Here is a 144179-nt window from a genome sequence, read left to right as displayed (position 1 = left end):
ATCTATGCATTTTGTGTGTAAGACTGCAGCTAAGAAAAAATAGTAGCTATATTCAAAAAATTTGCTCTGTCAGCTTTGGGGAAATAGAAAAATAAATATGATCTTTAGTAACCTGATTTCCATCACATGAAGTCTTCTTAGAAATGTTTGAATCTCATATCAAACGTGATTTCTGGAAACCCAACCCAAGGCTACTGGAGAGTATACTTTCCTTCCTACGCATTAAGTTAATGCACAAGAAAGCACGCATTTAATATTTCATGGTAAAAAAAATCCTTTCAGGTCGTGAAGACATTGATGATCACATGTACTGAAGCTTTTGAGCAGTTCATCAAGAGCACCAGTCTGACTGACTCCTTTCATTCAGTATTTTATTTTTATGTGTTGGGATTTGGCTAGAAGTCTAAATCCTATTTTATTTTTCTACTTTGGATCATGACATCAGAAAATAAACAGAAGAGAGAAGTTTGCTTTAAAGACACAGGTTTGCTGAACATCAAAGAATAAAATGTACTACTATTATGCCAGCAGCATAACTTTGCTTGTTTTCAAAAGTTAAACATACATGTTTAAAATATACAAGCATCTTTGGTGATTTTGAATATAAAATTTTTATTAGCCTTTCATATTCTGCTGTGGATATTTTGGCTTCAATTATGGAAAAATTCTAATAAGCTATTTTTTCTTAACTAGGATAAAATATCATAGCTACACATTATTTAAGTGAGTGAATCTATTCAAAATTGTAAAATTGTGGTTAAAAAGAGTTTACCTGTGTTACCTGCCATTTTTTTTATTCTTCATTCCTTTTTCATTCACAGTTAGATTCAAGTCTCAACCATAACAAGGATTTAGTTGTTATCGATAGTGAAAAATTAATTGATTTGATTTAGATTTAATTTTGCTGACTCCTTTTTCCAAGTCAGCTTGCAATGCTTGGAATGGTATAAAAAGCAACTTACTTATTTCCCCATTTACACTGCTTGAAATTTTACCAATTCAGGGTTTATATCTTAGTCAGTGGTACAACATGGAATGGGCATTTGAACCTACTACAAGACATAGGCCCTGCCCAATATGCTTCAGAATTAAATTTTTGTAGTATACTGTACACTCTTTAACGCACCGCATTGTTGACTTCAGGCATGTCTAAGATGCAGTTAGTTAAGCTTTTATGTACATATAGGTAGTGAAAGTCAACGTGTGGTGGAGAAATGGTTGCTTGGTCCTACCGAGATCACAAAAGCGGCTGGTTCACCTAAGCAACAGTTCTCACCTCACCTGTACTGGAGGCTCTGTTCAGTGGTCCATTGACTCTGAGATCCATGGGGGAAAACAAACACACACACAATGTCTACAACCGCTTGTCCCGAGCAGGGTCACGGTGAGCTGGAGCCTAACCCGGCAACATAGGGCGCAAGGCTGGAGGTGGGGGGGCACACCCAGGACACATCAGCCACCCGTATTTAAGAATCGGATTCTGCATATATTATATGTAATATTTTGTTTAGTGTTGTATTTCTGGAATAGACATTTCAAAATCTTAATACATCAGAAACATAAAAATATATTTTAAAAAAAGTAAACTGGATATGTGTTTATAGATCCATTTTAAGCGAGGGTAATATTTCTGCTCAGTATTCATAAAATGTGAGTGAAGTGGTTAGAGCTGCTACCTTTTTACCCAAAGGTTACAAGTTCAAATCTCACCTCTAGCTTTCATAACCTTGAGCAAGGTACTTGCCCTAAAATTATGCCGCTGCGCACATGGGTAAAAAACTGTGAAGTATTTTAATGTTGTAAGTTGCTTTGGGGAAAAAGCGTCAGCTAAATGAGTAAATAAATGTAAGTGTCCATTCATTGCTTAAAAGGCATTTAAAGACTTTTTTTCTTTTTTTTAAATAAAGAAGAAAAATTCCTGAAACAGGTTATGCTGTAAAATATTTAGTATGCAGTCACTCGTAACTTATAAATCACAAAATTAATCTCCTTTTAGGAGGATTTCAATAAGGCGCTATGTATGGGTGGAGGCACTAGTATATGTGTTTTTTTTTTTCTTCATGCATTTAATTTAAACTACTCTTTCCATGTGGAGTGGATGCTCAGTAATCCTTCCTTCAGTACACAGGCAGAGCCAAACTCCAAACTGTGCCAGCAGTCTTACCTCCTGGATTAGGACATGCATGTTTTCAACAATTCCCATTCTGCCATAATCCCTTCCTAATCTATGCTTCTCCCAGCAGGTGGTGAGTTTAAATAAAACTATAGGGATTTTCGTATGCAAATTCTGCCATATCTACAACTTTTAAACACGATAAAAATCTGTATTATTTCATAATATTAAGGAAATAACAGAAAGTTTTAAAATTTAAAGTAAATTCCTGTGCCTTAAAAGGTATTAAATGGAAATTATGGAAAGATACATAGGTTATTTGCACCTTTTTTATGGAAGATATACAACAGATGAACAGTGATTCTCTGTTAATATTCTGGAACCTCTGCATCACAGAAAATTAATCCACACCGCAGTATCCTGGAAAATGATGTGATCAGTTTTTGTCTACAATCAAAATAGGAAGGGGTTTATTTTAAGGTAACAGTACTAGTGTTGCTGAAAAAACTACCATACATTCATTATTTCATCAGGTGTTATTTGGGATTTTATTTATTTTCTTTTGTACTGGATTTAGCTTATCTTTCAGACAGGTGTGTTTAATATTGGGCAAGTGATGTAGTGTCTCTTCGCTCATAACAATAATGCACAAGGATAAAAACCGTACAGTTTTACATTTAAAAAAATCTTAGTCTCATGGGTCTGTGTACAAGGATGAGTGAAAAAAGTATGGGACGCTAAAGGTAAAAGTAATACTCTAAGAATGTACTGTCAGTGCAGGATACTGCTTTTATGCTCTTCCCCTTCCTGTGCTGAAGCTGTTTAAGTCTGGACTAATGGGGGCACAGCAGGCCATGTTTCAAAGATAAAGCAGTTTTGTTTGCGTCACTTAGCTGTAGTCAGAGCCCAAGCAGCCCAATCAGCTGCCAGCGGTGGGGGCCGAAGTCGGGGGGGCGTTTGTACAGAGCGGAGATTAGACAGGACACTACTGGAAGCGTATCCTACTCCAAATGCAGAAAGGTCAAGCACGTTCCCGGGAAAGACACCGCGCAATTTCTCCCGACTAAATTAGTTTGGCAGACATCAACCACTGTGCTTCACTTCTACTGAGCGATGACTGTAACAGGCTGCTGGACCTCATATTCTGGGGGTCAGCTGCCGTCGTGATGGAGAGCAGGAATTATTTTCGCTTTACTTTCTAGCGGTAATGGAAAGGGGGGCACCAGGAGACATGTGGCACAATGCTTGTTTTTGTTTTTTTTTTTTTCTGGGACTGAACACTGGGAAGTGGGAGGTTTCGTTTTGGAGGGTGTAAACCGCATGAGCAGCTGGACAAAGGCTCAGGAGTAAAATAATTAGTTAAAAAAAAAGTAAAAGAATAAATAGAAAAAAGTAATATTTAATATATATTTGTATACATGCAGACACAACCAGATAAGATGTAGAGGCTTCTGGGATGGGCTCTGGATCACTACCCCCTTGCATTGGACAAGTGGTTATAATGAATGAATGAATGAATGAATGAGCAGGCCATTTATATGTGCAGCAGTGTATTATACAATATTAAGAGAGGCACAATATTGTGAAGAGCAACGCAGCAGCACCTTCCCTTTTTTAATTCATAGTGGAATTTACTCAAGTGTCTTGGTTGGAAACCAACTCTGTGTGGTCTTGTTTTGCCTGGAGAACAGAAGTGATAATATTTATATTTGATAAAGACATTGTTGGCAAAAGGAGAGGAGCCCACAGAGCCAAAAGCATTCTGGTATGTGGCTATGCAAAATATTTATAGCAATTTATTTTGGGTAGTCTGACTTTAAAAAGAACGGTGGTGTTACGGTTATCTGAGGACATCGGACTGGGTAAGCAGAGGAGATGTGATGTATAAGTCATTCTTTCATCCATCCCAGAAATCAGTTCCACTGGCTGTTGGTTGCATTTTCTGTAAAAGTTGCTTCATCTTCAGAAGTGCTCTCCTCTTCTTAAAAGACCCACTGGAAATGTTTGTAAGAAAACTGCAAAGCAAAAGTATTATCAAATTTTCAGCTTATCCAAATAATTGTTTTGTATGAAAAAAAAACTGCTAAGAAGCTAGACGAAAAGAGATCCTACCAGCAAAAGCGCAGATTGAACTTGATACATCTGCCCACTCAATCCTTGTAGGGGAAACATCAAATAAGTCCTTTACTTGCTAGGAATAAAACTTTAATTTGGACCCATTTGTCTTTTTCAGAAGATTTCTCCGTAGAAAATATTTCTCACAATGTATGCCCAGGAAATCAGAGCTATAGCCATATCCGAGTATACTTTTCTAGATATATCATTTGTGTTTTTTGATACTGGCTATAAAAATTTGGATTTACACAGTCACTCACCAAAGGCCATTCAGTGTCTCCAATTGGACTGTGGGAGGAAACCAGAGCACACCCAGGCAGGCACAGGAAGAATGCAAACTCCACGCAGACTGAGCGGGGAATCAAACCCACATTCTCTTAAACCACCCGGGCATTGTGAGACAGCAGCCCTACTCACTGTGCCACCATGCCACCCACATTGTATTCTGTTCAGTAAATAAAATCATATACAGTTTATTTATACATTGCTTTCAACCGAATTTTCCTGCAGTGACTACAAACTATAAGTTGACATGGTAAATGGAACGGAAATATGAAAATGAAACCTCAGTTGACCAGTTGTACATTAGGTATGTTGTATTCAGCAGGTAAATAACCTTGAAACCAAATGTCTGTATCTGTTGTGGGTCCATTTTATACACATCAGTTCAGTTTGTCTACACAAGTCAATAGTGTGTTCTAGTTCACCTTGTAATATGCAAATAGTACTGCTTTTCCAAAGAACAGCAATTTAGTTGCGTGAGATAAATAATCATTTAATGTTCTATGCCGATAGAGTTCTCGTCACATTTTGCAGTGTTCTGGATGAAAAATTATTGGGATTTATGCTGCTCATTTTTATTTCCAAATGAACAGGCGAAAACCTGTATCCGCAGCGTATGTACGTTCACACAGCTTTGAAGAAAGGCCTTATCTCCTCCAAAGCAAATTAAAATAATTCCAAAACAAGACCTGAATAATAAGAAGCCAGTGCAGTTTTTTCTTTCTTTTTTTGAAATTATTAAAACTCCCACTTCCGCAATTAATAAGTATCGCACCATGATCATGCTTCTGTGATAAACAAAAATCAACAGAAGTGAGCCACTCAAAACAAACTTTAATTACAACTTTTTCATAAGATGTTTACCAGAAAATCGTTATTCCCCTTTGCCAATATTCAGTGGCCAGTCGAGCCATAAAGGCTGTGGTTCTGATGTTACTAATTGTCTTTTATCTTATCGGCATAAATTATGGAGTAACATAGCTGTTGAAAAATTACACTTTCCACAGCCAGCCGGCCAGATAGCTTGAGGAGACAGCAGTGGTCAGCCTGAAAACACCTTAATAAAACCTGCCTATACCATGAACTTTTGCTATGGAATTCTGGGAGCTCTGCTTCTGAGCAATTTAATAAGATTGCAGGGACTCACTATTTTTCATTGTTTTGGGCTAAATTTAAATGCCATTTACTGAAGCTCTATTTTGCAATATATAGTATAAAGATTTCTTCATTAGTTACATTTTATTTTACTGACAAAGACATTTTTTCCACCCATAACTTGATTATTCTATACATATTAGCTGGACTACTTTCTCAAAAACTATTTCTTGAAACACTTGTTTCCTATACAGAAATATATATATATATATATATTTTTTTTTAAATATATAGCAATACCATTTTAAAATACACTAATAGTATCACGTTCTTGCCTGTGACACATGTAAAAGATACAGCACAATGATGTCTATTTAAATCCGGAGATTAACAATATTATTCGCTGAATATATCCACTTTATTTGCTGACTGACATATATCTACGAGCAAAATAAATCAGGCACTGTATTTCAAGGACCCACTAGCAGTACCTGTAAGTGACTGATCAGACACAAATAGCACTTCAATCGAATCACAGGGGAAAATGTCCCCGTTCCACTGATTGAATAGCATTCATTTTATTCAGTTGGTACGTTTGATAGTCTATGTTAAAACCTCTCAAGAATGAAATATGCAGCTTTCTGAAATGTCAAATGATTGCTTTGATACATATCAAAAGATAGAAAGCTCTATTATTTGTATACAGTGTATGAATGTAATATTTAAGCATAAGAGATGGTAACTCTTTACACAACTTAATGTACTTTTTTTTACTGTTAAATTTTTATAAATTCTTCAAATAAAAAAAATCTGTCAAATTTGTATGTCAGATAAATCAAGTTAAGCAATCCAGAATAGCTGCTTATTACCTTTTCTAGCTGTCTGAGAGCATCTCTTTGATGAACTGCATCCAGCCAAGACTCCATCAAGCAGCAAGTAGCAATTTGCATATTTACGTGTAATTTTTAAATCTTAAGCAGAGGGAACAGAAAAAATGTAAGACTTTTTCCAGTAAGTAAACACATCATTGAACGAAACACAACACCTGCTCAGGAAACAAGTTCACGGCATTTCAGTATCTATACATTTCAACGCTGTTTCCATGTCTTCTTCAAGTATGCAAAGCCATTTGGAATTGCTTTCTGTTTGCCATAAAGTAATAATGAGTTTTACTGCTAGTTTTTGTAACAACAATAACAGCAAAGGTGAAGAAATTTTATGTAAAAGAGGAACTGTTGGAGCACAGAAATGCCTGCTGCCAATACAATAGGAAATACAAGAGCAAATCCACCAGATCAAGTTTTACACCATTAATCAATAAAACAATAGTAAAGTAATCAGGCACACGAACATTTCATAATTATTTCAGTTGGACAAGAACAGGCTTTGAGGCTTCTTTGCACTTGAAAAAAATGCTAAAACTTTGGCTGTGAAATATTTAAAAATGAAAATATTCAGATATTTTAGAATATTTGCAAAAAGTTCGGGAAAGGACCGTAATCAATTCTGTCTATTGAAACTGGTCCAATAACTGTGTGCAAAGAAGGTACATTTCATATGCAAGAATTTCCAATTTATTTTAAAATGTGCATATTATGCAAAATACAGTAAAAGGCTTGAGGTTAAAACGGAAAATTGTCGTCACACTATACAATTCTGTATGACGCAGTACTCTTCATATCTTATTCAGAAGATTTTTCTTTAACAAAACATCGTTTTATTTGGCATTAATATCGTGTTAACCCATTTTATTTGATACAAAACAATGAAACATCACAAGATCTCTTGAATTAATTTGCATTTTGTTCAGATTATGTTTTTCAGCACACACACAGTATGAAACCACTTGTCCCATACAGGGGTCACAGGGAGTCCGAGCCTAACCCAGCAACACAGGGTATAAGGCTAGAGGGGGAGGGGACACACCTAGGACAGGACACCAGTCCCTCACAAGGCACCCCAAGCAGGACTTGAACCCCAGACCCACCGGGACTCGGTCCAATCCACTGCACCACTGTTCCACCACACCCCTCCCATACATTTGTCAGCAATATGCCAAATAAAACATTGGTTGATGTCTCATTACATTACAAGCAATCACATTTATTGAAGACAAGTCACTTTGACATATAACTTTGAAATAATTTAGCCTCAGAGACCTTCATTTCTATCTTCCTGCACTCTGGCCTCTTGTTGTCAGAGGGCAATTACTTTAGTCTTTGTTTGAGAAACTCTATGTTGCCCCTCTTGAGGGGCATGGTGGTGCAACTGGTTTGGCTGGGGCCTGCTCTCTGGTGGGGCTGGGGTTTGGGTACTGCTTGGGGTGACGGTTTTCAAAATTTCAGAACCCATGACAGTGCTCAGAGCGCTTACCACACATCCGGATCAGCTCATTCACCTTTCTTGTTGTGCTTCGAATTATTAATTATTTTATCACAACGGAAGACACGTGGGGCTTAGTGGTACAAAGCCATGGATGCTTCTGCCTTTGTTGTTCTGTCCAAATAGCTCTAATGTGCCCTTTCCAGCTGTTTACTTTTAATGAGTATCTACACTAAATAATCTGTGCCATCTTCTGGATCAAGGAAAGCAAATAAATATTAATGAGTATTGTTATTTTATGTAAATATAGCAGCAAACCATATTCAGTTGTTTCTTTCTCTGATGCCTTTCTCCAGGCTGACTTACAATGTTAACATTTGCAGGCACAGCGGATCACACTGCTGTCTCGCAGCATCTAGGCGGTGCGTGAGAACGCGAGTTTGATCTCCACTCGGTTTTTGTGGAGTTTGCATGTTCTTCCTGTGTTGGTGTCGGTTTCCTCCCGCAGTCAAAAGAGATGCATGCCAAGGCAGCCAGACTGGATTTCCCTTGTTGGGATTTAGAAAGTATGAGCATTTCAGGGAAAGTCGCTTGATCAAGGATACTACAACAGGACATGGGATTTGAATTTCCGTCCTTAAAGTCTAGGCTAGAAGCTCTAAACGCGACGCTTGATTCAATGTGCACAAATCTACTTCTTACAGTACATAACATTACCAAGTAGCTTTTTAACTGTCAAGCATTATCTGTCATTTTCTTGGTCAAAAATAGGGAAAATACTGTAAGAAATTATTTACATTAGTTCATCATTTTTCCCTCTACAAAACTCATATTAATTTATTTTTTCTGCCCTTTAAGGCCACACTGTATTTTCGTACTGTCTTGCTGCAAATATTGCTTCTTAATAATTCACATTGCTAAAATAATTGATGGCACAGGAAATTTCTCTGTGTAGCAAAAGCCCTGATGGACATTATGTGCCGTGCCTTTTTATATAAAAAAGCTGTGGGAGAGTGGAAGTGCTTCTGCATGACAAAGAGACTGCCCTGATTAATTGAGCCCAGCAGTGTGGAGTCAAGGTAGTGCATCAATTTGAAAAGACGCAAGGATAGCTACACTATCATTAAATATGACTGCTATGACCTTTATAGTTCTTCTGCTGGGTGTCAGTGGGATGACATTACATCCACTGCTCTTGGAACTGACCTTGAGAAGCAAAAAATGTATTTTGACACCTGCTCGCATCCCACAGGAAAAGATGTGTCAGCCTGTTATAAGAGCATTATCCCTAGTTACTTAACATAGCCAAGGAAACACTTGAAATTAATATGACTGTCAAAACAAAACCCTTTTATATCCCCTTTTGAGTGACTGATCTGATGGTCACTTGGGGAATGTTGTCTTTGCTTACAAACCAAGAAGCATGAAATGTGTGTTTGGGGTTTAAGTTGTATCTGTGCTGATAGGTCCACATCTGCACTGTTTGAAATATGTTATTGAGGTGGTAGAAGGTCACCTTGTCATATTCTTTCATCATCCTAGTGTAGTTGTAGTCTGCTAGAGTCTCAATGGCAGGTGATGAAACTAAAAAAAAAATCTGAATGTCCCTGCTGTGAGGTGAACTACTTCAAAATATCTACAAAAGACTAGTAAAATACCAGCTCTTATCACTTACGTCTAAGAACAGAGTGAAAAGGAGAGAAAAGTTAAAGGGGAAGAAAACTTTTTTTTCCATTTCTCATAAGGCTGAAGAAGACCACCTGAAAGGGCAGCAAGGAATGAAGAACTAAAGATTGTAATTTGGGTTCAAGTTAAGTTGAAGTATTGGCTCTAAAAGCAAAGCATGAAGTCAAGTTAACTTTATTCATACTAAATTGTCTGTAGAATTGACATTTTAAGCTAAAACAAATTTGAACAAATTTGAATGCAAGGAACAAATCAGTGATGTCAGTCTTACATAAACTATGAATACGATTTTTTTATTTCTAAGCAAAAAGTAAATATTCTAAGCAAAGTATTCTACCCCCAACCTGAGAGAAAAATGTTACATTTGCTCCGTTCAAAAACTGGAAGAAGGGCTTTCAGATTTTAAGGATACTTTCAATACTCTGAATACCATTTGGACTTTTCTATGTTCCTGATATTTTTGAAAGGTTACCATAACCGTGGGGGCAAGTGACTGAATCTTAATTTACTTATGTTATTGCCACTCCCCAGACTCCAAGACCCATCTGCTGCATCTGTGGATAGTGAATAAGTACCTGGCGAAGCACAAGTTGATGTGAAGATAATTAAGTATAAGATGTGCCAATGGGAGGTGACATATCTAGGTCATGTTATCAGTTGGTAATAAAAGTCTTTTCTCCTGCATCCTCAAATTTCAGTTGTCATTTCATCTGCTGAATATGGTAATTTATTACCCTAGAATAAAAATGTGCTGGCTTAGCACAGGCAGAGAGTAAATGTATGTTTTGTTAAAGTGTGTTTCCCAGAAGCATCGCAGAATTCCAAAGATTGTGTGTCATTGGAAACCCAGCAGCCCCTCAGCCCTGACCTAGCTTTTTATTTATATTTTCTGAAGATGTTTCTTTTAGCATTTTGTTTATGTTGAGACCGATCAAGTACAATTATTGATTACAATGTAATGTTAAATAAATGCTTCATTAGCAATCTAATTACAGTGTAACCAGCAGTGCTTATGTTCTGAAATAATAATTTAACTCTTCATCTCACCTTTATAGAAGAAGGTCTCCATTGCAGATTCCTCGGTGAATACCATCATGTTTTATCAAAAAGCTTGCTTTTCTAGCATATTTGGAAAGAAATATATTTTCAGTTTGTCTTCAATGCTGCTTTGATCTTTCCATTATCATTATGGTTATTCATCTTTGATCATTAAAAGGCCAGCCATACATCAAGGAAAATACACCAGGATATGAAATGTAATTTACATTTATTCATTCAGCTGGTGCATTTCTCCAAAGCAACTTACAGTGTTAAGCTACCTACAGTTAGTTACCCATTCATACAGCTGGGTAATTTTATTGGAACAATCCAGGGTACTTGGTCTAGGGTACTACAGCTGGAGATGGGATTTGCAACCTGTGACCTTTTGGTCTAAAAGCTGCAACGTGAACCACTACACTACCAGCTGCTCATTAATAACATATGCTAATAACCTGAAAACAATGCAAATAAAAATCATTGTGACAAGTCACACCTGTAAATAAATATACGTTCTTCTAATTCCACAGAAATTAAGAAACAAGCAAATAATGAAATTTTTGTGTATTTTCTGGCTTTGTAATGGTGAGTGATTTTTTTGACTTTCAGGAGTGACTAACAAGGTCAGGCCATTTGAATGTAAAACACCTGCTAACTCTGAATATTTATCATTGCATATCCTTTATTATTTATAGCTCTAATCAGACTGACTGGAGGAGCATTCATAAATTCCACCCAGAACATACTGCCTCTGGAGGATCTGGGAGTTCTAGTGGGAACAAGAGTGATTCTCCTTCCCCTTGTAATAAATCAACTGAATGGGGTTTCTTAATTACGAAGACATAATGCCATCTCACAATTTTATCCCCACACTAGGAGACAAGGCCAAAAGTTAACAACGTGTCGACATAAATCCTCATCAGGGATTTTATCAACCAAATGTAACCAATTAAAAAAAGTGTTTAACTCTTACACAAACCAGTTCCATTCGATTCAGTAAATCTGAAAAAAGTAGCAGTTGAATACCATGATTTGGCCTCCATTGCTTTTCAGATCCGTTTAGACTACTGTCACACATCACTCCTGTCAGACTTTTAAAGCTTAAATTATATAAATTATGCTGTATTGCTACTAAATGGATTGCAGTGAAGTGGGTATTGTGGATAGTGGTGGTAACAGGAACCCACTTAAGGTTCCAAAAAAAGTGTTTAAGTTCAGTTCTGTGCTGCACAAGTATTAAAAGCAGTTCCGTTGTCATTTGCCTTGCATGCGGTTTATGTATTATATTCCTCCGGAAAATGTCATGTGATTGGCATTTGCAGTTGTAAATTTTTTTTGAGAGTTTCAAGACTTTCATAGATCCACTGCTGTTCCAGGCCATAATAATTTATTTCCCCTATTTATAATTAAATCTTCCCATAAATTTACATTCATTTACTTAGCAGATGCTTTTCTCCAAAGTAACTTCCAATGAGCTCTATGTAGTGTTATCAGCCCACACACCTTATTCATCGCAGCAACTTACACTGCTAGATGCACTACTTACACTGGGTCACTCATCCATAAATCAGTGGAACACATTCTTTCTGTCACTCACACACTATGGGGGAACCTGAACAACATCTCTTTGGACTGTGGGAGGAAACCAGAGCACCCATAAGAAACCCACATAGACACAGAGAGAACAGGCTGAGCGGGGTTCAAACCCACATCCTCTCACACCACCTAGGTGCTGGGAGACAGCAGCGCTACTCACTGTGTTTCTGACGAATGATAATGCTGATTAAGGAACTGGAACCCTAGTAACCAAACATGCTATTACACTTTTCCTTAATGTCCCCACCGCCCTAATTTTATAATTGAATAGCAATATACACACACACACACTTTCTGAACCGCTTGTCCCATATGGGGTCGCAGGAAACCGGAGCCTAACCCAGCAACTCAGGGCGTAAGGCTGGAGGTGGAGGGGACACACCCAGGATGGGACGCCAGTCCATCGCAAGGCACCCCAAGCAGGACTCGAACCCCAGACCCACCGGAGAGCAGGACCCGGTCCAACCCACTGCACCACCGCGCCCCCTGCTGAATAGCAATATATTTGTATACATATTTTGATATTCTCAGGGTTCTCTTTGTGCCTCCAGAATGGTTGTGCAGTTTGCTCTTTCCAGCTGTACTTACTCAAATTATTTCTTGATATATTTAACATTGAACAATTGGTCATTGAATAGTTTGAGGAATGCTATGTTTTAACCTACCAACAATTTTCTGTGAAAAAAGATAAAAAATTCTCCCTACGGTTCTGTTATTTTAATGCTGTGTGGAAGAAATCAAGGAATCATTAATTACCAAAAACTAATGAGAATTTGCTTACAGCACATAAGATATAATATACATCTGATACTTTACATTTCAGGTTTTTCTTTTTTTTTTTTTAAATATATACAATCTGAGCATACCAAGGCTGTTAATGAAGTTTTAAGAGGGCAGATGGATGTTGTACGTTTTCTGCATGGACTCCAGTTTACATATACATAAATAGAAAATAAGTGACTACCAAAAAGGTGGGGATTATGCAATCATAATTATATCTGCTCTTCTACTGATGTTAACATGCATTAGAGAAGGATTACACAGATATTAGATGTCAGTGACTAAATATTTCAACATGTTGTACTAAATAAACATGTTAATAACATACCCTTTTGTGTTAAGCTTATATTATAACAGCAACAATTTTAAGTTACACTCCAGAAGCCCGCCCACACACACACTTACTGAACCGCATGTCCCATAAGGGGTCGCGGGGAGCCGAAGCCTAACCCGGCAACACAGGGCGCAAGGCTGGAGGGGGAGGGGAAACACCCAGGACAGGACGCCAATCTGTCACAAGGCACCCCAAGCGGGACTCGAACCCCAGACCCGCCAGAGAGCAAGACCTGGTCCAACCCACTGCACCACTGTGCCCTTTCTCCAGGCTAGATAAATGGGAGAAAAGAGTTATGTTTAAATAAGTTTTGCTTGAAGTGCAGATGCACAAATATTTCCAAAATCTAAAGTTTATTATCTGCAGTATCTGTTTTTGGCTCAATGAGTGGTCTTACTGTATCACAAATTCTTTCAGATAACCAAAAATGTATTTGTTGAAATCCAGATGAAGAAAATACTGTTGTACATTTGGGTGGGGCACCATATATTAAAAAAAACTTCAGAAAAATACAGAGCTTTATTAAAACAATGTAACTCACTTTGTATTGAATCACACACACTTTCCGAACCGCTTGTCCCATACGGGGTCGCGGGGAACCGGAGCCTACCTGGCAACACAGGGCGTAAGGCCGGAGGGGGAGGGGACACACCCAGGACGGGATGCCAGTCCGTTGCAAGGCACTCCAAGCGGGACTCGAACCCCAGACACACGGGAGAGCAGGACCCAGTCCAATCCACTGCGCCACTGCACCCCCCTGTATTGAATCATTGTCCATTATAACCAAGTTCAAACAAACAGGTTCTGCGTAGAGCAGATTATTAATAGATAGATGATCTAAAGGGGCACTTTTCTGCTCAGTACTGTTGCACTAAGGGAAGCTTAGAGGCCATGTTAATAATTCAATATTTCTTCATAACCATCTGAAAAAGCCCTCTGAAGGACAATTGATCAGTGTCTAAATTATGCCCCACTTTGCACCTCATTCTTATACCTCTCGTATTTTTCTTGTCTTTTATGGCTCTATTTTCTCAATCCTTATAAATACTAAGAAAACAAATATGGTATTTTGGGACACGGGGGGTTGATTTGTGTCTGTCCCTGTCATATCCCTGAAGGGTGCCTGGATGAAGACACAGAAGAAGCTCAGAAACCAAGACAAAATCTTATAAGGGAATTTTAGGCATTTTCCCTAGTCGGGCTTTTGTTCGATTATTGTTTTGGCTTATTTTGTTACAGTGTTATCTCACTGTTGGTGAACTGCTAAGAAGAAGCTGGCAATGCTTCTGTGTTTTGTTATGCACACTATTTGCTGTAGCATTTGTGTGTAATTAGTGTCAGCACCAAAATCAAAAAAAAAAGAAAAAGAAATCTTCTATTTTTTTCCTGCATGTTCACTTTGATCCAGAAACACTGTGAAGAGGCAAGCTTTTTTTTCCTGATGAATTTCCATAAAAGTTGCTCCTCTGCATCCTCTATCAAAAACTTCATTAAACTAATGGTTATTTTATGGGCGCAAGCGAGAAAGTGATTATCTATAAATAATTTCAATGAAAGAATCTTTGCAAAGCTATAATTTCAGTCCGTTGCTGATCTTTCAATTTGTTTGCCTAATACATGCATACATTCATAGAAACATACATACATACTGTACATACATGCATATTATATATGTTTATATATATATATATATATATATATATATATGTGTGTGTTTTCCCCTAATCAATTAAGATAAGCCCATCTGAACTACAAGAATTTGTCTTTGCAAGGAATTTAATTTTATATCCTTACTCCTCTTGCAAGGACCAGATTTGGATTTTATTTGCCCCCGATGGCTGAGTGGCAGGAGACATTTACGTTTATTCATTTCATAGGCACTTTTCTACAAATTAATTTACACTTATTCACTGGTATTTAGTGAACACCTTTGCCCAAGGCAATTTGTAATGTTAGACACACAGCAGTACACATCGTATAGTCATTCACCCATTTACAGAGCAGAGCTACTTAAAAAATATTCACTAGAGTCGCTAATTCACTTGAAACAGATCTTTGGGAAGATACCCACAAGAACACAGGGACAACACTCAAAATCCACACAGACTGAATAGGGATCAAACCCACATCAAACTGTACAACCATGCACTGCGAGACACCATGTCAGCTTCTCCAGTGACTATGAATTTATTTGCATTGTTTTCCTTGATTTCTTTTGTCATTGCTTTTACATTTATTTATGTGTTTAGTTAGTTTTGCATCAATAGTTGAGTTAATGCAAAATTTTGAATTTTACAGCACAGCCCTCACCAGAGAATATTATATATTTTGCTCATTTGTGTTTGTGTACAGTATTTAATCACTAGAAGACCTGACCAAATACAGCAGACAGCCATACAGATGTATAAATAGCAATTATTGAATGGAAACTGCCTTGTAAATCACACGTGTAGTAGTAAAACTAATAAATAGTTTTGCTGGTGCAATAATAAGTGAACCTCAAGTTGCAATTGTTAGACCAAGGAGGTAAGTAGAATTGGGTGTGCAAATTATAGTTATTTATTCCATAAGTTTATTGTAAGATTTAGATTTTATTTTTATTGTAATATGTTATACAGCATTAATGACCATAGCTCTAAGGTTCACATACTTTCAAGCAGCAATTGTCACGTCCACACCCACAATTCAACCGACAACACCTGATTCTGCTCCAGCACCTGATTAACCTCTCACCCTTTAAAAGACCCTGCTCAGCTCCCATACCTTTGCGGAATCTCGTCAGGGAAAACCGCCCTTCCTTGTGACTCCTCGTTCATACGCATCTCCAGTTCTCAGTTCACGTTCTCCAGTTTTGACCCCTAGCTTTGTTTCTCGACAACATCCACAGGTCTTCATTTCAACTCAGATCGTTGTTCGTCCAACTCTTCGCTTCGTCTCCTGAGCTCGCCTATGGATTCCCGCTCTGACCCCGACCACTGATCGACTGACCCTCCGCCTGTCCCCGATACCGAGAACTTGCCTGATCCTCTGACTCCAGACGGATGACTCCGCACTTGGGTCTTTCTTTCCCGGTTCTCTCGGCCTGACGTGACAGCAACGTATAGTCATCTTGTCAAAAAATGACTCCCCAGCATGGATTTACAAATAAATTTTAAACAGATTCAGATTTACGTTTGTGTCAAAATCTGATTACACAAAACCATAATAGGGTTCTAAAGGGGTCTAACTGACCTTTTAATCCCCTATAAACCACTGGTACACCCATTGTTTGGTGTTATATGATTAGAAGATTTTTTCAGATCAATAACACATTTAGCTCTTTAAAATAACTTACAGTCACATACAATCCATAGCAATGCCTCCATCATGGAAGTGATGTGAGGTCAGAAGGTTACCATTACCCAGTCATCTCATTTAAAATAATGAGAAGGTGAATATTCTGCTCCTTCACCACAAACCTCAAACTGTCCTGCTGGAGCTGTTCCAGTCAGGGGACAATGGAGTGTCCCTGGCAGAGGTCAGAAGGGGATTTTGACAAAGGCAGTCAAATGTGGGCACTCTTCTCTCAGCAAGGCAGGATTCCCCTTTCTCCTGACACAAGGTGTTAATTAGAGGAGACACTGCTGACTTGGCCATTTAAAAAAATGCCCATCACAAAAATGACTTTATAATAACGGGGACAATGGTTAACTAGGCCCCCAGTCATCATTGCCAGTGACTGTTCTCTTTGCCTTGGCTGACCCCAGTAGATAATGACAGGCACGGCTCAGGCCGGGATTGACGTGTTGTGTACAGTAGACTGCAGGCAGAGACAAATCATACTTTCTCCATGTGTTTAGTTCATCAGCTGCTGTCAGGTGGCTGGAAGTTGGAAATTATTTTTACAGCTCAACAGTTTAATTAGGTAGAGCACAGTGTAGGTCATATCCTACTGAAAGCATTGATTTAGCATATACACCTTTTAGAAGAGTATTCATTAAACTTTGGACATTATGATAATAATTTGGAGACACAGGTGTCGGGTGGGTAGAATTCATAACCCCCCCACCACCCCAATCCAGTATAGTGTCCTGCACAATAAATCTGTAAATATTCACATTTTTTTGTACAGCAATTAATATGACATGCGTAATTTCATTTATCACATTTAGTATTGTATGAATGTATTCACAGTAAATTTTCCTAATATCTAAAATTTCATTCACCGCTGTTTTTAACAAAACAAATTTGTGTACAAATATATTTGTTCTCTCCAGAACAAGCAAAAGGAAAGTGATTTTTTTTTTTTTTTACATATGTGTTGCGTTTCTCTGCTGGTACGGTGAAGAAATGCTGACAACAGACATAGGACTTTGGAAGCCAGGAGGTGCTGAGAAATAAACTTGAACTAGGGTGGCCACGATACGTAATTTTCTGATTAATACCAATCATAAATGAACCATTTGCACGACAGGCTCCACATCATGTGTTGAACAATTAGAAATTAATTCAGAAAGTAGTATATGCTTAAACTTCACATTTCCCTTGTCCTTGTAGAAATACTACTATTATTTTGTTGCTTCTATCAACATGTTTCCATGAACATGTACGCACCTTTTACCTGTTTGTGCAGCTGGACAGTTAACTTGAGCAATTAAGTATAAACGTCACAGATCTGTGGACAGACACATTGACATCGACGAGCTCCGGCACTCGCTCAGGTACACCGTTCTAGGTACTCACTGGAAGGTGACACTTTGAGGGGGGTCAAAAGGCATGTTCTTCTGAAACAGAAATGAAAACGTAGTCCGGACCCCGTAAGGGACAAGCGGTTCTGAAAATGTGTGTGTGTGTGTGTGTGTAGTTTCAGAAATGTGAAAATGTTTTTACAGGAGACTATGTGTAAGGATAAATAAATGAAAAGTAAAGTATCTGACAGAGTTTTGGGTCCTGCTTTAAAGAAAAAAAAAAAAAAAAAAACTTTTTTTGTGGGTATCATAAGGTTTTTTTTCTTAAAAAAAAAACCTCATCACTGTTGTCAAGGCAACATGTAGTTGTTAAATATGAGAGGATCAGACTGAATTTCACTGCCACAGAAATAAATGTGGGACACAACAAAGAGTATTAATACAATTATACTAATCACATCTCAAAAATATTTTTACTCTCTTTCCTGGTAGGTTTGTCACAGCAACCACACTTTAATTAGTGAAATAATGAAGCCAATTTAAACATAATACAAAATTATTTAAACATAAGCCAATCTGGTAAGTTCAGTTTAAATAAGGAGAATTTAAACTTTGTCTATTTTTGTATTTTTGTAGGTGTATACAAATGTTTATCGGAGTGGCATGATGGTTGACTGAACCATTGAGCTGTAAAGGGCATTTTGTGCCAAATCCAAGGTGATGGGTGACTGAAAATTTAAGGTACCTGTAAAAATAACTAGGCTGTTGTTGCAGTTTAAATTGCCCCTTAGAGACGTTCTTCCATCTCTGTGCCCTTAGTTTGAGCCATACAAAAAAATGACAACATTCAAGAATAGCCTAATGGATTTCACAGCTCAAATTAAACACACGATGGGCAGTTATGTAATTTCTTTTCATGAAAAATGACTTTACTGTACTCTATTTATGAAAAAGTAAAGTGCAAAGATATAGAGGTGTGAAGCACTCATGATAATGTTGCAGATATTTTACGTGATGCACTAATGACAAAGTTTGAACGACAAAACGCTTGATAATTTCCATCTCCACCTTCTTCGATACTGTGATCTGATACTTTTTGCAAAAACAAAAAAACCCACAAAAAAAGGAAAAATAATAATTCTGTATCAATGCTGCTTTCACTTTCCAAGACAAAGAACACCTTGTACAAAGATTACCTGGACTTTTCAAAATATTAAACACCTCAGAAATGGACACAAGTAGTCAATGGCTCATGTCAATCACATTTTGTCTCCAATTTCAACTGTGTTGCTTGTGCACCCAAAGGTTCATATTTTACCTTTCAGCTATTTTCACCTTATATTTACCTAAATTTGTTTCAATTTCCCGCGCAGCTAATATATACTTTTCACCTACCCCTGTTGTATTTACACCATTTAAGGTAATTTGTCGGTTATTTCATGGGGCAGGTATTTGTTCACGGATCGAGTATTTAATGGGAACATCGCAACAAAGCCTAAATGCAGTCATAAACAAATCAGCCCAAACCAAAATACATTCGCGGGCTGTAATTGTATTGAAGAAAGAGAGGCACTTATTTGCACCACACTGAGTGAGCACGGGGGGTGGGGGGAGCACAGAATTAGCCGTCTGAATGAAAGCGGGTTAAGCCTGCTGGGTAAATGAGTGGCATGTTCAGATCTCCACCCATGGGGGCTAATTTAGTGCAACAGCATTATGGATGTTACTGCTCCAGCCTTCACACAGTCAGCAACACAGCAGACGCTTACCTTGGGAGAGCAATAGCGCGCCGATACCAGGGACCGCCTCACTGTGAGCCTGATGAATTCACTATCCTGTTTGGCTTTTGCTGTCATTCAGATTATGAAACACATTTTAAACATGCATACGTACATGTTTTTCCACACCTCAGTTTCTTCTGTCTTGTTAAGCCAGTGCTTAAAATAAGGTAAACAACTGTATAGGTAGTCCCAGATTTACGATGGTTTGACTTACGATTTTTTCGACTTTACGACGGTGAGCTGGCGAAAGACATTCAGTAGAAACTGTACTTCGAATTTTGAATTTTTCCCAGGCAAACAATATGCGGTGCAATACTCTCTCGACGCTGGGCAGCGATCCGCATCCCCCAGTCTGTCACGCAGAGTTGTGTATTAGGTGTATTAAATGCATTTTCGACTTACGATATTTTCGACTTACGATGAGTTTCGCGGAACGTAACCCCATCGTGAATCGAGGACCACCTGTATTTATCGGTCATTTACATTTATTTATTTAAATGACACTTCTTTCAACGTGTCACAATTTAGGGCAAATGTGTCGATTATACATACGAATGAAGGATTCAGTCCTTGGTCCTTTCAGTGGAAGAAGACAGTTCTAACGATTATGTCACCTGCTGTTCCTTATGTTAAAAGAGTCCCATCATTTGTTTTATATAAGGGGCTTTGCCACTAGAGGTTCTTGAAATTGGACCATAACTCTTCCTGTGTGAGTCTCACTCTCCTCTCCACAAGCAAGAGGTTTGCTTAAAGCAATTAAAACAGGCAAGGCTTGCCTAATTGAGGCCACATTTGCATTTTTCATTCCGTTACCCTCCACACAATGGAATTCGGCAGAGAAAAGGAAAACATGGCAACTTTTGTTGTATTTTGGTGGACTGCTTTTCTTTCACATAACCAAAACCCTTACAGAGGGATACGCTGCCTTTACAATGTAGTGTGTAAATTAGCCCGGCGGTGGCTAACATGTTTGTCACTGCAGTCTCGGACACGATTACCCTGGTGCACAATGTATTACCCTCGCCCCGCTTTAGTTGATACATCAAATTGCGCGACACTCCTTCCGCAAATAACAACAACATTGGCAAAACCCAATCCGCAGCACAAAGGTTGAACGGAACCCAGGGTGGGAGGAGAAACAATATTCATTCTGACTGAAGCACATGTTTTGGGTCATGAAAGTATAAAGTGAAGTGCAAAAATGCATCGTGCTCCTGTTTCTCTTTCGTTCATGCCACGTGACATATTAAACAATAAACGGGTCAACAGTGCTCCCTCCTCTCCAAAAGTGATTTTGTCCCCCTCTAATTCAGATTTACTGAAGCAATTCAAGTTAAGCATCTCTTCCTCTGTGGTGTAACAGAGAAGCTCTCTTGGGATTTGAAGCAGTAGTCTTTCGGTTAGAGGCCCGTGCCCTAAACCGCTAGTGTAGCTGCTGGTTTCATGTTCAATTAAATGTGGCAAACACAGAGAATGTTGGCCGTAGCTATATATTTAACCGTCAAGTTTCTAAAAATAATATCTATGTTTCTGGAATGAATGAATGAGTGAATGAATGAATGCTATACAGGTGCTAGGGCAAGAAAGCACCCCTCAGACTGTATTTTGTATCTGAATTCTGATAAAGAGGCATAAAAGATGATGTATCAATTAACAGGACTTATTTAGCTGATGTGAAAAAGCTCAGTCTTAGATGTACCAGATTCCCACCAGGCAAGTCCAGCAAGGTGGTATGGAGGGTAAGACATGGAAAATAATTGTAATTCAGGGCCTTTGAGGCAATGACCTTTACCACATGTACACTGAGAAAACATGTTTAATTACAAAATCATGACAGCACAACAATTGTCCAGAAATCCCTGGGAATGTTTACCCTCAAGGATAAGAGTAAGATGTTCGACTTGAGAAACGCTGATAATGTTTGAAGCACAGCGCTTCTTTCCTGGGCTGCTCCCTCATGGAATGATGACACGTCTCCACTGTTTTGGATCACCGAATATGGTAGGACTGGGGATTTTTACACCTGGATGGGATGTTTGCTTGCACAGCTGCAGCGCTGCAGTGTAAATGAGACTGCAGGGGGGACCCGGGGATGTACGTGTACTGTCTCACACTAAATTCGTTTCCCAGGAATGGTAGTAAATGTAGTGCTGGTGAAATGTGAAGGAAAGAAATAGTTTTGATAAACTGTATGTCCAGCTAGGGCACTGTTTTCCATATACTGTGTACTGTAGGTTTGTTTTATGTGAGAGAATAGCCATGTAGAAAAAAAATGAAGGTGTGCTACTGTTTATTTGATAAACAACAAAAGATGTAAATGTAAAGTCACAATACTGCGGTTTGTTCCAATATTAAAGATTGAATTGTATAACCTGTGTTATGAGTATTCTGTTGTTCAATGTCTATATTCACAGCTGCTGTTTTTCAGAAATCCATTATAAAAGCGCTCATGCAGCTGCTTGAGGAACCAGTGATATATGAAAAATACCCCTCCATGCTGGTTGTTTTAGTCTTTACTATTATCTCTGATACATTTTTTAATCTTTTCCTGCTACTTTCCAAAGACAATGGTTATAGGGTTTTTTTTTTTTTTTTTTAACAAGGCCATGTATAACATTTTGGAGAGATACTGTGAGCTAAAAGGACAATCATATTAGGGATTACAAGAGCTGATACAGATAAAAGTGGTTTAGGAAACCGCATTATAGGATATGGTGGCCCTGAAGCGCAAAACAAAAGAAAAAAAAATGGCAATTTACACATAATAATAAGAAAAGCAAAATAGAAAGAAAATAATAAGAAAATAAAATAAAAGCATTTATGTCACATATGTTTATGGTAACAGTTTTCGTGATTAACTTCAACCGTACCACAAACAATTGCATGCGGCATAAACGGCAGCGTCTGTGACAGACAACTAGTAAAGAAATCATATTAACAACAAGCAAAGGTGTTGAAATCTGAATTAATTTGTAACTTTCATATTTTTGTCCATGTTTTTTGGCTTCTTTTCTTTTCAGTAATTAAATTTTCTGTCATTGTTTTATGCACATTTCTGTTTTTTTTTCCATTTTATTTATTCAATTTTTTTTTATTGTATTTTACACCTCGGCGCCAGTATACCAACAGGTAACTTTCACTGCCTTCTTCCACTTTTCCGTTTTCCATCACTACTTTTATGAGACCATTAGTATTTGAACCTTTATGTTTTCTTACTATGGGGGTGCGGTGGCGCAGTGGGTTGGACCGCAGTCCTGCTCTCCGGTGGGTCTGGGGTTCAAGTCCCGCTTGGGGTGCCTTGCGGCGGACTGGCGTCCCGTCCTGGGTGTGTCCCCTTCCCCCTCCGGCCTTACACCCTGTGTTGCCGGGTAGGCTCCGGTTCACCGTGACCCCGTAAGGGACAAGCGGTTCTGAAAATGTGTGTGTGTGTGTGTGTGTGTGTGTGTGTGTGTGTGTGTGTGTGTGTGTGTGTGTGTGTGTGTGTGTGTGTGTGTGTGTGTTTGTTTTCTTACTTCAATCTTATTAAAAAAAAAAAAAAAAAAAAAAAACCTTGTGGCCTTAAAGATATGAAACTGTGGGCAAAATGAATACAACAGAAACATCTCTCTTACTTCCACTAACATGAGTTGATATTATTTATTGGAGCAGCAGTATCTGCGACAAATCTTAGCCAATGCCAGGACCAGTCCCTGCAGCTCTCAGGCTCCACAAAGAGGATGAGGTGCTATTCGTTGTTCTCTGGCTGGACACAGCCTGAATTTACATCCCATTTTTCCAATATCTCTACTGCCAGCTTGATGTGACCTTCAAAGTAGCCTCAATCCACTATCTAATAGATTCTGTGAGCAGCTCTTGGCCTTCCTCTGTCTGTGAGACTCGAACAGGCCTTTCTCTGAACAATTGATCTTTCTGTCAGGGCACAGCATTTGGTGGGCAGTGAGTGGATTCCATGAAATTGTTGTTTTATTGGGCACATATACATTTAAATACGGGGGTATGACAAAATTACACGGGGGCAACCAGTGTGACGTGTTAACATGTTCATCTGTAGCTTCTACCATTGTACAGGTGTTGTATGGGGGAAACTGCCAAGCAAGGTTTCTGCAAAATTTCCTTCAGTGGAAAGGGGATTTTTAAGTATTCAGAGGTGGCTCCAGGTGAGTCATAGAACAGCTTGATGGGGAGATGTATTTTACACACACACACACACACACACACTGTCCAAAACCACTTGTCCCGGCGAGCAAGAGCCTAGCCTGGTAACACAGGGCGCAGAGCTGGAGGGGGAGGGGACACACCCAGGACAGGATGCCAGTCCATTGCAAGGCACCCCAAGCAGGACTCAAATCCCAGACCCTCCAGATAGTGGGACCCAGCCAAACCCACTATGCCACCATGTCTTTTGCTGTGTGCTCTGCTAATACACTGCAGTTAGCAAATACACAATTTATGTGCTAAAACGGATTACAAATAGTTTTGCTGGTTCAGTTCATAACTTTATATCATTAGGAAGAGATGTAGAAGTATGGTTCTTCACCCTACAGGCTTCTTCTGTGTCCCGTGGCAACTGGTCTCTTCTGAATTACATGTCATCTCAAAGACATTTTGTACGATGGGATCCGTCTTGTCTCACATGTGAAACACTGATGAAGCATCATCCCTGAAAACTCACACTTAAGTGCCAGTGATGTGCCAATGATGAATCAGGCAGGATTCATCTTTGCAGTAATCCTTCACATGGGACCAATTACGAGTTTCCCGGTTATCTTAACCGGAAATTAGGGCTCCTGATGAAAAGAGAGCGTTACCCCAGGTCCACCTCAATGAACACCAGACTCAATGAACACCAGATCCCCACCATCATAAAAGGAGTGAAGGACAAACATCTAGCTGACAAATAAAGTATACAGACTTTCTTAATCAGCTCTCCACTGTTTTTGCCTGTGATCCCATAGTGATTCTTGTTCCTTGTTTACTCACCTGTTTTCTGAGTCCCGTTCTGGTCCTTTCTGCATTCATCCTCCATGCTCTTGTCCCGGTTCCCTGTCGCAGCTCTTCCTAAGTCACATTTCTGTGCACTAGTGAGGTTCCACTTGTGCTCTTTGTGATAACACTGTGCATCTCTTTGTTCCGTCTTCCTTGTAACACATCACCACTTCACTTTCTAAATAGCACTTTTCACTTGTATTGCCACTCTGCTCTTGAGAATAGCACCCTTACACTTGTATTTGGACATCGCAAAACACACATCCGAGTCCATATCACCACCGGGCGTGACAGTATCTACTGTACAAAATATTAAAATCCAGCGTACCATGGAGGGATCTACCCCAACAGCTGTTTTGTGCTAGATTTGGTTAAATGTCTTGAGTGTTACTTCAAACAATGTCCAGTTGATTCAGTGCATTCATGCTAAAAATAATCCTTTGAATATCCTTCCATCTGTATATAGGTTGCAATGCATACAAAATATAAGCTTTTCTCCCCTTAGTCCAAAACAGCTTTCAGTGTTACAAATGACTCTCACCTACATGACACATGAGGGGAAACACTGTATATGCTCTTGTCATGTAAGAAGAGAAGGGACCGCTTTGCAATATGCTACTGAGAAAGAGTGTAAACCAAAATGAGAAGGAAAGGATGAATGACAAATATTCAGGCCACACACACACTTTCTGAACTACTTGTCCCCTACGGGGTAGCAGGGAACCGGAGCCTAAGCCAGCAACACAGGGTGTAAGGTCGGAGGGGACACACCCAGGATGGGACAGCAGTCCATCACAAGGCACCTTGAGTGGGACTTGAACCCCAGACCCACTAGAGAGCAGGACCCTGGCCAACCCACTGCACCACTGTGCCTACATATTTGTCTTATTTTTTGTATTTTGGATCAAAGTGGTGAGCTGATAAAACCTAATGTCAAAATTATGAGTTTAACCCTCTAGAGGCAGATGTGTAAATTAACTTCACTAACTGCCGACTAAAACTAGCATTTCCTATTGTTAGTATTGATTTGGGCCTTAGAGGGTTAAGGGTCTGTTGTGGCCTGCTATGTTTTTATCTTGTATCCTGTCTTGTTTTTCTCTTGTGTCTTCAAGGTTGAGCAATGACCTTGACTTAAGATGAAGATGCTTACCTTCTGAATGAGCTAGTAAAAGACATGACTGCAAGTAGCTACAGTCAATATGCACCTAGGACTGCCACCCACCTACCCAGCTTTTGCACAAGGTGAATCCAGATTGTTTTAGGAAAGACACAAAGAAAAATACATGGCCTTGAAATGATTAAATTCCCCTCTGAACTCATGGCATCCAGTTGAGTATAAATACACTTCCAGACATTAAGTTCCTTCCATTCCATTCTCTTATCTGGTAATTGAGCTGGAAAGATCTTGAATAAAAGCTCAGCTCATTTGTAAAAGTAAATGTTACTCAAGCAAGCATTTTATATGATAGCATCGCATGATGTTAATAACAGTTTTGATATTAAAAGTATTCTCATTAAGCATTTTGCCCACTAGCACGTAATCTGCTGACTGCTGATGGGTAAAAATAGGCCATTTAATCTTAGCTAAAGAAATAAATAAATAGATTGGTAAGAAATTGCCTAAATTTCCATTTGACTGTTTATGAATTGTAATTCTCAGTGAGGAAAAAGTGCTAATTCCTTCTAGGAATGTCCTGTCACTGTTATGACTTCCATAAAGCATAAAGACATTCAGAAAGTGCAGATGTATGCAAAAAAAAAAAAAGTTTTCAGGTTTAGAAAGTTGACCGGGTTATAAAAGCGCTCAAGAACGAAAAAATTATGACTGAAATATTGTTGATTTGGACCTGGAATTAACTCTTTGATGAACTTAACGAAGATTCTTAAACTAAGATGAGTGGTAAAATACCCAACATGTCCAGCAGCATATAAATTGCATTAAATAAAAGTGGTAATAGTGTCAGCTGAGTAACTAAATAATGATAATAACAGTGTATATGTGTGGGCTGGCTTTGCATCTACTGTATTCTTGTCTAATTTTTTGTCATCCATGTGTTGGTGCAAAAAGGACTGAAAAATACGAAGGGAAGTATGCGCTCGAATCAGTCGACAGTGTTAAAAGAGCTGTCGATGAGAGATTTTTCCAGTTGTCCTCAACAGTCTATTGAGCCATGGATTCCATCCAAGGCAAACAATATTGTTTATAGGTCAATCTTGTTAACAGTCTGCATGGCCTTTGCACAGTAAGACCTTTGCATGACCTTTGCACAACAAAAAAAAATGCTAGGCTGAAAGGTATCTTATATGATTTTCAGTAGATAAAATCAGTTGTGATGGGCACTGAAATACTTTTGTTTATACATTTTTATGAGTTTTTTTTCAATGCTGGAATTGCGGGTGCTGCGGTACAATAATGGACTCAAGTGATGGAAGAACAGTGCTGCGTGCTACAGCTGGAATGTGCCGGACTTATTAAAATGGAGGAGTTTCATCCTTGCGACTAAACTCGGAGCTGTGATATTGTTTGACAGTTTCCTTTGCGTAGCAACTTATCACAGTGTGAACTGTGGCAGATTCTGGGTTTAAATACCTCTAGTCCCTCAGAGAACCGCTCAAGGGCATCAGATAATGTTACAGCCATTTATTCTGCAACAAAGCGTGTGTCTGGTAGGAAAAGGATGAATGATATGGCCCAGTAAATATAGCTTTGATGCACTGAATCAACTATGCAGGGCAAATCACCAGTATCTTATACAAGACATTTAAATAATTCTCTTTTTTTTCAAGAAGATCAAAGAAAAAAAAGGATTAAGAAGACGTCAGTAAAAGTAGGCAGAGGTATGACACTAACATTGTACCTTATTTTAAGGACAAGGTATTTTTTGTATGAGTTTGCCTTGACAATGGGCACAAGTGCTGATTTTTTTAGATAGCAGCATGCAAATTGGCAAAAAAAAAAGCTATTATGCTGCATTGTCTACCTCCATGACTGTTTGTTTATGTTATTTATGATGAAGGTGCAATTACAATGTGTACTGATCCAGGATGAAGGCAGAGGCTCCAGCGAGGAACAATGAGCGGTGAAATCTCCGAACCACCAGCAAGAACATTGCCTCTCCTTTGGGGGAAACGGGGATGATAAAGCTGCATAGCTCTTCCTGGATTTTCCCTGGAGTCTCTGCAAATGTTCTAAGTGGGAGTGAAGATGCAGCAGGATGAGCAGATACTGCCAAGAATGTGGTCTGTGAATCAAAAATCACAGACCTTTAAAGAAACAATGTCTAGTGGCTCCATTCAGCAGTTTTGTGTATTTTTTAAACAGCATTATTGAATTCCTATATGCTCAAATTACCATGGCTGTACTAACACAATGCATCAATCCAAAATCACACATTTTATTTAGAAATTCAGTGTACTTCACTGAACAGACTGAAAAAAAAAAAAATAAAAACAAAATCTTAAAGTGTTTCACCCTGTTTTCATTATTAAATAAAAATCAATTTTTCAATAAGATGCTCATATGTTTGGGGTGTCAAAAGTAAGATTGATTGCAGTTTAATATAAATTACATCAACAACCACATTATGACAACACAGAGAAAAAAAACTTTACCTTTTCTCAGTGGGGATAATGAATTGTCTTGTGGGAGGTGTCGCTGTCGCAACTGGTCACTGATAGCATTTCATACATATTTGATAGTCAAATGAATAATACAAACTTCTACTCAATTCATTTTTGACAATAACTCTCAGCAACTGATCATGTCGGTTCCTGTATGAGCCTCTTAAACAGCGCCTTGGCAGATCTTCTCCATCTGCCCCAAGGACCATATTCCTCACACATACACATGTTAATTTATTGCTTTCCTTGGGCAACTGCTCACAAAATGAGCTCTGGGGGTAACAGAGTGTTTTATCATTTCATTTTCATGCTCTTTGCGTGACTAGCATCAAACACATCACATTGCATTTTATGATGATGGGTTTAATTCACCTTGTGAAGACTATGGACATGTTCTGTGCGTGTGTGTGTGTGTGTGTGTGTGTGTGTGTGTGTTCAGACATACTGAATAGAACAGTTAATTTTAAATGATTTCTCCCTCTGACAAAAAGTCACATTAATGCACAGCAAGAGTAGAACTGGACCATGCATTACAGATGGGGAGAAACGCTTCTCCATCTTTCATAACAGACTACAGAGTAGAGGCCGTGATGGGTTCACACATTGCCTGGGGGATATGCGACCAATTGGAGGATAAACTCGAGATCCCGTGGAGGATAGAGGACAGGTAATTACAGTTTCTGATCCTGCAAATTGAAGTTAGTCGCTGAGTGCAAAGTCTATCAGATAAAATGTGCAAAATAACAAACTGAAATGTCGCCAACATTTGAGTTTAACTGAATTTTGGGCCCTAGATTATGCAAGTTCTACCCTTATGAAATCACACAATCACACAAGACCAGGGACATTTTAATTGCTGATTTTTGTCTGCGGCATTTAATGTAATTAAACACAATGTGATTTCCTTGGAGCTCCAAAACCTGATATGATCCATATGGCTAGTGATTGTATTACTTTGGAAATTCAGACATTTAGATATAAAGATTCTGAACCCTTAAAAATGGCACCAATTTGGCACATCACTATTAACACTTATACTCCTCGATGCACATTACCAGTTGTGGAATATAGATGAAAATTTTTTCTACATAAATGTGTAAAAAATAGTTTGATCAATAAGCACACTTTAGAGTACTTCACACCCGAGCATGAATCAAGGCAGCTAGATATTAATATGTTATGTTTTGCCAGCACTGACGATGTTGATGTTAAAACTTTTAAATGTGTGATAAAAAATGTTACATACAAAATATGAATACAAACAAAATTAAATATTCAGTTCTTTAAAAATCCGTTTTTTTTTTTTTTTTTCCCCCAAAAATATGCATTTTCCAGGGTGATTTATAAACTGCCCTGAAGGGTTTCTACTACTGAAACTTGAACGTGTTTGTGACAACCAGTAAAGGAACATCACCCCCCCCTCCCCCCAAGGAAGGTAACTGGACATGAATGACAGTCACCAACTCTGAGAAGCACTTTACATGCACTTGGATGCCTGCCTATAAACTGCACGTCATTGAATTCAACGACCCGGAAACACAAGGGCAGCCCCAGAAATGACGGACAGCCCTTCTGGCCATCTTCAGTGCCACTGCCGACAGCAGGGTGGGAGAAATTTTGGGCTGGAGTGCGGGGCCACTTTACGAGGGACGGCACAGGGGATGGACGCGGGTGTCGTCTGCAGTCAGAAACCTCTGCTGACTTAAGGAAGAGTGGAGCCGAATCCAAATGTCCATATTCAGAAACAGGATGCGCTGCGATGCGCAGGAGGGATCAACCGTAACAAACACCAAACAAAGGGACATTTGAGAAGAAAATTGCAGTATTACATGACATGTGACTGACACAGATCTCTGAATGGATTAAAGTGAGAAGCAATACATGGAAGCCATAAATTCTCTACAGTGAGGGAACCCATGACACGACACTACACAAAGACCGCATCGTCAAAGGGCATAAACTAAGCATAAGGTCATTGTCTGACTTTGATTTCGTTCCACCACCCGTAGACATGACAGTGCTCAAGATCGCCCTGCACAGATGGAGATGTACAGTGATGAGCCTTATGAAAACAAAAAGCACCTTGCAGGGAACTTGTACAGTACAGTTTGCATGACACAGGATATGATGCAGTAGAGGACAAGTTGAAGATGGGAGCCAGCAGAGGCTGCGGCATTCGAAGCAGGAGTAACCGGTTGCTGGGTAGGCTAAGAGAAGCTCCATCCAAATGTTGCAAATAAGCATCCACTTGTTTATTTGCAGGGGGCAGTTGGCGGTGTTGTGGTTGGAGTGGCCGCCTTTGTCTCCAAAGGTTGCTGGTTTGATCCCCGTCTCCGGCTGTAGAGCCCTTGAGCAAGGTGCCTGCCCTGCAATTGCTCCGGTACCTTCGCCCGGCCGTGTGCCTCGGTAACTAGTTGTTGCCCTGCGATTAGCTGGCATCCCATCCAGGGTGTACCCTTCGGCCTTGTGCCTAATTCCTCTGGGATAGGCTCGGGCTCACCACAACCCCGCTCAGGACAAGCAGTTATGGAAATTGGTGGTTAGTTGTTTGTTTGCAATCCCTTTCAAAACAGGACCCTCGGGCATGCGATGAAGACGTCCACATCCTGCTCCACCTTCTTGCTGATCACAATTTTGGCAGCTATTCTAGTCAGGAGGGCTAAAACAGCCAGCATCCCGCCAGTCAAAGCATTTTAATATAAGCCAAGATTAAAATCAAGACTGATACCACTGAGAGATGGTTGGCATGGAATTTGGCAATCTGTAGCTGCAGTAATGCGGTCTCCAAAGTGTCCCAGAGGTGAGTAGGACATCAGGCCATGTTCACTACCTCTTGTTTTACATCACCTATCTCTCTTGTTAGATTGTTAGTTTAACGATGAAGGTGTAATCATAAGGCTTACTGATCTACTTTTGAATGCATAGGGATGCAGCAGGTAGTACTGGTGTCTTACAGCCTGCATTCAACAGATTTGATGGCATAGTAGTTGAAGCTGCTGCCTTTAGACTGAAAGGGTGCAGGTTCAAATCCTCCCTTTAGCTGTAGTACCCTTGAGCAAAGTAATTGCTCCAGTAAAATCACCCAATCCTGTTTTTCTTTAAGGAAAGGTCTCAGATAAATGTCAGTCAGTCTGCTTGACGTAAGCATGGAGCTCACACTAGTTTGCCTGTATGCTCCTGTTTCCTCACACACCCCAAACAGTGTCTGAAGTCATAAACAAAGTCATTTATATTTTTAGATTTGCAATAGTGCGTATGTGTGAGTGCACACACTCAGTGAACCAGTGTCCAATCCAGGAGGTAAACCTGTCTCACAGCCTATGTTCATTGGACAGCCTGTGGATAGCCGTGTCCCTGATTTGGGCAAATGGTTACTTGTAAGGAATGAATGAATGACTTCTCATTCACTACATTGAGTAATAAGAGTCTGGTAAATTTCTAGAAAATCTTTAGCACTTTTTTGTTTCCATTGACTATTCTTTGGGACAAACTGCAACTGTGCATAACAAAGTCACGGATTTCACACATCAACGAAAAGGTCATAGAAAAGGTTAAATAAATAATCAACAGAAGGTTGTGTTTGCAGCTGCATCGTCTGGGAATCTACGCCGCTATTATTTTATTATTTTGGTGCTTTCATCTAAACCACAATTCTAAAGATCTGTACAGATGGATATTTTTATGGAGAAATTGGAGAAATAAAAACCTCATGGAGGGTGCAGTAGGAGGGGTCGTTAGAAAGTTTGGTCCGTGTTCTCAGACACAGTGCAGATTGCTACCTTGCTGCATTTATCTGGTGATGCTTGATGGCATTGACTGGGCATCATGCATTATCTTGTGGAATGTACCTGTATATGTTACTGCTGCATGTAAAATGAAATGTTTTGCATAGAAATCCAGAACAAGGTTATGAACAAGCACTGCTAAAATTATGCTTACAATTTTGGAAAAAAGCACAGGAGAGTGAGTTCCTGTCATCTGCTGTTATTAAAATGACCTCAAGGAAAGGGATGACTCATTTAATTTGTATGCAGGAGATGTCGCATTTTGTAACTAACCCAATTTCTGTGGCATCTGCTCCACGGAAAAGTAGCTCGCTGCACGCTGTCATCCAGCCGTCCGTAAATCACCTATTCCGTTTCATCCCATCGTGGAACCTGATAGGGTGAGAAACCATACAATCTCTGCCAGCCTTTGTTCTACCTGGCTTTTTGTTGGCATTCTTGATTTTCACTTCAGTGCAAGCAAGAGGAAATGTAGAACCTAATATACATCTACAGCTGCCGTCTTCTCAGCACGCTCAGGTGTGTTACTCCTTCCCTGCTTTCCTTACACTCCAAGGACACCGAGTTTCTCAGAAGCTCTGATCAGGGGTGTTGAACTCAATTCCTGTCTATAGTCTTGTGTTTTTCTTTTTCATACCAGTATGTTCCCCTGGTGTAAATACCAATTAGTATTAATATTATTATTGCTCTTGCTGCTGTTTATTTCTTCTTGTGTTATGTTCAAGGTGAGATAGTGTTAAATAATGAACATTACAATGACTTACCCATTTATGCAGCAGGGTATTCTTACTCTACACATCTCGATCGGGGGAATTATATGATGGCATTTGAACCGGAAATCTTGAGATCTCAAGACAAGTCTTAAACACCATGTTACCCTCCTACTGATCTGTGACTGCTGTGCAAATCAGTTAATTCTTTACAAAATACAGTAGGTGAAATCGAGAAGTTCTTAACTAGTGAAGTGGCAGGGATCTCAATTCTGCATACAGAAACATTTTTTTAATCGTGTATCCTAAATATTGTACTAGTTAAACCATTAATTAAAAGGCTGGAGCAAAGCAGTGCATAAATGCTGCATGCCAGGAAACTGGGTTCAACACCTGTGCAGTAAATCCATTTTGTTGGTTAGAAACGAGCATTGATGCCGCCCCCATACTGTACACTTCATATATGGGACTTAGAGAACAAATGTATTTGAGTGCTCTTGGAAGGCAAGGAGAATGAGAAGGTTGGATTTCTGCATCTGTTAATGTTATGCATATTCAGAATGCATATAGATTTCAACAGAATGTACAGCACATATACAGTTTGCACAAAAAAAAGGCATATAACTGCCTGTGTGTTTGTGTATTTCTTTCTTTCTTTGTTACTGCAAGAGTTTAAAGAAAATGTCCAAGGATGCTTTTTAACAGCCCCCCTTACAAATTCTGACCCCCCTGAACAACAAGCATGGGGAGTTTCAGTTCAGCTGCTTACCTCATTTTAAACACTACCATGATGATAAACACATAGAAAAACATAATTAAAAACAAATCCCTTGCTTAATGGAAATAAAAAGACAATACAAACCAGAAAGACAAAGAAAATTCCAGAAACATTTCTAAATAGTGAAGTACTTTTTAGGCAATATTTCCTGTGCAGACTTTAAATCTGTACATCTTTACAAACGATCTGCTTGGCAGATAATAGAAATATCAGGTACACTGATAAATGTTGCATTTATGACATACTGCATGCATATTTCAGAAAACAAGTATAGGGTGCAGTCGCAGTATTTGTGCTCTCTGATGCTCTGAATGCTGGCCAGACAATACGACGGAAAAAAAAAAGACAAAGCCTCATGTCAGCCTGTGATATGAAAGCCCAGTAGATGAATTGTTTTTATGAAAGAGTCAGTCTGGTTCACACACCAGGGCTAAATGCTTCGCCCTTCTTGTGTTGCCATTGCTGGCGCTCACACTGCCAGGTGGGCCAGGGCTGGTGGTCTATAGTGGGCTGATGTCCAGAACTTACCCCTGGCATCTCCTCTGTTGTGGCTTCAATGTCAATAACAAAAGAGAGCAGATCTCCAGGCAGCCTCCTATAAATAAGAAGAAATAACATTTTTATTCAACTGGCAACTTTCTCCAAACCGACATAAGATTCAAGGTTGATATACTAAGATGCTTGCGATTATTTATTCATTTATACAGCAGGATTATTTTTAATATTGTAATTCAGGGTAAGTCTCTTGGTCAAGGATATTAGGAGAGGGATTCAAACCTGGGTCTACCAATTACAAGATGACAGCTCAAACTGCTGCATGACTAAAGCAGACATGGTGGTGATCTGTATATCAACATGTCTTACTGACCAAATCTGAATTTAACCTGCTCCCAAAAAAGGGGTCCAGTTGAGCTTGAGATGCAAAGAGGCAGGTGAACTTCTGGCCCGCAAATCGCGCTCAACAAGTCGGAAACTAGGACCGACCCAACGGTGCTGAGTTTTCCGCTAAGTTAGGCTTCTGTATAATTGATTGATGATGTGAAGCATGTTTTGAGTCTGTATTCACCCCGATGTAATAGTAAAAATCAATATTTAGCGAATAAATAACGTCTGAAGTCCCCGGTGCTGCGCCCGTGCAGTGTTACACCATTAGACCATTTCACGCACTCAGTAATACAGCTGAGTGGTTATTTTCTGCACCGAGCGAAACAAATTCTTAACCCCATTGCTTTCAACCCCGCAGATCAATGCAAGGAAGAGATTGCAGCGACTTGGTGTGTCAGGCTCTTACAATGGACCGGGCTCCCTTACAGCAACAGGAAAATGGAAGGAAAGTTGATGCAACAACCATAGACGACTGCATATGGTTTTAAGTGAGCTTCTGAAGGATGGTTACAGCTTGCATATTCTTATTAAATGATTAAATGGAAAAGTACTCTGCAAGTTGCCGGAAAACTTTCTGCATTACTTGTAAGGTAAAATGTAAAAAGAACTGAAGAGTGTATTATGTGAAATCTATGACCATTCTGCACATTCAGCTGTTTAGCCGTAATTAGACTGCGAAAAACAAAAAATTCAGTCAGATGCTCAATATATGTTTCTGAGGACTCCAGTAATTACGGCTCTAACAGATGTAAATAAACAGCAGCAAAAAACAATAGAGAGCCTGGACAATTATGTTCTCGAACAATTAAGGGCTTTTGACAGACAACTCAATTTCGTTAATTGGTTCAACACATTCGTTAATCAACAATATGGCAACGCAGAGCTCAGGATCCCTTTGTCTTGCTTCGAAGATGAAAACGTTATGAATATGCCCAAAGACTTGGTTCTCTGCTCCTGTATTTAATCAAATAAATATGCAAATAAATAAATACAATAAATTAGGCATTTTGTGTTTAAGCCAAGTGCATTAGGATAATTAGCCAGCAAAGAAAATTATGCGAGGTAATTGGCATCTGCGATGATGCAAACATTTATATTAAGTCTGATGGAAAACGAAAAAATGTACTGCTAAACTGTGGCCGAGTACTGACGTCACGCACGTGTCTCCTCCATTCTTATCTGTGCTGCCTTCTAGTTCCATAAAAGATGTATACCTGTACAGAATCAAGGATATAAATTGTAGAGATATGGGACAAGGTGCCGTTGAGGTTTGGGAAGTAATAAAATGACTGCATTGTGTTTTTGCAGTTAAAAAATGTATCGCCAACGTCCCTTTTTATGAATCCTATGGCACATAGCCTTCTACCAATTATATTTTTTCTCCCAAGAGCTCATGTTTATCTCTGTGACTTTTCTTACTTTTATCCTTTAGATACACTTGAGAAATTAGTCATCATTTATATGGACAAAAAGTAAACTTGCAAGGACAAATTACAATAAAACTACACCCACAAGAGTGTCTTTTGGCATTGGTATTAAGGGGGGGCTTATTTTCCAATTGGGTAAAAAAAAAAAATCAGTGTTTTCACTGGCCTGTTTTCATTACTTTGAAAGGCCTTTACAGATAAGCGCTCCTTTAAATATCTCGTCTCCAGTTAACTGTTCAGCATATATATTGCTTTAGAGGATTTCATATTCATCTATTAGTGCCTCATCACAGGAGCAGGGGTTGGAAGTGGGGGTGCATAATCAACTGGCTAGAATGTGGCAGCATTTCCCACCATCTTAATGCATGTTTATAAACAGGGGATTGCTGTATCCTCGGTCAACGCTCTGAGGACCTGGCACCGCTCCACACAGACGGGTCTATGGTTTTTTTTTTTAAGAGTGGATTTTATTCTTCGCCCTGTTGATGTCTTCACCCCCCCCCGCCTATTGCGGCTGCTTTGTCGCCGCCCAAATCAATAAGGCGTGATAATAAGTGGCTCAAAATCTCCGCACTCCAAGGGACAGGAGAGGAAAAGAGAGCACTCTCACTTGGTTAATTAACATACAGGCCTGTAAAAGCATTTCGAACACGGCACTGTGAACGCAGCCATGCTCAGCTCCATGCATCCTCACCAGACCAGGATCCTGTGTGGGGATCCTGGGCTTCGAGTAATAAGTATATAAAGCCAATTCTCTGGAACCTGTCGCGTACAGTGGCCAGTGACCCTGACACGCTCGCCTTATTTTACCGACACGTTTGAAGTCGAGAGATTGTCCGCGAGAGCGCGCCAAGACATCCCCTGCGCCTCAGTAACTGCAAATAACTGTTAAACATTTCAATTTTTCTCCTGTCACTTCGGTTTTAAGTCAAGAGCTAATTTGCTTTGGTAGTTTGAACTAAGATCGATATATTTAGGTGAGAAATAAAGTGAATAGTGCAGCAAACCAATTTAACCTAATACAGGATGCATGACCATATACAAACAGTGCAAGGAAGCATATAAATGGAACCTCAGCACACAACTTCGGGACGCGGCGTTATTTTCCATTACGGCACTGCAGCAATTTGCAAAGAGTGCAGGAGGCTGCGCGTATTATTTATATGATTTGAGAAAGCAATTTTGTGTTTTTAAAAAGCTTTTTAAAGTTCATCCGTTCATGCTTACAAACTCAAAGCGAGAGTGCGGTGTACTGCCGTTCAATTCCATGTTTTTCGATGCAAAGCATGTGAGCAGGGCGGGAATATATGCAAAGGCAGTACTGCTTGATGCATGTAAACCCTATAAGGATGGTCATTATTCTTGTGTAAAATATGAAAATAATCTTATAAAATGAGTAAATGATTGTGATTTACACCCCTGACTCTACTGACCTACTTGGTTTAACTAGTGCAATCTGAGTTTCACTTATTTTTCACCCATTTTTCTCCGGCACAAGTTAGATTTCCTCTAAATGAACGTATGGAATTGTTCATTACACACTAATTATATCAGATGAGAAAGACTGTTTCTGATTAATAGAAGGGGTTCACATATTTTCAAGTACTGAATGTGTATATCTATATGTACACACACACATATAATATAAACTTGGGGAAAAAATTCATTATCATTCAAATAAATGTATAATTTGTTTTTTTGAATGAGAAAGACTCTTCGCCTTTTCCTGTCTGACACACAGTTTGCCTGTGAACAGTTGCCATGGAGAAAAGGAGCCGCAGGAAGTCTCGACCATGTTATGTGAACATTTTAGGGAACCAGCACTGACTACACGTATTGCCAATGGCCTAAATTGAGAAAAGGATCTCGGAGAGTGCCTGAATTTCTGACAGTTATGGTGGCTGTGGTTGTTGTAAGTACCATCGAGTTAGTATCCACTCTTGGTGACCACCTAGTGGTCTTCCAGAATGTTCTGCCCACTTGTCACTGTGATTGAGTCCATCCATCTAGTTGCTGGGTGTTCTCTTTTTCATTTCCCTTCAGTTGTCTCAAGTATTGAAGTGTTTTTCCAATCCAAACTTCACATGTCCAGAATAGGATAAGTTAAATGTTGTCATTTGTGTTTCCAGTGAGAGTTCTGCCTGATTTGGTCCAAGATCCATCTGTTTGATAGAAATCTTTGCATTTGTTTAATAATGACAACTAGTCATTATTATACTAGTCATTATTATAGTATTATCTTTGTCAAAAGTATTTTCTTAAGACTGGACTATATTTTGTTATCTGAAATAAATTGTTTAGAACAACTGTGTCCCAAAATGGGAATTTCACAGTAATCATTGCAGTAGGGTGTTTAGTGGCAAAATCTGTTTTTTTTTTTTTTTTTTTTTCCCAATTAGCTCTTGGTTTTATTCCACTGCCTTTCAGCATAACTAAGTTTATGTCATGCCCATACCTCAACCAATAGCACCTGCTCCTGATTAAGCACCTGGCTTCAATCGGAGCACTTCGCTATAAAAACACCACATGACCACCTCCCACTTGAATCTCATTTGAGACAACTGTCCTGTCTCTGCTTTCCAACCTACATCGCCTTGCTTTTCCCATGTCCTGTCCCTCATCGCTCCCCAGTCCCTTTCCATGTCTCTTTCGTAACGGCCACCCGCCTTGTCCCCTGACCACGACATCTGATCCTCACCTCTGTCCAGTTCGCCGATCGACCCACCGTTTACCTGTCCCAACCATGAGAACAAGTCTAATCCCTTAGTACTGAATAAATTATTCTGCACTTGGATCTAGCCTCTTCCATGTCCTCTGTTCTCCATGACAGCTTAACTCTGCCAAGTTTTGGAAAGCCTAATGTTGATTTCAGTATAGAGGGTGATTATTATTATTTTGATATTGTATTCTGTGCATCTTAACACATCCCGCATCTAGACATTTTCAGTGAAACCACACTGATTAAGTACATTCCTCAGAGTTACAGGAGTTACAGGTTATAAATCTGTGTCCCTATCCACCACAATACCTGCTACCCCCGTTCTTCGACAGAGACGAGAGAAAGGAGGTAGGAACAGCCTTAAGGCAGAAAGGTGATAGGAAACAGGCTATGGCGGAATGGGACGGCGAGGGGGTGGGAGTGAGTTATTGAGGAAAGGAAAAGTAAAATACACAGAAGAGCGAGTGTCTGGGAGGGTGCGGAAGGAATAAGGTCAGAGCTAACGCAGTCTCTCGAGAGAACCAGGCATCGCAGCCTATCTGGCTTGTGAGGGGGTGTTTGCATTATCCTCTAAGTGAACGCCAAATTCACGAAGCAGGCTATGTGGAGTGCCATGTCAGTGACTCAGAGAGAGAGTCATCGCATGCAATAAATAAAAATGTTAAGTTCTGTATGTTCAGTTCTGCCATGAGTAATATTTTCCAGGGTGAAGAAAGAAAGGTATAATTTTTTTAATTTAAAATGCATCTCACCATTACAAATTTCTTTAAAAAAAAAAAAAAACAACTATTAGACCTCTGAAACCCAAAGTTTTAGGGGTTACCTGGTAGCGTAGTGGTTGGAGATGCTTCCTTTAGATCCACAGGTCGCAGATTTGGTCCCTGCCTCTGGTTGCAGTACCCATGAGCAATGCACTTACCCTAAATTACTTCAGTAAAATGACCCAGCTGTATAAATGGGTAAATAATTGTAACCTTAACTCGGCAAGTCACTTCAGAGAAAAGCATCAGTTAAATATAAAACATTTTACGGGATCCTTGCAGTGCTATTGTTGCTGCTTCTTTCCTTATGTGTGCCATGATGGTAAATAAATGATAAATGATACATGAACTACATCTGTTATAACTGATGAATAAATGGATTGGCTTCTGTCAGAGGTGAGTTACTTAACAAGACTTTTCCTCTGTGGGGGGTGGTGAGGGTGTGGGATCAGACTTTATTATACAATAAATGGTGTTTGTGTTCTGTGACATTGATGTCACTGGAGCTGTAAATCACACCGTTCACAGTCTCCGTGCTCGGTGATCGTTGGGCCCCGTGCCGTACAAGTGTTTTGCTTCTCACTGATTGCGTTTGTTCCCCCTCAGTAGTTTGTATCAGCCCATTAAATCTGGGGGCGAGAATCTGTCACCGTCGCCCTTCCTAGCATTTGGAATCAAAACCTCGGAAAGATTTTCACATAAACATGCATAATTGGTATTACAAGTATAACTGATTTAAACAAATATCAAGAAAAACTTCAAGGATCCATTTGGCAATATTTCATATATATTTATATGTATATACACACACACACGCACACACACACACACACACACATTTTCGGAACCGCGTGTCCCATACGGGGTCGCGGGGAACCGGAGCCTACCCGGTAACACAGGGCGCAAAGCCGGAGGGGGAGGGGGCACACCCAGGACGGGACGCCAGTGAAATGAAGTGGTCACCTCATAAGTCATTCAGGGAATAATTGTGTTTTAATACAACAGTAATCTTCATATCAGTTCTCATAAATTAAAAATTAATGGCGTTGATCATGGGATCAGAAAACCAAACATTTCATTGTCAAACGTCACCAAGCACATTTTAAAATTCTGATATTAATGCAGTTCGATGCAAGACTGTGAAAGATCCCTTTATTCTTCAAGTGATGCCATTCTCATTACACTTTCTGGCCTCGCTGCCCATAACCCTTTGGTCAGACCAGAGAAAATGCTTAGAGTGACCCCTTCATGTGTGACTCTCCTGTATGACCAAACAAACCCCACTGTGAGTATCCTAAATTCCTGTAACCGTAGTGTAAGACCATACACACTTCACTGTGAATGACCCTATTTTCTGTAACCTTACTATAAGATCATAGGCAATATTCTGAGTGACCCCTCCATGTGTAACCCTAATGTAAGTCCATACGAACACTATGGTGAGTGACCACAAAGTCAATAACCCTACTATGAAATCAAGCAGATCCTACCATCCATAACCTTACTCTACAACCTTACACACCCTACTGTGTGTAAGGCGTCTGTACATCACCCTCCTGGAGTCAAGATAGAAATACTGTGTATTTATGTTATATTGTATATAAACAGGGTACCAGACATCTACATTTTTAAAAATTCTTTTAATAGCAGAAAATCAGTAACCCAACACTCCACAGCACAGTAAACTCGATAGCAACAAGTAAGAAGTTCCTTATCAAATTGGCATGACTGGAGCACATCCACCTTCTCCAATACTGAAGGTTACCAGTACAGGTATAAAGAAGGGAGGAATATGAATAGGTCGACATGTTGATATGACATGCAGTGAGAGTGTCAGTGAGACAGTTTTGGTGCATCTTGTCAAAGCAGAGATGAAACCGAGAACTGTGGATCCAGACGGAAATGGAATAGCTGTCAAACTGCAAAATAAACAGCTGTGTGTGTAGCAGAACTGGGTCATGGATCTTTCCTAGCCGACACCGGTTTGCAGACTGTTTGTTTGTATCATGGCTTCTGAACGCAACACAAAGCTGCCTTTCCTACAAGCAGACATCACTTTGTATTGCTGGCCACGTTTTAAACTATAGGGAATTAAAACCTCATTCGCTGCCATGTCTTTCTAAATTAATGTTTCTCAAAGAGATGATCCACAAAATGCATTTCAGACTAACCAATCACCAACTCATGACAAGTATTCCCTAGATTTCGCATATCTAAATTCAGAATACATTTGTCCAATATACAGTATATTCAGCAAGTTAATTATATTGAATAATACTTTAATTGATTTAAATTCAATACAATTTTATTTAATGATGATTAAGTAATTTTGACTAATTTAGCTTACAATGGCCTAGATATATTTCTAAATTCTAAAAAAGGAACATTACATTAATTCTAAGAGTTAAATATTTCTTGATTTCAGCTCATATGCTGCTTTTAACCTGAGGATCAATATATTAAGGAGCAAAAAGACAATAACCTAATTCTGTATTTTTAAAACATGAGTCCTGGGGACACTGGTAGGGGGCAGCAGGTGGCGTAGTGGTTAGCTGAACGCCCTAGGTTCAGTTCCTACATTCTTGCTCCAGTATAAAATTACTGAGCTGTATAAGCGGATATACCATAGTAAATTGTCTTAAGTAGCTTGACACTGTAAAATGCTTTAGAGAAAATTGTCAACTAAATATAAAATGCTCCAAGGTGGCTAATCTTTTGTCTGCAGCAGCTACCCATTTCTCTGGTGGAGCCTCATATGACGGCAGCCACCAGGACTTAGCGGCCGGTACATTTACATTTATTTATTTACTGAGCAGATGCTTTTCTTAAAAGCTACTTCCAATTAACTCTATGTAGTGTTATCAGCCCACACACCTCATTCACCAAGGTGACTTATGCTGCTAGATACACTACTTACACTGGGTCACTCATCCATACATCAGTGGAACACACTTTCTCTGTCACTCACACACTATGGGGAACCTGAACAGCAAGTCTTTGGACTGTGGGAGGAAACCAGAGCAAACCCACGCAGACACGGGGAGAACATGCAAACTCCACAGGAACTGAGCAGGGATCGAACCCACATCCTTTCACACTACCCAGGTGCTGTGCCACCGTGACATCCAGGTAGATGGTGAGCATGTCCGAAAGATGGCCAGAGTAGTACACAGGAGGAGAATCGCACTATGGGGGCAAGCAAAAGCTGGGCTACTGGAGAAAGTAGTCCTTGAAGGAAAGGTGAAGACAGAGGCAGAGGCAGGAGAAGGTCACAGTCTTCAAAGGCTTTGCCACTGAAAAACAACGCAAAGGTCAATATCAAGACTGCTGCTTTTCCTTCAGTTTATAGGTATGTGAACATGCCGCATAATTAGCCAGTGACGCTGGCAACGCTGGCATCCTGTTGTCCAGGTGTGCATATAGACAGCCCATCATTACCTGCCCTTTGCATATTTTCCCCATATTTTTGCCACATTAGCCATACGCAGATTTGCACGTTGCTTGAGGATAAGCAGATAGTGACGCAGCCGTGTATAGAAGTAAATGCAGATAGATCAAGGCCAAAAAACATCACGATTAAGTAAAAGTAATCCAAGGACACACACTATAATGACATTAAATATTTTTTAAAAGGTGAAAAATGTGTCCTTTGAAATGATTTTATACTTTGGAACATCGCTGCTGCTTTGTGAAATTCAAGGAGAACGCGTTCGAGTGTTTGTGTTTCTACTGCAGCATACGGAGCGTTTCAAAGTGAACCTCATTCTGCTGGGTATTGTGACAATACAAATCGAAGCGGTGCGGCTGCCTTTTATTGGTACATATGTGGATGATTAAATCAGCCCCTGGGTTTTTCTTTAGAGCTGCTTTCATTCAACGCAGCTCCATTATGTACTTTCCGAACGAAGGCAACACATCCTGTCTGAGGCCTTTGACTCGAGCAGATCCATCAAAATCCAGGAGTGTTCTTTATTCTGCGGATGTGATCATCATCAAGTCCTGGGTGCAAGTGACATGTGGGTACTTAAAGACTCCAGTCTGATGAATTGGCTTGTATTTGACTAATTAAGGTAGGATGGGTAATATACTGTATACTGTATAGGCGGCATGGTGGAACAGCAAGTGATGCTGCTGTCTCACAATTCTTGAGTGGTGTGAGAGGGTATAGGTTTGATCCCCCACTCAGTCTGTGTGGAGTTTGCATATTCTCCCTGTGACTGTATGGGGGTGCTCTGGTTTCCTCCCACAGTCCAAAGACCTGTTGTTCAGGCTCACCCATGGTGTGTGAGTGACAGAGAGAGTGTGTTCCACTGATGTATAGAAGAGTGACCCAGCGTAAGTAGTCTATCTAGCAGTGTAAGTCACCGTGATGAATAAGGTGTGCGGACTGACAACACTACATAGAGTTCATTGGAAGTCACATTTTTTTAGAAAAGCTTCTGCTAAATAAAGTAATGTAAATCTAGACCAATATCTAAAAGACACAGTCTCCCACTGTGATTTTCCATCGGACAATTCTGGAAGAAAATTTGAGCTTTGAGGAACTTACACATCATTTTGTGGATTCTTTTCCAACCTCAAATTGTGACAATGCTGTAATCTAGTTTCATTGCATTAAATAAGGCTTAGTTGCACATCCATCCATCCATCCATCCACCCATCCATCCATTAATTGATTATTAAAAATTACTTGTCCACTGTGGTATAGTGGTGGTGATCCAGAGTCTATCCCTGAAACACAAGTTATACCCCAGATGGGATGCTGGTCCATCAGACCATAATCATACACACATATACATAAAAAGGACACCGATTCACCTGAAACACAGCTTTGGACTGCAGGAGGAAACCCACACAAACAAGGGGAAAACGTGCAATCTCCAAACAGTTTGAACCTCACATTCAAACCCACAGAAGCTGTGATGGACCGTGCCACCCTTGGTGAGAATATCAAATGAAATCCCATAATTTATGTAGCTTTCAGCTTGAAACAATTCACAGTCTTCTTTTGAATTATTGTTGTAGAGGATTAACTGTTAATAATTTTCTACATTTACAATATTTATACTTTTACAGTTTACATTTCGCAGCCTGGTAAATACCGTTATTTTTATGACTGCAGGCGTTTTCCAGCACATTCACGTTTTTTGTATTTATTCATCCGGGTTTGTGCTCTCTTTCATTTTTGTGACAAATTTAATGATATGCGTGACTCTATTAGCCCAAAGGTCATCTATTACATTACATCTGGAGACCATTTTTTCCGAACACAAATGACACAAATCACTCCTTCCCAGGCCTGGAAAGGAGGGAAGTATTTATTGAGAGAGGAAATGCGCTGAAGCAGGAATGCAGCTATCTGTCTCTCCCTGGACCCGGTGCATCGTGCCCCCCCCCCCGCCGACGTGAGACAGATGACCGAATTGCAGCGTCCACACTGCGAGGAGAGGTCCTCCCTGCTGAGCTCCACTTCCCTGCGTCATCCATCTCGGGGTCCTTTTTCAAAGCCCTCCTGTCATAGTCGGTTACCTCAGCATTCTCTCTGTTTCTGTGCCTTATGCTTTACATTCCCTCCAATCTCTACGTCCTCTTTGTGAGGATGTCCAAGAAAGTCCTCAGTGACTGTGCAGTGCATTAAATAATGATCCGCACAAAGAGCCAATTTTCTATAAATAACGTTCAAAGGTTTAACAGAAAAAAAAAAAAAAAGAAAATGTCCTGTGGCTCAATTCTGTTCACTCATATTATGTACAGCATTTAATTACGGAAAAAAAAAATCAATATTAGGTTCTTCGAGACAGCATCTGAATTTGCCTCTTGTATTCACTATGAAATATATGTTTGTACCGAGAATTAATTTTACCTGATTCATAAGACATAAGAGGAAGACAAAAAAAATGTAATAGAACTACATGAAGAGTTAGAAAATATTGATATTTTATTAAAAATGCTGCAGAAAAACTTTATACAAGTGTTCAGCCAGAAATACCATCTATCACTTAAGGCAAAACTGCAAACAATATAAGACAAACAATATATCTTAATAGTTTAATACTCTGCATTAAAACCTTGCGAGCCTTTAAAGTTGAAAGATTAAAGGCCATGATACCTACCCTTACGAACATCACTCTCCATTGTGAATTTTTGTCTGCTTGTCGTCTCCCCACTTCCTTTCCAAATTGGATGCATAAGTAAAATGATCTGGGTTAATGGGTATTTTTTTGCATTATTACTATTATTGTTATTTAAACTCATTCACTTGCTCTTTTAACCCAAAATATTACAAGCCTGGCACAATGTTTTACATATTGCTAGCAAAGGACAGTTTGAAATATCTAACATATACTTCTTTACAAACATATCCAACTCATATATCAAAACCCACTGCCATTTTTAAAATGATACAATGCTGGTCACTTCTTAAGCTGAAGCAGTTTAGGTTACTAAAAAAAAGGCCTATAATCAAACTATGCGAAGCGGCACAAGATGGAGAAAAGCTGTTTGGAAAGCAATACTCAAACATGCAACAGGTTTCAGCAGAGGTGAGGGTTATGGGATAATGAAAAATAAGACTTGATCTGTAGGATATGCTTTCAAACAAGCGGACATAATAATTTTATTTTATTTTTTTCTTGGAGACAATTAGACTGCTTGAGTTTTAAAAACCATATGACCAATATATTTACACACATTTCAAAGCAAAAGCTCCCTAAAAGCCATAGTTCAACTGAAAACAACAATAAAAGTTTTTTTTTTTTTTTTTGTAATATATTTGTTTCTTATTTGAGTTTTACTCACAACTATTTACATTTCTTTTTTATTTATTTAATTTTTTTTTTTTACAAAGTTTAATGAATACAATTCAGGCTGGGTTTCGTTTTTTTCTCTTTTTTTTTTTTTTTTACAATTTACTCGGGTCTCCAGCATTGCACTGTATTACTGAGAAGTCCTTACACTTTCATTTTGAAAAGTTTTTGATTAACAGCAAAATCTTTGCCGCTTGTTACTGGCGTACTGTACAATGTATGGCACATACAAATCTTTGAGTTAACCTTGTTTTCACTCGCTACACACAGAAATATACTTGGTTTAATCTCTATACCAGTGTTTGGAATTGAATAAATTGTTCAGTTCATTTTTCTTTGTTCGACCCTCCCGGAGGTCCACACCTGAAGCCACAATCACCATGGCAACCTGGTAACGACGCTTGACCTATAGCGATACTCTTCACATTTCACAGGTAAGTCAGGTTTGACTCCAATATATTCTACGAAGGCTATGTAACAAAATAATATCTTATTGTCTGTGGTCAGTTCTAGCGAAAAGCCGCACTTTTCCTTCTCCAGACAAAGTCAACTCGCGAAGAAGCTATACTCGCGTGGTGGAGTGCCCATGCGGGAGGTTAGTACTGTTTTGGCTGCCGCCGTAATTGCTGAAGGTGTGCAGCGGCTGCATCCCAGCCAGCGAGTTGGGGATCATGGTGATGGTGTTGGGCGTCATGAGCGGGATGTCGTCCGGGGAGCGTCGCAGGGTGAGGGTGTAGTCCGGTGGGCAGGGGAGCCGCAGCGTGTCCTGCGCCTGCAGGGCCTCGCACCCGTGCTCGTGCTCCAGCTGTTTCATCTGCAAGGACATGATCTCCTCGTTCTGGATGTGCGCCACGTCGTTGACGGCGCTCCTCTGCGGACTGGGCCGCCGGTTTGACTCGTGGCGCCTCTTGTCCTTCTTGTAGTAGAGCGCCGCGAAGGCCAGGATGTTGAGGAAGAGCAACGAGGCGCCCACGGCAATGGTCACGCTCAGCTCCGTGGAGTAGTCGCGCTTGTTCTCCATGACAACCGAGGAGTCGCCAGGGTCGCCGGTTTTCCGCTGGTCCGTCACTTGCTTGGTGTTGGACGGCGGGATGGCGGGATGCCGAGTAGTGGATGGCCATGTCTTCCCGGACAGGCGCTTGGTGTACGGAAAGGGCGTTGTGTCCTGAGGGGGAATCTTGGTGGTCGTGGAGATGTACGGGAAGAGCTCGTTTATGTTGTGCAAGTGGGGCACGAGCTCAAGCCAGAAGGCCACCTTGGTGGCCCTGTAGTGGTCCCTGACCCTGGGCTTCAGGCCAATGTGGAGATAAAGCTGGTCCTTGGGATTGTACTTGGACCAGGCCACTTCCTCGAAACGATTTGGTTTCGTGTGAATGAATTTTGTGTCCTGAGGAACCGGCTGGTTTGGATCTCTGAAATGAAAGAAAAAAAATATTTCATACAGAGTGCCAGTCAAAAGCCTAAGAACACTCTGAAGTACTCGTATTTATTTATTTATAATAAATGTATTTATTAAATAAATTGTTCAGTTCAGCGGATCACACCTGCAGCCAGAATCACCATAGCAACCTTGCAACAACACTTCACCTATAGTAATACTCTTCACATTTCACACGTAGGTCACATTTTAATCCAAAACGTTGTATGAAAGCTGTGTAGTCAGTTGTACGTGCCGCGCTCTCAAACGTTCGACGTTGTCGAATATTTTTTCATCCTGCGGTTTTACGCGCAAAGGCTGCAGGTTTGAATCCCACATCCAGCTGCAGTACCCTTGAGCAAAGTACTTACCCTGAATCGCTCCAGTAAAACTACCCAGCTGTATAACTGCAAGTAGCTCAACATTGTAAGTTGCTATGGTGAAAAGTGTCAGCTAAATGAACAAATGCAAATATTCATATGGATTTTAAAAAAAAAAAAAAATACAGATTTTGAGAAAAATTTCAGTGCACTTGAAGGAAACAATATTTTAAGAGGCATTCTGTTAATGACTTTGATCAGTAAATGAGGTTCCGTGTCTTCCTAGCTCTTCTGCAGCAGCACCCACACATGTAGAACACTTTGCTTTGCTTTCACTCCTCTGTTTGTCAGGCGTTGCCAGGTTTCCAAGGTGGACTGATGCTTATGAATGATACCGAACATCATTAAAAACGTTATTGATCAGGAACCAGCCTGTAAAGTATTTGCTAACACCATGTACATGTACAGACGGAGTTATTTAATGATTCTGCCATAGTCCCAGTGTGCATTATAACACAGTACTATTTTAGGCAAGAGGGGAAAAAAAAAAGAAAATGTATCTGACGCGATCACAATGATAGATTTTTTTGCTCCAGACTATGTTTTGCAGGAAAACAGTTTGACGGTTAAAATGTAACATCACACGATCGCTTGACATTGCTGCTGATATTCCAGTGGCTCTCAAGGAGAGAGAGAGGATGACAGCATGCAACCTTGAGCCTGTCGCTGACGGCAGACCGGCGCATCTCGCCCTGCATGCAGAGCAGGAGCAACTCATCTGAAACTTTACCCAAAGCTGGAGAAGGAGCCTCTAAAAATAGCACCGCACTGGATGGGGGGCACTCGGGATATGCAAAGGAGAACCGCTGTCATTGGTTTGTCCGTGGAAGGCGTGATGTTTGTTTGTTTGCGATCGCCCCGCAGCCTCGACATTGACCGGACGGACGGACGGTGGAGAAGAAGACAGCGCTCTCGGTTTCATCCCCGTTTCGATGCGAGGCGCTCCATATGAGGTGCTTCTACCGGGTGACCCCAGTCAAAGAAAACGAGAGAGAAACACTGCACAGTTTGGCTGAATGTCGTAGGCAGACAGGCCTTTGTACTGTGGACAGCGCTCTAGTGTCTGCACTCCCACACAGTCATCTGATGCCCTGGATGACAAATGGGCTCTTTGGACAGATCGCACAATAACTGGCAATGAAAGCATCAGTTAAACAAAAAAAAAAAAATAGGAGCATTTTGAAAAGAAGCAGTTGGAATAACTTTAAAGAGTTCTTTTTTCTTCTATTACCCTAATAATACACACTGACTCTTATGCACAAGTGGTTATATTTGCGTACAATCCCGCCCTATAAATAATCTTGAGTCTGCTGAAGTTGTGCACTGTGAGAAAATTGCAAATTCATGTATATTTATTCAGTGTGATCGCCATCTCCTTCAGTGTGATCGCCATCTCCTTCGCACTTGGCCTCTGTTTCGGCTGAGCCTGTAAAATACCCATCGGCTGCCGGTTCAGGTTGTGCCGATCTCCTCCCCGAGCACCAATGAAATTCTTCTTCGAACAACTTCAGACATACTGTAATTACTTCCTCATCATTCAGCCAGCAAATGCTTCATACCTTGTTGCAATCAGTCAGTTATGTTCCAATAGATCTGTGGATGTCCTCCAGGAAACTAAGTATAAAGGTCTGCAGAAGACTTCTCAGTATGCATAAGGTGCACCGGAAATAGGTAGTTGGATTAGCTGGCAGCTGATTATTGATCCGTCCCGCCACTATACCGTTAAATACTCTATATACCCTAGCTCCTGAACTTATTAACCAAATTGGGACTGTACATCTGTTCATAATCTGTATTGTTCATAAATTAGTTTTTGCCAGAATGTCTCAGTCACTCATTCACTTTGTTAGCTGTTTACCCTTCCTACCCGCTGCACCACCATGCCACCCAAGTCTCAATCAATGAAAGGTTAATAATTCAGATATCTTGCAAGTTGCTTATGGCTTCGGTTCTGCACGTTAATGCTTTAAAAATACTTTGGAAAACTTGATCTAACATTTTACGTTGAGACAGATTAAAATTGAAAGTAATTTAAAATTAGTGAATATTTTGTTAAAATTAATTAAAATTATGTCTCTAGAAACCAGTATTCAGTGCCGATTCTTAACTTATTTCTCCTATTAATGTGTCCCATTTGCCGCCTTGTTATTGATCACCAACATTCCAAAAACCAGACGTCAGCTTTAAACACCTTTGTGTTTCCACACCTTTTCTGTTTCTGTGCCCTTCATTGACATCTAAAAGCTTGACCCATGAAAAACTGTTTGCATCAAAAAAGAAGAAAATGCAGTTACAGAAAATGCAAATAAAAATCTTCAAAAAATCTGTCACTAGACCATTTGCAATACAAGGAGCCAGATTAAATGGTTTGAGATGTTTATTTCTAGCCTGATTTCAGATGGAGCATTTCTATACTTTGCAAGAGTATGGAATTTTTAAATCTATAAGAAGTTCTTGCTCTTCTCTGAAAGACAAAAAGAAACAGTAGCACCTTCCCGCACTTTGCCCTTCAATGGTCACATCTCTTATCTGTCAACTTGTTGGGGGAAAAAAGACACCTGAGCCAGGCTGCTTATAAAGGAAATAACATATTTTAAAATGCCTATAGTGTACCACACACCTTAAAGAACTCCAAGCAGTGGGTGTCTCATGCTATTAGTCAGAGTAAAATACAGGTGGTCCCCGATTTACGATGGTTCGACTTACGATTTTTTCGACTTTACAATGGTGAGCTGGTGATAGACATTTAGTAGAAACCGTTCTTCGAATTTTGAATTTTTCCCAGGCAAGCAATATGCAGTGCAATACTCTCTCGATGCTGGGCAGCGGCAGCGATCCGCATCCCCCAGTCTGTCACGCAGAGTTGTGTATTAAGTGTATTAAATGCATTTTCGACTTACGATATTTTTGATTTTCGATGGATTTCGCAGAACGTAACCCCATCATAAATCGGGGACTACCTGTACACTCAAACAAAATACAAGTGTAAGACTACCATAATCCAACTTGTTTCTATTGTATTTACAGCTTGAGTCTGGGGTGTGGGACTGTCAGGGATCAACAAGAAGAAGATGAACGTGTTTATAGGATGAATCAATAAACTAGCATTGAACTGGAGTTTGTGGACACAGCCAGTTTTACTTTTCATTTTAATTTTTTTTTGTTTTAATGTAGCTCAAAGTTTATAAAAAAAAAAAAGTCTTACACTGTCATTTTAATTTATTGGAGCTTTGCTGAACACTTTTACAGCAGCAAACCCATAAATAGGGTTTTGTTTAACTTTTAACTGACTTTGTTTGGGGGGCCACAGTGGCGCGGTGGGTTTGACTGGGTCCTGCTCTCCGGTGGGTCTGGGGTTCCAGTCCTGCTTGGAGTACCTTGCAATGGACTGGTGTCCCATCCTGGGTGTGTCCCCTCCCCCTCCAGCCTTGTGCCCTGTGTTGGCGGGTTAGGCTCTGGTTTGCTGCGACCCTGCTCGGGACAAGCGGTTTCAGACTGGGTGTGTGACTTTGTTTGTTCATTGGTAAAAAATTTATTTGAGTTAAAAAGAAATCAGGTTGAACATAGTTCTAGTTACTATTGTGTTTGTACAGTTATGATCCAGTATAAATAATCCGATACTGTCTTATTGAGGTAGTTAGACTGAAATTTAGCAGTTCCATTTCAAGGTCATAGATCAATAGATAGAGGTCATCAATAGATAGAGGCAATCTGCAGATAATACATACTCCTGATAGAAACATAGATCGCACATAGGTCCTCATGTGAGGTTGTAGGCTGAATCCTGCTGAGCAGAGATACAATTACCTCATCACATAGAGAAGTGAAAATACAAAAAAAGGAACTTTAATTATGACCAAAGCCACTAATTTCATTATCCAGAAAAGGAACTGGAAGCAGTTCGTAATGATGAGAGGGGGCAACATGGTTTGCTAATGGGGTAATGACACCGATACTGCTCCTATGCCACATACCGATTTTAGTTCTTTTTTTATTTACCTTGAGCAGTACGACCCTTGCACAATAAAAATCTGTTCCCATTTGCAGTTTGCTCTTTGTGGTCACATTTCGTAAAGCAATATAATCACTGACTGTTTCAAAGACAATTCTTAATGGTTTTGCTGGACAAACCTGCACAGTACCCCGCCAAGTCAAAAAACTCTTTATTATATTTGATTAAAAAGTTAAGAAAACGTTTATTTAAACTGCACACGACACCCTTGTAATGCAGACAAAAATTAATTCCTCATTCAAGAAATAAAATATTTAATTAACGTTTCAAAGAGTTCATTATGTAAAAATTCTGAATGTTTGGCTACAAAGCCAACAGCCCTTGTAATTAAATCGGTTTCAGTGTCATTTGTGATTTGCTCTTAATTTTCCAAGTGGGTCAGAAGAGAGACCATTTCGGAATTTACTCAAAGAGAAAGGTAAAATGTCATAAACTGGATCCACTAGTTCTGTTGTATCAAGGTAGCAGGTAGTGTAGTGTTTAGGGCCAATGCCGCACAAACTGAGGGTCTTGGGTACGAATCCCCCCACTCCTTCTGAAGTACCCTTCATCAAGGTACTAAACCTGAATTGATGCAATAAGAGCACCCTGCTCTGCCTGCTCAGCTGATCCCGCACACAGCATCAGTGAAAAGTGTGAATCCATCTGGGCAACGCCTGAAAGGGACGAATGGAACATGAGAGTGAAAGCAATGCAAAACGCAAGTGTCCTTCATTTCTGGAAACTCCTGCAGAAGAGCTGGGAAGATATGGCACCTTGTGTCCTGGTCATAATTTTTAACCAAATACAATCTGATCAAAAACTAGCATCCAACAATGGTACTCAAACTAGTGACTGGTACTGTACACAGTACAGCCTCCTGCACCACTCGATGAAACTGTTCATGCTGTTACAAGGTTTTTGTGCCATTGGAATGGATTTAAATGCAGTTCACTAACTGAATTCCAGTCTAATTTTTGACTTGACCTCATTATAAACGTGCACCTATACCTTTAATTCATTATTATGCCAAAATACAGCAAGGAAAAATTAGAGAAAAATGTCAAATTAATTTAAAGATCAAAAATAAGCAATTAATACTTTAATGAAGTAAAAAAGAGAAATTTTCCTAGCTACTTTATAGGAAAGAAACAGAAGACGTGCTCAACTTATACTGAAGTAAGAATAAAGGGCTTGGGTGCTCGAATCATCCCCTATATATAAGATTTGAAGCAAAGATGGGAGAGCAAACTTGAAATTACCAAAAAAAATTGTTTTCATTTTTCAGGACAGACACTGACGAAGGCTTCCCAGCAAAATGTGTCCTTCCGAAAAATAAAAACGTTTTTGGTAAGCTCAAGTCTGCTTTCCCATCTTTGGTCTAATCACAGCTATTTTATAATATAATATATATATATTTTTTTTTCCATTTTGGAAAAAGTTTCCACGGTCTTGGAAAAAAAGTGAGGAAATGTGTATACTGCTTTGTAATTTTAATTACCCTAGCAACCATCATGTTTAACTTCAGGACAAATTTTGCTGGCAAATCCTTATTTTTTGTTCTTAAATTAAATAGTTTTGTAGTCAAGGACCATTTTAAAGATATAGTTCAGCATCAACCTACCCTGTTTTGGCAAAGTTGGTCCAGTAGGTCATGACAACGGCACTCAGCATGACATCATTTTTGGAGAAGTTGCAGTTGAAGAGGTCTGTTGGGCCAATCATGGGGATTCCAAAGACGTAAGGAACCTCGTCTCCGTGTGCCGAGTCTGCCCAGCTGGGCTTCATGTCACTCTGGCAGTGGTGGTAGAAAGCGTAGAAGTAGGTGGGCGAACCATACTGAGCATGAAGGTCTGCCGTGGCCACGGCCGGCGCCACCCACTGGTGATCGGTGAAAAGCGCAACCAATGTCTTTCTCCGGGTCTCTGGATTCTCTTTATCTGCCCAGTCGGTGTACATGAATTTAATCGTCTCTCGAAGAGTGTCCTTCCCTTCGGGATAGCCATACAGGTGGTCGACGAAATCAGACACAGCAAAGTCGAAATCGTTGGCGGATACGCCATCCTCGCTGTCCACGATGCCATCCACGAATTTAAATCCCTCGCCCTGGTTGACCCCAAGCATGATGTCATAGTTGAGGAACTCGCCTTGCTCCATCAAAATCTGCGGGTCATCCGGTATGACGTCGCCGTCGATGACAGGGCCGAAAGCGATGTGGTACTTTGCGGGAGTGATGTACTGCTCTATGAGCTCTTTGTAGTTCTTGTTCTGCAGGCACTCCACCAAGTCTATGGTGTCGAGCATGTTGCAGCCAACCTTCTCTGCCAGCATCCGGGTGTATTTGGCAGGCTGGTAGTTCACTGCCCAGCTGGACAGAGCCGTCCCACTCTGGATGATAGCTTTCTGGAAAAGATCTGAGAGATGAAGCTCCCATTAAAGCCTAAATCTCGACATGTCAGGTTTTGTAACTGTTCAGACAGCTTTTCATAGACAGCATATTCTCTGAACTCACAATGGCAAGCACAGATAGAAATGTATCTTTCTTCCCAACAATGTATTATTAATGAAAGTGTATTGACAATACTGAAACAATGAGAAATAAAATATAAGGAGTGGAAGGATGCAATGTTCTGTATTATGTGACTTGCTCAGGACAAACCAAATTTGCAGACACTTCATAAACAGAGTCCAAAATCAGTAAATATGTTTGCAGAAATCCAGTGCCATTTTCTTAAGCAATCTGAATGTCTTTTTACAACACTGACAATGTTGTGCCTCGCTGTGATTTCATTTCCTCTATGTGCTTGCTATTGCCTTAATCCATTATTAAAGATCTAATATATTCTGCACAAAAAAAAAAAAAAAAACAACTTAAAACTCACCATAAGGCCTACAATACACAATGACACTGCTGAAATCTTTGCATCTTTTCACCAAAAAAAGGCACTTGGAAAGTATTTTTAAAGTCATTTGTGCAACAGCTCGTCCTGTTACGTACCTTAAGGAATGAGTATATCTAGTTTATCTAACCTAGTAAACCATGTAAATGCAAATGAAAACCTATAACTATGAAAGATAAGTATGGATTGCAGATGCACTGCAAGCTTGTAGCTTTTCCCAAGTTTTCATGTTCACATGGACAAGGTGCAGGACAATGGAAAAAAAAAAAAAGCTTAAATTTCTCTATTGTGTATTTGTATTATTTTTCAATAAAACATATATACTTACACACACACACACACACACACACACACACAATACATATAACTATTATCTGTAATGGGTAACAGAGCTGGCCCTTTCCTGTGCTGACAAGGAACAAATGACTGTAAATGACAAACAGAAAAAGCACAGGCTGCCACACAATAAAACCCGGACTGAGCAGAAAGCAGTGTATCATACTTATAAAAATTTGACATTAAGTTAAAGCCGCAGGACAGTGTCTGCTCATCGGCCTTTATCTCATCTGCACTGCTGTGCGCACGGCGGCTAAGGCCGACGACACTGAGCACGCCATCCATAATAGACCCATATGACCTTTGGATCCTTGAACGCTCCTCTCGATGGAAAAATGCAGCCAGGTTTAAAAGGTGTAGTCAGTGTGCACGCTTTAATCTGGGTCCGAATGCTTCCAGACAGCCAGCTCGGGGTCCAGACTCTCTAACATTATTTCATGCGCTGCCGAACTTACATACACGTTCAGATTTTATCTTCTCAAACAGATTGTTCGATGTATTATGCGATGGATCTGGTTATCTTCCTGGGCTGAAGCCTGACTCTTTACTTTAAAGTGAAATCTTTTCCACTGAAAGCCACATAATTCGTAATGTAACAGGTGTTCGGGAGCAAACTTGTCAAACGTTATCTTTCCGCAAGAAACAGCGGTGGGGAAAAGACACTGAAAAAAATTGCCATACACATATGTTTCTTTAACGTACCATACAGGACCATTTGATCGGCGGCACATGCAATGCAAATGCTGTATGATTAAGAAGTTCCACTGCACTTCAGAACACAAAACTGGCAAATGTACAATACAGCATAACTAAAAAATGCGTTGAAGAGTCAGTAAGTTCAATGTAATTATTATTGTGGTTGTTCTTGCCATTGCCATGGTCATCATCATTATTGCTATTATTAGTTTATTGTTTTTTTTACATAGAATCACTGTTTAACTGATCACAGAAACAGAGAAAACTGAGCTACGTTAAAGTGGTTGTATTGCATTTGTGTACTTTGTTGGCGATAGCATTCTTTCAGGTTTATTAAAAGCAAAACTGCTTTTTATGTGTAACGAAACCTTGATAATAAATAAATAAATAAGAAAATGAATGAATGAATGAATGAACGAACAAACAATATGACTGAGATTTGAGGAGAAAATGTACCTTCAGAGTAGTGGGACAGTGTAAGCAAGCTCACGCAGGAAGCTCCTGCACCGGATCCAAATATTGTGACTCTCTTTGGATCCCCTTTGAAAGCCTGGATATTGTCCTTGATCCACCTCAGTGCTTGGATTTGGTCGAGTAATCCATAGTTCCCTTTCGCAGCTTGGTCCCCTGTACTTAGAAAGCCTAAGGAAAAAGGAAGTTAAATTCAAAATCCTGAGAAACCATGAAACACACTTAAAATGAACTAAACACTCGAAATTAAATGTACCATTTTCCAAGCTGGCTTACAATGATTACTATGTAACTAACATATTACTAGGAAAAAGATTAAAAATACAAACATGATTAAATCTCTTTCAAGAAGATAGCAGGCGGAGTGCAGTACAGTACATAGAAAATCCACTATTACGTATTATTATGACTGTTTCATTATTAACCATTATTAGCTGATTTACCCATTTATACAGCTGGTTCAGTTTTACTGTATCAATTCAGAGTAAGTACCTTTGTCAAGGGTACTATAGTTGGAGTGGCTATTCAAAAACACAATTTCGTAACCACTACGCCACCTGCTGCCCCCCACTGCTACTATGATTTTTCCTTAATACAACTATATTCTAATAATGTTTTTCTTGTCTCTCTGGTGCATGTATGTGCAAGCAAAAATGATAACCTCGAAACACGTGTGCGGACTCATGAAAGCGTACTCAAACAGGGGGACCAGGCAGTTCGAAGCACAGAAGGAAACACAATAAATTCACACAAAGCTCTGCACCAGGGTCACCAGGTTTGCTTTTCTCTACATTACCTTTCAATTAACGATTGATTTACACCTGGGTTACGACGCTGTGGAATAAAAGAGCACACAATGTGACTGCCAGTCCAGCTACTGTCTCCTTTAATGAAGAGGACACAAGACCCTGTGGTTCTGCAGCAGGTTCCTTTTAGAAAATAACTGACTGAAGCTTTCATTTATCAGAGAGAAAATTGCGCATTCTGAAAATAGTGGGAATGCAAATGATTTCATACGCAAAATACTGTCAAAATCTACTGTACTTTATTCAGTTTTATGCAATGGTTTATTATGGTCACCTGCAACACAGTCATTTTTCAGGAAGGTGTCTGTGCTCACTGATAATAATGGTTTTTAAATATCCACAGAAATCGATAAATAAAGAGATGGACAGATAAATAAATAAATAAATAAATCTTTAAAGAAAAAAAAAACTATATGGTATTTCTGTGTTGAGAAACAAATAATGTGTATCCTGTGGGCAGAAAAGAAAAACAGTATTTATTTTTCATTTTTATTTATTTATTTTTTTTACCTTGCTGGCTTTTTATAAAAAAATGTTTAAAAGAAACACAGCAATATTTATTTCATAACTGGCCTGAAGTAATACATACCACTCTTTATTCATAAATACCATTGCATTTGAGAGTTCCCATATTCCACAGATATGTATAATAGCAAATGAGTCTTTTGGAAATGTAAGGACAGAAATACATTTAAGGATTTGCAGTTTACCATGCAAAACTCTATATCACATTTCATAAATATGCCTTGGAGTATAACAGAATTCTTCAAATATGTTTTCTAACAAGCATTAGAAGTACCATTAATAAATTCCCAGCTCTAAAATAGTCTATGTTTTATAAGTGCTCCAATAAATGGTATTTTAACCTCACAGTAAAAGGCTTAAAATTTAATCACAAACAGTACTATTTCTACTCCAGCACCCGTAATTTCACGTACGCCAGCCAAATGTGTTTCTCGGTGATAATTCTATCAAAGGAACATTCAGTATAAAATATTAAGCTTGTATTTTGACTGACATCATTGGTCAGGAAACTCAGGCAAACAGTGATGCTGCTCACAGTGAAACTCTTCTTCACGATAAGACAATTAGTCTTGTTAAATCGGGCTAATTACATTCAAATAGCCTGATTTATTTACATTTTTTAAAGCAAACAGTCGGACAAGCAAAAGTAGAGACAAAGATGCAGGTGTTAGTATGTTTTACTGACAGCTAATGACAGTTGGGGGGAGAAACTTTTACCCTGAATGTTGTCAATGTAAAGTCCTGCAGTAGCAATGAGATTTCTTTTCCAGTGAAATAACCATTCAGCTGTCCACATGGGTGAAATAAACTGAGATTCCTTAGTTAAAATCAATGGCAAAAGGGAAAAAAATTCTTCTAATATGAAGATGGGAGAACTGAGCTATTTGAATGCATAAATTCTCCATAAAGGACAATTTCTCTCTGAAGTCTTTTTTTTTTTTTCCCCCTAAAAGTTCATGCGCGGAGTTGCGTATTCAAAGAAACGTAGCCTCGGATATGCACGTGGTTTGATAAAAGGAGTCTCTGATGCAGGAACAGTTGACATTTAACATGAAATAATTACATAAAATAATAGAAATTCTTTGGCTCTTCCCTGAAGCGAAAGAACATGTTGCACACTGATAAATATGACGATGAGGTCACCCTTTTTTATTTCAAACCTTACTTATCTATGAATCATGACAGAAGAATTTGAAAGAAGTAGCGGGAAGCACGTCACATGTCGCGTTTCTGACCTTTGAAATTAGCCACGTGTGATTCTTGGTCGCAAATGAGGTGAAAATATCTCAGTTTGTTTAATCTCTGTGACAAATTACTTGCAAATTTTACTTAGCGCTAAATATATAAATCCATGCAATCAGGATTGAGGGGATTTGAAGTAAATTATCCTTGCAGGAGAAAAGGTTTTCTACTCTTCTCACTGGAACAGGTTGAAAGATAATTCCAAAGCTATGGCAGTCTTTCGGCTCTGCTGCATTAAGCATGCATATATTGTATTTCTTATGTTGAACATGTTACATACATTTACATTTTTTATTTAGCAGATGCTTTTTTCCAAAACGACTTCCAATGAACTCTATGTAGTGTTCCCAGCCCACACACCTAATTTACCATGGTGACATACACTGCTAGATACACTACTTACACTGGGTCACTCATCCATACATCAGTGGAACACACTCTCTCTGTCACTCACACACTATGGGGACACCTGAACAGCATGTCTTTGGAGTGTGGGAGGAAACCAGAGCACCCGGAGGAAACCCATGCAAACACGGGGAGAACATGCAAACTCCATCCACACAGACTGAGGGGGGTTTGAACCCCACTAAAACATACAATTTTTGGTTGTATACACACACATACACATATATAGACACGGACACAGATCACAAATATATATTTACATATACGGAGTGGGGCAATGAGAGAGCAGCTCTATGGCTTCAGTTTGAATTTAAGTTCTGTGTTGTGCGGGTAAAGCGAAGTGTAATCCAAATTTTTATTGTCATTTTTATAGCCACATATTTTAAGAACAAACTCTAAAACCTCCCAACGAACATAATGGGCTATGCTTAGTCATGCGTATTCTACAGAATACAAAGGCCCCCCTCTGCTACCACCCTACTGTACCTGAGAATGGTTTAAAATGGACATCTTTTAGTGTCACTGAAAGCCATAGTTCATGTTCCAGAAAAGAAAAAGTATTATTCTTTATCTCCTGTCTGCTTTAATATTACTAAATCCACAAGGGCCAGAATACCAGAAGAGTACAAAAAATCTTTAATCTACCAAAAGCTGAGATGTTCAGGCCTGTGTTCTCTTTTCAAACCACAAAACTGTGCTCACACTAGACAAGACAAAGCAAAAGAAGGTGCAGAACCTTCTGACACATGATGGACAGTGTGTGACTCCAAAGAACTGCCCATGAGGGAAAGTTTCATAACAAAACTGCTCATGGAAACCCATGGAAAAGCAAGAAAATCCATGGAAATCCCAAGAAACCCATGCAGACTCATATCTGGACAGCTGCATAAAGAATACTGTATACATCCATATTCAAAATGTGAAATCAACTAAATTAAGTCTAGTTTCATGAAATAAAGACAGAAAGTGATATATTAATTATTTTTCTTCTTAAATCTTTTTACAGTTAGATGGTTTGGTTGTTATTTGCATTTTTGCTGGCTCTCCTCAACTTTATTCATTGAGTTACTCATTTTTTCAAAAAAAAGTGTCTTTGTGGTTCATTATCGCTACTTTGTTAAGAAATTACTTTACTGCCCTTTGCAACACACTTCAAAAAACGATGACTCACCAGGCTAGATCAAGTTCATGACAAATCAAACTGATGACCTGTGACAAACATTTGAATTCACCACATTTACAATTAACGTATTATTTAAACTTTCATGTTTCGCATTCGCATTTTGCGACTTCCTGACCAGACGCTTCAAAGGTGGCAATGCAATAGGTGTCGCCAAAGGAAAAAGCTCAGACAAGGTCGACCACCGAAAACGTGGCGTTCCAACTTTCAGGAAGACTTCAAGACCATGAACATCAAATGGACAGATGATGAGATCACTGCTGCCAACAGAACCCATTGGCGAACACCCGATACCCAATACATCAGTCGACGTGGGAGGAACTAACTAACTCACTATAAGTGAAGACATAAATTCCACTTTTTGTAACAAACTGTCGATGGATATGCTCAATTACCTCTTTGTGATCGCATGACCCCACACCAACTGTTGACATGGTAACCACAACCCTAACTCTTTTTAAGGAGAAAAACGAAGCCAGCCTTCCTCTTTAGGTCTGCCACACACCTTTGTCTCATGGAAAAGTAAAGAATTCACATTACGCCATTGGCATCACCCAGTCCATTACTTCTCGAAAGCAGCATGTTTAGCCAAACCGTTTCCATCTGCTCGTAATAAATGGCGGGAAGTTTTGTTGTCGTCAAACACGAGCTCATACTTTCACTGGCACTGTACACCTATCAACCTTTGGTACCACTTGATGAAACTGTTCATGCTGCTCTAAGGTTTTGGAACCAAACGAAAGACAGATCATGAAATGTAGCAATTCTTTACTGTAGTAAAAGCAATAAAAGCACGGCCATCTCTCTGGCCAATAGAACCTTCACTCCACACCCTGGTAGAAATTAAATGGCCCTTAACTGAATGCAGATCTCATTTTTTGACAGTACTTGACCTCTGCTTGAGTGAATATGGTATCACTCAGTTATAAACATGTGCTTTTGGCTTTATTTCATATTGAGTTAAAAAACTGTACAGTGTTCTATGGAAACCTTGTGTACAAAAATAACTGAAACTGAACAAATCTGAATTGATTGTAATTACTCTGAGCACAAATAAGCAATGACCTTCCATGGAAATGTTAAACACCAGACCTTTCCTGAGCAACCAACCGAATGTAGCTAAACTGGTTTGTTCTACAGGCACGAGTACTTTACACTGCATACCTTTCAGCCCCATGAGATGCTTAATGCAACTTCACTCCATCCCCACCTCCATTCAGCATCCACCTTTATTCCCTTTTCACGCACTCTTTGAAATCACGAAGCACATGGAACGTAAAAACTTCCACAAAGGGGCACCAAGTAGCATAATGGATAGAGTTACCACCTCCAGATTCAAAGGTCACAGCTTGGAATCCCACCAGCTGCTGTCGTGCCCTTGATCAAAGCACGTATCCATAAAAATTGCTCCAGTAAAAAATTACTCTGGTGTATAACTGGGTAAATAATTGTAGGTAGCTTAGTACTGTAACATGCGGCACAAGATCAGGCAACATTGCACTCTGTTACACATATGGTCGCCATGAGTTGTAAACGACTTGACGACAACAAACTAACTAACCAGCACTGTAAGGTGCTTTAGAGAAAAGCGTCTGGTAAATGAATGAATGTAAAGAATATCCTTTTTTTTTTTTTTTTTCAGAAAATGCTCACACGGCATTGAAATAACTCAGAAATAAGAGAAACTGAAAAAGTGCTAACTAGCAGGAGTTTGGCCCAATTGTGTTTGGTGTCAAAGGGACGGCTGTTCCAACAGGTGATAATTAATGCAAGAGAAAATGTGAAAATGACGGGTGGATGCGGGGTGTGGAGCAGCGTCTGCCTGAGTTCAGCGAAGGTGAACACAGAGTGTTTCAAAGCTCTTGTCAGTCCACTGAAGTCATTTATCTGCTCAGTTCCAATTTGCCACAAGGCACTGCACCCCTGGGTGTCACCGCCACTCGATCCTGTCATTTGTCACAGTGACTGAAAGCATCAGCAGTGATTTTCACCCGGGAAAATGAGCCCGATATGCCAATTTATCGATCTAAGAACTTGAATGGGTTTTAAAATTAATGTGTTCCTTGACATGTTTCTATGCTGATCTCCACACATCACAAGGGTGGGTGAAGAGTAGTTATTTTTTTTAATCATCCATTAACCATCTATTTGGACAATGTCCCACACTCACACTGTGTACTTACTACTCATTCACATGCCGTCACAGAAAGAAACACAGCAGCTGTCAAAGGGCATCAAATTCATTTGTCTGATTGTGTGATATTTAAAATGACACCAAAGACATTACTCACCCTCATATGGCAGTATAATTAAGACACAAATAATGAAATTTCAGCTTTGTTTACATATTCACCAAATTCCAAATGAGTGCAATGCTTTGTGTTGTCTGTTCAAAGGAACTGTTTAATGATTCGCTGTTAATAGTTTATGATATATGAGTAGATTAAAAGTTCCTCCGAAAGGCAAGTTACAATCTCTGGCAAATAAATAAGGAAAATAATGCTGGATAAAGATGTTTGATCTACTTTGTCTTGTTGTTTTAATTATATAAGGTCTTTGCGCCTGGACAGCCAATTTTAAGAAGAAAAAAAGATGAATGAAAAACGTATTTGATCAAATATTTTTGTTATTTCTACTAGGATATGAACTGAGACAAAAAACCTTCAAATTTAATAGAAAAAGCTGCAAAATATTTCAGATTAAAAGAGGGGTACATACTGAAATGAGCTGTTTGTTGACCTTGTCAGATCATAATTCAAACCTGAAATATGCAGTAGGTAGTGTAGTGGTTAAGGACACAGATATATAACCTATATACATAGATAGATGCCACTGTTACTTAATTCCTATACTTATAGTTCAAAGTTCATAATTTTTATGATGGAAATGAAAAAAAAAGTAACAAAAAGGCATCTACCCATCTATGATTTTAATTTATGTTACTGTAAATTAGAGAAACTGGGGCTACACTGTAAACTTGGACTGATAAATGCTGTGTGCTGCTCAAGGGTGTGTATGTGTATCCAGTAAATTCTGCTTCCTACATTATATATAGACACATTTTTACAGTATAATTATGAAATCATGTCATGAAACCCTAACCTACATCCAATCCTGCCTATGAAAAATATCCCTTTCACCATATGATCATGACAGAATTAGGTCTACCTGGGTCAGGAAATTACTGCTTTTATTTCCAGCTGTAGAGATCTTGCTGTTCTGATGTACCAGATCTGTCATTCAACTTTTCATAATCAGAACAAAGCAAATATCTAGAACAAAGCACAATGGCGCATTAACTGTTAGCATGAGAAATTTAAAGACAAAGGACAGGAGTAATCTGAAGATTAAAAAACAAATCACAGTATAAATCTATTGAATACCATTGAGATGTAAAATATTGACTTTACACGCCTGTGATAATAAAACAGGGGTCTCTCTACTCTCAAGTCACTGTGTAGATATGTTAATATTCTCTGTAATGGGTAGTAACGTCTACATTTCACTATGACACCTCTATGGTCTCTGCTCATTTTGTCCATCTATTTTGATTTCATTAAAGTGGGCATTAATCACTTCAATCCAAACTGTTAACACCTCATCTGCATATAGTGAAAGACACATTTTTAGTAGTGGGGCAAAACAGTGAAAAAGCAGGTTGCATCACAGCTCCTGAACTGTGTGGGTTTCCTCCCACAGTCCAAGGACAGGTGCTTCTAGGTGAAGGGGTAACTATCTAAATTGCCTGCAGTGCATGCTTATATTTCCTTGAGATGGGCTGTTGCCCCATCCCAGGCTTCCTTTGCCCCACACCCTGTGATTCCTGGGTAGGCTGCGGACCACTGTGACTGCTCAAGCTTTTTTGATAAAAGGTGGATTTCAAGTGGGTTTTACTGCTGAGGGGCAGGATAAGATGGTGTTTTATCTTCACTCTTCAGCATAGAAACTCTACAATTCAGATTATAAGTACTGAAAAAATTCAGTCTTTTGGGGGTGGGGGGTAGGAAAACAATTATTTACAATGAATAGGTCAGAAAATGATCATTCTGGATAATCCCCAGCAGGGTAATGTGACTCCAAGTGGAGAAGTGGAGGGGTAGCAATTACCCGGAAGAGGCTTACCTATCACTAAGACATGATGGTTAATGTGTACTTTGCTGTCTCACTAAAAAAAAAATAACCCTCATTTCATTGCACCACCTCTAATACAGCCTACTGTGAATTTAACATCAATTATTATCATACAGAACTGCTTTTGAATCAAAATATTCACATTTAACCTTCCTCTGTTTCATTCAGCTTTGTGCTAGAAGCATTTCAGGAATGAATACTGAATTATTAATGGCGCGCTGCATGTTTCAATACAGCCTTACATGCTAGGTACTTCATCATTAATATACTTAAATAAAATACAGGCAAGTTGAAAAACGGGTTTTCGCACAGCAGACGCCGGCACATATTAGAGGAGTAAAGCGATTTCTGTTCAGTGTTCAGCGGTGTTTGTCATGGGTGGGTCTGTCAGTAGTCGAGTTGCTTCGAACCTGAATCCTTTTACATTTACACGTATTCATTTAGCAGACGCTTTTCTCCAAAGCGACGTACGTCTCGTAGAAAATACAATGTGTTCATTACATTAGGAGAAAGAGGGACATAGATGCAGACGTGTGATTCTTAAGTACATGTTAGTAGTTTGTTTCCATCCCCATATGAACCAATGTTCATCACACAAGTACCTGCATAAAACTTTCAGAGTATCGATGATTTCTGATCACCTTCCTATTATTTATTTATTTTTTTCCCCTGAGATACATATAAACATTTAGGTACATTACAGGAGTAGCTGCGTAAAGGTGTATCCAGGCATGATCTTAAAGTTATAGTGCATGAACATTTATTCCTTACGTGAACTTGTCCCAAGTGAGGGATGAGGGGAGTGTTTGTGGATTTTTCTAAAAGCTTCAATCTGACCTTGAAGGCTCCCGTCTTAGATCACCTAGATCACAGTTTGCATCTATTCTCCACCAGGCAGTGCTGAGTCATGAGAAGCGCAGTCCTACCTGGGTTTACAGTGTAAGGGTTTATTTACCCATTTCCCATGTTTTTTCTCTTGGTTTTCAATACATTTTGAAAAAGAGCTCTTTCATTATCAAAAACCATCTCGTATTTTTGCTTTGGTCACATTTTCTCTCTAATTTTGGGCCCCAATCACATGTTTTTCAGTTTTAACTATCCATCACACACACACATCATCTGAACCGCTTGTCCCATGTGGGGTCGCAGGGAGCCGGAGCCTAACCTGGCAACACAGGGCGTAAGGCTGGAGGGGGAGGGGGGACACACCCAGGATGGGACGCCAGTCTGTCGCAAGGCACCCCAAGCGGGACTCGAACCCCAGACCCACTGGAGAGCAGGACTGTGGTCCAACCCACTGCGCCACCGCACCCCCTTCACTGTCCATCACATATGCCATTATTATCGCTCCAATGACATGTGGGCCTGTCAGCAAAAGCAGGAAAACCTCGCCTTGCCTAAAATAAGGGAAGAGTCACTCAGTGTCAGCTATTCACTGCTGAATTCTTTTTCCTTTCCCCAGAGTGTGGTATTTCTTACTGTATAATACCCAGCATAAAGGGAGCACGCCACTGCAAAACCTACAGCTTCACTTGAAACTGCACCACACACACACACTTTCTGAACCGCTTGTCCCATACGGGGTCACGGTGAGTCAGAGCCTAACCCGGCAACACAGGGCACAAGGCTGGAAGGGGAAGGGACACGCCCAGGATGGGACGCCAGTCCATCGCAAGGCACGCCAAGCGGAACTCGATCCCCAGACCCACCCAAACCCGCTGCGCCACCGCACCCTCCGAAACTGCACCAGCTCTAAGTAAAAAATACCTGCATTTCCCGTTGTTTCTTTTTCTCTGTACTTTTATCTGTTTTTACACATCACTGTCAAATTACTGTCTACCATCCATTTTACTTCTGCACTTATACCTAGATTTCCTATTGGCTAAGAATAACATGAATAACAATAATTAGCGAGAGACCAATTTTAGGTACGGACAATTTTAAGGATAAAATGCTTCACAGAAATAGGAGCTGTCAAGGTTTATCAAAGCAGACTGGACCGGGGAACTTAATTTGTGAGTAATTTGTTGCTGACAAGCTCCACGGCAAGGACATTCTCCGAAGAATGAAATATTTACATGTGACCAAGTCATCACTCCTCTCCTGTTGGTAACAGATGGAAGCCTTTCTTTGTTCCATTTCTGGGCCCCATTGGGTGTATAGTTTGATGGATGATGCTCTTTGCTGAGAGTTCCTGCGGGTTCTGCGCTGACCCTGCTCTTAAAGACTCACGCACGCGTGTGATCTATTGCGTCTGACACATCTCTTTCACCAGATGGTGCCCCCACACAGTGGCTTAGCTCCCCCCGCCCCCATACGCATGGTGACATAAAGCATCCATTATGTCTTCCGGTGTGGGAGAGTGAGATGGGGTTGGTGGGAGGTGGCATTCTACCATGTCTTGCAGAAGGACCACTGTCTTCGTCAAATGGCCTTGCTTCCAAGATGCCGGATGAGATGCCAATGATCTTCTGGAATGGCTTCCCTCTCCTAGTTAGCCAGACTTGGGGCCTTTCAGGAACTTTCCGCCCATGCTTACTTTTTTATCAAGGCCACCGACGCCCAGATCTAACCCTCCCAAAGAAGCACGCCTCAGTATTTCAATGTTAATCAGTCCTGAAATTAAGCTCTTAATTTATTCCCTTGGCTATTGCGAATAATAAGTCACAGAGGGCTGAGCTCACGAAAAGTCTGCCGCGGCTACCTGGGAACAGCAGGCTGTTTTGAAGAGAAAGTACGAGTTAAAGTGTCTTTTAAACTTCAAAGCCTTTCTGGTTGCATGGCATCTGCATCACGCCAAGCTATGCGGCACTTTTGTTGTAAATACAGCTGTTGATGGCACTTACTACAGTACACGACAGCGTAGAAGTATTTCACCGGAATCCCAAACAGGGTCAATATTTACCATGTGTTTCTTCAATGAAATGGCAAAACAGTACCATATGGATAACAACATAGGAAAAGCAGCACAGCTGGTTATAACAAAGCGTAAGCTACAAAAAAACAATAGAATTATATAGCCATTACAATCCTTGAGATCACATTAAAAAGAAAGAGGAAATATTATAGGCAAAAAAAAAAAAAAAAACTGCTGTTCCAAACATCAGCTGAAGTTTTGGCGGTACTCGTGAAGCAGCTTGTAGCACCAGTGTCTCACAGTATCTGAGCTCTGGGTTTGGATGTGAGGTCATATTCCATCCAAGCTGTACCCAGTCTCATGCCCTATTGGAAAATCAGTTACTGATAGATGGATGGATGGATGGATGGATGGATAGATACTAAAATCCATGATAGAACACAAAGAGTCCCAACTGGCCTCAAATGACCTATTCTTCACATGAACTCTTTCCACTGACTTCACAGTTCAAGACATGGTGTTACAACCCACATCTTGGAGTAGCTTGTGTGGAACATCAAGGAAGTGGTGACCAGTGGTAGCAACAGGCCAACAAAATCACAAATACAACAATTAAGTGCCAATTGATGCAGATGTTCAAGTGACTATTTGCAATATTTGCAAAAACACAAAGACACTTTCCAGGGGAAAAAGGAACTAAGAAGGTATTAAAGCAAAGAACTTAGCAAAACCAAACCAAACTCAAGTTAGTGGACTACCCTACCTATAGAAAACAAAACAGAACGGTCTTCAATGTCTTCGACACCCTAACTAACCTACTCTTCCTTAGTACGTCTACGCAGGCTTGCCTAAAACCTACATGTTGCATATATACTGTATGTCACATGATGTGGTTACCTGTCCTGTTTTTTCCCCAAGATGACACCATAAAGACACCAAATGACTAATGATCACAGTAAACCAAAGAATAACTGACTGAACAAACACACAAGTAATAGAGCCAAGCACAAGCAAAATGCAGGCACCATGAAACAGAAGTCCAGGGATTCACTTGGCCAATGTTGGGGTTTTTAAAGTGGCGGAACCTGGAAGTGATTGGCCCAGATGATGATGATGGACATGGATGGGAACCAACGGCAGACAGCAGACCTGTACCGGAAGCAAAAAACACACAAACGCAGAAAAGAAGAACAAACCACACCGAAAGCCCGTACAGGGACGTTACACAAAGCAAGAAAATTTGCAGGAAAAAAAAAAAAGAAAAAAATTTACGGCGCTCTATATGTATAAACAAGCACGCTTATATGGAGTGCTTCACTCAAATGTGTTATAGGTGTAAACATTTACCGCAGGCGCCTTTCAAAGGAACCTGCATATTCCTTTTGTTTGCAAGGGTATTTGTGCATTGTGCATCCTGTGAGTTCACACCACAACCCCTTGGATAACAAACAAGGACTACACTCCTCTCACTGCCTATTTATAGCCTTGACCTACTGACATTAACAGGGCTGTGCATGCAGTTGGTAAACATCTGCCAGGAGAGGGTACACAGTGGACTGCGGGAACTCAAGTGTTATTCATAGCAGCTGGTTGTCTCGGGAAGGGAGGTACTTAACACCTAGAGAGGGGGTGTTTTTCTCTTAACACTACACATGAATCCAATGAGCATTTCCCCTATGTGAACTACGTAAAACGTTACGCAGAGAAGTCGGTGAGCGCACTGATGAGGTTTTTTTTCTTGCTCAAAGACCATTCATACATCGGACACTTATATTAACAACCCATGCCTGTTCTATGAAACATAAAAATGTTCATTAGACAACTTAAGGCCACTATAAGGTTGAACTGCCATTAAAGTCAACAGAATATGATTCCACACAATGCTTTACTGTTGTCTTTTGGCTTTCTACATACACTCTACTGGGTTTCTTAAGTGTACAATATGCAAAATCAGGGCACTTGGCTGAATGATCAAAGCTGAAGGAGCTGATCATTGGAACTACATATGGTTTTTCAGTGGGGCGGGATTGAGGCTGGATGGAGAAAACTGTTCTTTAAAGACCATTGCACAACGCGGGACCTCCTCTACCTGGAGTTTTGGAAGATGATGGAAGTCAGCAGGACAAGTTTGTTTAAAGGGGAGACATTTCGCCTCTGGCAACACAGTACGATAATAAGAATATTGAGATCGTGTACCTAAGAGTGTCCAGGGAACCACTTGATGCCAGGGCTATGGAGGTTGCCAAGGTTGTGTATAAATGTGAGTATATGAGTCCTAGCATTAGCATCAAAGTTCCCCAGTACAATGGCATCTATCTATCTATCTATCTATCTATCCATCCAGTGGTGAACTAATAGTCAACATCAGTTTTTCAGTGCAGCACATTTTTGGTAAGACTTCTTTTCTTGCAGAAAATGGGAGATGAACATTAAGTAGCTCAGGAAAAAATAACTTTCAGCCTCTGAAATCACTCCAAGATCCAGAAAGTATGGAGATCAGCAAACTACTGTAAGAACATAATTGAACTCTCAGCATCCTTGTTTGAGAAAACAACCCTGCTGCCATTCCTCCAAAGTCCTAGAGGGTAAATGCACACGATTTAGCGTACTATTGTGTCTGTGAGTTTAGATGGATAATCGCCTTGGAGAGCAACAGTCAGTGTTCAGAATTCCTCCTTGGAATGCAGTGTGCAGGTTAAGTGGTGCTTAAACCTATGTGTTAGGGTACATGTATACTGCTAAATCACTTGAGGACAATGCTGTTCATCTTTTGAGGAAACTAGTTCAACGGGGGGGGCACGGGGACACGGGGGCATAGGGGAACAGCGGCACAGCAGGCTTGGCCGGATCCCGCAGGTCTGGGGTCCGAGCTCCGCTTGGGGTGCCCTGCAACAAACTGGCGTCCTGTCCTGGGTGTGTCCCCTCCCCCTCCAGCCGTATGCCCTGTGTTGCTGGGTTAGGCTCCGGCTCACCATGAGCCCACTCGGGACAAGAGGTTTCAAACTCTCTGTCTGTGTGTGTGTGTGGTTCAGATGGAGGTTATGGTGCAGTGTGTGTTGTAGGTCCCTCACAGCACCTGAACTGAGGTTTTTGATATGGGTTTGAATCTGGCTCAGTCTTCATGGAGTTTGTGCATCCTCTCCGTGTTTGCATAGGTTTCCTCCCACAGTCCAAAGACATGTGTTTCAACTGACCTTGTGACTGGAAATTGCCCGTAATATGTGTACATTGGAGAGAATGTGTGTGTTTGATTCCCCAGGGTGTGCCCTGCCTTGTGGCCTATGCTTCTGTGATAGATGACAGACCATCACAACCCTGCACTGGATAACTTGATTTTTGGTAATAAACGGATGGATGGATACTACACACACACATTTTCAGAACCGCTCGTCCCATACGGGGTCACGGGGAACCGGAGCCTACCCGGTAACACAGGGCGAAAGGCCGGAGGGGGAGGGGACACACCCAGGACGGGATGCCAGTCCGTCGCAAGGCACCCCAAGCGGGACTCGAACCCCAGACCCACCGGAGAGCAGGACCCGGTCCAACCCACTGCGCCACCGCACCCCCCTGGATGGATACTATTAAAATAATATTTTATTTTAATAAAAAAAAGATGATCACTAGTCTCAGCCATTTTAACCAGTCAGGATGTGGGTACACATGCTGTGTTTGCACTTGCCGTTCCTTCACTCAGGAAGGCTGTTTACCAAAGCAACTGCAACCCCAGGCTTTAAAGACAAATATGAAGAAGTTAAAAATCCATTTCATATTAGAGGCAGCGTGGAGACCTCCATGCTTGAGCACGCTGATAAATTAAACAGCCCGACAACAAGCAGCCAGACAAAATGAGGTCTTTGTGACCTTCACCCGTGGCACAGGGAATCGCATCTCCAAGACCGGCCATGTGATAAAGGTTAATTGAAATCAGCTGCCTTCATATCTGACTTTCATTTCCTAATTTATTCCACGCAGTCATAAACATGGTTATGCCTTTCACTAATGGGGCACTGATCCAGACAGGGAACACAGCCACTGGGAAGGGAATGCTGCAGCTCCCCAGTGGCTGAGGTTTCCCCTATCAGAGCCTATTTATGTGTGTCACCATCATCATCATCATCATCATCTACAATATCACACAGTATAGTTATTCCTTGAAATGTAATAAAATGCATAAAGGACGGTCACAATTGAAAACTAGGTGTGTAATACCTTTACCTTTACCTGGTGAGAGTATAATGTGTGTTAGATACATAATACTCATGGAATAGAAGTCTAGATTCATTGACTGTATATTTAATTAAACATGTAATAAGGTTATTTAACAGGCCACTTTGCTGGCACCACACCAGGTGAAAGTGAAGACCTTTTATAATTCACTCAGTGTTGTTTTGTGGCATGAAGATATACATATTACACACACACACACATACACACACACACTGGGGGAGAGGGCACACCCAGGATGGGACACCAGTCCACTGCAAGACACCCCAAGCAGGACTCAAACCCCAGACTCACCAGAGAGCAGGACCTGGCCAAACCCACTGGGCCACCACACCCTCATATAGGCATATATATAAACGGTGGTCGCAACTGTGATTAAGGCCTGGCAAAGAATAAGACTGGAAATACTCTTGGTGCAGAAGGTGTCTCCTCCCCCTCATAGGGTGCCATGTGTGGAGTTCTCAACCTGACCAGATAATCTCTTAGCAACAGTTATTGAAAGGTGTGTCTCTCCCGCTTCTCATATTCATAGCACTTACATCTGAGTGCTTCAATGTCTGATAAGAGTATTTAGAAACATCTCCTGATAAAAGCATTTTATTGTAAGTCCCCACTGGATTAACCATTTGCTGTGGTGTAAAGCAAGAAGCCATTCAAAATGGTAAAATCACCACATTGGTGTTATTCTAAAAGAGAAATATTTGATTTTATGTTATGTAGGAACAATTATCTAGTTTAAAATGTCCAATAAACCTTTTACGCAGGTAACAAAATAAATACATATAAATAACATTGATAAAAGTAAATATATAGTCACTGTAATCACAGTTTAAACTGGATTTGCAGGTCTTTGAAGAAAAGCATGCTTGAAAACAGGTTTTATCCATGTCAAATACATTTTTAATTGTGCATTTCTATTTAACACAATGTCTAATAATACAGTTAAAGCATTGCATGACGCTGCATTTTTTTTCAGCATGCTGCAACACTGCTTAAAGAGTATTTTAACCTTTGAAATTGTTTAGCAGAGGAAAACAAAAACCCTTTTTTTAATATTTCTTAAACCATATACACAACACAAAAGATCAAAGTGCACCTGTACCTCTGCAAGCTACCCTGCGAGCATAAAGCCAACGCATGAAACGGGAAACAGCCATATGATAATCTGAAACACAGTAAAAACAGAAACACCCCAGAGGCAATTTTTTTAGCCTTCAGCTGGTTAAACAGCAGTTAATTAAAATGGCACTTTGAAGAAAATCTTAACCTACAACTGAGCTCAAATGTTTTGAAGCAAAAACATTTTGTGAATATAGCTTCATCTGTGTGGGTCAGATCTAATTGTATATTGGGGAACAAATATAAAAATAATTGCTCTGTAATTAACTGCAAAATTACACTTCCTGAGATGCTTTGAAGTGTTTCTTTGCCACCTCAGTGGGGTTACAGAATAATGCCGCCTATAACTTCTTATTTTTCTAATATATCGCTCGGTATTTTCCCAAGCTAAATGGCATATTGGTGGACAAGAGTAATTAAAAATAAAACGGATAATTACAAGAATAAGGTTGACTTGTTTATCCTGCACATTTGAACCTTACATTTTTATTCGGCATCTTAATTCCTTCATGCTCCTCTCCGGTAAGAAGAGGAACAGAAACAACGAACATAAAACAACCTGAGGGTCTAATTCACAGAACTACTTAGTTGAACTGAACTGCGGTTCACTGTGCATGACTGAGCACAATAAATCACTCAGGCGTGTGCAGTATGATGGGGGAAAGATATTATTACCACCACACTTCTCCACTTAATCTCCAGTCACCATTCAAGGCAAAGCCGAACGTACACGTTGACCATAGCAACCCGGAGACATTTTTCTCTTGCCTTTTCCAGTGCTGCCGAGCCTCTAGGAAACCCAACAGGGCCGCCTAAGATGTACAGTAATGAAGGGCTTCTGTGTTTCATACTTTGTGAAATTAGCGGTGTCTGAAAGTGATGTAATTGCACAGTCTCCAGGGCGTGAAACCACGTCCAGCCCGCAATTACGTCCATCACCCCGGAGAGGTCATCGGCTGCTGAGAACAAACACCCCGTGGAGGGGGAGGGGGTGCTGAACAACCAAGGCTGCCTACGCTCATCCTGGCGATGGACCGCATGTACGCGCTTTCACCTTTTTTGGCAAGTCCAAGTCGAGCGTGACGTTATGGCACCGCAGTGCCGTCCTCGCAGGAACCAAAGTGCTTGTGGGTTTTATCTTTGAGCGCTTAAGTGTGACTGACAGCATGATGAGGGCTGGAGCAACAGCCCAGGTGTCCTGTTGATAAAGCCAGACAAAGATGGCGAAAGCTTCAGACGACTAACCAAGGTACTAAAAAGCAATGATCCTACTGGATACCGAACTTTTCTATAAAACGAATTACAGCGATTTACTCATATATAGATTTGGGTATTTTTTACTGATCAGTTTAGGATACCTTAACCAAGGGTACTACAGCAGGAGGTGACATTCAAGAGGAAAGCAATAGCAGGTAACAAAGTGGTCAGAGTTGCCACCTGCTCTATGAGGGATATGGGTTTGAATCCTTCCTCTTGCTGTAGAACCCATGAAGAAGGTATTTACACTGAGTTACTCCAGTAAAAATTGTCCAGCTGTATGAATGAGTGAATCGTGGGAAGGTTGTGCGCATAAAAATAATGAGCGACACACTACGAAGCACTCTGCCAACCCCCCCCCCCGTCTTTGACACGCCAGCTTATTATAGGTTTCTTTCTATAATGGGGTGAATTACATTTTTTTCTTCATAGGTCAAATGCGTATCTGGCTGTCATTCTATCCATGTTGCACACTCAGGTTTGGTGTCATTCCACTGAAATGCCATCCGTTTTGGGTCAACGTCGGTTCCCATTACACACGTAGCTATAAAATATTTAATATATAGCGTGGTTTATTACAACATGAAATTCCAGAGCAATTAGAGCCAAACGCTTTGCTGAGAGGAACAATGGACTTGGTAATTGCACAGCGTTTGAGTAACAGACGCAACTGAGTCATGAATGGCTCTGTTGGTGTCACACGGTGGTGTGCGGACACGCACACACGCACACACGCACACAGAACTGATAATTATTATCGCCCGTAACCAGTTGGGTGGATTATCAAACCAGCAGTTTGTGCCATGGGATGCAAAGCCTGGTAACTAGATAAACCGATTAGTGATTCAACCAAAGCAAATGTTTAGCCTTAATTATAGCTACGCTCGCTGTAATTACAAACACTTCTTAAGTGTGCGCTGACTGGGAATTGAAGCACACATTTGAGGGAAGTGCTGCACTGTGAATCCAGTTTATTCCTGTAGCACATCTGTTTGTTGCACTAATTCTGGTAGCGCGTTGCTGTTTAGCAGACATACCGTAAGGATGCAGGGGAACTGTCCAACCCCCCGCACCGCGGGACAGAGTATTCTCCCGGAAAAGTGACTCTTAATGTGATGTCAAAGAGGAGAACCTGGACGCTCCATTTACATACCCAAAACATGACTAATCGTACCATCATTTATCAAGTCCTAAAGCACTTTGACATTCTCTGATTGAAGTGGACTCATTTGCAATTCTGGACCCAAACTCTAAGGTCAGAGCCAAGAAAACAGCTTCCATTTTTTTTTTCTTTTGCCCTGCCAAAATATTCTATGGAATATTCCACTGATGAATTAAAGCGTACATAATAAAGTGCCAGTCAGCAAAAACAGGATAGTGCATTTTTGTAACAACCCTTTCCTGCACCGCAAATCAGTGCTTCCAAAACGCGATCAATTTACCGTTTAATTGCTCCGCGGTACGTATGTTGGTAAAAATTCTGTCTTCTCACACGCATCAGTTTCATATGTCTCCAAGTGCCTGATCTGAACAAGAGCCTTAAATTGTAATTAAATACACTGAGAAGCGCGTGCTTTCAGCCAAGCGCATCCGGCGGTAAAGAACTGTGCTCTCGGTCTCAATCGGGCCATCTGCTTCGTGGGCCACAGGAAATCAATGGCCCTGCATCCACTTGCTTTCAGCATCAGCTGTCCTTGGCCAACTGCACGTCCCCGCTGTGTGTGTGGGGGGGGCTGGGGGCCGCCATCAGGGGGCGCGTAGCAAGGACTTGAAACCAGCACTGCCGAGAAACCCTTGCCACACACACCAAGCGGTGAAGCACGCCTCCTTCTGTATCGGGCAAAGGCCTCCATCAGATCTCATTAAGAAATGACATTCCTCCATTTATTTGCATATTCATTTGCGTTCATTTTCAATCGCCAAGAAACCCTTGAAACTAGGACTGCTGAAACACAATTATGCCGATATAAAATACCACTGAACCTTTCATTTATTCTAATTTTACATTTTATATAAATCGCAAACAAACGTAAAGCTAGAAGAAGCACTTGAGAAGCTCCTTGTGACATAAGTCATCGCTGTAAGTACCATAATTTTAATTTAAAAATGAATCTCATTCAAAGCTGAATTGAGCCACATGGTATGTTTTGTATGTAAACCACACATTTATAATGTATAAATGCAACACAGCTGTTGGTGCCTGGCCACAAAGTACAGCCCCATTATTTTCACAGAAATATATTATCTTTTTCACATAAATATATACAGTATTTGATGCATTCCGTAGATACAATTATTTTCTTTTGATTAACAGCTATATTGGAGTATTAATTCACATTTTTACGCTCTTACAAACGTCTGCATTACAGTAAGCCTTCAGATAATTAAGATCCTGCTCTCAACCATGACCTCAGTGTTCAGTTTTAATATAGTTGCTGTCAAATGGTTTAGGGTTCTTGAGGATAACTTTTTATGGTCAGTTTGTGCATAAGCCAAATGTGAAAGGAATATAATCATTTAATCCAGTTTATTTGCACATGCATTTATTTATTTTTTTCTTTTTTTCATTTTTTAACACATCTATCTCTGCTGTTTGAGATTGCTATGGTGATCTTGTCTAATGACACAGATACTTGTCACTAAATGAACTAGATGCCCACTAAATTTCTCAAGTGCAATGAGACAAGGCAAATAAGGAGCAAGACCAAATAGCTATCGCCACCCTGAATTCTAAACCAGGCCTCACAAAGGCCTAATTATTTTGTCGCTTAGTCTGGTTGATAGCTGGTTGGCATTTTATCAAAGAGTTTACAGGCTTTCTAAAGTGAAACTGAAAAGAGGATGGTCCCCTAAAAAGAACTGTTTCTTACCACTCCTAAACTCATCAGCAGTGCTAAGTAAGAGAGGCACACCTTCGCGAGCAAAGGGTCGAGACTCCATTCAAGAACGAGCCATAATTTTGATCCACACGTTCAAGGTAGACTCTGCTCTGACTCAAAAAACAATGAAATTCTTTTGACATTAGTTCCTGTCTAAAAACTTGTTTCTTATTTACATGAACCTAAACATAATTTGTTAAGCACTTTTGGAAATGCCACACTCACCCAACACGCCCAACCTGTAGTTGATGGTCACCACGATGACGTTGCCGTAGCTTGCCAGGATGCTCCCATCGACCATGTTTCCAGTTCCTTCCATGTAGGAGCCTCCATGAATGTAGACCATAACTGGTTTTAGGCCATTTTCATCATGTATGTCTGTAAATAAAAAGTGAAAGAAGGAGACTTACAATTTTACCCCTTGACACAACTCAACATTCTTACTGGAGGAGTGAACAGCAGTTGGGATCGTCCCTGATCTCCAACCGGCTGCCTTTCAGCTACAAAACCACATCCTAGCTTTTATGACACCTGTTGCCTCCATGTTGAATTTTTAATTTTCCTTTTTTCCTGAATTTATGTTTGATATTAAAATGAGACACGGACGTAAAATAGTATCAGTCGATGTAATTTGATTCAAAAACTGCATTTCTGCTTCCATCATCCATATGCTTATCCAAACAATACATCATGTAACTGACAGAATGCTGTCAGAAAAATGTTCCAATGCACATTTTTCCAAGTCTGAAATGAATTATGGGTTCTGCTGAACAGATTAGCCCTTTACCGCTGGAGTCAAGGCAGGTTATGCAGCAGTAATTACCGAAACCCCTCGAAACTAAAGTGGTGGGCAAGAATCACGTCTCAGCACAGCACATCATAATAAATTTACCGGCGTATATTCATAAGTGTTAAGTGCTAATTCACAGTAAGGGACACAATTAAGTAGATTGCGGGCCGTTTTTCAAATCCCCCGCATTGTAAGACGGCCTTATTAAGCTCACTGATTAGACCATGTGTACATGGTGACTGTAAATTAGGAGTGGAATATTAAACATGAGAGAGGATCTGAGATATTAAAAGTACTTGCAGAATAAATTAATCAATGAGAAACCAAAGGCATGCCCAGGAAAGTGTGTTTTTATTCTCTACATTGAGGATTATATTCGTATGACTTCTGATACAGTTTCTCTAGCCGACACTGTTCCGGAAATTGCATCCAATGTAAAGTGTTAAATGGCAGTAACTTCGAAAAAAAAAAAACATATAAATTTAATGAAAAAACAAGTATGCTTATATTTCTAACATATTATTGCATTATAGATGTAATTTATTATTTAAGGTTCTGAATCGAAGTGAATCCCCAGAGCCAAAGACACATTTGGATTTCTTGTTTAGTTAAAAAAAAAAAAATCATCTGACAATAAAATTTCAATTACCCCTCTTAATATCACTGCTTATAATGCGGATTATTCATACACGATATATTTTAATCAACCCGAGGCCTAAAACAGTAACTTATTTGCGGGAAAGGGTCGCTTTAATAGTACGGGGTCTGGTTGTTGGCCTCTGCCGCATGTCCCGCTGCTGTTTGTGGAGGCAGGCACAGGTTCATTAGGGTCGCTCCGCAGTGTGGTGCCGTGTACCGCAGCCACAATTGTCCCGTGGGCCAGGCTTACTGCACCACGCGCAGTCATTAAAGAAAGGAAAAAAAAAACCTGGCGACAGGTTATTAATCACCGAGCTGGATCGAGGGGGCGTATGAGCTGAGAATATATACGCTCGACGCTCTTCTTCGCCTGCAGTGGAACCCTGGATTATTATAGGGTCCGGACTCTCGTAAGCCTCTCTAACCAGCACTAGACGGGTCTAGCCGGTCCCTGGTGGGTCAGCAGGATCAGCCCACTGCACGTTGCCTCAAACGTCTCTCCTGACACCTCTGTGCGGAGCTAAATTAAGAGCAAAAACACTGCACCGTGCAGGCGCGATGGGTTTCTCTTTTAGTCTAGAACGTAATAGCTGGCAAGTAAATAAAGAACCACGTTCAGAAAATGCATCAGAAAAATGTAATGCATGTTTCAAGTCATTGTGGATTCCTACGCAACCCTTTTTTACGCAGCAAAAAAAAAAAAAAACTACTGAATGTGAAATGCGGCAGAAAGGATTTGACTCGGTGCTCCCGCAAACCGAAGGCCCCGTGTCTGCGGCAGGCGTTTGCTGTATTCATCAGTGCCTTTGTGCGCGGGTGCGAATTACGTCCTCTCTCACGCACATCAGAATGCAGAAGACTGAAAAGGGGGTGGCAGCAACATGCCTTTATTCCCTCTGATTCAGAATTAAATATTAGAGGGAAATAAAAACATGGTTCTTGACCGAACCCATTGCCCTCTGTCCCTTTGGGACCCGACTTCGGAGCTCTTACAAAAACGCCCGAATCCAAGTGAGCCCAGCAGTGCACTCACGTCGGCAACCACAGTACAGCGTTTCTCGTAAAACTGCTCAATAAAAGGAGGAGGAAATGAAATATTGGAGGAGGGTATGGTGTTTTTTCCTTTTTTTTTCCTCTTCCGCACCGCAGCGATTTTCTATTGGCTAGATTTAACCTCCAGGGAGCCCGCCAATTCATTGGCACTGCAGATGCTGAAGCAGTCGGTGGGCAACGATCATCCACTCCCGCAACAGAGGTGTCTGCCACCATTAGGCCTGTATGAGGACCGTGGATCTGATGCGCTTAAGGCGTTCAAAGCACTTTGCATTCATCTCCTTCCAAATCATAAAAAATGGACTTCATTAAGTGGTGCCGTGAATGCAAAATGCATGAATCCAGTTAGAAAATACAAACTGTACAATAAATCTCAGCTTTAAGTATGGGGCACTGCTTGTTCCTATACAGCCTTTTTTCAGGCTGTACTCAAAACACATCATGCTGCTTTGTACAATTCTGGTCCTGACGACACTGACGAATGTTTCAGAAAAGAAGGCCTCGTTATTAATTAATTAATTGATTCATTCACGTGGGTTAGTGTTGTGAAAACATAGTAAAGGATCACTTTTAATCACTGTAATAAAAAAAAGCCTCTCAAACACAATATACTTAGCAAATATGCTGCAAATATGGGGACCATCAACCTGGAACTTACCGCTTCCGATACAGCCTAGAACAAACAAGAAGACTGTCTGTTCAAAACACTATTCAACATGTCCTTCATAGAAGTATAAATGCATCATTATTTAGTGCAGAGGGAATACAGTAAAAAGAAAAGAAAATATCCCGATGGCCAAGGCTTTCGGGTGGGGTGGCCTTCAACAGAAGCAGGGAAGAGTCATTAAAACAAGGGCACAGCATAAATTCAGTGTGGAGGACATCTGACTTTCTTTCCAGTTTCGTAAATACTTTAATAGAAAGATAAGCAACATATAAAGAAGAAATTCTGGCCGACATTATATGATGTTCAGCAAATGATGTGTTTTGGAAACCCCACACGTTACTTAAAAAGGGTGTCTTACTCTCATGCAAAGCAGCAAGCTGTTCACAGCAAAAAAAAAAATATATATATAAATATGTATACATTTTAAATTAATATATTTAAATTACCGAAAGAAAGTTACAAATAAAAGTATTTCCGCTCGGAAAACAATGGTTAGTATTCATGCTTCAACAAGCAATTTTAGAAGACGTGTAAGGGCTTCCGAAAGCTTCTCTGGGAAGGGAAGAGAATTAAGAGGCATGCAAGGTTTCAATTCCCAGGTTCCACATCCCTTGCAGTAGAGGGAAAGAGGTACATTCCTAAAGAGTCATAAGAGCCATGTATTTTCTTGCTCACCTTACACACAGGGGTAACCTTTCTATATCTCAAATGGGAATTATAGTCATCTATATGCTAATTTCTCTGAAGAAAAAAGATTAGAAAAATAAATAATCCAAGAGGCCTGCTAAGTATGCACTAAAGGGGGAACAAAGAATGAAAAGCAAAATAAATAAAGAAATAAATGAAATAATAAATAACCCTAACCCAGAAAAAATGTGCTTTAAAAAGTTTTTTTTTTTTTAAATGCATGCATCTGAATCAAGCATTTTGATTGTAAGAATTCCTTTAAAAATACCTTCATCTTCGTCACCACCATTACTGGTTATATCATCTCCTTGACTCATTGAGTTGGACCCTATGGTTTACAACAGGAGAAAGTAGAGGGGGAAACATTTATAAAAAATATTGCAGTTACGTCCAAAAAAATCAAAATGCATTAAAATACTGCCTTTCCAATTTAATCTAGGGAACAAAAAAACAGCACCGTAAGATCACCATTTTCAGCATAGTATGGATATTACATTTGTGGGGAAAAAAAGTGAAGCAAAAATTCTTTGAAGCAAGATGTGGTTTTTGGAGGGAAAAAATGGAATGTTTTCTCATTTTTTCACCATTTGTCACATATTTTAATAAAATGAATAACATTTGTAAAAACTAGATTTTTTCCCATGTGCTCAATGTAATTTGTTTCCATTTTCGTAAGAAACACTACGTAAGAATGCCTAGAATGTGGCGTGATCTTCTAATACACACCCTGTCAAGTGTACAGCTCCTTTCATTGACTGCACTGGCAGCGAGGTGGCATTTGGGTTGTGGGTTCGAACCTGGCTCAGGCTGTGCGGAATTTGCCTGTCCCCGTACGCGTGGGTTTCCTTCCACCCTCCAAAGATATGTGTTTTGTGTGGGTGGGGAACCCAAATCGCTCTGTGTGTGTGTGCCACTGCTCTGCTGTGTAAGTGGATGAATGAGTATAAGGAATCGAGTGCGGTGTATCTAGCAGTGTAAATTTACCTTGGATAAAGGTGTTACGTAAATATCAGTTTGACGGCTTCTGCTAAACGAATGAACGTAAATGCAATGTACAGGTCATGCAATGGTGTTTGAGCACAGCTGGCACAGGGGAGAGGAGTGGCACATCACCCACAGCTGGCAGTCAACAACCTGCGGGCTCCTGAGGCTCACAGCAGAACAGCACTATTCCCAAACCTCATTAAATGTCACTTTAATTCTTCTGTTTTCATGCCAGTGTCTTGTCCTCCACTCAAATGCCATGTTTTACAATGATTATAACATACAAAAGGAAATGTCGACACACTCCTGCCAAGCAGCGCTAACCCTTTAATAATGGACCATCACATTCACAAGGTTTCAGAGAAGGACTGACGCCTGTCGCCCGCCCAGCCGCTTCACGACGCGCTCATATAAACAAGAACCTCAGCCCTATTTTCGAACCCGTATCGTCAGGTGCCACGTTTGTTACTCCCGAGTCAAGTTCAGGAGCGAGCGGGTCTGCATAGCGCCGAATACGAACAAACGGTGTAATTACATTAATATAGGAAATCCGAAGGGGCGGGAAAAGCGAGCATGAAATGCGTAGCGTGAAATGAGTGGGATAACTCTACTGACGCACCTCCTCCGCAGCTTGGCATGACATTAACCACGAGGTTGCAGGCACTCAACGTGAGTTTTAAACCCTACCTGGAGAAGATAAAATAATAAACCGGCATGCCACTTTTAGACTATAGAGTCTGAAATGTCACCAAAACAGTGAAATGACCACCATTTAGCTCTTGTGCATCAGAACACTGATAAAAAAAGCTTGAGTAAACAGAATGTGTGGCAGGAGGCCAAATCTTGCATGCTTCTGTAGGTCTCGGTAATTGCATATTTTCAAGGTTGCTGGCCATACATAGCTCGATGACAGAAAATAGCTGCTGCTTTACATAAATTACAGAATACAAAATGCAGCCGTACCCAAAACAGCACAGCTACTCGTGGAGGGCTGATCAACACACTGCATCTGTACACATTCATCTTTAACCGTTTCCACTCTTAAGGTTAACAGTGTGGTTCTTATTCCTTGCGAGCAGTCACAAGTCAAAGCTAGGATTAGGGATATATAATCTTAATACAACCTGAATATGTAAATAGTAAACATATAATTCTGAACAAATATAGCAAATATAAAATATTAATATCTTGGACATACAGGGGATATACAGTATATTACATATATACAGTGCATAGACCTCAGAGTACAGTTGGAGTAGGTTGAAACTGCTGCCTTATAATTATAGCCCCTGAATTCAAATCCGCCTCTTCTCTTACTAACCTTGATCAAGGTACTTACCCAAAATGGACATGGTAAAAACAGCCAGCTGTATAAATGGGTAAAGAGTGCATCAAGCTCATACCGTTTTGTAGAAAGGAGTCCAGCTAATAATAATAATAGAGCCACATCGAGTGCAGTTCACATTTAATTGTAATTCTACGGGATGGAATCCAATATTTTAATGGGTAAAAGATGGTGTTATATGCTGTGTAACTGAAACAGCTAAGCATATCAATGGTCCTAGCTAGACATACAGGTAATATTACTTATGAGAATTAATCCACACATTGCTCCTTGCTCACAGAGGACACAGGAATGTATGAGAGGAGTTCCAGTGCTGCTATAGTGACCAGGTGTGATGGGTGTAGCAGTCCCATTCTTGGCACAGGAACCTCCACCCCCTCCCCCACACACACTGGAGCACTATTGCTTTTCAGCTATTATATATAATAAAACCCAGTGACTTCATTCTGCAAAGTACATGCAATGAGCCTGGTGACCTTCACTGCTACAATGTAAGATGCTATTAATATCACAAATTTATAAGAATAACTGCATATAGAATTTGGACTGCAGAAGTCTTTGGGGTTTGTTAGTGGGTTAGCTAAAGTAATAAATTATGGTAACATGATCTGATTTGTAAATATTTAACTAAACAAATGTTGGGTGCATGCAATTAACTTCAGAAAATACAATTTTCTCACAAATTCAGATGAATGAAAGACAGATATCTAAAGCTCTGTATTTGTCGCAGGAAGCATCATGATTTTACATTTACATTTTCAGCTAATGCTTTTGTCCAACACAACATCAACGTGCCTACGACTATTTATGAGCGTAATACAGGTGGATGATTTTACATTTAGAAAATCAGTGTAAACACCACGCTCAAGCGTAGTACAGCAGTAAGTGAGTTTTAAACCTGTAACCTAAAGGCAATAGCTCTAACCACTGTGTTGTACCAGGGTTAGTTTAGCCTCCCTATTCTATGGTTCTGAAGTTCTTTCTTGAATTTCAGCTATAACCAGTCAGTATAAGTGCCGTATGGATGCTGCAATAATGACAGCTTCTCGACTCAGAACCCAACTGGGACCAAAGAGCTGTTTTGTAACTTGCTTTGTTGGCAAATCCAAAGTCACTTTCTTTTATCCCTAAATCAAAAACAATAATTCCTCAAATTATTTGTCTGTTATGTCCTACAAAATCCATGCATACTAACATCTATGATAAATTCTCAATAATATGTAAAACTTTTGAAATATTTTCATTGCATAATTTGAGAATTGTATCATTTCAATCTACCTTAAAATGACAAATGATTTAAAACTGCTCAAAATGATTAAAAAAAAAATACGTTGCTCCACCAGCTTTCTGAATGAATGACCTATAAGCACGTGCAGAACTGGTCAATTTCTTGACACGTTTTGACACTGACCTTTTTATTTTTTTGGTTGTTTTTGAAATCTTGACTTTGTCCTCCATGGTAACAGTATACCTTCTGACCGGCAATATCAGTAACACCAACACTCATGAACACCAGACCAGTAAAAATTGTGGAAACAAGTTGGATTTAGTTGATCCAACACTCCTATTTCATTTAGCTGCTCCTTCCTGCTATTCATCAGCTTGGATGGTAAACTCGGGCTGTGTTCATTCAGCTACTATACAAAGAAAATAGATCATTATGTTGTAAAGAAAAATAATAATAATTGGAAAAAGTTTATACCTTTGAAATTCATATCTTCACAGTCCATAGGTTATGGATGGATGTATGGAGTTATGCATGTTCACCTCTCCTTTTCTCTTTAATGGCCCAGGTAAAAATAGATGTACTAGATCGCTCTCAGTCAACACTTACATCCAAGGAATAAACATATCTAAAGCAAATATTATTATACATAAAAACTAATACAGTACCACCTAAAAATTTTACTACACCTGCTGAAACTCAGTAACTGAATGCTCAGTGTTTGTGTGACTGCTATTCCTTACAACTGTTATTATGGTGCATGCATTTTTTTCTCTATTTTTCATTTCCGCAAACAAAAGGTGCAACATGTTGTAAATTATGAAATATGTGGCTGGCTGAGTGGTACTGAAATGGTTCCCTTCCATCCAAGCACTGCATATCACTATTTGTATTTTTTTTTTTCAAAACAGTCATTACATATTATGACTCACCCTAACACCTATATTTTTTTAAATCAGATTTTGAATATTCCCTTCCAAAGTAAACAAGTTAAAAAAATAGCATCATTTTCAACATATACATTTCCATCTACAGGTACTTCATGGGAAGCTAGAAAATAAATTTGCTGCCTTGAACATTTTGGTGATGGATAGTTAAAACTGGGAAATTACATCCATCATCTACCTTTTGAAGGTTAATAACCCCATACAAAGTTCCAAGAGCTCCTCTTAACCTCCCGATAATGGAAACTTTATGCATTCAGAGATATTCAGAATAACATCGGTATGTGAATTTAGTTGTCACTGTCAGAAAAAAAAAGCAAATGCATATCATTACACTCAAATATTCAGGTCACATGAAACTGGTATAAACCAGCTGGGACCAAATCCAAAGTCCTGTTACACTGCACAAACCTTAGCCTACATAAATCTAATTCATAGATTTCAAATGTTTTTTTTGTTGTCCAATTCACTGGGGCGCTGCTTTGATGCACGGAACATGGCGAAATTATGAAGGGTTTCATTGAAAGTATGAGAATAAAGGGAGATTTGTGAGAATCGCAAGGCTGCTGCTCTTAAACAGAAAAGTAATTCAAAAGAATTAGACCTAACCAGTGCATGGAGAATCAGATCAAGAGATTATCCTGTGCTCTTGACGTTAATTCCAGCTCTGTCCACAAATATCAGGCATGTGCATTATTATGTTCTCTACACATCTGCACATTGATAATACTGCTTTGCATTAATTGTTTCTCTTGCCTTATTCAAGCTAGCATACGGTACAACTTAATACCGTAAATGTATTACAAACTATTCACATTACTGATTTCAACTGATATGAGCTCTTGAGAAAATGTTACACAGCGTAATTTTTAAACCTCTGAAACAAAAAAAAAAAATTAACTCTTAAATACAGTATAAAAGTTTCTCTTTATGGCTACTGTGCAATTGTAGTTAAATAAAAGAACCTGCCTTTTTGTTCAATAATTTTACTCGACTGTATCCGCAAAGAGCCTTTGAAGTTAAGTCATAATTGCTGGCGCATTTTCTGGAAATTGAAAATTGATCAGAAAACTTGTGTCATCAATACAAGTGAAAGCCTGTCAATAACAGCTTCGCTCTCTCTGTGATTGTCACTGCAAACACTGCAAATTACAGCTCAGTGGTATCTTCAGCAACGACCATCCTGTGCCAGATCTGGTGAGACGTTACAATTTTATACTAAAATAATTGCGTTATCAAAATATAAGAGATATTTAACGGGTAACTAGACATCCAAATAACTATGAACACAGTTTACAGCACACCCTCAGTAGAAAAGTGACAAAGGTAAATTGTACAAAGCCTCAAACCAGTCAAATGCATGTCCAATAAAACTGCTAAATGAAAATTATTATTCCTATGAAAAGGACAAAACATACCACTGCAACCTTGACTAATTAAATTAGACATGAAAAGTGGGAATAGGAGGAATTAAAAAAATTTTTAAAAAATGATCCTGAAACTCTCAAAGATGTTCATATCTCTTATTTTCAGAAAAAAATGTGAAAATGTAAATTGATTCAAACACAGGGATGAAAATGCAGCTTATGGTGTACAAAAAGCACATGAATGTAAAAGAGGCCGGGTTATTTTTAGAATCGAGCACTGTTTTCTAAACCTGCTAAAGGTTGAGTAGAATGTTGTGGAAAATGCACATGAGAGGAGAATCGCATAATTTATAACCGCTCCTCAAAACCGTTTACCATTAAAAATGTAAATGGTCCAAATTCCTACAAGCAAAACCAAAGAGACCTTCCCCCCCACACCTCAAATTGCACAACCTACCATCCTCTGTGGGGACATAGATGTTTAAGTAAAGGCAGTCTTCATTTTGGTCCTGGACATAGGTTACCACTGTATCCAAATTGGCCGTGAACCAAACGGGCAACATGTCATTGAGCAAAAACCGGTCTTCTAAGTACTGCGGGCAGACGGGTGCAAACTGTGTGGCATTGCGGATGCCAGGCCAAGAAGTAGGCGGTTCAGGGGGTTGAAATCTCCGTTCCCCTGTGGGCGGAGAGGCGTACGGGATCCCCAGGTACTGCTCCACGGGCCCCAGGATTTCATTGGGCAATGGCGTTTTTAATCCACGCAGCTTCCCGTAGTTTGTTGTCACAATGGTGTGGTGCACTTGTTGGCAGCTGATGACCGTGAACCTCACAGCCAGGGCTGTAATCCAGAAGATCAAATTCACATTCAGCATTGCGCAGATGGGAGTGAAGATGAACGGTAGCCATACGACTCCCCCTGGCCTCGACATGATCCACTACTGCACGAGGGTATGAGGGGCAGGATCCTTTGTTTCCACTGTCCAATCAGGATTTAATATTTGACCACCTGGAAAAACTGACGTCCAATCACATCGGGCCTCTCAGAGCTCCCCATCCCAGAAGGCAGCACTTGTCTTTCTCGGGATCTTTGCTTTCTTGCCGTTGCTTGCAATTTCCTCCCGCGATTGATTCCAGTATGATAGATCAACTGTGTGTGAGAAAAGAGTTTCAGTTAGCGATCAGCAACAAGAGCTCAGCCATATCAGTCCATCTGTATCACGATAAAACACTGTAACATTAACTTAAACAGCACTTTTCATGAGTGGCATTCAAATAAGATTAAAAAAATTAAAAAGGAGCAAGTGAAGTGGTTAAAGTAGAACTATAATGTAATCAGTTTCACTCAGGCTTCCATCCATGATCATTAACTGCTTGTCCGGTTCTGAGTCGTGGGGGTCCAGAGCCTATCCTGGAAGCATATGGCGTGAGAGAAGGTCCCCCCTGAATGGGGCACCAGTCCATTAGTGGGCAATCGCACACCCATTCATTCACACATGCACACACTAAGATCAATTCAGAACCACCAGTTCGACTGAATCACGTGTCTTTGAACCATGTGAGGAAACCCATGCAGATAATGGATGGGTTGTCTATGGAGGCAAGGTTGGCAACAAGTTTGCTAATCGCAAAAGAAAGTGCTGTAAATAGTATTTTAAAATGAGGCACTGACATTATACAGAATTTCAGCTCTTTTGTACCATTGTGTTGTGTCGTAAAATAACCACGCAACAAAATTAAAATACAGTAAAAACAAATTCTCAAGGGAAAAATACACGGAAATTTCAGACTTGTCAAAAACTTGAAAAATTACACCCATATGATTCAAAGGCCCTACAGGCTGGAATGTAACTCTGGAATAAGGCTGTACAACACTAACGTGAATCTAGTGTAGGACCCTGTAACTCTAGCAAAACTCTAAGATCCTGTATCTCCAGTGTAACTCTAGAGTAAGACAGTGTAACTCTACAATAAGACCCTGTAATCACAGTGTGACTGTAGAGTATGGCTGTGTAACTAATGTAATTCTATGACAAGGCCCTGTAACTCTAGTGTAACTCTACATCCTTTAACTCTAGCATAATGCTAAAATGTAACGCCTTGTAACTGTAGTGTAACTCCAGTGTAACTGCACCGTAAAGCCATGTGACCGTAGTGTAACTCTACAATAAGACTCTAATTGTAGTGTAACAGTAGAGATTTCATAGCTTCCTCAGACTCATTCCTGCCACCAAAAAAGTTAATGTACTGAGTAATATTTTAGAAAATCACCAACACAGAGTACCATAGCAAAGGATCATCAATCCACCTTTTCAGCACCCTCCTACTCCTCCCTCTGCAGTTGATGACAAACCCGGACGGTTGCCGAAATCAGTCTGCTGCGCTAGAAACCCTATTATGCATGCTGCTTTAATGGATAACCCTAAGACATTGATCTTATCTAATGAAGTACGAGATGTGGGAAAGAGGGCAGGGTACCACAGGTTTGAACATCAGTACTGCTTGACGTGAGTCTCTCTCAGCTGTGTGGAACATTGAATTTCCAAGGGCCCGCATCTGCTCTGGGTGTGTGCCGACGGCCGGAATAAAAGGGGTACATATTAATCAGAGAGAACCGTTCAGCAGTCATCTATTATTGCCCTCGTTCCATTAACAAAGCTATCAGAGAGGCTTTTAAAGAGTAGGATCCTCAGCGAGGATCTCATCTGGGGCTATTGATTGATATAAATCTGGCCCTTTTGTAACACGTCTCATTAGTGTGATTGTGTAAGTTACGCAGGAGGGTCACATTCAGACCGAGGTGCAGTAAAGGTCTCGCACACCTCAGTGCAGGAAGGAGTGTTATGATGAAACGGGTTGGTACACATTCGGCACCTCCTTAGCAACAACAACTGCTGTTATGGGTGCAGTCTTCTACGCAGCCGCATGCCGGGAAAATGGCATTTCCGCAGGTGATGCCAGAAAACTGAGCAAAGTTGGGGTTTGGATGGATTCTCAGGAGAAAGAGGTGCCAAGAAGGACACTAAATAAACTCCAAGCCATCATGACTAATGACTCTCAACGTCTCCACACTCAACGTCTAAACAGAGGAGCACCTTCAGCAAGAGAGCGGTCCAGATGTGCTGTTTCAGCAGGCGCCACTTTAGATCATTCATACCAGTGGTCAATTTGCTTTGTAATGAGTCCTCTGCGCGGTCGGGGGGGTACTGCCCTCCTATTGTCCACATGGAACTGAGCTGTCAGTTCTGCTTTTTCCTTTTATTCATTTGCACGCTCTCTGTTTACACTTTTTCATGCTTGTCTATATGCGATGTTCATTCATTCCAGTGTTATGATGTTGTCCTCTGTTGCTACTCTCTTGTACAAATGTTCCTTTACCCATCCAATTTCGATACCCTCTTATCCTGAGCAGGGTCACGGAGAGACGGAGCCTATCCCAGAAGCACTGGGTACAAGGCATAGGGAGGTACACTCCGGACAATACACCACTCCATCACAGGGTAGCCATACAAACACCAAGGGCAATTTAGAGTCACCAATTCACCTGAACTGCACGTCTGTGCAATCTATGAAGAAACCAGAGTACCTGGAAGAAACCCCGATAGACACGGGGGGGTTTGAACTTCATGAACTCCAACAAAGACCGAGTGGGCATCAAACCCATGTTCTCCCAAACCACCTAGGTACCACACACTCCGATGCTTCTTTAACCTCATGCAATTTTCTTCAACATCTATAAAGTTTTTATGAATCTCAAGCACTTTCTTGCAACAATGCTTTGTGAGTAAGACCAATTCGTGCAACGTTACCTCTTTACAGTGTTCATCACAAGGGCCACACTGTTTAACCACAGGGGTGAGCTCCTACAGGCTATGCAACCGAATCGACACGTTCCGACCACGTAGCCCAGGGCAATGGGAACCAACATTAACAGCTGGTGCCCTTTTGGTCAGAGCAAAGTCACTAAACACAATGACACCATGTTCTTCAGCACAGGGATTCTGGGTCGCACATCAGTCCAAGTCCAAGCCAACACGACCTTCAAAACAGCATAAGGACCTAATTCCAAGTAACTGCTACTTTATCATTTGACTGTGTCTTCACCAGGATCCATCAGCATTTTCCAGTCTTTCTTTTTTGTCCATAATATAGCAATGGCCACTGTGGTGGTTAACATGGAGCAATTTTTTCAATACATGAAAGTACTTCATTTAATTCCTGATCATTTTGATCAGCACTGAATCAATATGACACAGCATCTGGTTGTGTAATGAATAATAATCTGCAAGTTGTGGAAGTGTCCATATACAACAGTGTCAAAACACATGAGCTTACATATCTCCCGCAGGTAATTTAATTTCCAGGGATAATACTTCATTCCCTTCAATGCCCCTGTGGAGTGCTGAACGGTCAGCAGGATTTCAGAGTCGGTTAATTCCAAAAAGCCGATTAATTAGTTTCCACACTTTTGCCATTGCGGCGCATAGCAGCCTTCGCATTCAAGCGACCAGTCGATATGTCAGTGGGGCTCCCCTAGTCGTTCTCACTGTACTCTTCTTTCCTGCAAAGCCTTAGCAGTTAACATATCCATTACCGGTTCTAAGGCACTTGTCCAATGGGCCAGGGATCAAAGGCATGTGCGTAATTGTCATTCACTAGATTGTTTATTTCTGTGCCATATTTTCTGAAGACTGTGACTGAGAACACGTTGGTGCACACTTGAAGAGAAATTAAATACTGCATTTTGGCCTTTGCAGAGCTTATAAAGCCTTGATGTCCAAATTAAACGTAAAACTGCTTTAAAGGTGTACTGCCATTATTTTTTACGAAAATAAAACATCCACCCATCCAATTTCAATAATCGTTTCGTCCCGAGCAGGGTCCTGGTGATCCGGAGCCCATCTGGAAGCACTGGGTGGAAGGCTAAGGGGACATACACCCCGGATGGTTGCGAAAATTAATCATTTCATTAAAAATTCACACGTGGCATTTGATTTATTTGTTCATGGGACTTTAAATCCAGTTCGCCTTTAGTAACTTTACTACTTAAATATTCAGGGCCAGTGCTTGGCTATGTGCTGTCTAAATATGTTAGTTTGTGATATATGTGATATAAGCCGCACGATTCTCTAGGGGAGGCTGACGTCCTGCGCTCTCACTTATCACACGGCAGTTAAGATAAGGCCTTCGAGCTGAAGAGCATCTTCAATAAAAATACTGTCCTCATAACACTCCAGAGAGAGAGAACGAGAGAAATGCAGAGAGCCAAAGAGCATTATCAGCAATGGTATGATTACAGGCGATAATTCATGTGCATTTTAATGACACCGCGATTTTTCATTTGCATTTTAATTATTATGAAATGTCTGGTTCGGGGAAGATCTCGTCACTAGGCTGACATTACGCCAGGTCCGTGAAGGTGTTAATAAAAAAGCAAAGTGACTCTGACTGACATGTGTACCACAGTATTCTCTTCAGTCAATCCTGTTATTTCAAAACACTGTGAAAGCTATAAAGCATTAACATGCCTTTGGACTGACAATAAAAATTCACATTTTCCGTATCCAGTATGAATATATTTATATATCCAGTCTATCCATATCCTTAAATAAGAACACAGGCACTGGAATACGGCCCACAGATAAGTGGATAGATGGACAAAAAAACTAAACAGGATGTATGTTCAGCAATCCAAGGCCCAAATTCAAAATCACAAATGAGGTAAACTGTGATTCTGAACTGTAGTAAACACTAACATGGACACATATTGATCTTCGTGTCCAAAACGCAATTAGAGAAGCCATGAAAAACTTCTCCAACAGATTATATCAGTGAACACAGCAACCAAGATTTCAAATGACATTAAATTTCAGAAAGAACGTGACAGTCTATAAAACATTTTCACAGGAAAAATAAAGAATCTGCTGTAGCCACATTTGTAAGCCTTAAAATTGCTAAGATAGAACTGTACGCTACAGGCAGAATCCAAAGTATTACTGTCAACAAAAAGGCCTATGAAAGAACACAATCAGCTTTCTTGCTAAAACAGGAGACTGAATATGATAACCTGTAATTTAAATTAGTTGTATTATGAACATAATCAATTTAAAAATAAGACAAAGAAAATCCTGCACAGATTTCTGAGACATAAGAAGAGTTCATATTTTACAATAGTTCACGTTAACTAAAGGCAGTAAGTTGGTGGAACAATTTCATTCATTTAGCAACAATTTTATTCATTTATTCAACTTTAGCGAAATCTTCATCTGCGACTCAACAGTTTTACGTAGTTTAAATGACAGTAGACTATACCTGTAAAGTAACATTATAAAGTTACATTTAAGTTACTTTTTATACAAATTATACAGTTACTTTTAAGCAATAAATTATCTTAGTTATCGTTTGAGGCTGTCATAATAAATCTAACTCGTCTCTAGCTAACCTTTTATTAAATCCATTACCATGTACATGTTTACAATTACACTGTTTATTAGACCTTCTGATGAAGTACTAGTACACTCCAAAAAGCAAGTTCATTTTTGTGTTAAAATAGCTTATATTGCTTGGGCAAGTGTAAACAGTGGTCACTGCACAGTCATTCCAAGTTACACATTATGACAGACCACCAAAAGATATTAAATTATCAGCTGACTGTGGATACCACAGAAAAAAAAACAAGTTTCTATTATTGACTTTGTCTGTATATGTTCGGTTGTTGAAATTTCCCTTATTTGTTCCATCAACAACAAAGTTCCAACTCCAAATAATCAACTTAGAAAAGACTATGTGCCCAAGTTGTTATTTCTGTAAGTGACCTTTTCGAAATCATAAAGAAGTAAGAGTATCAGTGACCCAGCTGTATATGCAAAAAGCTAAGCAACAAATGAATACTGGTTATTAATACTGATACTGTACATCATGATATTCATTTTGCATTAATAATACTAATTAATAATAGACTAGCATTAGTTTGACAGACGAATTGCACAAATGACCTTTCAGATATTTCTGTCAGTGTTTAAAGTATGTCCGCTACCTGGGTTAAAGTTAAATGAAATTCCTTTAAAAAAAAAAAATCTTGAGGTGCAAAAATAAAAGTATATATATAACAGTATCATGATACCTTGATATAAGTAAACCACTTTCGTATTTATAGCTAGCTTTATTGCCCAGCCATTTATGTGGGTAAATAGCAGGTAGCTAAAAACCGTAAGTCACTTTGGAGAAAATTGTTGACTAAATGAATAAATTAAAATGCAAACACAGCTGTTGGAAGAAGCCTTGCCTCATCCATTGATCTTATAAAAAACTTTCTGAAATAAGATGCATGTTTGACTAATTGATGAATTGAATAAGTGTATGTATAAGTGAATGTAATTTAATATGTAACTTGTATTAACTGTCACATGAAAGCAATATTTTTACATAATGTGTCTTCACCTAACCTCATTGTGAGAATAAATTCCCAGCTGTACCACGGGATGAAAGTGTTTGTTACTCAAAAAATGTACAAATATATGTTCATGGATTTTTTTATAATGTTCATGGATTTTTTTTCCTCCAGTGGATACTATGGCTTATTGTGTTGTGATATGAAAATTACATTGCTTTGTAAAATACAACGGGCATTCAGAAAGACTCCAGCTATTAATTTGCTATTAAATGACACTTTTGCCTGAAGCACCTGATACTTTGTTTTTATGTATTTGGAACCTGACAGTTCATCAACTGTAGTTTGGACACCACTATGGCATCCCAAGTTAGATCTGGTTTTACATCAAAAGAGGTAGGTACATTATTAAAAACTGGCAAATGTCATTTTGCATATAATCCTGTAGACATCGGTTTTGTTCTTAGTATTTCATTTACATACACCCATGACATTGTAGCAGAAAAGCCACAGAAAAAAAAATAATAAAAAATGTTAAACATTACAGTTTTTTTCTTTGCATCTCAATTAAACCAGCTGTATTCCATGACTGTATAATGTTATAGGTATAATAATAAGTTAGGTTATATAAAAGTGGATGGAACCGTAGCCTAATGCTTTTGACATCATCAAAATTGCATCGTGATTTTGTCACACTGTGATGTTACACAGGCTGAAATGGCATTCAAACCCATGTTTCTGGCATCACATGTGAGCTTTTGTCAAGACTGCAGGATCCATATAATAGCTTTTTCTTCCAAAGTTCTGCACAAATCAGTATTAACAGTCTGTAACTACAGGTTATATAAGACAAAGTTTACAGGATTTCCCCAACTGGAAAGAGACCCCAAATAAAAACTTTCTTCCGAAACGAATTAATCCCGAATAGTACAGTGAACAGTGCTACACTGGTAAAATAACTGACAACACATGTAATATCAAATGTAAAGCACCAGCGCAGCTTTTGGAATAATAGTTCTTTGTTATTTTTATAATGTCTAAGTATGCCTGTGCTGCAGCAATGCCTCAAGAAAAAATCCAGCAAAAAATATGTTAAACTGTTTGGTTCCACAGGCTGCAGAGTATGCAAAGTAGTATTCCATTTTCTTGAATATTGGGCCTCACTTGAAGGCACAGACATTTTATATACAGAACACCACTAGCTGTAGCCCCATGCAGTCACCAGAAATCATTACATAACACCCATGATTAGTGTAGACATATGATAGCCCATATGATACAGTAAATACTTGAACGCATAATGGGCCGTCTGGTTATTCTTATTTCAGGCAAAAAGCAACAGTGGAATTTTAACAAGCTCGCTGTATCCATTAGTTAATCTGCTCCAAATTCCTTCTATTTTTAGAAAGTAATTTAATGGATGAATAAAAGCACTATCTAAGAACAGGCAAACTCTTTGCCTTGGTTATCCATTCTCTAACTTGTACAGCCGATAACACTGATAATCACAAAGGAACCGTGCGTGATCAATGTGTGGGAGTGTGCTGTAAAAGGGTGTGATAGAACTGTGCAGCGATGGAGATGGCACATGGACCACTGACATTTAAAAAAGCAGCAGCTGATCGTGTTTTATTTCCACGCGCTGGATAGCGCATGTGGTCACGGGCGATGTGACTCTGCTTTTCAATTACCGAACACGGGCCAAGCACAAAGGTGTTATCTGTGGATATGAAAGCGAACCAATCAACGCACGTATGAACATCTGCACCGGACACAGATTTACTCCTTGAAATCTTGCAAAGGCTTTGTATGTAACAGCTGTCCATACCACCACCTTGTGGCTCGCTGCTGAAGTCCCTCATGCTCTGTGACTTGGGAGGATTTGGTTGTACCCTAGTAAAAAAAAAAAAAAACACAGCACCACATACAGTATAGAAACAAGCTGAAGCACATATAGTCAGACAGGAAGGAAGCGGTGAGGGTTCGCTCTGAGAATCTGGGGATCCGAACCCAGGGCTGCTCTGCCAGCAGTGGAATCATAATCATGAATTACGACTGCTGTATATGTTACTGGTTTCTGGGAAAGGACCTATAAAAACTGCATTCAATCAGATGTGCCAGCTCTGGGAAGCAGTACTCCTCATCTGGAAACCAGTGGCAGGAAAAAACCAAAAAAAAAAAAAAAAAGAAACTACAACCTTTCAAAGAGAAATTGTGAATTTGCCATGGCCATTGTCTGTAATGTTATATAGATTCAAGCAGTATTGTATAAATTCATCTTGTTTCTTCCAGTAATTTTATTTTTTCTTAAACAGATCTCAGGTTTCTACAAGCCATGATGTCCTTCACTCTCTTTATAGAAAATAAAGACCAAAGCATTTTCTGTTCACCTGCCAAAAAAAAAAAAAAACTAAAAGTTCACTCCTACTATACAGTTATTTCACATTGTTATGATATTCTACAACACAATATTAGAATAATTGCATTAAACTGCATGCCAATCTGCACATCTATATCACTAAAAGATATTTTCACTGAATAAAGTTGCCTCGTGACGCCGATCAATGCACTTTTCCTTAAAAAGAAGCCCATCCACTACCTTGACACACATGGGTGATACAGGTACTGATATTGTGTCTATCGATGTAAAAAAGGACGATCAAATTGAAGTGTGTCGCTGCGATCGGCGGTGTGTGGAATAATAATCAATCGATCAACAATTTGTCATTATTCTCTGTACCACTGGCACTGCGGCTCCAGAGCTTGCGGACCCCCCCGGACCACTGTGCATTGATTTCCACTGGAAATATACAACGTTTAAAAGCCCCTTTCTCGGGGGGGGCGGGTAGGGGATGGGGGGGCTGCTCCGTGCGCCCGAGAACAGAACAGGTTGCCCGCACACTTTGCGCACAATGAATCCCCCCGGGGACGCGCGCCTTTCACCGCAAAATGTCCGCAGCGCACGCAAGAGCAAGCCGGCACTTGGAATTATTTTTTTGAAAAATGATAATAACAACATAAGCACGGCAAATTGGGGAAAAATAAATTAGCAAAAAAAGTAAAGATTAATAATGCGGCATGTCACTTGCCTGAGACGCTGCTGCAGGAGCAGAGAGGGTCGATAGTCTATAGAGGAAAACGACGCGACTCTACCTACCTCGACTGTATGTGATGCATGTGCGCCGTGTCCGCGCTCCGGACCGGAGGGATGTACCGGGAGGGGGGTCAATATCACAAGGAAAATCTAAAAAAAAAAAAAGGGGAACGGGGGGAGGGAAGACACTCGGCGTCCTGTCCTGTAAATAATATCCAGTCGGAATTTCAAAGTGTGGAAAAATACACGCAAAATAACGCCCCCCCCCCGACTCAGTTTCGGAGAAGAAGATGAAGAAGGAGAAGAAAAAAGAAGAAGAAAAAAACTTGATTTTTTTTCTTTTAAATAATTATTTTGTTGTCTTTATGCTGTTAATGACCTATATAGGGTGAGGGGAGCTGGCAGGGTTTGCTGCGGAGGAAGCGGTAAAAGTGTGGAAATGAGACTGCCTTCCCTCCTCGCTTCGTGGGGAGAGAGGGGACCGCAGAAGGAGACTGAGGAGAGCGACGCCAGGGCTGTACCAGCCGTCCCCCCCCCAACTACTCCCCTCCCCGCGCGCTTTCTCCACCGTGTCCCCCCGCCCGTCCCCTCCGCGCTCCCCAAGCCCCGCCTCCGACCCTTTCCCTCTCCCATTGGACAACGCCTAACGAACGTACACATCCCACAGCCAATAGTTACGCTGCGTTCGTTCTGTCGCCTCGATCCGGCAGCAGGCGCATCACCGCGAGCCGGCGTCAGAAGGACGTTTCCCTTAGGTATTCCCGGCGCGCGCCTCTCCCTCGCGACGCAGGACGCTTCTGATATTGGACAGATGTTTGATGGGCTTGAGTGGAATGTACGTGTCAACTAACTGTTGCCTTTACACTTTCGGGTTGCTTCATTTTTAATCCCGTCCTTTACGCGCGACGGCGAAACGACGCTGTGGATGACTTGAGCCTTGGCAGCGGACGCACGCGCTGCGTCCCCGCGACGAAGATCATGTTTAATTCGGCGCGCGCTGGGGAAAAAAAAGGCGCCCAGGCGCTCGGCGGAAACGCTTCCGCGTGGCCTCTCTGTGTCAGACACACAGTTTTGCAGAGCGATAAATGTTATTTTGTGCGCAGCACACCCCTTTTGGCACGCGCGCGCTCTCAGTCTCACTCTTCGTCCTGCGCCGCTTAACTGCGCTCCAAACGACAACGGCGCCAAGTGTCGCTTGAATGAATGTTTTTTCAGTAACGTAACGGCTCCTCTTTTCTGTTATTTGCATTGTGAAGAGAAAACATCGTGGTACGTAAAGCTATGGTGAGGCTGCCCTTACTTTATATTCACCAGTCACCGTCCCTCGAGCGGCTGCGGCGCGAGCGCAGCTATTAAAGCCCGGCAGCCGTGGACACGCCCACTCCACGCGCCTCAATCGCGACGGGTTGAATCCCTAAATTACGGCGCGTCGATACGAGCTGCAAATATGCCACATATAAAATGGTGTGCGTGGATTATGCAGTTGCGTCTCACACGCATAGCTCCGTATTGAGGCGCTCGGCGCAAGATTTAAATCACTGCGGTGCGGGAATGAAGGTCTGAATTATACCCAGATGATGATGGGGCTACATGAAGGGAGAGGATCAAAGGCAGGCAGGGAACGTGGTCTCCAAAGAGGAATCCCTTTGCCCGAGGGCTGCAAAAGCATGAATCGCGTCAACAGTCACAGCTGCAAGTACTGTGCGCGCGCCCGTGCGTATTATTGTGTGCGCGCGCGCGCACAGCAGGTGTAGCATCCATGGATGAGTAAGAATCCTATAACCAGTTGTTGCACCAGCAGGTAGTGTCCTGGTTAGGGCTCTTGCCCTGTAACATGAAGGTGCTGGGTTTGATTCCCTGTCCTGTTGTCGTACCCTTGATCACGGTACTATACTATAGTAGGCCAGAAATTGTTCCAGTACAAACCACCCTGCTGTGAAAATGGTAAATCATTGACCAATCTAAGCATTGTTACCTTTGACAGGGGTCAGCTAAATAAAACAAAAAAAAAAAAAAAAAACATGTAAAATCCTCAAATATTGTAAACTGGAATGTTTTGATGTATCACTGTAGCTGTCTGTATTTTCGTGCTGTCTGTTTTGAAATGTATACTGAAACTGCAGCATGAAACCGTGTGCAAAATCAATAGTTTAAGAAATACAGACGTTTCAAATACTGACCTTTTTAATGCTACTCTGGCCAGACAATGTAACCTAACACTTTGTTGTTGTTCATCACTTCTCATGGAAGCAATACAAAAGCACATATTCATTTCTCTCCTGGATCCAGTGTTTTCTATTATTTATTGCTTCAAATGCAGGATTGAGGGAATTAATAATTCAATATTTGTGTTGGTCCTCTGTCAAGTCGGCGAGTTCAAATCATTGATTACATCAACACAGATTACCATAAAGTGCCAAAAGGGCAGCCCACACTGAATGGGGCAGAGAGATTGCTAATGTGCAAAGTACCATGTGGAGAAAAAAAAGGAAAAAGTATAATTTAAATCTCCGGCATATTGTATAACTGCAAAGAATGTGTAGGTCGGACATATTCACTCTTTCGAAAGCCGAAGATATGATGAGTGGTATTTATCCTACTTGTTTGAATCCTCTGAACTTTGTTTTGGTTAATTCCTCAGAGGGACGTTTGAAACGCTGCCTTCGCCAGCACAGATGAGACGGATGGACGAGGTAAGGCCACGGTACACAGTGTATTTGGCTTTCTGGCATTTATCGCTTCGTTTGAAACATATACCGTATTTGATGCTATCCAGCGTCAGTTAATTATAACATATAGGCAGCAGGTGGCATGGTAATTAGAGCTATCGCTTTGCTCGCAAAAGACCCAGGTATTAATCCCAACCCCTGCAGTGGTACCCATGAGCAAAGTGCTTACACAGTTGCTTCAGTAAAAATTGCCCCACCTTATCAGTCCTCTACCATGCTGGGTCAGTTGTTTTAAGTTGCTTATTTTTGTAAGTCACATTGGAGAAAAATGTTAGCTAAATAAATAAATGTAAATGTGACACGCAAATCTGTGAGATTACAGAACCATCAGTTATAAGTGGCATCAAAATAACTATGTTTTATGTACTTCATTCTCTCTCTTTGTATTGCTTTCTCTCTGTCACATGTCTGTTTATACCAGATATGTACAGTGGAGAGTGTCTGACCTGCACGTTCAGGCGTAGGTTCAAATCCATCTCTTTGTGTTTGTAGTCCTGAAACATGTGGAAGAAGGAAATGGTAAACCACTTCTGTACCCTTCTTTACTACGGTAACCACACAAGTGGTCATCAGGAGTCAAATTTAACTCAGTGGCACTCCTCTTACCTTATATAGCAAATGTATGTGTATTATACACAGAGGGGCTTGTGAAAATGCCTCTGGATTTAACTTTAAAACTATATTAGTAATCCACAGTTGAAGAGAAACTCTTTCTTTTTTAAATTTTGGGATTGTTTTGTTTACAACTTGCATTACTTGCTGAACATTTTGTTATTTTTCTGCAGCATCTGCCTCCGTAAACATCTCTGATAATGATGACTAGGGCAGAAGGGATGTCTGACACATCATGCAACCAGAGCAGATTTTTTTCTCATTTCCGTTTTTTTTTTTTTTTTCCAATAGGCTGAGCAGAAATTGCCCCTATACGTTTTGAAGGTTATGTTTTGCAAACTTGTTTAGTTTGCAAAAGGTTGTCATTGTGACTCATGTGGAGTATGGCTGTTTTGACCACAGGGGATTCTAACATGTTTGTTACTCAGCACTTGACATTGCCCCTAGTCCAGCATCTATCCTTCGCTCGCATTATAATGTCGTCCTTTTACAGTTCTAGCTCAATGTCCAGTTGACTTGAAATGTTTAATTTCTGTCTTTTTCCTGATGTATTTCATGCTCTGCCTGCATTGGCGCTTATTGCATCTTTTAAACAGACACTGTGATCAGTACAACTTATTAAAAATTTCGCTGAATGAAGCTACATCCAAACTTATGTTTAACTTGGCTGCTGGTGTTCAAAGACAAACATTTAATTCTGTCCTGTGCAGTCGACACTAGAAGTCCTTCACTCCGATGAGGCCTCCGGTGCATTTGAACAGCAGGGGTCTTCTTTGTTTCCTGGCCGTGTCACTCGGTCCTTTCATGATGATGAAGAACCCCCTGTGTGATTCCAAGTCCGAAAGCCTTCCTGTTTGATCTCAAAAATCTCCTTGAAACCAGAAAAAAACACACTTTCTTATCTGGTAAATGTGATAAATCTAGGCTGACATACATAGTCAACCACTTGAGAAACCTGCGGGAAGACTGATATTAAAACTGAGCATTGAATCCAGCTTGTTCACCAAACAGTGTACTGGACTGAAGGACTGTTACCTTCCAGGATGTCTTGCCCCGGTTGACAGAATAGCAAATTATCAACTGTATGTGTGTATGTGTGTGTGTCTTCCTGCAGATCTATGTTACAAAATTGCTTCCCGTGCTATAGTTAAACTGTAAAATGCCTATTTCTTTGTGGAAGCCGGGTCAAACAAGATACTATTCTCAAATACACTTGATACAGATAGAAACAGAACCACAACTTACAGTTTAATATAAATGTTAAATATTAATGAGTTTATGAATAAATAATTTCTCATTAACTTACACTGCCCTGATAGACTCAATAATGAGCACAAATCAAATTCCTTAAGTTTTTGTTGCATGCGAAGAATAGAAGCAGATGCCAGGAGTACCTCAGTTAATAACACTTGATTCTGTGACATGAAATAACTTAAATTTTAATAGATATGTGGAAAGTATGAAAATATGAAGAATATGTGAATCTTGAAGAATATGAATATTCACATTATGAAGAATGTCTTTGACAGTTCCAGTTAATTGTATGTCTTGTCCAAATATGAAGTGTATGCGCTGTACATACAGGTCGTTAGACCTTAATGTTAAATGCAGAATACTCAGTTTACCGGGTAAACAAATGCAAAATAACTTTTTTCAGCTTAAATGTTGCTTAAAGCTTTTGCTATCGCTGGAGCACTTGGTGACTCCACGGCTGGTGTGACAAGACAAACACAGGCTTGAAGATGTGCAGAGAAGACATGAAGTTTATCCCTTGCGAATGAAACTCGCCATAAGCATCCCCTCTTCACAGACCACCACAATGAAGTCTGTATCAATAACCGGTGCATAGTTTTTGAATACAATTACACGTGGCAGCTGCCAGTATTGTGTTTCCAGACAAACAGCATGGCCATATTTAGCCTCAGTGTGTTTCCTATTTCCAATGCAGCACCTTTCGCTCCTTGAAGAATTGATAGAAGTAAAAGAAGATATAATAAGAATGATAAGATAATTGATAATAAATAAGAAGACAGAGATTGAAAGAATAATCCCACACTTTTGCACAAGAAATTCTCTTTAGAAAACATAGAAATAATGGCACTGTCTTCTTTGTTGAAGTTTTAATATGAAATCGGGAGCATTAATCTTACTATGGAATAAAACAGCTGCATGATTTTCTATAGCATTGTTTTGTGGAAGCGTGGCCTTTTTGAAGTGCGTGTAGTGCATTTGTCCATTATTATTGAACAAGCGGTCATAATTTAAGGAAATCAAATATAGTTTTCAAACAAACTTCTATCCATTCACACTCTATTGATTATCACTTTTTCAATTAAGGGTTGTTAATGTTAATGGTTCAAGCTCGTGCTCAAAATTACAGTCCAGTATATGTGAGGCACCATCAGTACCTGTTGCGCCGCTGTGCCACCCTGCTTACTATTCAGCATTTTTGATTTCAAGCCAAGGAAGTAACCAGATTGGCTTAATAATATCTTTGTATGAGCACAACTGGGCAACACGTGCTGTCAGCAGGAGAACAATTCCATCCAATTAACTTGCAGAAGTGCCCCAACTGTATGCCATGACGAGAGGCCTCGTGTTTTGAATAGGAAGGGCACCTGCAAGGCAGACAGCATCGAAACCACTTAATGAGCCATGCTTCCCTTAGCAGTCAACAAATTACTGAGTTGAGTGCATTCTGAGTGTAGGCAGACTGTTGGAATGGAAGGAAAGTGATTAGCATGAGCTCATCTTCATCAGCTTCTTTATCTTGCATTAAGTGTCATTGAACTCAAAGATATGAAGGTAATCTGACCAAATCATTTCAAAGTATATATATTTACTAGGGCTATAGTATTATGCTATTAATTTAAATAACTGTGGTCTGTGAAAGTACAGCTTTTTGTGTAAGGTTTCAGGCCAGGCATGGTTCCCTTCCATTTATTGCTGAACCATAGTACAATATGCACAATTTCAAGAGTACAATGAGTCACATTCACTGGGATTCTCAAGAGACCTCGTAGCAAGTGTTCCGCTATAAATGTTGCTTCATAATGCACAATATACACCCTAGCCTTGTGAGTTGTTTTTGATATTTTTGTATTATATAAAAAAATAGAAAAAAATACATCATAATAATTCTTAAGGTTGGGTATAATACAAGACAAAGTTTTCTGAAGAAATGCAAAACTGTTTGTCTCTGTTTACGTGGATATGGTTTGTAAATAATGAAACTGGAACTTTCATGGTCTACTGGTAGCGTTTGGTATTGTAGTTCTTCATTTCTTAGTGGCATCTCCATCACCAGAGATGGAACCATGCTGTGATTTCTTCAACAAGCTCAAACTAACCCTCCATCAGTACCAACAACATCCGCAACTCAAGGTGGGCATTATGCAAGAAATGGGAGCGTAAGCAAACTCTTTATTATAATGCAAAGCAGTTGCCATGGATTTAATCTCTTTCCTTGTCCTTGTCATTTTTCCTTGTTTCATACCTGCATGCGATGTTTTTCTTTGTCAATGGACAATGTCAGATTTTTGTCCGAAAACACATTTTAAGTTGCCTTTTTTTACATAGTACAAAAAAAGTTAAAAATAAAAGCCATCAATATTCACAATTCCTTGAAGATATCTGGGTCATAAGATATCTAAGAAACTGAAATATGTATGAGGTATGAATACTGTACAATGGATTGCAACAGCAATATAATGCATTTCCGAGTGAAAGAGCACTTGTTGGATTTTTTTGGGTGGTATGCTCTTAAATTTGCATAAAGATTTAACTAGATTTGTATTATTGCAAGTAGGGCGCAGGGGACTTATTCAAATACTAACAAAATCCGATTTTGGCTGTTTAGTAACAAGATAGGGAGAAATGCTGCAAGATTATGGACATTATTCACTTTTTCATCTCGTCATGTTTCTACCACAGTGAAACCAAATAATCTTTTGTTGGCGCTTGTAATTTTGACCTTAAGACAGTAGCATAGCTCAATTTTACAAGAATATTGAGGTTTCAAACATTCTGTTTCACAGTGGCGTACGAGGCACATGTCCAGAACATGTTAAATATGATTAAATGACGTTAGTCACGCTTTTCTTCCAACTCAAACTGGGTGGGTTACTTCATTTTTTTTCTATTGGTGCTCATGTTAGCTGAGGACAGCAGTTACCGCCTGGTTTTAAAAATGTCTTAAAATAATCATGCAATCACACCCCAGGCATTTTCAGCAAGTTTTGATAAATCTCATTAGGTCTTAATTTGCATTATCTCAATCTGTATTTTGCTCTCTCGCAGTCAAAACGCCCACCATTGCGTACGCATTATGGTCATTTATATATACACGAAGGTTAGCGTGCAGTGAGCCAGAATATTCCCTCCTTTTCTGGCATTTAATGTAAATAAATCACATATCATTGGGTATAAAACATAAATACCCCTATGCACATTACTGTCATTGGTCTGGGGTACTTTCTAGTTGTAGGGAAACCTCCAGGTGTAAAACTGTAACCTCTACTTTCTTCTGAAACCACCTCTTTTTTTAACTTAGTTTAATAATTAAGCGACACTCAACAGTGTAGAAAAAAATGACATCAATCATGTTACTGGGTGCTGATCGCCATGTGGGCTGTCTGAGAGGTTACTTGAACCCAGGGAAAAGAGAGACAATCACTTTTTGTTGTGCCTCTGGGATTTCAGAGGATAAACAAAACACCCTTTTAGTGTTTGGTGTTGTTTTATGTTACAGGAATATCATCTTAATTGGCTAGGAGTGGGTAGCACAGCAGAAACAGGCAGATCCTCGTCTTCCACTTGGGTTGTAAACACGCTGCAACTTTCTTGTCTCTACAGGCAGAACAGACAAGTGAGCCATCGTGACCTAACAGCTCTAGATCAATTTACGTAGAAGCTGAAAAGCACTTGCACCTTTAGACACAGGGACTGTACTTACATGTAGATTTATTCATTTTCTGATTCTTTTCTCCAAAACATCTTACAATGTTAAGGTACTTATTATTTACCCATTTATACAACTGGCTGACTTTTACCTTTGTAATTCAGGGTACAATAGCAGGAGGTGGGATTAAAACCTGGAACTTCTGAGTCCAAAAGAAGAAGCTGTAACCCTTACGCTATACTACTGTTGATAAAGCTGTGGAATATAAGACAGTAAAAAATGCTGGATAATAAAGAAAACAACAAATTTGAGACACGTTCTGCACATTTGCTTTGCATTTTCATTGTGCAAAGTGGTGCAAGAACTCAGGTTTAAGTCGCTCTCAGCCAAGTAATCCTGTAGGTCAAATTTCAGACTGCATGCTTGCCAGAAGCAGTGTGGATATTTAGAGTTGTCTTAGAACATTATTAAGTGACTGTTCATTTCATCATCACTGGGGAAGAACCAAAAACAAGCAAACGGTCCCACAATATGGGGTATAGAAATACAGTGATTATCAAACCTTTCTTTACGTTCCCAATGAAACATCCATAAGTACTAAATTTTGCGATACCCAAGAGACACGTCCGCAGATGCCTCTGAGGTACTAATTTCCTGCAGTCGTTCAATTTGTGTTTACTGCCCGAATCTTAATTTGCTTAATCTGTGCAGTTTTCTGTTCAGTACGCAATGGAACACCATGCGTGTGCCCACAGAGCATGCAGAGACCACCATTTAAAGAGCAGATTGAATGCGGCTGCAGAAACTGTAATTTCAGTGATGTAAAGAATTTTCGTTCATCTTAGTCTCTGTTTTTTTCTCTTTTTTTAGCATGTACTTATTGGACCTGCTGTAGCGACAAAAATTGCATGATCTGCATTACAACAGTTTTTAAACGTTATTTTCAAAATCTGTAAAATTTCTACTTGTTGGCTCAGGAGAGATGAGCTTTGTAACGGTAGGAAGCAGGGTTCTCCATAGATGCAATATATACTGTATGAGAGTTAAAATAACACTTTGAGACTTTGAGGTCAATAGTTCCATGAAATGAATGTGGACAACTTCTTTATTGATTTTTTTTTTTTTATACCCAGCAACATACAATAGTTCTTTTTATAATCAAAATGGATTTTGACTGTATTTTTTCTTATTACAGCTTATTTTCTTACATGAAGAAATGAAATATATTGTTTGTTTATTTCTGGCAGTTCAGCGATGCAGTTAATTCTCAGTCAGGAACTTATTACCACCAGTGTGTTTTGCATTTTAGATGATCAGCAAACCATGTCCCAGCATTTGTTGAGTTGGCATCCACTGGAGCATTACCGGTAATAGTTTATTTCCTATTCCAAGGAGCCAATAAACTTTAGACACCTCGTTTTAAGGATTTAAAATGATGAATTTAAAGGAGGCAGAAAAAGATGCCACATATAATGGACAAAATCTCCAGAAAGTAAGGAAGACCATTTTGGTTTTAATGGGACTGAACAATGCCATTAAACTCTTGTTGGGTAACAGTGTAACACCAGTTTTAGGTTCATCTTTTTACTCTAGTAACATCACATTATACTGTGCCTCTGAATTCATCCCAACATCTCAGAGATGTAGAGCAGCCTTAATACATGCTGAGAGGGAGGAGGAGGGATTGCCAAGTAGATTTGGGGTGAGTAAGAGAAGAGAAATGAAAATAGCCGACCAAGAGTGATTCATCACAGATGCTGGGAATAAAATACAAGCATTACATTCCTAATATGATGTCTAAGAACTCACTGAAGGCATATAGGCAAAACATGGCTGTTACTGTAATTATCACTGTTGTTGCAGCAAATGAGTCTTCATTTTTATGACATCTTTCTGTTTCCTTGCATACAGGTATAGGAAAAATAATTATGTCTTCGAGATATTTGTTTTGCTTCATTTTCTGATTTTTTGGCTATTTTAGACTTCTTAGAAGTCTCAGATGAGATGGAGTCCCCTTTCCAAGAAAAAGTAATTCTTCAGAGGCATTTTGTTCCGACGTTTTCTTACATTCATTAGACATCTGTGTCATCCTTGAGATGTTACATTGATGACAAATTGGTTTACAGCTTTATTGACTTCCATTTCAGGGGCCGAGGCAATCTTACACTGTGACATGTGCATTTTCATTACACCCGGCGCTCCTTACGGAGAAAGTCTGCTTTCCAAGTTAGTTTGAAGCAAAGATTTCCTCATCCGTAAAATGTCCGTGCGTCCGCCAGGGACCTCGTTGGTCAATAATCGCAAAGCTCCAGACACCGCAGTGGTCATTACGATCAATCTCAAATAATATCGACAGAGCTTCACCTGTGTTTCCCGAATTGCCCTGTGATCCTTCTGTCCATGTCAGGAATGGTCTGTAACCGCATCATTAAAGGCTGTGCTGCGTATCGCAGTGACAAGTCGTAAATACGATTCATACATCCATCGTTCAATACTGCATTAAATATTTAAAATCAAAGGCAGTTCTTCACAAGTGGTACAAGTTACAAGTGGTAGCATTATGTCAGTGCAATACAGGACCGAATCCTAACGGAAACCTCTGAACAAATTCATTACAGAAGAGACACCCACTCAGAACAGTGCATTCTGCAAACTCTGAACTGATTTATTGACTGTAAGCTTTAATTTCAGTATTGTCACTGTTATGTTGTATGGTTGTAATGTATGCATTTCCAGAGTAAGAAATAGTATGTTTGAAACCGTAGCCGTATCCTGGCTGCAGAAGTAAAACACAAAAACTGTAAGTAACAAATTTGCAAAAACTGTTTTTGATAATGCTCAAGTATTGACGTGGAAGAAAGCCGATGCTTCTGCCGTTGCGTGGCTAGCTCTGCCGACATTTCTCTTGCACAGCGGCCGTATTTGCAGATGCCCTCCGTCTCTAATCTCACTCCCGCAGAACGAGCTGCCGGGCTTTTTTCTGACCTCTGTTATTGCACTTGGACATGTCTAGCATCTGGACTCATTATCTGGCCCATTTGGGCACTTAGTGCAGTTTCACAGAACTGGGCTATGAGGTTCATTCATCCGAAGCCAGTCAGACTCCAGCTGAATAATGGGTCTTGGCGCTAGTTCTGACTAGTTCACAAAATTTCTGAATGTGCGCACAACCCCGCCACGAAATTCCTCTGAATGACATGTAGTGCAGAAAGTAAATGAGTAAAGGGAAAACTCTTTACATCCCCGATTTTGAATACATTCTGGTTATCTAAATATTTTTCAAGTATTTAATGGATAAGCCATCCGTATCTTGGAACAGCATATTTATCGGTACGTTTTTGACAATCGCCACAAAGCATTTCCTTTCTCCCCCCTCAAGGCATAAGTTTCACTACTTATCATCCCTTTAAGAGAAGACTTTTCGAAGCTCACTTAATAGCCGTGGAAAAATTATTGCATTTATTTGGACTGCATGCAATTAGTTACAGTGCCTAATACAAACGATTTATCAAGGGTTTCTAGTAATCCACTGTATTAGTTTATTTTTGCATTCATTGCAACGGAAGATACAGTTGGTCCCAAAGGCCCCCCTGTGGTAAGATAAACTGTTCCACGCTAGAGAAAATCATTGAATAAAAACCGGATTGCACAGCACTTTCACACCCGTTCTATGAGAGCTTTGCTGAAATTGTTACATCTACACTTAACACTTCTTTCTAGGCATACTTGTTCATATAATGAACTCGCACATAACGAAAATTAAGCTGCAACTTAAATCGCCCAACAATCCCAAATTGAAATCTGAGTTGCAAATGTAGCTGAATTAAATGAGGCTCAAAGTGGATTATGTACTCCTATATACTTGAAATGGTTCCAAGGCAGGCTAGCGTTTCTTTTCATGAGCTGTTTCTGCAGCACGAAAATTGTCAACAGCCTGGTCTCTGCCAGCATTGCCCCTGAAATACCGGTACCACCGGGGATTTGCATTTGCAGAACATCATTGATAGGCTACGCTAAGAAAGCTTTGCTCCAAACCCTGCTTGAGGGCTTCTCCAGAACCTCAAACTGCATCATCGGCACAGGTTGCTGGCCAGGGTTCGCATGATAGAAGGCCCCGCTTTACGTATTGATCGCGGAATTTCTGGACCACTGCATCACATTTTGGTCTTCAGAATAAGCAATGGCTTCATCTTTTTGATATTTATTTTAACAGAGCCAAAATGCAATGGTTGTAAATAAAGTAGAGTCCAGACTTTCCTGATCAGTGCAAGTCTGGACTGCATTTTGTGATAGGCTTGGAGATACACATCAGCAGTGAATGTGCAGTGTATGTGCATGTGTGTACATATACAGGATGTGCAAAAGTTTCAGGCACTTGGTTGGGGAAAAAAGATGTAAAGTGAGAATGCTTTCAAAAATAATGCTCTTAATTAATAAACTTCCTACAAAGCTTTGTAATCATCTATCGTCAACAACCGCTTGTCCCGAGCGGGGTCCCGAGCGGGGTCCCAGCGGGGTCCCAGCGGGCTTGACTGGGCGCCACTCTGTGGCGGGTCTGAGGTTCGAGTCCTGCTCAGGCTGCCTTGCGATGGACTGGTGTCCTGTCCCGGGTGGGTCCCACCCCCTCCAGCCTTGTGCCCTGTGTTGCTGGGTTAGGCTCCGGTTTGCTGCAACCCTGCTTGGGATACGTGGTTTCAGACAGTGTCTGTGTGTGTGTGTTTGTGTGTGTGTACTTTCTTCCTTTAATGACGTACAAAACCCTTCCTGTAATACTGTAACTTTTTGCAACAGGAATGCTTGGAAATCTAAAATATGCTCTTTCCCATCGACACTAATGCAGAAGACATTAAATAGCCGTCTAAAACAAATATCTCTGTGAAACATCTAAGTGTCTAAGACTTTTGCACAATACTGTACTTTATAACATACACACACACAGACACATTCGCTGAAGCTGCTTGTCCTGAGCAGGGTTGCAGCAAGCCAGAGCCTAACCCGGCAACACAGGGTGTAAGACTGGAGGGGGAGGGGACACACCCGGGGATGGGACATCAGTCTATCATAAGGCACCCCAAGCGGCACATGAACCTCAGACCCCCTGGAGAGCAGGCCCTGGCTAAACCCACTGCACCACTATGCCCCTTGTACTCACACACACACACACATTTTCAGAACCGCGTGTCCCATACGGGGTCACGGGGAACCGGAGCCTACCCGGTAACACAGGGCGTAGGGCCAGAGGGGGAGGGGACACACCCAGGACGAGACGCCAGTCCGTCGCAAGGCACCCCAAGCGGGACTCGAACCCCAGTGCCCCTTGTACTTTACAATATATTTCTAATTTATAAGCAACCCTCTGATAGTAGTTTTTTTTTTTTTTTTTTTTTTTTAAATACTACCGCAGCTTGCTGATAAATTAAAAATGTCATATTAAGTACAATATCTCTCTTTGATTTTACTTTCTTGTGGTTTCTTCTTTCTCATCAGGCTGCATAGCGGCAGTCTTGTTTCATCCATATGGAAATGTTTGCAGTGATAGCTTTTCAGGTGCCCGAAGTCTTAAGTGAAAATTAATTGTTCTTTTTTCAATTTTGTTCCCAATACACAGCCCCCCCCCCAACCCCCCATCACACACACCCATCAAGGCGTTTCACATTTGCCTAGTCTAAAATGCATTACAACTGTGATGAACAGCTTATAATAAACCACATTGATTTTAGATTATCCTCTTCGGGAATTTCTTAGTATGGGATTGACAAATAGTGGGAATAGCACACGCTAGTTTAAACAACAGGGACTACTTAATCCACTCTTTTACCACCATAGAATTTCTTAAAATACAGACCGTATCATTAGTCCTTAAAAAAGGCTTCCGTAAAAGGAGAAAATCTCAGGCATGGGCTAATGTAAATGGGGAGATCCTTCATTTTCTGCAGAAAACCAAAATATATTTTGCATAAGATGCTAACGAGGGTTCTGGGTCAAGTTTAATATTGCAAGTACAGTCTTATTCGTATCTCCCTCTCTTTGAAAAATGTTTTTGCTTCAAAGAATTTCCAGTGTACAGAGTTTCTTTCTAGAACCCTAATACAGTAGTGACACATGAAAATGTCACCAAGTGCATACCGCTGCTGGCATTAATATTTTAAATATATGTTAAATCAGTTTACAACTTACCGAAGCATATGTAATAGAAACTACACGGAATATAAAAAATCAGAACGCATGTCAAAAGTAGTAAAAGTAATTTAGTAACAGTAATTTAAACATAATGAACCCATATGGGAAAAAGGTTATCTTTGAAACAATACCCGTTTTTCATGCTTCCCCTATTAAAACGCTACGATAAAAGGCATACAGATGTTTGTGTTGTGAGCCGAGGAGTGACACGTCACATGTTTTTCCCAGGCGAACATTTGGTGAGTTTGGCGTTTAGGCTTTGACTGATATATCTGCTCAGACATGAGGTAGGGGACTAAATTAGTTATTGAATTGCCTTCAGGCGCATAGCATCCTCTTTACAGAGACTGAGCAGCAAGCCTGACAATTGCATAAATCATGATATCGCATGTTTGGGTTCAATACTTCAGGTACAAATGAATGGACTCCACTTAATCTGCAGGAGGAGTGCGAGTGGCTGGACCTTTCTAGACCGGGCTAAATGTTTGCTGAACTGTTTCCGGAAGCCTCGGTGCAATATGCTGTACAATTTGCTGAAGAAATACAGATAGTGCAGCCGCTCAGACACGTCAGCATTGGGAGCAACCTCAAGTACTGAGTTTAAGACTGTGAGGATAGCGGTACAGAGGTACCCTGTGTCATTAATCTGCAGCGTGTGTCGTGTCGTTTGACATTTCTAAGCTCGTATAAATATAATAATGTGTTGTAGTGTTGACCTGTGACTTCAGTAAATGGTCCAGGGCTCTTAACAAGGATGTCACTATGAAACTGTTGCGCTGCTTCTCCCAGAAAGACTCATGTGCGCCACCAGCAACTAGATATGGACGGACCAGAGGTGTCAAACAGCAAAAACTGCATTCATTTCTTTAGTGAGAAATGAAATTTGCAGATGCAAAAAATAATTTAAATTTCACATAGCCACCTTTTCTTTTTTTTTCGCTGACAATAAAACTTTCAGCAAGTGTGACTGCTTTTATTCTTATAATTACAATTACAAAGAGCAGACATTTCATTATAAGTAGAAAAAAAAAAAAAACAGTCCAGTCTTTTGATAGCAGATGACTGTGTTTACTCTGCAAACCTACATGTTCCATAAAACTTAAAGATGTGCAAAAGGTATTTTATCCCTCACTCTGGAAAACATTACATTTATATCCTCTTTTTTTGTGTATTGATCCTTTATTTCATGAAAACAGAGCAGTTATGTTTGTGTTCAACAGTTTAGCTTTCACTAATCCCATAACTCTCCCTGGACTTCTGTAGCGGAGCTGTGTTTTGTTCGTTCAGTGGAGTCATAACATAAACATGTACTGGCCATCGTTATGCAGGTGCTTTTTAAAGGGATTAAATAGATCTTGTATCTTATGCAAATGTTCAAAGGTGTAAACATGTTAAAACATGACCCATGCTACTCAGTACTCAGCTGTTTTACCCTGAGAAGTATGATTTTCCGTTTTTTTTTCCCAAATAGTTAATTATAAGGTTTTGCATGTGTGGGAATGGTAGGAGGTGTGAATATCTAATTGAAAGTACACATGGTGTGATTCTCAGGATGCTGATTACTGTGTGTACTGTATAGTTAACATCAGTCCTCAAGGGGTTCTTAGGGCTCAGAGAGATTAAAAAAAAACTCAACTAAATTGTGTTATGTCAAACAATAAAAGAAATTACAAACCCATCAGTATTATATATACCGTGTTAAATAGTTTATGTGTGGAGGCAAATTAAATTGTCAGCTGCTGGATCCTTGGTAATTATTATTGTTTTATTTTTTTTTTATTTTTTTGAGTTTTTTTGTGGTGGAGCAAACTTTTTATCTTGGGCAACCTTTAGAACTTACACCCAGGCACCTCCCTTCACAATTAGTTGTGAATATGTTCACTTCATTTTTTAATTGGGTGCAAGTGTTACATTATCGCTTCTTGGACTAATTCCCTTTCTTTTCTTCACCATGCATGCAACAATACATCTCTACATAAATGCCCAGTAAAGTCTGAATTCTGTCCACTTTGCCAGTAAGTACTCTCTTTACTACCGTTTATTTAGCAGACACTTTTGTCCAAAGCAACTTCCAGTGAACTCTATGTAGTGTTATCAGCTCACACACTTTATTCACCGTGGTGACTTACACTGCTAGATACACTACTTACACTGGCTCACTCATCCCTACATCAGTGGAACACACTCTCTCTGTCGCTCACACACAATGGGTGAACCTGACCTGCTTGTCTTTGGGACAAAACCAGAGCACCCTGAGAAAATCTAGGTGGGGAGAAGATGCCAACTCCACAGAAACCGAGTTGGGATCGAACCCATGTCCTCCTGCATCACTCGGGCACTGTGAGACAGCAGAGTTACTTGCTGTACTACCGTACCAGCCATCATTTATTTCGATTTCTTGCTCTTAACAGTATCATTCGCTGCATACTGCAATAGCTTTATTTCTTCCTTTGCTAGATACTATGGGTTTGCATATTCTAACAATTTCTTTAGAAAATCTTGAAAAGTTGCCTCAGTTATGTTCTTTGCATCTCTGTTAGGTCCATTATTATTTCCTATAGCTCTAACAGAAATGTCTCTGCATGGGAGCAAATATGATGAACTAGGAAATAACCACCTGGGATTATTTAGAATCTGCCCACAGTGCAGTTGCCCAACTTGTTTTTCTCCCTTGCAAAAATAAAGATGGTTAATAATGAAGGCTATGCTGAAATTATGCGATTGTTTCACAATTGATGGTCAGATTCCATATTCATATCAAATTAGACATCTTGGTCTCCAGTCACCAATTAATTTCACAATTTCTTCAAAGCAATACGGAAATATAGGAGACTCAGCCAATGACTGCACTGATTCCTGCTGGGGATATACTGCTGCTCATCATTTTTTATTTGTGTGCGCAAATATCTTCCTGAATTCGGAATGTGGGCTGTCCTAACAATGCAAACCATTTGCATGAATATCTTTTTCACTCTCTTATTCTTGTGCACTTATAATACTGTTGTCGGTGCTGTATTATTTGTAGCCTTTTGTATAACTGAACAATAGAAAAATAATAAGCTGTCTCTACACAACACTATTTACTTTTTTCCAACATTGTAGTTTTTTTTCTCCAAGCAGATTTGGAGAGAATATCTATATAAAGAGGACCAATAGATCACAGCCCGCAGCTGTGATTTTTTTTCCCTCACATTCTGTGTAATTTGTTGATTAATTTAAAATAAAAATGATTCTGTTGAACCCAGAATACAAGGCTTGTTGCTAGTGTCTCAGTTACATCATGTCTCTGACTGACAGCGATTTATTATTAAATTCTTACTTAGCTGACACCCCAGGTGACTTACAGTATCTGACCCATTTACACAGCTTGGTATTTTACTGAGGTAATTCTGGGTAAGGACATTTTGCAAGGGTAGAGCAGTAGTACTAGTGCTGTAGAGGGCTTAACCTTCAGGTTACTACCATATGTTCTTAACTGCTTTTCTACATGACATTACCTCAGTTCACCTGTGTAAAAATGTACTATTATTATACAGTTACCATGTTATCATTGTACTCTGTACATTATACTAAGAAAAGCCAATGTATTCATATAATGATGAATTTAATGGTGTTTATTCTAATTAGCTTTTTTGGCCCATCACTTCCCTTAGTCACTAATTACTGACACCTTGTAAAATATATTACAAAAATTCTGGTTAAAAAAACCAGCTGTAGAGGTGGTGCAGGTTGGCCTTGCTTTTACCCCTTCGTTGCATGCCCGCTATCTGAAAGACCCATTAGAATACTGCTGGCCAGTGCAATTTTAAGTTTTATTCTCTGCAAACTCCCTGCTCAGAATTTTTACTTTCCAATACCTTTTCCTGATAAATCAGGGGCAATTCATTATTTGTGGCGGGACACTACATATCAGTCTGATATACTGGCAACGTGTCGCCTGTTGTTTCATGGGTGTAAGCAAACTATCTTTTTTAGAACTAGATCTGTAAAAACAAATCCACTATAATTGTATGGATATTTTTTTTCTATCAGCACAATGGTTTTGACCTTGCCGCTATGCAAACAGTGTTCACTTACACGTATTGCTATTCTGTACATGTTCCATGCATATTAAACGTCTCCTGTAGAGGATTTCGTTTCGAGGCAGTCACTCTGTGATATGTATTTCAACAGAGGCTGTTGTGACGGTCTGCATTAAAGAATGGGACCACCGCAGGAGCAGACAAAGTCGCGCAGGGGTCGGAGTGTCACGAAGGATGCCATTAGCGTTGACAAAAACCGAGGGTGGCTCAAATGGAAATACATCTGGCAAAGAAGGAGACTGCTAAAAATAGACAAAACATCTCGAGTTTTCATCCTCCCAGGATGAACAGGCACTCCCAAAACACATTTGACTAATGCACAGACATTCATAACAAGCTGTAAAGCAGACCATCGGTTTTGTTGTGTCTCTAAAAGCAGTCTCTGTCAATTCCTGAAAAGAAACAACTTTTAGAAATGGCTCGTATTGCACGGGTGCCAAAATTTGCTAAATGTGCAAATTAAGGTACTCCTGTTGACTCCAAAAAATATTTTCAGCTGAGCCAGGCTTTTATCTATCTATCTATCTATCTATCTATCTATCTATCTATCTATCTATCTATCTAATCTTTAAACACAACCCACAGAAGTTTCAGTGATTTTTCTTTGAACAAAACATTCATATTCTGCAAGTAAATTCTTCAAGTAAACTATTTCACAAATGTCTTAAATTCACAGCTCACAAGCAGTAGGTGCTCAACATGCCATGCTCCAATTAGAACCTGGGGATGTAATTATTCAAGGATCATTCGGGATTTCTACTGAGCGTGCGCTTTAGTTTGGCCTATTTTTAGAAGGAGGCAGCCTTGTTCACTTTGTGTGTGTGTGTGTGTGTGTGTGTGTATTTTCTTTAACTCATGGTGTTGAATGCATTACACCCACTGCTGGAGCAGCCTACTGTAGTTCTAAACCGCTGCACAGGTTGGAATCAAACATCCACTCGTTCATTGAAGTCATTCAAATCGTTTGAAACTCTGCAGAGATGTGAACAACTGCAAAATATTGCTTGATTTAATGGGCCGCAGTCTAAGCATTAGCTTTTGCATTCTCCATTGTCTTGGCAATATTCCATGAAATCAAATGTGGCTGAAAATGTACTTGTGTGTAGCAGTCTTCCGTAGAGCTCCACCTGCTCGAGTGAGGCCATTATTCATGTAAATGTGTCTTCTTCCCATCATGTCATGTGTAAAGATCAGGCACAAGGGCACATCAACATCTCTCTCCGGAGTGCCACTCGAGACATTCTTTGGCCGGTTGTCTTCTTTTTTTGAGGTGCGTCTGGCACTTCTTTCGAATCTTCTGATCTCAGTTCACTGTGTCAGGCAGATGGTCGAGGAATAAATTTCGGTTTCCTCAGAAGCATTATGGAAGTGTCAAGACACTCCATTCTCGGTTTTCCAGGAACAGGTACGGCACCTTAGTTTGAAGACTGGCATTAGTCTTAGCCTGGCATCACATTCACATTTACATTTATTCATTTAGCAGACGCTTTTGTCCAAAGCGACGTACATCTCAGCAAAAGTACAATTTATGCATTACGTAGCTGGTGCTCACACACCAAAAATTATTTGAAGTGTGACTACTTGTACTGTCTATAAGCAGCATCCTTACAGCATTTTATACAAACAACCTTAACCAACTTGAATAAACCTAAGCCTAAGATTGCACACTTCACTGAAACCAAGTTACTTTCTTAAATGCTGACTTGATCCCTTTTTCTATGATGTTGGGGGCTAACTTTAATTTAACAACCATCAGCACTGCATTTGAAAGTCTTATTTAATAAATACTGAAATGAATGTTGGTTACACATATGTGCTACTAGCCTCAACACATGTGTTCATTTGGCTGAGGTTTTTATTTGAAGTGACTTGCAATACCAAGGCATTAAGACTGATTTACCCAGCTGATTAAAGGTGGAGTAATTCATGGTAAGGACATTGCTCAAAGATACTATGGCATGAGGTGGGAGTTGAACTTCCAACTTTTCTGGGCCCGAAGCAGCAACTATAACCATTATCCTACCATCTGCCCCTTAATTAAGAGGTTCAGCAAGAGCAGGAACTCTTAGAAATGCCTTCAAACCATAACCAGATTTCCACCCCACACATCTTTATCCAAGGGTATGTATATTATTAGCACATTTTCCAAAGATTTTGCTATCCGTTTACGTAGATGGGCATATATACTTAGTTTTAAAAAAATGCCACCTTGGTTTCGGATCCTCAGGCCTCTCGTTGCATTGCAGTGCCTTAAACATTAAGTAGTTGGACTGCCTCTACAGCACCATAACATATTAGAAAATATTGTTTTAATTTGCACACATAATGTTTCTGGTTTCAATTATAAAGCTGCTTGTTTGCAAAAATGCTGCTGAATCTTGTCAGGTCTTCAATATAGTTTATACATTATTAACTCACACAGCTATGGCTGTCACTTAACAGGCCTGTGTTTTTCTCAGAGGCTCATGGACAATCACTAGGATGTCATTTATTCTCAGGTTGCTCCACTCATTCTTTATTTCTCCCTATTCAGGTTTTGTGTCTTTCTGCTCAGCCACAGGATCTTGCAAGCAAAACGCACTTTCACTTCAAGTCCGACGAGTTTAGGGAAAACGTGTTCGTTTTTTTCTGTTTGCTCGACTGTACCTGCAGGATGAAATTTTATTTACAACATCAGTGACATATGCGTACCTGAGTGCTTAATGCACTGTTGGGAATCGGTGAGTTGGTTGAAAGCTCATGTTCATGTGGTTTTAAAGAAAGACGTTTATTTTGGGAGGAAGCTTGCTGTTGCTGTGATGTCACTGACATGCCAGTATGTCCGGATAATCCATTTAATAAACCCTCATAGTACCGCAGGTCAACAGCATTGCGTTCCCTTAGGAAGCTCTTCCTTGTTCCACATGTAGAACGCAACACTTCTGTTGTTTGCTTCTGTTGCAGCCTCTTTATCGGATGCTAATTTCATGTCGCTTTCACTGTTGTCACTATCATAGGCTCGTAAGTTGTGAATGATGAGAGAGTTCTGGTTAGTACTGCTTTTCCGGTTAGAACTTTCGAACCGTGCGGGTTTACTGTGCTTACATTTACATTTACATGTATTCATTTAGTAAACGCTTTTCTCCAAAGCGATGTACATCTCGTAGAAAATACAATGCGTTCAATACATTAGGAGAAAGAGACATAGCTGCAGATGTGTAACTCTTAAGTACAGTTTGTTTCCTTCACCATGTGCACCGACGTTCATCACACAAGTAGCTGCATAAAACGTTACCAGAATATCGCCGATTCCTAATCGCCTACTGCTGCTTCAATCCAAGGATCTTCTGTGTCTTACGTGGTCCGTTCAGCGTCATCATCAGATCATCAGTGTATTCTGGGATCCATTCCGGACAAGTTGGTGTGCAGTTACAGAGGAACACTCGCTGTCTTGGGACTGAGACATACCTCTTATCTGTAGTCACACTGCAAATTGGATCCAAAACTGAATTTGTCATAAGGGAAGGAACATTCTTGGACTTTAGTTAATGAAAACTGAATACATGTATTAGATCAGTAGCAGTATGTGGCATAGTTATTAAACTCATCCATATTGTAAAGGAAATTCTGGTGTTCAACATTTTGTCAGATTTTTTTTTTTTTTTTTTTTCTGGAAACTACCACAGATTCAGTCACGATACACAGTATATTTAAACGGTGCAGCTTCCACTGATCCTTGTTTTCCATTACACTTAAAAAATGTTACAGGCAAAAGAGTGGAATCTAAAGAAATGCATGTTTTGCTCTGAAGAATAAGAGTCTTCCTTATACTGTCCATGTATTGATAATGTGAACATTCAGCATGGTAGACAAATATTCAGAGAGCAAAATTCGACATATTGATTTTTTTTCCTCACTGCAAGCAAGTTCTTTACTGGGAAGCAGCATCAAGCTCTCTCTCCAGAAAAGGCTATCACAGCGAAAAACGGGCTTTTGTAGAGAGGAAGCACACAGAATGATGGAGCATTTATTCAGCACTTCTTATGCACACAGAATAGAAGAAGCGCTACTCACTAACATGAAAATGAAGCGGCATCAGCTACGGACTTAAAAACGAAATGGAGAGAGACCTATTAAATGAAGCCACCTAGAATGTCCTGGTGTTAACTATCCTCGACAGGCCTAACCTGGACGTATGATTCATATAATATTGCATATATATTAATATAAATATGAGTCAAGCTATAAAAAATAATCATAGAGATGATAATTATTATATTCCTTTATAAGTAATATTACACTAATTTTGCATGTTTAGGCAGCTAAATATTTTTGCAAGAGTAATTTAGATTAAAAATGTCATTATCAGGGTCTTTAAGTCATTACCTTTAGACTTTAAGCTGGGGTTCTTAATTACGATACTGTCTGTAATAGTTCTCCTACATGCAGTTTATTGTTCTTGGACAGCTAGTAGTGTAGGGGTTAATGCTGCTGCTTATGGATCCAAAGGTGATGGGTTTGATCCCCCCTCTGGTTGTAGTACCCTTGAGTAAGGTACTTACCCTAAATTGTGCCCCTAAAATTACCCTGCTGTATAAATGGGTCAGTAGTTATAAGTAGCATAACATGGTAAGTTGCTTTGGAGAGAAGCATCAGCTAAATGAATACATGTAAATGCCAGTCTTCTGTGATCTTCTACCTTAACCTTTGTTTTTATTTCCTCCTACAACGGCTGATGTCTTTTATCGACTCAGTAAATAGAAGGCAATTAAGAATTTCCTTCATTACTTTTAAAATAATGCACTTTGGTCAGAATTCTAATCCCAGAGTTTCAGTTTTTTTTTTGCTTTTTTACTCTTTAGCTGAAGCTTGATCACTTTGAATCCTATTCTGCTGCAGCGTTATGGGCTGAAGACAAATGATGTGTTTCACGTATATCTGTATTATCACTTTGTGAATGTTAATTTATAATGGCCCTTCAGTTTGTAACTAAGGAAATGTTGTGTTGGAATGTTAGTACCAGCTTAAAAAATGTGGAGCATTACATGATCTTCTTCGGCGTGAGAAAGATTAGAAAAGAACCTCTCGCAATATTATGCTTTAACGTATTTACTGTCACATTCCGGTGCAACCCAGATAAATTTGCTGAATCAAGAGTATTTAGTTCTGAGGCATACTGGAGAAAATTATTTCTCAAGGGTACCTGCGAAAGATGTTGGTTATAAGGAAAAGTAAAGCTAAAAATCTTTGCATTGTGTTATGTTTCTCCAAAAAGAAATAAAAAAAATACCAAAGAAAATAAAACGGGCATCCGGAACATAATAATAATTCTGTGCAGTTCTGCACTGAGCAAAATATGTTTGCATAGTGCAAAAGTATGAGGGAAAAACAAGCGATAAAATAAAATACAGTATATAAAATATAAGCACACAATTCACATAATGCAACCACTTGCTCCAGTCGTTGGGCCACATATTTTTTGCTCTTCTGTTAATTATGCCTCCTGTTATGAACATAAACTTCCATCGATCCCAAAGACTGTACCTTTATGAGAGACTGCCCTAGTTGTACGGAAAAAAGAAAATCATAAAGTAACATGGTTTCGTGTATACTGTAATATATGGTACAAAACATTTGTCTCGCTGGAGAAGGGTTTGTGATGAAAACCTCTATTTGATATGTTTTTGAAAGGAAATGGGTGGAAACCCTAACACAGCACTAGCGGCAACTAAGATGTAATAGCGCCAGGTGGTACTTCGAAATACAACGTGAAATACCTGTAAAATATATGAAACATTTTTGAGAATGTAGTCCAATATTTTATCGAGACGTATTTTTCATTATTGCAAAACTCTGCCAAACATCCGGTGCTTTCCGGCATCATTTGCGACTGAGCTGCCATATTTTTTTTTGAGCAAAGTAAATATCAAGGCATTTTCCACTGGAGTTAGAAAGTTGTACTTTCTGGGTATTAATCCTGAACTGATTCAATCATATCGCATGTTGTCAGCAGCATCAAATTAGCCTCTGAATGGAAAACAGGCAGTTTTATGCTGCGCTGGTGTCGTGTAGCCGCTGTGTCAGTGCCCCACTTACAAGTACTGCAGAAAATCATTTCTGTCGAACCCTCACTTTGTCATCCCTGAATGTGAGCGGAAAGCATACAGTTGCAGGAGTTCACACATTTTATTTCCGCGAGCAAATGTTTATATAAGGAGCGTGCATTCACAGCTTTGAACAGCTGCGAATAAAAGGAAATCGATGCGTTTAATAAAGCAAAGTGAAGCTAATCTCTGGTAGGTAGACATATTGGATATTCAATGAAAATGGAAAGGGAAGACCTTGAGCTTCAGCTCACATTAACCGTGGTTCATTTAAAAGGCTTATTAGAGGGGAAAAAAGTAGTGCGCTGCTTTTAAAATGTCTCCGCTTTACTTATTTATTCGTTCTCTTTTGTTTGTGCGGTTGAGTACGGTCGAAATGTACCGCAAAATAAGGAATTGTCTCCTTGTGTTTTAGCGCTTCGGGGGAGAGGTACAGCAGAGGGGATTATCCGATCTGAGTGCGGCAGCACTGTATTAGTAGTATATAAGTGGTATATTTCCGTCGTACAGTTTGTCAAGTGTCATTTATCATTCGTCACGTGTCTAAAAGGAGCCGTGCCAAACGGCAGTCTTCCCTTCAGCTTCGCACGTACCTTCCTGTATAGCATCCAAGGGTCTCCCCAGACTGTCATTGTGACACAATTTCACCGTGGCAGCGTATTTCCGCAGACCTGCACCACAGTGGACTCATTGAATGGCCATGTTCAAGTAGAAGAGGCCCTAATATGTTTTAATGTGTCACAGATGAGTATATTAAGTACCCAACTGCCATTGTACACAAGGTCCTACAATATTAAGCCCATATATCATTGTTGCTCTGGGCTGTCAGGGCTCAAATAGTTCTTTCTGGTCATTCAGCAGCTGCTCTTTGGTAGCTTTATTCCTTTTACATCAAAGGAAGGTGGAATAGGGTAAAAGTACCAGCTGCCTGTTTCATGAGACCCTGCATTGCAACAGTTCCAGAGACATTAATGTATATCGGATTATTAGCACGTTGTAATAAACGCTGGGTCTTCCGCTGGTGGGAAACGCGGTAGTAAAATAGCTTTGTTGTGACATCACAAGAGGACAAGTTTAGCAGCGAGGCATCCTTGCGTCTCCAGCTGTCTGAGGCGCTCTCAGCCGACGTGTTATGCCGCGAAGCCGAAGGCGACAGACAAAACAAGTCTTCCACCAGGTTTATAGCCGCAGCTAAACATATCCCTGTGTTCTCACACAGCGATGAGCGCAAGGCTGAGAGGAAGGCGTGTTATGTAAGCAACGCACCAGTACAGATGCAGCAACGGTCACCCTCCCAAGGAATGAAAAAGGTGCTCGGGGTTTCGATAGCTTTGCGCAAACACGCCGCTTTAATATCAACCCTCGTCCTTATATCGCTCCACTTGTGCTCCGCCAGCTCTCGCTCCCCTGAGCAAAGCTCGGATGCCAGCAGAATTTGAATTTTTCCCAATAAAATAAAGTAAATAAAATAAAGAAATAAAAGTTTTGGCGGATGCAAATGCGCGTTGCAAATTCCAAATAACATTCATCTCGCAGATTTAAAGTCATTCGGTTTATGTGGTTTTCCTACAAATGCACTGGGACATTACATCTGGCATCGCAAAATAAATCAAGGCTTGGTGTTTATCTTTTTTTTTTTTTTCACTGCAGTTAACGCGAGAAACAAGCGGCGGTCTACTTTCCAGACCTTGTTGTGCTTTGCTGTTTGGATTTGCCAAAAGGGAATGACTTTTGCTGCTCTGTGCCTTGGACAGGCATCTCCCCAACATTAAGGCACCCGCAGAGAAGAGATTCCCAAGCATTTCTTTGATGAATGCCATTTCTTCCTAATTAATGGGGGGATATTACTGGATATGGCTTTTTATCCTTTTTAATTCTTCTGATAGCTCATTAAAGCCATTCTGAAACCGGTGCCTAATAGCTGCACTGCTGGGAGATAAGGGGTACGAGAGGGACTGGAGACTCCCAGGGTCGTATCCAACTCCCTGTGCGCCCAGGACCGCCATACAATGGGAAAGACAGTCCCACAGGGCTGCAGCGGAATGTCCTCTGTACTCCCTGTGCTAGAAGCCACACCAGAAGAAATGAGACTAATTTATACCACTGATAATTTGGCCTTAAACATGGTCCCAACCAGCCCTTGAACAAGAAATGAGACATTAATGGTATTTTAAGTCAGCATCCCCAGAGTAAGCAGGTCTATTTTTTTGAAGGTCCCGCACAGGCATTTGTGAACTTGTGTTAGATGATAGAAGAAGATGTTTTTAGTTTAGTGCTTAGTGCCGCTGCCTTTGGATCCAAAACTTATCCATTCAAGTACATTACCTACTGCTGTAGCAGCTTTGAGTAAGGCCCCTATCCCTGGTTACTCCCGTAAAATTATCCAGCTTATACATGGGTAAATAGTTGCAGGTAATGGGGGGGTGCGGTGACGCAGCAGGTTTGGCCAGGGCCTGCTCTGTGGTGGGTCTGGGGTTTGAGTCCTGCTTGGGGTGCCTTGTGGTGGACTGGCGTCCCGTCCGGGGTGTGTCCCCTCCCGCTTGGTCCCTGCGCCCTGTGTTGACGGGTTAGGCTCCGGCTCACCGCGACCCCGCTCGGGACAAGCGGTCATAGACGTTGTGTGTGTTTTCTAATTCAGAAATTCATCATCCCTGCAAGCAAATCATCATACTCTACACTTGTTGATGTGTGCCCGTTTTGCGATTTTTTTAACTCTGCTAGTATTTCGTGGTTTAAACCCCTAAATGTTTACAAACAGAAGTAACTGACTTGCATTGATTTACTCTAACTGCAATGACCACTTGTTACTTCTGAAATACACTGTATGTATTGAAAAAAAAGAAAAAAACACTGCAGTGTTTTGCGAGATGTTATCTTCTTTTACAGATTTTTTCTTTTCAGTCTGTTTCTACCACCTTGTTTGAGTCCTATCTTTTTTGCAGTCTTATTGTTTCAGTCCAGCAATTTCCCACTCTTTAATAGTCATCCTCCTCCGAGCTGCTTTCTGCAAGGCACCGTGCCGCAGTCCCATTGTTTAAGATGCTGCACCAAAATCAAATTTGATTGAACCCGAATCTCCGAGATCTTCACCGCGCCTCCCACACCTGCATAATTAAATCTCCGCTGTAATGATGAGTTTGGTTTGCTCCGCATCCCCGGTGCCTTCCTGGTTTATTTCGAGTAGCATGCAGCGCTCTTTAATTTTCCTCACAGGTGACAGGCGACAACATCATTGTCAGATTTGCCTCGGCTTGGTCGGCCCGAGTCGAGAGCCGCTCTCTCCCCCTGAGCGCCATTCCATCCGTTATCCGCCACGTCGCTCTGAGGATAGATTGCTTTCACTGGGATGGCCCCTTCTTCTGATGAAGCATACCGTGTATCTTTCAGTGGCTCGTGCTTCGGCTGCGAGAACCTCAGACGTTCATTTCTGGAAGCCTTGATTCTGCAACTAGACCGAGGACGGTCTTTCCCTCTACTCCCTCTGCTCCTATTCTGTCAGCGGTGCTACGCGCTGGAACAGATTGCGGCCGTGGCCTGGAAAAACGGCACGAAGTGAGTAAGGAAAGGGCAACGCAACAAGCAACAAGTCCTTGTTAAACATCCACGCGTGTCATGATGCACACTGCATGTGTTATTCTATACCCAGTGTTCAACGGCATATCATTTTTTATGAGCCATTTTATATTTGTTTAACATTTTAGTACCTCCAATTAAAAGAATAATGGGAAAAAAAAACATTAGAAATACGAGGGCTGAATGAAAAGTTTTGACACTGGCAGTACTGCACACATCTGGACCGTGGTGGAGAAGTCGAGGTCGAAGCCTCTTGACCGTGCCCCAGTAGCAGGACCAGTTTCTCTTTAGCTATTCAGTTGTTACACTTCATTGTTGAAACCACTGTTTCGCAGTGGTGGCCAAGAGTTATATTCCTTTAGCTGAGCACATGGAACGGCGACAATGAGCAGAGTATATTTTAAAATTGGAAATGCAAACGCACAGGGGGCGCAGGTGGTGCAGTGGGTTGGACCGGGTCCTGCTCTCTGGTGGGTCTGGGGTTCGAGTCCCGCTTGGGGTGCCTTGCGGCGGCCTGGCGTCCCGTCCTGGGTGTGTCCCCTCCCCCTCCGGCCTTACGCCCTGTGTTACCGGGTAGGCTCCGGTTACCCGCAACCCCATATGGGACAAGCGGTTCAGAAAATGTGAAATGCAAACGTGAGCAATGACATTTGACTGGGAGACCAAGCTCTGCTGGTGATGATCTAATGAAGAGGTGGAAGAGGCTACAATATGACAGTTGTTAACTCTGCTTAAGTTGTCATGTTGTGAAGTCACATTGTCTGAACCGCTTGTCCCATATGGGGTTGCGGGGAGCCGGAGCCTAACACAGGGTGTAGGGCTGGAGGGGGAGGGGACACACCCAGGATGGGATGCAGGTCCGTCACAAGACACCCCTAGTGGAACCCCAGACCCACCAGAGAGCAGGATGAGGTCCAACCCACTGCACCCCCCATGTTGTGCAGTCATTTATTAAAACTTATACTCCTCTGGAATCCTTGAGATCATTGATTCACAAGCAGAATAACGATGCAGCACCTTGGGGCGGCACTCTGGCACAGCAAGTAGCGCTGCTGTCTCCCAGTGCCTAGGTGGTGTGAGAGGATGTGCATTTGATCTCCACTCAGTCTGTGTGGAATTTGCATGTTCTCCCTGTGTCTGTGTGGGCTTCCTCTGGCTGCTCTGGTTTCCTCCCACAGTCCAAAGACATACTGTTCAGGTTCACCCATAGTGTGTGACAGAGAGAGAGTGTTCCACTGATGTATAGATGAGTGACCCAGTGTATGTAGTGTATCTAGCAGTGTAAGTCACCTTGGTGAATAAGGTGTGTGGGCTGATAACACTACATAGAGTTCATTGTAAGTCGCTTTGGAGAAAAGTGTCTGCTAAATAAATAAATGGAAACACCCAAAGCCAAAGAATTGTCAGACACAGATTGAGAAGCAGTCTCAAAACTTTTCAGTCAACCTTTGTATAATATCTATTTGTATTCTGTACATTTAGTGTTTGTGCACAGCATGGATGGAGTGATTTTCACTTTTATTTTTTCCTTGCAGTAGATACTTTTCTCGGTTATATACAACTTCAATTTAAGTGTCATTGTACAACGAGGGCTATAACATTTGGTGGCTCATTCTTGTTGAAACAGCAGCTAATGCCGGCCAATTGAATGATAATTGTAATTTTATTTGCAACAATTATTCTCGCACTATAAAAAGATGGAAGCGACCGCAGTGATCATTTCTTATGCTCCCTCAAAGTGGGACGGTTCCAGGCAGGATGATGTTCACCGGCTGTGGAAATCCAAATATTCCTCAGCCTCTGAAAAATGGATGAGTTTATATTTGTTTGAAATTTTTCAATTTAATCAGTTTGTTTATTCAGTATGCAAAAGCATAAATAATCATCATTAATATCATTCATCTGCAGTATCCATCAAGATTCAAAATTCACCCTCTATCAAATGTATTAATATCTGCTTATGATACAGCTACTGTGGGATCCTGCTGTTTTCATTAACTTGTGCAAGAAGTGAAGTTGCCTGTTCAGTTTTTAAACATAGGATAGGAAGGAGAATAAGATGAATGGCATTAATGTAAGTTAATACAATGGTGAGACAGACCTATTAAAACACCATCAGGATTACATGCCCCTAACCCGGAGTTTTCCAGTCCTGCTGTTCGCTGTGCAAACTGGATTTTGTCCAAACCTTAGCAGTTCTTGAACTATTTCTTTAATGATCTGCTGATTCAGATCATTAAAATCATGAAGTGAGGACTATAATTTATACATAATTTTGACTAGATGTTAATTGTACAGGGGGTGTGGTGGCACAGCAGGTTTGGCCTGTACCTGCTGTGTGGTGGATCTAGGGTTCGAGTCCTGCTTCGGGTGCCTTGCAACGGACTGGTGTCCCGTCCTGGGTGTGTCCCCTCCCCCCGAGCCCCACGCCCTGTGTTGCCGGGCTAGGCTCCGGCTCCCCGCGACCCCGTATGGGACAAGCAGCTTCAGGTGATGTGTGTGATGTGTGGGCTTGCAGACTTGTTGGGATGTGATGCATGACTGGGTGCTGATGCAGCCGCAATGCCCCATAATTTGCTACTGTAGCACAGCTATTTGCTTAAAAATTGAATATAAAAAAACACAGCTGCAGAAACATATATTTTGCATTTGGTTTAATGTGACGTGAATCATGTGATAGCATTCAGTCGAAATCTGAATCGAGGCTGAGTAATTAAGACAAGGCAAACTGGCACCGTCTCCAGCACTCAAGGCCCGGAGCTGCCATACCTGGAGGAGCAGGTACAGTAATAATGCTCTACTTGACAGGTCTTCAAACTGGGGTATGACTCCCGGGAATACACAGGTGTGGCGTGGTCCCCGATACCCTACCCAAGCACATGGACTGAGATGTCTTATCAAGCAGTCCTGATAAAGCTGCTGACCTAATTAATAATAACTTTTTTTCGTCTAGACTTCCCAAAATATATTTCAAGGTATGCTTTTTAAGGCTGAAAAAATGTCAAAGATTTTTAAGTCACATTAAGAAGCTTCTTGTATTCAGATTTTTTTTTTTATTTTTCATTTTTTAACATTTACTTGATGTGTTGATGGATGACATTTACCATCAGACAAGGTCTTTGCGGGTGCACGGACTGAAGCACCACAACGTTGTCTGTGTCCAGTGATTTGTTTTGAAATTATCTTCCCACGAGTTAGCAGCTCCCTGGACACCAGCAGTCAACAGCGTTCTGAATGCGGGGGCTCTCAGCCGTGCTGTCTCTGTGTTATTTTTTATGGCCATGCTTATTGACGGCGGATAAGAAGAAAGCCAGCTGTCCTCATTATAATCCCCATCATACTATTACATTTGTCTCACAAAGCTACCTAGCTTAAGATTTCAAATAGTTCTTCCATAAACATCGCAACCACTTTTACTGATTTACTTTCTCAGGGGGGCCAATGCAGACACATTTTTCTTTGTATCAGTAAGCTGGGTACCATTGAATTTTTTTTTTTTTTTTTTTTTTAAAATTTCTCTAGAAAAATCAGTATAAAATTTGCAATATTAAAAATGTTTACTGCAAATATTGTGTTTGTTGAAACATAATGGTTTAATACATAAAACCGTGTCCCGCGATGGGCTGCTGTCCCATCTAAGGTGTACCTTGGCTCGAACCCTATGTTCCTGGCATGGACTCCCAATCACTATGAACCTTTATTGGACAAGCGGTTATTGGCTGGATGATCACATAAAATAAAAACACAAATGCCTTTTGTTATCAGGGAGACGCAACAACACATTCATGAACTAAGACGATGAATGCACAGCATGGAGTTTTTGCGTTACACTCCAACTCTCAGCAGCGCTCTAGTTGTGTCGCATTGCAGTTTTGGTTATGAATCTATAAACTGGCAGCTGCAAATAATCATGAAGTCATTCACCTCTTGCTGGGTGTCACTCTATCATGAAGAGCAGTCTTCACATTTTTTGCTCTCAGTCGATCAACACTGAAATTTGATCAGGAGCGGTTGGGGGAATGAATGAGGACTGTTTAAATAAAATTTCAGATTGTTTAGCGGCATTGATGTGAACTCTGCTGATCACTAGCACACCTTTTCTGAAACTCTGTTGCTGGTCATGGCCTACTTTTCACTTCACCTGCTGTTGAAACAAAGGTTCTCCTTTTCCGCTAACACGTGCTTAAATATGGATTTACAATTTTCGATATCATACATAAATCACTTGATCAGATATGCTGCACTTCAGCCGCTCGCGGAAAATTCATTTCTAAAATTAAATCTTGAATAATTTTTTTACCGTTGTTTTTGAAAGCTGTTTCGTTTTTATTATTGTTATTTTTATTATGATGATAAAGACTTATCCCAGTTGTGACTGAAGGGAACAAATCAGAAAGACAGTTATTCGTTTAGCTGTTGTTTTTCTCTAAAGTGATTTACAGTATTAAGATATCAGCAATACTTCATCCATTTTTGCAGCTGGGTAGTTTCACTAGAACAGTTTAGGATAAGTACCTTCAAGGGTACTACAGCTATAGGTAGGGATAAAGAGATTCGAACCAGCTATTTTCAGATGCTAAGGCAGCAGCTCTAACCACTACATCGTCAACTGTCCTGCCTTCAAATGCTCCATACAGCAAAATACCTAACTGTAACAAGAATGCTGTCCTGTTGTATTGCACTCTTGATATTCTGTGCTGCTGCTTGATTCCTCGCCAGTGAGAGGTGAGAGCCATGGTGTTGTATGTAAACGGCCCCCCAAGATGAGAAGTAGGGTCCGACAAGGACCGAGATGCTTATGTGTACGGGTGCACACCCTCATTCCCAGGTCCAGGGTGTGACTTTGTGAGTCTCCGATGTCTAGCTGAGGTTGTGCCCCTGATTCCGTGGTCACTATCGGATCTAGGGTGGGATATGGCTGCTGGGTAGCCTGGAGCAACTCGGCCTTGTGCCTGCAGGCATGGAGGGAGATGGGCAGTGGGAGAAAACTGAGAACATCTCTTTTTGGCCCTGTTTGGTAGCATGCTCTGTCTCATTCCTTATTAAAAACATGGAGGTCGGGAGTGACTGCGTTCCCTTTTCCTTTCTCAAAATGGTATCGGTCCGGCCCGAAAACAACGGTAGAAATTCTTTGTTTTCCTGCAACATTTTGTCAATCAATCTGCAGGAGATGCGGCTTCACTCTTAACTGGAGGCTGTAGCACGGAGCGGAGAGGATGGTTAAAGGCTGGGCTTTGACCCAAGTGGCTGCTGACTCTGCTCCCAAGAGGGTCACGGCCAAGAGGAATTTATCCCAAACTGAGTGAGTAGAAAATAAACCTGGGAAATTCCTCTGCACACAGGTGTTTGTTAAACACCTTCAGTGTGATAAGTGACACCAAAAGACCTAGACCCTCCTGCGTGGTATTTGTTGTCACCTCACGGACTTAGTGCTCCGTGGTATCAGTTCTTTTTACCCAATTATCTCAATTTTCAAATGAAACCACGGCTTTACCCTCCTGTGCTCCTGGTTCCCCTGCCTTGAAAGAAACCATTAATGCTGTAATTTAAAAAGCTGCAGGGATGGAGGGCTTTGAAAAGTCTCCCCCGCAGCCTTGGAATGAAATTAGAAATTGTGCTCCTCGAGATCATTGTTGGGTCACGGCTCGCCAGTGGCACCCAGGGTTGGTTCCCCGCAGCTTTCCTGCGTGGGGGTGGGGCCAACATGAAGACTGTAGCCTCTGGGGTCCAAAAGTGGCCCAACACACTTTATGACTGGCTCTAACTCGTACATTCCACTGCTTGTAACCTATTTTGTCATCTTGACGTCAGTGCGGTTTTAAAGAAATTTGTTTGAGCTCAGTAAAGTGTATTTTACAATCTGGGAACCTGCCTAAAACAACAGTTCGTCATGTCTTTTCACTGGGTAATTTCATTGTCCATTGTTATGACTATACCATAAGAAGTTAAACACTCCGAAACACTCTTCTCATTAATACATTATGTCTGTCAGTAATTTCTACTTAACGAAAAAACTTAGATTTTACAACTCAATACCGGAATTAATTATTTCCAGAAGTTTCCCCTTCTTTTTTTCCTCATACTTTCTACATTTCTGAGGAACAGAAATGGTACCAAAACACTGAGATCAAGATTTCATTTAACTCTAATTACATTTTGTCCTACGCTTATGCCACACATAAAGTTCATATACTATATTCATGCATTTAACTCACCCCAGAAATAGTCTATGGTGTAGAACATGGCTGTTTTAAAGATATGATCCCCTTTATATAATGCTGTATCCATTTGCGTGTACATCCTGTGTAAATATGACGTGTAAAAGATGTTTTAAAGAGTAAGGCAGTAGGCTCCCTGATTGCATAAATTCCGAGATGAAAGGAAACAAAATGAGTGGGGGGACTCTGTGTGAAATCCCATTTTCAGTGGAGGGAGAGTGTCTTGTGAATATTCCCTGGGGGTGACACAAAAATCTCTGCATATTAGCTTTGGCTCTGATCCGGGGGCAAACTTGTCATTCGACAAACTGGTTCAGGCTTCTCACATCCCTTACTTGCTCAAAAGCCCCAACGGAAAAGTGTCTTTGGTCTTGAAAATATGTTTTCTTCTTCCTTTAAGAGAAGAGCCATACAACTTTAATGTGAAAGAACAAAAATCAAAACCAACAAAAAGAATCTCATTTGGCCGCATGTCATCGGAGACTCAGAAGCCTAGAGATGAAAAGTAAAAGTAAAGCTTTGTCAGAAGATGGCCAATAATGGCTCATTGCCATTTTTTCTGCGGCACAAGACCCCCCCCCCCACTGCGCATCTCCAGCTTTGCATCCAAGGTTCTTGCTGACAGCTGATCAATCACAAATTAATTGGACAAGTCACTCAGTCGATGACTTTGCCTTCTGGGAGATGCAGTTCTGAAAGGTGCGGCCATTTTGCTCTCATTATTTTTGTTTCCTCAATTAGCTGATGCTTTTCTCCAAAACGATTTGCATTGTTAGGTTTGGACACCAAGCTCCATGCAGTGATTTAACTGGGTAACTTTTACTGGAGCAGTTCTGGATTCAGGGGCGGCTGGTGGTGTCATGGTTGGAGTAGCTGCCTTTGACTCTAAAGATTGCCGTTTCGATCCCCACCTCCAGCTGTAGTGCCCTCAGGCAAGGTGTGCGCCCTGCAGTTGCTCCAGTGCGTTGGCCTGGCTGTGGGCCTCGGTCGCTAGTCGTGGCCCTGCAATGGACTGGTGTCCTGCCTAGGGTGTGTCCCTCCCACTCCTTCAGCCATGCGCCCAATGTCTCCGGGAGAGGCACTGGCTCAGTGCGACCCTGCTTGGGACAAGCGGTTCTTGAAACTGGTTAGTTGCTTCTGGGTTTGCCTTCATCAAGGTTGCTACAGCCTGAGAAGGGGTTTGACTTCACATTCTTTGAATAGAAAGTGAGGTTTCTAACCAGCTGCTGCCCACTCCCCCTGACTTTGCTAATTGACTTGATGTTAAAGCAGAATGTAAATTTGCCATGAAGTCTTTTTATATGGTTTACATAAGCAGAGCTCTAGTGTGAGTCTGCCTCACAAAGCCTCCAGTGCAACACTGGAACTCAGTTTGATATTCGGGATCTTCACTGCTGCAGAATTTCTGCGGCGGACTTGGCCAAGGCTCGGTCTCGCAGCATCCTTACATGCAAGGCCCTCGAAGTCGAGGGGAAGGACTGCCAGGATTCCTGCGGAAATCTGGGAACTGCACTTGTTCCAGTCCACTGATGTGTGCACTTGGCACAGAGAGAAATCCAGTAAATCATTGTAACTCTTGCAACCAGACAGGCTTCACGCTCTCCCAAACCTTAATTTTCACAGCCATATCGGTTTTGGCTACTACTCCTATGCTAATGTGCTGACACAGAGAAAAACACAGAGGATAACATTTTTTATTTTATTCCTTAAGGAATATGGAGCATATCACACCACATTTTGTGGAACATGAATTTTGGAATCATTTTGAGCACTTTGAGCGGCGTGCGTGAAGTTAGGCCTGTTTTTCAGGGTTGATCCGAAACACGAGTGGGTGAAAAACAAACAAAAAAAAGATTTTGAGACAAAACTTTTCACAGGAGAGGCTCTGCTCATTCTCTAGTGAAACGTCATTATCTTGCACATATAATCTTGAGCATCCTGTGGTAAAACAGTACAAACAAGCCCGTCACGGGAGCCCAGTTTCACTCCAGGTAATTGTGTTGGAAGTCTCCCCAAACGCAATTAAAGGAAGAGATCAGTTGAATCGTCTTTGTGAAGTGTGAAACTTTCTGGATTTCGTGGCTACGAGAAATTAGATTCCCCAGAATTAATTGCATGATTGATCATTCCCCTTTTCTACAATAATTAATACGATGACTTAACAACATTAATTATCAACTTACTTTTTTTCTTTTTACATTCTTTCTAGTGAGTATGGTTTTATATCTTATTGAATAGTCTTTCTTCACTGGTTTAATGGTAATTGTAGGCTTTATTTCAATGATTGATTGATTGCTCCTAAGACTACAGTGTATATGTGCGCTCATCTTTTTTTACAACAGCATTCTGTTCAATGAAAAACTACTAGAGTGGTTTATGGAAATGTATACCCTTTTTTTCATACAATAGGCCTGTTATTCATTGTTTCCCATTATGTGGCCATCTTATTTCCACAACGAGTATTCCTATACAGGTGGTCCCCGATTTACGATGGTTCGACTTACGATTTTTTCGACTTTACGATGGTGAGCTGGCGATAGACATTCAATAGAAACCGTACTTCAAATTTAGATTTTTTTTTTTCCCAGGCAAGCGATATGCGGCACAATACTGTCTCGCGATGCTGGGCTGCGGCAGCGATCCGCATCTCCTAGTCTGTCACGCAGAGGTGTGTATGAGGGGCAATAAATACATCTTTGACTTATGATGGGTTTCATGGAACGTAACCCCATCGTAAATCGCGGACCACCTGTATTTAATGCTATCGTGTTAGGGCAGACATACACACTTGGTGTCTCAAGACCAAATGGTTTTTTCCCTCAGTGCTGTCAACCCTGATATTTTCTGCCTAAATCTAGTGTATTAACCTTTGAATTACCCTGGAAACAAGGACTGCTAGAGCAAATTAAGCCTTAATCTCACTGTTAGATGAAAACTGCATAACACCAAACATTTGTTGGTAAAATTACACTGTGACGCCAATGACTTGGTGTCCATGTGCTTCGAAGAGTGAAGGACGTAGGCAGTGATACTGTGAACTTGACTTCTTTATAGCATGAACATCCATGAGTCAAATTATCAAAATGTCTTGAAAAGAAATGATTGAAAAGAAATTGCAAAAAGGTATTGGGAAAGGCCACAATACAAAAAAATATATATAGTATTAAAAGATAAGTTAGAATTCATATTTTTTGTCAGGAACTTTTTCCTTCGGAAGAAATAATGACAATTTGATCCCTACAAAATAGGAATATGACTAAGAGGGCTATTTCATAAAATGAATTATGTGAGAGATGGGTGTGCTCTCACCATCTCAGTACCCTGGAAAAGGCATTCTAATCTGCAAGGTATTGGCAAAATGTTTTTAACTTGCTTCCTGGGAGTTAATAAATAATTTTTAAACTTGTTAATTGACACTTTTCCACATAGCAACTTGCAATGTTAAGTTACCTATAGTGACTTACCCACTTGTACAGGTAGGCAATTTGAGGGTAAGTACCTTCCTCAAGGGTATTACAGTAGGTGAAATTCAGACCGGAAACATTTGAATCCAAATGCAGTAGCTCTAACCGTAATGCTATCAACTGCCACTTTTATATAAGGTAGCCTGGATTATGCAAGTTAACATGTTAACATGTCAACTTAAGTCTCTTTAGCTAATATAACAAATATATGCAAGACTAAGTTTAAGGGGCAGTTGGTAGTAGAGTGGTTATAACTACTGCTTATGGATCTAAAAGGTCACAGGTTTGATCCCCACTTCTGGCTGTAGAACCCTTGAGCAAGGTATTTACCCTGAATTGCTCCAGTACATTACCCAGGTGTATAAATCGATAAATAATTGTAACCTTAACATTGTAAGTTGCTTTGGAGAAAATTGTCGGCCAAATGAATAATTATAAGTCTTTTTGTACCCCCAGTCAAACATTAGATACTGTAGACGTAGTTCTTTCGCTAACGTTTTTATAACCAATAACGTTTGTTTAACCAATACAGTGTCAAGAGTTGTGGGAAGACAAACCAAAATATTTCCCACAAGAGCAGAGAGAGCACTTTGCAAAGGTGTTTAGAAACATCTGTAACCCTTATGAGATTCCCAAAGCATGCAGCATCTACAGTTCAGTGTACTATACCTTCAAAGGCAGCGAGTAAAGTAACAACGTCCGAAGGCAACGAAGGCCCGTGTCTGAGTTCCCATTACCCCATAGCTGTCAGTGGCTCTCTGAGTTGATTTTTCCTTCCGTACAGCAGGCTCTCAGAGTGGAAGGTAACAAGCCTAATGGAGGAGCTTAACTAATTCCCATGAACTGGAAGCCATTAAAAGTCCTAATTACCCAAAAACACAGACAGATGACCCAGAATTACCGCGATGCTGTTCTAATGGAAAATAAATGCCACACGCTCACATTAGTTTTATTATTGGCAACCACTGGTGTTTGCAGCATCAGTACAGTACCAAGGGACAAGCAACAATCAAGGAGCAGCAAATATGAGCCGCAGCATGATTAATATACCTCAGTCGGTGCTAGCAGGCATTTTAGGACAATATATAAATTACAGCTGAAGCCCAGTGGAACATTTATGCATTGTGGCTTGCCAACAGGTGTCCCGTCTTGGGGAGATAAAACAGGGAATGTTTTCTGGTGATTTCTTGAGAATTTGACACTAAACCACAACTGAAAAAAAAAAAAAAAAGTTTAGCGGGAAAAGTGCCCTATGTATTTCGCTGTCTTCTCTTCAGAGATCCAGCGTATTTGACCACACCTTCGCTTAAACTCAATGGACCGGACTCAGGACGCCCTTACTGGAGCAGTCGGTGTTGTTTTGCTTACTGTGCTCACTCACTCAAACATATATAAGACATGTCGGGCTTAAATAAAGAGGTCCTGAATGAAAACTATTACTGATGCTTGTCAGTCACAGTGCTACTCCACTGTAAAACAAATTATAGTGTGACACAATAACATCAATCTAATATCTTGGCTTTTCGCTGCTTGAAACCATCATTTGTCAAACACCACCTTTCATATGTCAGAGTTTCCACAACATCTTGTCATTTACTTATCGCACAGGAGAAGCATTTTATGGAAGAAGCCTGTTGGTGGCAGCGAGCTTGGAAACAATAACGGAAATAAGAGTAAAACTGATCAGTTTCAGGAGAACAGTATTTATTGACATTGTGTGTGCATACTATAAACTTTAAACATCATGTGCGCATTGACTCCTGCATTTCCATTTTCCACCAAAGGTTGTTAATGTTGGAATGAGACTTTAACAGCAATTTGGTCTGCAAAATTACTTCCTCTTTTCCAATACCTTTAGACGAGACCTTTTTTAACTTTGGGCAAAACTTTTCTTCAGACCGCAGCAGTTTATTTTCTCTCCGAGTGCTACAAATGTCCATTCTTGGTAATATCTACACAACTACTAATTGGAATAGTTTACATGCCACTACAGCGCTTATAAAAAAATATTTTCTACTTGTATCTTCTATGACTTCTCAACTTATTGTCTCAATTTATGCAGATGAGCAGCACGGTACTCCAAATGGAGTTGATGATTGATGTTAATTAAATCTGCAATATCATGTCATAACTGTTATATAACAGCCTCTGGAAATGTGACTACAAAGTAAAACGCACAGTAACTTTAGTTATAGAACATTCATAACAGAAAAAAAGATTAAAGGATCCCATGATTTCGCCTCAAAGAGTCCTAAATGGCACTTACTGATTCTTGTCTTCAGGTATGGACCCTGTGTCTCTACTCATTCAGTTTCCTGTAGAAGCTGAATCTGCAGAATACATTTCACTCATAATTATAATTGAATTGAAATGCATAAAAGAAGTTTACCCATCCTTTCACTCTTTCTGGACTTTCCACTGGAACCCAGCTGGTATTGGAGAGATCTATGGGCGTTCTGGTACTTCTGGAGGAGTGAAGAGTGCATTGGTCATGCACAGACTATGACATGCGACATCATTTAGAGGGAGTGTGTATGACAGCTCACAAGGCTGATTCCCAGTAACGGGGGAAGGCATCTCATAGCCAAAGCACCAGCAAGGCTCCCGAAACACTAGGGAATCATGGGTCTTTACTCTGATTATTTTATGCAATGTGCTAAATTATTTATGTTGGCTTCAGATTTCAAATGGCAGCGCAATATCATTCAGCCATAGAAACAGACAACACTTGAGAAACCAAACATTCTGTGTGCACCAGTTAATTAATCATACTCGGGTCTAATAATCATATTTATGTGCGTTCTAATGACACGTGCTAATATGAGCTGACCCAACACAAACGACCAAGCCCTGACCGAAAATGTCAGGAGGCAGATTATTATTCTGTACCCTGCAAGAGTATGACTAATGCAACGGTATCACGTCAAAGAACATAAAATATAATAAGCGAGGCAGAGGCAGAACAACAGTAAATCTCATTAACTGTGTCTGTCACCACGACACGGAAGTGGCGTCTGAACTTGCTGGAGGCTCACGAGCCAGCAGGGCCCACACACATCATGCGCACTGCATTACCTCCGACTGGCATACATGTGTTAGGGAAAACATCAGCAAAAGCATCTTGACATCAACAGGGATGAGCAAAAAAATTTCATTTTTTTATTAACTCAGTGAGCACCATTGGAGGCCATCGATAATAAGGCACTATTGATGTATAGATTTGTTTTCGCATGATTAAAATTCGGTAGAGTGGCGTACATATCCTCTAGTTACTGGTTTCAAAATAGTGCTGGACAGTAAGAGCACGGATGATGAAAGAAATAGTTCCTGTTGTGTGTCACATGGTGGACTCTTTCATTTCTTTCCAGCGCATTCTATACCAAAAATGCTGCTTCTCGCATATCACCAGGGCTGCAGTTCCCTCTTCAGGCAAGAATGATCAGTGGTTACCTGCTGACGTCCGTACTGTACACAGCAGATTAGAAATGGTAATGATACAATCAATTAAATGAACAAAATACAAATGTATGTAGACTTGGCAGGCTCATATTTGCTGTCCTGAGTGAAGAATATACAGATGCATTTAATACACCTAACACACACCTCTGTGTGTCTGCCCAGCATCACACCGCATATTCAGATTACATTTATTTGCTTAGCAGATGCTTTTCTCCAAAGCAACTTCCACTGAACTCGATGTAGTGTTATTAGCCCACACACCTTATTCACCGCGGTGACTTACACTGCTAGATACACTACTTACACTGGGTCACTCATCCATACATCAGTGGAACACACTCTCTCTGTGGCACTCACACACTGTGCGGGAACCTCATTAGTATCTCTTTGGAATATGAGAGGAAACCAGAGCACCCAGAGGAAACCCACACAGACACAACATACAACTCCACACAGACTGAACAGGGGATCGAACCCATCTTCTCTCACACCACCCAGGCACTGTGAGACAGCAGCGCTACACACTGTGTCACTGTGCCACATATCACTTGCCTGGGGAAAAATGTAAATTCAAAATTCGAAGTACGTTTTCTACTGAATGTCTATAGCCTTCTCATCATCGTGAAGTCAGAAAAATCGTAAGTCGAACCGTCATAAGTCGGGGACCAGCTGTAAATCCTTTGCGCCTTCAAGGATAGGAGAAAGTGATAGTAAACCACTTTCACTTCCTCCTTTACGACAGCCACACAAGTGGACACTATGAGTCAAAATCATCTTGAAAGCACTTACCCCACCCCAAAATTAATGTGCTGTAATCCATACCTTTTACACTTTTCATTTGTGTATTGGTCTAACATAGACGAAGTGCCTTAATGGCACTTCAGATTTTTCTCACAGAGGAAATGTGTATACAGGTAAACACACACAGGTGATGCACGGTGTAAAGAAGTTTGCAGATCCTTTTCTCTGAAGAGCGTTTGATGTGTTTTGAGCACATGCCTGGGGATTACAGCTGCTGGTTTGTTTTGGACCAGGTGTTTGCTCATGATTACTGCAGTGAAGGTCAACGTTTACATTCCTCGGGCCGTCCTTTGTGGCCACGGATGTGCCATCGACCGTCAACTCCTACAAGAGTCGGCACTAACAAAGGCTTGTTTCAACCAATTTAAACTCTTCGGAGCAACAAAGCAGCAAAGAAATCAGGAGCAACAGGGGGAAAAAAATGATGTGTCCTCAAGTTGACATGCAAACACTGTGTTAGAGCATTTTAACTTGACAAAAAAAATGTGAAGATGTCTTTATGAAATGCGGTAATTGGTCCGTTGCTGTTTTTGTGCTAGCAGTACAGCAATTTATGATGTTTCTAGAAGCACTGTAGAAGAATAAAGTAACCTGTTGTGCAGAAAAGTTTCTCTGAAAAATATCAAGCGTCTTTGGAATAGCTGTCAGATTTCCAGTACAAGCTTGGACGAAGACAGGTTGAATCTAGCAGACAGCAATCTCGGGCTGGACTTGCTAAGAGAAGATCGCTGCCTGTGTGGGTTGGGAAAAAGGAATGGCAAGGGGATGACGGGAAGAAAGGAGATGAGGCAGAAGATAGGACGGTCCTACAGGGTCAAGTAGGAGCGGAGCAAGGCGGAGCTGGAGCAGTGTGACATTATTTGATGATATTTGATGTCTTCGTGAAGAACACTCAGATCCATGGGCTGGCTGAGATGGTCACCTGACCCTGTTACATCCGTGTCATCGCAGAAGAGGCTGCGCTTGACATGAAGATCTGTGAAGGAAACTTTTCATTTGGGAAATGAGAAATACGAAAACCTAACTGCAATGAGAATCTGTGTGAGTCAAGGTATGACTGCAGCCTAAACCTGTGACGTGGCCCTGGAGGGCCAGTACAAAAGAGGTTTCTCGGGAGATGGCAGACGTACAACAGCTGATGGTTATTGGAATATTCAGCTGTTCTGAGGGATTATCTGAGTCAGGCCTCCCACGCTCCTCTGAGACACAGAAACACTTTGCCTTAAACCTCCGCAAAATGGACTCACGAAAGGAGGCCGGCTATGCCTGCCAAGAAGCTGGACGGCTAAGATCCGCATTAGACTCTATTAGACTGTTTTCAAAATCGTGCAGACCGTACATATCATCACACAGCGTATTATTCAAATTGGGAGTTTTTCATAAATATGCTTGTATTATATTCCTATTTATTTGTTTTTTTTCTTTTTGCTTTTTTGTTTGCCACATTAAACCTATGTAAATTGCACCATCTGCAGAATTTAGTATTTATCTGTCTGTTTGACTCCTTTGTCCAATACACCTTGCGAGGATAGGTTGATACAGTATGAGGCTAAGAGGTATTTACATGTGTCCTACACGATGCGGTCTAATCCAGAAGAGTTAAATCCCCAGTCAGTTGACACCAGCCGTGGAAGCCTACGGGTTATGATATTTACGTGTGTTCGAAAGATATTTCACATGACAAGCTATCATAATTACGATAATTATGAGTTTAGGTACTCCAGATGCACATACTTTGTTAGTTATACAGTATTATACATTTGTGATGAACAGAGGAGCCATGAACTGCAGACTTCTTCTTCGGCTGTGTAGCGTGTATATATATTTACTGTTTTAAAAAAAGGCAGTTGTCATTTTGCGTTAAAAATTGTCCCCCTGGAGACCACGCCTTTACTTGAACTCCCGTTGTGAGTCACTCGGTGGCCACGAGCGAAAGCTGACCAACACGCCGGGCTGCTAGGCCCAGGCAGCCCGCCAAACCCACGTGTCTTAATCGTCACCCTTCGTGACACAGTTACACCACCAAGATCCACCCTGACTTCCTCCCATAGCAACCTGCCTGAAAAAAAAAAAATAAAAATAACTAAGTGCTGCTTCGAAGAGCCCTTGAGCAAAGGAGAAAACTCAGATTTAGTATCCTTTCTTCGCAAATCAAAACGTGAGGGAAGAAATGCTTTAGGGTGTCGTACATTATTTATGTTTTATTTTCGTTATAACGCTGTTAAAATTGCTCGTGGCTATGCTAACCAGTTGGAGAACAGAGGACGGGAGGAAAAGCAGGGTGTAATTATTTTTGGTGGGAGCCTTAATGCGACCAAAGTGTTTGAATACGTAAGTGCGCAAGATTTCATTAGGGAAGTAGCGCTTTTGCATTCGTCGCATCGTTGCTATGAATGATGATCGGGTTTATCAGAAATTCATTAGCTCAGCCGCTGAGCCAGCGCAGGCCGGCAAATGGGTCCGATCCGGCCGCAGGCCGCCATCGGCGCCGCTGAGCTGAAGGAGCTACGGAGAGGGCCGAGCGCCATTTGCCGTTCCATACGCATTCATCCTTCGGCGGAGCTTTCATATTTTATAAAGACAAACGCGAGCGCGAACACAGAGGCTCGGAATGCTAAAGGTCCATTAAACCGTGGCAGCATGTCCACGAGGCGCAGCCCCTTTTTTACACTTTTTCATGACCGTTTCTTCCCAGGCGATACAATGGACCTCTGAAAGCCGCTTTCACCGTTGATGGCAGAAGCACTTTGGCTTCCTGTTAATGAAACACGAGTGCAACGCACCTGCTGAGTAACCTCACGGCATGCTGCATGAAATGATGGCGGAAAAGCTGCCTATTAAAGGCATTCTGGGTATTTTCTGACACTTCTCTTGGGAAGCATGTCTCCTTTTTCTTATACCACAGCTGGGGCTTCCATTTGCGCATTCCATAGTCTGTAGCAGCACCAGAGGCCCACGGGAGTTGCGGAGACCCTCGGCGGCACCGACTGTTCAAACCGGCCACCCACAGACCAACCCTCCGTCTCCGTCTCTGGCGCAGGGCGGCCTAAGCCGGGCAGCTGGGTGGCGCGGTGGCCCGAGGCCGTCGGCTCCATCTGCGTGCGTCCAAGCTGCGAGCCGCGGCGGCACGAACAGCACCCCGCTCTGGGAGAGCGAGCTGTTGACCCCCCCGGGCTGGGGGGAGGAAGCTGGGATCCGACAAAAGCTTCCCGTTGAGGGCACATCCTCTCCTCGCACCATGTGGGTCACCAGAGGCCGCAGGGCGCCCATCGTGGATGATTTCCTCTAACTTTCCCCTTTCTTGCCACTATTTCATGTTCCAGAATCACACTTTGGCTTTTGCTTTACATAAAGACTATGCCCAGTGTTAAGCATGGATTCGTCCAGAGTGTACTCAGCACAAGGTTGACGACCGGATGCCTTCACGCCTTCGAAAATAAACAAAATGCAATGATAATATGATGTTGTCAATGCAAAAGTGCGCATGCACACACATAAACACGACAGCTGACACATTTGACACTTTTGATTAAGATCATCCACACTTCACTATGAACTGAAACTTTTGACACTTTGCGCTGATCCCCTGCAGGTTAAAGCAGCGATGTTAATAAGTGGCACACAGGCATGCAAAATCAGAGAATTAACTTCAGCTTGTTCTTACACCGATCTCACAGATGCCTATTATGCAAACGGATGTGTATCGCCTCGAAGGTCATGCAAAAAGATGAGTGCATCGGTCTGTTTCGGGGTCAAACAACCACTAGTTCATAGTAACAAGTGTCGTCTTGGAGCAGAAAAATCACCGTAGTGCTGTTAATTTTTGAATCTGTATAAATCTGAGTTCAAATTCGCGGAAAATAAATTCTGTTCTGAAAACCAAGTGGTTCACTTGTGCCCTTCTACACACTTAGAGCCTCGAAGCGAGTGTGATTTCAGTCATTCATGCTATTCCAGTGTTACAGTATAGAATGAAAAAATATTGTCCTTATTAGTAAGACATATTAAGGATAACATCAAACAGCATTTATTTTGTTAAACTGAGAAATATCACACAAATTCTTTTTACACTCTAAATACTTATTTTTAAGAATTTGTGATCATAAGGATGTATGATCTAAAGATGCTTTATGAAATGTTGACTGATTTATTGATCCTGTTCTTAATCATTAACACGTCTTAATTATTCTTGATCTCTCTGATGCTTTTGGTAATGCAAATGAGTGCATTTTTCTTGCTAATCTGCAAATATCTGGCAACACATTTCTGGGTCTTATCCAGTCTCCTGCTGGGTTCTTCTGTCAGTCCTAGAAGAGTACAGTTAGTCCTCGTCCGTTTGTTCCTCGGCCCTGTTTCCCTGGACAAGGTTCCCAGTTGCTTTGTGTCTATGCAGATAAGGAGAAGCTCTTTCTCGTTCGTCTCATTTCATTCCTGGACCCAGGGCTGATTTTATAATTAGGCAAACATGGGGAAATCACCAAGGGGCGCTGTAATTTGGGGGTGCCAGATTTTGCCAGTAAAATTTTTAAAAAAATCTGTTGTAATCTTGGAAAAAATAAACAACCTTACTTCATAATAAAGAAACGGCTTTATTGTAAAGTTAAAGATCTGCCGCATTACATATTATGTAAACCTTGCATGACTCATCGCCTCCCCGTGTCTTTGAAACATTGCAACTTTCAAAACCATTTTGTATTATTTTCTATGATTATTTTACACACAAATTAAAATTTTATTTTGCTTTCATGATGCATATGTAGGTGGGAGGTGTGGTAGCGTGGTGGGTT

General features: G+C 40.5%; 1 protein-coding gene and 1 long non-coding RNA gene across 3 annotated transcripts; one reads left to right on the top strand and one right to left on the bottom strand.

Annotated features, from left to right (window-relative positions):
* Nucleotides 1-46368: 46368 nt before the first annotated feature.
* On the bottom strand, nt 46369-97834 carry LOC108930701 (neuroligin-4, X-linked). The gene is made up of 6 exons (XM_018746080.2): nt 97355-97834; nt 87265-87957; nt 77332-77484; nt 56464-56649; nt 53700-54489; nt 46369-47699 (listed from the first exon to the last, which is right to left on the bottom strand). The coding sequence occupies exons 2-6, from the start codon at nt 87737-87739 to the stop codon at nt 46850-46852; spliced, it is 2454 nt and encodes an 817-aa protein (XP_018601596.2). The 5' UTR covers nt 87740-87957; nt 97355-97834; the 3' UTR covers nt 46369-46849.
* A 173-nt stretch (nt 97835-98007) lies between these two features.
* LOC108929310 (uncharacterized) lies at nt 98008-101266 on the top strand. Of its 2 annotated transcripts, XR_001965737.2 has the most exons (4): nt 98008-98126; nt 99933-99984; nt 100513-100539; nt 100806-101266. It is a non-coding gene; the product is annotated as an uncharacterized LOC108929310 (long non-coding RNA). The 2 variants fall into 2 exon arrangements; XR_001965738.2 differs by lacking the exon at nt 100513-100539.
* Nucleotides 101267-144179: the final 42913 nt, after the last annotated feature.

This window comes from Scleropages formosus, chromosome 12, assembly GCF_900964775.1.
Source record: "Scleropages formosus chromosome 12, fSclFor1.1, whole genome shotgun sequence".
In the NCBI taxonomy this organism is placed as follows: Eukaryota; Metazoa; Chordata; class Actinopteri; order Osteoglossiformes; family Osteoglossidae; genus Scleropages; species Scleropages formosus.
The sequence above is the reverse complement of the archived record's forward strand: the minus strand, read 5'-3'. Positions and strand labels throughout refer to the sequence as shown.

Excerpts from the sequence above, each read along its gene's own strand:
- LOC108930701 (XM_018746080.2), bottom strand. The coding sequence starts at position 87,739 with ATGTCGAGGCCAGGGGGAGTCGTATGGCTACCGTTCATCTTCACTCCC. Across the intron at positions 77,485-87,264 it reads CTATGTCCCCACAGAGGATG|ACATACATGATGAAAATGGC; the intron begins GTAGGTTGTGCA and ends TTTTATTTACAG. Across the intron at positions 47,700-53,699 it reads ACCAACTTTGCCAAAACAGG|AGATCCAAACCAGCCGGTTC; the intron begins GTAGGTTGATGC and ends CTTTCATTTCAG.